Genomic DNA, 118,439 nt, shown 5'->3' with positions numbered 1-118,439 from the left:
CAGGCAACCTGTCATTGCTGCCTCGAAGGCTATTGCTGTGAACTAGTGGCATTGACCACTTTTCAGCTTTCTTACAATTAGCATCATTACCAATGCCAAATGCTGTCTGATTAGGCTACTGTGTATTTAAATAGCATAAGAAATGAGTAGAAATGATTCTTCTATGGCAACACGTTGAGTCTTACCAATCAATCCAATCACCAGAATAAATGTGGGCAATGTGTATTTTTACCACGGATATGTTGAAACTTATCATTGTTAAATGATACCATTAAATGTAACTTTGTATTTCTTTCGGATCAGTTTTGGTTTAGGCACCACAAACGCTTACAAAAAGATCATATTTTGGTTTAAAATGTTGGGTCAGGCACAAACATGGCAGGCGATGTCCTGACTTCCTTTCAAAAGTAGCAGTTTTTTGTCACCACAAATGTCACTGAAAATTGGCCCGAGGTCTCCCTAAAAATATTCTAGTGCTGTCAATCTTTAAAAAATGTTGAAAATGATAACTGCTGTCACTGGCCTGGCAACCCTATGACTCATTTTATAGAAATGTCAATAAGGTATGTAGCCTGTGACACATACAAATGTGATGGTATCAGTGGATTGGAAAACTGTTTGTTCCAACACTTTATCCTGGCGACTGGGCTGTACCTTTTGGGTTAATGAAACAGCGTGTAATGCTGGTATTTTAAACAAACATTTGAACTTCTTTTGAGGAAAAGCCAGCTTAAAGTATTTCCCATAGTTATTCCTGTTGTCAACAAATCACTTGACCAAAGACCACAACCAACAATTTGTTAGTCCGTCTTTCATCACTTTCCAACGTACCCATTCTGTTTTTGGTACTGAGCCAGAAACCCAGAACCTAGATGGTAACCAATCTTCAGTGGGAACCCAGCCTATTAGTATCCATCTTTTATGAGTCCAGGGGTTCAATTGTTCCCATCCTCAATGGGATCAAGTGAAGAGGTACGTTTTTTATTTTTTTATTTATATATTGTATATTATTATTATTATTATTATTTTGAAGGCTAAACACATTTGACACTGCAGTATTAACAATTGTTACTCAGTCAAGAGTCATCACTGCATATGTAGAAGTTTTTGGACAACATGGAGTTCCAAGACACAAAGTGATCAGGCCTTGGGGCCACACAGAATACTTGTAAATAGGATAAATTCTTTGGTGGTTTTGGTCTTTTCAATGAGATTTTTTGACAGTAAGATTCAGAACATTACAAGCCTTATTCATTACAAAACAGTTAATCTCAAGGTTGACATGCTTTCTGCTCTAAAAATCTAAGCTTTTTATTTATTTTATTTTTTTTCAAATGTACATCTGAGTATGTGTCTGTGCACAAATACTGTTTGTTTGACTCTATGCATTTGTACTGAAATGAGATTGTTTGATTTATTCACCTGCTTTATCATCATGTAAAAACTAACCTTCGTCCATAAATGCAGCATTCCTTCTCATAAACAGATAATGGTGAGCATTTTATAGTCAATGATACCTCTTCGAGTGCTGCACATTTTCTAATGTTACAGTTTCATTGAATCCATTCTATAAACTCCTGCTATATGGTGTGTTGTAGCCCCTTTTCTATCTTCTATGGAAATATCATAACTGAAATGTATTTGATACTGTGACATTACAGCTAAGAGATGGGCTTCAAACGAGATGTAAGGGGAAGTTGCCACAGAATCTATTTTTCTCTAAACTAACAAACTACTAATGCATGATCATCAAACAGCAAAAACACAGTTGAAATAGAAATAAATTGCTTTAATCTTTGGTGGTAAAGTCACTGTTTGGGCAGGTAGATGGGTGTACTGTAAATCTCACAGAGTCCTTTGACCATGCACCAGCACATTTTCAGTTTATACAACCAGGGACAGCACAATATTTCCACAATACAGGGCAATAAAAATATGCAACCGCCTCGCTTGTTGAATAATCTACATGGCAGATCTGTTTCGACCACAGCTTCAGAGGACAAATTGCTGTTTTATTGTAACTCATCTATCCTCTGTGTCAACTTACTGGGAAAAAAAACAAACAAAAAAAACAGGCTCACAACAACCCCATTCATCAAACCTCTTATTTAATGCCATCTAGTACAGAATTTTTCATAACGCTTCAACATTGTGCAGAAGGAAACAAGTTTAAAAAGATAAGTTATTTTAGTAACCTCGAGCTCAGTGCCATTGTTTTGCTTCACATACTGTTACAACTGTAAGCTTAAATACAGGGATCTATCTATCTATCTATCTATCTATCTTCAGTATGTTTATATAATGATTTTTTTTTTTTTTTTACTTCATGATTCATTTAAAGTATCAACTGATTTAGTATAACTCTACTGATTTCACATCAATGACAGAAACATCACAACAAGGATAGCATACCTGTGTAAGTCTTAGACATTCTAAGGATCGTCTTACATAGACACATAATACTCTTAGCTATTATTTTATGTAACCATGTATTTTGGGGATTTTTGTCGGTTTGAGTTAGCCAAAGTCTGAGCCTTATATGCTGTGTCTTAAAATGGTATACCGCTTAGTTTAAGAAGTTACATGTGCCAGTCAGTCGTATTCGCATGGTCGAATAACATACAGTACACCTTATGGTGTGTACACACCGAATGCAAAGCAAATGATTTGCTGATTTGCCGATTGTGGGCAGTGCAGGATGTGAGGCACACGAAACTCAGTTAGCTTGTTAGTTGTCATCAGCACTTACCAGAGACTCTGGTTCTCTCTCATTTTTCCCCCCCTTTCCTCTCTGTAATGTCATGAAGCAAAGTGCATTTCCCCTCCAGCTCCAGTCAGCACTCAACAGTACAGAACACAAACACCCGACAATGGAGGCAACCTCTGTGGATCACTGCTGCAGTCGGGTAGATAAATGGGAGTGAAGATAAATCCACTTTTGAATCCCAAAAGTTAAAAATTAATCTCTGAGCTCTTCTTACCTCAGTGATTCCGGGTGTTTATTCCTCCAGAAGGTTTGGCTCTGCACGGCTCTTCCAGAGTTAGCCAGCTTCGAGCAGCCAAGCAGTATTGTGTTCACCACTGACATGGAGACATTTCTATCAAAAGTTGAAAATTTTCATCTCGCTCGAATGTCCAAATTACACAGATTTTGATTCATTATTCGCACCACTTGTACTCATGTCCTTGCACTGACTTCTGTAAATCCGACGCTCATAAAAATTGCTTTGCTTTCTGTGTCAGCATTAGAATTTACTTCAGAGTAGGCAGCTCCGTGGCCAACTCACTGAGCTGCTCGAAACTTCACCTTGGTTCAGTTTATTGTATCTTTTTATTCAAAGTAGTAATGATCATGATGACTGACTTTCTGTACCTGACAGGTGTGGTTTCTCAAACTGGGTGGTATTCCTCTTTAAGTGTTGTTAGCACCTGAATGCTTCATTAAGTCTGTACGCTTCATATTATCAGCTGCATTGCCTTACATGTGTTTTCCAATATTTCGGTACAGATGTTAATATTTTTCAGGTGGAGCATTTTTCTTACATTGTGACTGAGATGTCAGTGTGAAGTGCGTCTTTAGAACCAGGTGCAGTAAAGCTACACAGTGACGAGATGACAATGTTGTCTGATCCTGGTTGTTTGCATGGTGTGTAATAGGTGAGCGCAAGTGTACTGAGTTGGAGGGTAACTTGTCGTTTGATATTGTTGCGGTACTGTTGAATTTAGACGTTCAAATGCTGTCCATTCTTATTGCCTTTCTCATATCTCTTTGGCTTACGAACAATCACTGACAGTCACATGAAGTTGTACCTATGCTGTCGCTGTGGAACTGAGAGGGGAGCGTGCGAGTGCCTAGAAATTACAGCTCTCATGTTGGGATTTTGCAAAAGAATTCATTTGTAATCCTCTTCTCCCCATTTCGAGTTAAGTGTTAACATTCCCCATGTCATGTAAATGCTTGTGTCACTCAGCTGGGAGACCCGTGTACAGCTCTGCATGGCGCTGTATCGTTCACAAACACATGTGCACACACGTTGCCAAGGTGTACTCTTTAAAGAAGAACAGGAAAAATTACCAGCCAGGTCTTTGTTATGCTGGGTTTTTTTTTTTTTCTTTTTCTGCTCGCCTTCTTAGGTGTTGGCAGAGCTTGAACTCTGTTTTGCTAATCTATGCCTCTTACCAAGCAGCAGAGAGATTTAACCTCATTTGACTGAAGTGACAGAGAGAGAAATACAGGGTGGAAAAAAGAGTGAGTAAACGTAGGCAAGGATGAGAGTGTTAGAGGAGGGGAGAGATAAAGAAAAAGGATGCCGGCAAAAGCAGGAGGTAAGCCCTCATCTGAATTTGAGAAGATTCCAGCAGCAGGGATGATGGGAAGTTTTCTGGGGATGGGTTATGTTGCCTGAATGGGGGGGGGGCGACTGCGGCACAGCGAGAAATGTTCAAGTCGAGCCCTTTGCCGGTGTTACGGGTCTCACTGACTTATTTTACTCACAGCGTGTAAAGTTGCTGCTCGTGACAAAAGCAGATTGCCTGTTTCAAAACAAAGTGACTCTTATCTTTAGACGGGCAGATTTCTCCACTGCTGTCAAACACCATGTCCCCCTCAGTTTTCAGTCTGTGAGAGAAAATGGAATTACCTCAGAATGATCTCAGATTTTGTTGCATGTTTTAAAGGGGCGCTCTGGCATGTTTGTACTCCACTTCCATGACGGTGGGTGACTCGGGAGAAAATAGAGAGAGCTCAAAATGGCCAAGATAGCCTCATTATAGGGCATTGGGGGGAAGAAATGAATTTTGGGCCCCTAATGAGCCGTCCTCCCGCTACCAACCAGCATTCACTCAGTGGAATATTACCCTGTTAAGGTTTAATGCATCACTACTATGTGACAGTCTGACTAAAGATAAATTGGCAGAAGAAAACATTCAAGCTTAATTTCCAAACGAAATGTGGAACCCCTTCTTTTCCCAGTGGCCCGCTTGTAGTATTGCAGCAAAATATTGTGGCCCAGAAAGTAATTTTGTCATAGCGAACCATTACAAATGACAGGACAACTCCGATTGCAACCAAGTTCAGTTACGATTCCTTTGGTTATGAATTTTTGATCCATGAGGGTTTTATGTTCGTAAAACTTCCCTTAAAGAAAGAAAAGCAGTGTTACAACTAACTAACAGAAGAAACTCTACTGCGCATATTCAGTGAGCGGCATAACTGGAAGTAGACCTGGAAGCACTCGGCATCTTAGGTGTTTAGTTCTTTGTTATGTCAGTGGCAAGAGCAGCTTTGGTTATTTCAAGGAGAGTTTTATGTGCTTGTAGTTTTTGTCTTTCACCGATTGACATTCCCAGTGTTTGATCCATGACGGTTTTATGTATGTAAAACTTTCCTCAAGCTGGGAAAGGCCTAAAGTCGTAAAGTGAGCCAAGCGGGGACTCGCAGCCGGTGTTAGCCTTCTCTTACAATGTGTTATATCCAAGCATAAGCTAAGACAACCCAGGTGACACCACCAGGTTTTTGTCTTGTGTTGTTTTTTGTTTTTTTTTCTTGCTCTGATACGTCATGCACCCGTTTTCACACAGGCAGTAGTACTCTCCGTGGCAAACACTCACTAGGTGTGCAGGAGTGCCTCTTTAAAGATCAGCAAATTAAAATCAGTCAGAATCAATTCAAACATTCTGTATGGACAAAGGAAAATGTAAGCGCCACTCTCGCTTTTCCTCCATTTGGCGTCATATTCGCTAAAAGTCCTATGGGTGTACAGACAGTGGGAAGCGCACGGACTGGTGTGAGCCTCAGCTTTATACTGCATGACGGTGGAAGTTTTACTGTACACAGCGACATCACAGTGGCTTTTTATAATCCCTCCCAGCGTTTTACTTCCTGAGCCGACGGAGACTGGCAGCAGGAGTGGCTGCTGTCGTGTTGTGCTCCGTTGCAGCGTTATTGCGCCAAGCCGCCTTGGCCGGGGATATTTTTGGCTCCCACCTTGTCTTAATCCTGTCGTGATTCTCCGATGGATTATTCATGCTTCCTCTCTTATCCCACCTTCCTCCCCTCTCGCCCCACCTCCTCTCTTTTTCTCACCTTCCCTCTCCTTCCCCATCCTCTCCTTCCTGAGCGCCTTCCTTTAACACCACCGGTATTCCCCTTTTATAGATTTGAGTCACGTCATTATTGTGTGCCTGCATAGGTCCCAGCCTTCAAACGTGTGCTCCCTGGCTGTGAACCAATCAGTTCTATAATTTATTCCTTCATTAGGTTATATAATACATCTGCAGTTATCCCCATACGTCCCCCTCGTATATAAATAAATATATTACTAGATCAGTAATCTTATTAAAAGCACTACCTTCCTTTAATGTACCCTTCCACACTATCTGTTTCATTTGGATTGCTTTTTTTTTTTCTTTAACAACCTATTGAGGCAGTCTGAACTCCCTGCTGAGGACTGCTGTGATAATTACTTCCATAGAATTCTCTCTTCTGCTCTTCCCCTCTCCAGCTAAAAAGAGATCCCGAAGACTTTGAGCAATGAATAGAGTTGGGTAGTATGTGAATATTTATTTCACAGAGACTGCGAGTCCGTCGGCTTTTGCTGAACGTGAGAGTGGGTGAGCCGAGATCTTTATTAGTTACTGACAGTTTGTGGCTATCACTGTGCAAGGACGCTTACAAACATGGGATGGTGATAGAAAGTTAGAAAGTGCGTTCAGAGATGCAAAACGCTGGGAATGTGATGAGGAGGTATTACCTTAAACTTCACAGTCAGAGTACGTCCACACTAAACCAGCTAAATTTGAAAATGAGTCACTTCTTGGCCGTCCATCTGCACACATCTGTCAGCTGTTTCAGGTGTGTCTCACAGAACAGATGTGCTCCTATTTTAATCAATCCGTCCGTCTACGGAGGCTGTGGAAGAATTCATGTTTCACTCCAACCACGCAGCTTTAACCACTTCCCGAAACATATTACGCTTTAAGTCTTCTTTTTTTTTTTCTTCTGTTTGTCAGGTGGAAATTCTGCCGAATAGCTGTTGACCTGCATGTAATACTGCGCCTGAAACTATCCCGAGTAGACACAGACCAACGCGTCCTCATATCCTAATGACGGAACGGGTCGATTGCCAGCGACTCCCAAAACAACATACATCGCCGTTTCCAAAGCAGTTGCAGCGTACTATAGCGACACGTGTCTATTGCACGGTTAAGGAAAACAATGTTACGTTACTACAATTATGTACAGGTCCCCGCTCAAATATGTTAAGTTAAAATAACTCATCGTTAATCTTTGCTTACACGCTGAACTCGACCACCTGGGTGAAAGTCCTGTATTTGTTTGACCTAACCGGTCCACCCGCGATCTCACAGCTCTTGTCGCTCTTTATACTTCTTGGTTTGACTCCTCCTTTCACTGCCGTATCAACTGCCTGAAAAGAAACGTCGTCATCAGCTGCTTTCACAGTTCACTCATGTGGTTGTTTTTCCTGGCACGGATGGGGCTGGTTTTTGTGCCGCCAGAACTGCTTTCCAAATCATAGACTATTTTCTATGCTTCAAGTGCATTTTCAAGTATTACTAAGATGACTGTGTGTTGGGCTCTGAGAGCTGCCAAAATAGTGGCTGACCTACACTTAACACTGCACCTAAATGCATCCTGTGCAGACATAGATGAAATTCTGAGGCTGCTGCTTTTGCCAAAAAAATTCACTTTCTTTGCAAAGGATTGTGAAAGGCATTATGTAAGTCGGTGTGTTTCTCTGTCGGGTAAACTGAGCTTTCAGGAAACTATGACGTTAGACCTGTTGGCTTAAGTTCAAGCATTTTGTTACTTCCAGCCCTCTCTGCGATCACTCATTTTACCGTAATGATAGCTGATTAATCAATATGGCTGTTGTCATTAAGGTGTATTCATGTTGAGTTTGTGGGACGACTTCATAATCATGAAATTAATTTGATCCCAGCAGGAGTAACTGTGTGTCTGGCTAACTGGTAGCTCTCATTCTAAAACAGATCGTCTGAGCAAAACTGATTAACAAATGGTGCTTCTGGCTCCGTAATCTGTGAGGGCAGAAAAGATGTGCTGCAGGTTAAATTCATGAGAATAATAAGACTTGATGTGTAGAATTTTTGGGTAGTGGTTGGGTTATTTATAACCTCTGCATGAGAGCATAGGTCAGTAGTCTGTTTCACAAACATGGAAAATTAAAACATGTGTCTGAGCATTATAAGTACAATAAGACTAGTGTTAGTGCCACTGAAGACTGAGTATAGACTGTTTGGGTTTGTATTGATACATAATGTAGATCAGTGTATGCCAGTCAAAGGTGAATTTGTACAGTGTCAACATGCTGCAACTGGATCGTGTCCAGTATATTAAGAACCCATTACGAGATGATATAATATGCTCAGTATTCCACCAGACAGTTTTTGTTCCGCTGGTGTGACAACTCAATGACAAACTAAATTCTCCACTGTTGGTCTGAAAGTTTAGAAGCCTTACTTAGCCTCCATGTTTAATTTCCGCAATCCATTTTGCTCAGTTTATCGATCTTTACACACATTTTCATGCATGTGTTTTATTTTATTTTCTATTTTTATTATTATTATTATTTTATTTATTTTTTTTTTAATTATTTTTTTTTTTTTTTTTATGACAGATGGATGTCTTTACAAAAATTAGCCGGCTTAGTGTGGACTTAGCACCTGATGGCTACAAAACTGGTGGATGTGACTGGCAAAGCTGCTGGTCTGTAGCATAAAACATAAAACATTTCCAAGACTCGCAAATAAAGGAATAGCACAAAAAAGTCCTAAACGATTTAATTAAAAAAACAGAACTTTGTGATACACATTTGATTTCCATTACAACAGTGTAAGATCCGATATTGTGGTGTTTATTGTAACATTTAACCGCCGCCAGCTCTTCAGTATCATGTTGCCGAAACGTTAGGTTAAAACAATAAGTGCGCACTATTTAAATGAATAGAAATCTTCAGTTGCAGTCAGGAACTGAATCACACACGAGCATCAGCAGCACACTGCATGCGAGATACTGGTGCAAAACCACCAATATATCGATATGCTGACGTGCACTGGCCCTGTGATAGAAGCCGCAAGAGAAATAAACGCACATGGTGTCCGGTGAAGGTTAGACGACGTACATCAGCTCGTGTATATTTTATGTGACGTGTGTGTGACTTCTGTTGTAGCTGTACACTCATGAACTTTCGCCTCAGATGCCAACATCAGCCCGCATGGGATAACACAAAGCTTCAGAGCAGCAGCAAATGAACAAGCAGTCTTCCATAAATGCAGATAAATGACCTGCAGCAAAGCTCTCTCGGACATCCCAGCTTAGCCGTCACCGCTGACGAAAAACAAGAAACAAACAAACAAAAAAAAGCAAAAAAAAGTGAAATCACCTGGGTGAAAATATTACCCCAAATCCTTTATTCTAACGCTTTTTTCACGGTGATAGATTGAGCTCACTCAACACATTACAGCAGCTTCCTGACAGCCTGATTCCAGATATCCCTGATGTCGCTGGTGCCGGCTACACTTGAAGGGATTTTGGATAGAATTTGAGCCCAGGCCTGCATACTGTATACATTTCTCTTGTAGCGAGGAGCTGAACGCCACCGGTCAGACCAGCCAAAAGTAGAAGCATAGTGAGTCGATGATGTACGGGAATGTCTCAGTTTCAATTTATTAGACGATGTATGCTTTTGAATGCTCTGAGTATTTTAAATGTAAAATCTTTTTTCTACTGCCTGCTATGTTGAAGCTATAAATAGTATGCATATGATCAATCTTTTTTACTGGACAGAAAAGAAAGAAAGAAAAAAAAACATGATTTTCATTAAAAGAGCTTTTGTCTATGAAACACCTGTGAGTGATGTCTGTTGTTTTTTTTTTTGTTGTCGGTATCATTTTCATTTCGTGGGTATATTTTCCATCAGTGAGTGCAGGAGACATGGCTGTGGACGGGAAGTAGCTGAGTCTTCTTCTTTAGAAAGCTGTCCGTAGAACTTATTTCAGACTTTGGTGTTCTTTTGCAAACAACAAGTGCATCGAAAGCTTTTACGGATTATATTTAAAAGGGGCAATTTGTAAGATATGGCCAGAATTTCCGTGAACAAAAAAAAAAAAAAACATTCCAAAAATAAACATTTAGGGATAGAAATGTAAAGAAACAACAGCGTTGATGCGAGGTCACTGGTGTCTGGTGTTGTGCTGAAGTTGCAGAGGTATCTGCTGAAGTTAGCATGCTAACCAGCTAGCATCGGCCTGTCCTGGCTTGTAAAACCCTTTAGTATATCTGCATAAAAGTCATGTCATTATGTGAGATGTGACACTAGAGGAGGATAGATAGATAGATAGATAGACAGATAGATAGATAGATAGATATTTTCTCATACAATGTTAACATCACGCCTTGTTACCACTAGAGGGTCGGCAGTGGCTTTAGGTTAAATAGCCATTGTTTCTTCAGCAGGATCCTTTTGATGAAGTCACACTCAAGGTCATCCTCGATGGTGTGACGCTTCTGTCTGGTGCTCTCCGAGACAAACTGCGTGCAGCTGCGGTTCCAGTTTTTACTACGCTCATTGCAATCACCGAACTGCCAGCGCGTGTCTGTGTTTTACAGCTGTTGTCCCTGTGTTTCCGCCTTCAGGAGCGACGGGCCTACTAAACCTGACAGAGCAGTAAAGAGCCTAGACTGACAGGAACTAACGCAATCTGACTAACCAGCGCGTCACGTTTTACCGTAGTCCACAGCGGGCAGACATTGCGCACGCCATGCATCCATTACCTAATTAATCACACATAAAAATAAAGTTTGACATCTCGAGCTGAATGGCTGAAGTGAAGAGAAAACTAGCATCAGCTGCTGCTCACGACTTCCCCCGTTCAACAAATTACATCCATCAAAGTGTCCTTTAGCAAATTAACTCACTGCTCCAGCGGCGCTGCTCCCGGACAAATGGAAGAAAAAGGGAGGTTTTACTGGGCAGCCTCCACGTGGGAGAGTGTCGGATGATTAAAGTGGGAAGTTGGACGATGTGAAAACAGCCCCGTGTACACTCAGCAAAGCTTCCCTGGATAAATCAAGGTTAGAGGCGCGCGCAGTATCAGCCTGGGAACAAATAAATGCCCTGTGTTACAATACTGAGTACGAGGAAACATAAGAGATTTGTTCCACCTAGTATCTACTGTATCCCCCACTGCTTTTCCAGAACAAAATCTATAGAAAATTTTAAGGCTACATGTATGTAAGTTTGATTTCTGGACTACATATAAAAATTTTTTTTTTTTTTGCCTAGGTCAGCTCTTCATGATTCTGGCCACCTCTGGTAAAGCACATCCTCAGTTAAACAGGTCATGTGACCCTGCCCCTGTAGTATAATGGCGTATGTCAATGGCCCTTTTATTTTGCCCGAGTCACAAGACAGACTGACGTAGGCATCTTTCTAAGCTTTACCCCAAGGGACTATGTATATAGTTATCTATTGTCATAACCTTTTTGTGTGAAATGATTAATAGATATCATATACTCTATATTTGGTTCAGTTTTTGTTGTTTTGTTTTTTGTTTTTTTCAGTTTTTTGGAAAGAAGGTGACAATATAGCAATGTGAAGACCTCTTTAACTCCAGTAAATTTTGAAAAAGTTAGATATGATAAACATAAAAATATTCACAATAAGTCACAATGATGAGATGCTACGTTAAAAACAATAACTCCAGTTATAAATTTAGTGCTTAGTATCTCTGGATTAGTAATCAATAATAATTGGACTTAATATCTGATTATGCTGAACATTTTTCACTTTTCTTCCAATTTAACATAGTCACATTGTTTGAGGAACCATGAGTTCTTACTATTTATGAGGCTTGACCTAACTTGTATTTTTCTTTTCTATTCTTGGAGAGGAAGTCGGCTTTGAAAGTGCATGTCAGCGTTATTTTTACTTCCTATAGTAGTGAAGTTATCACCTACATAACGTAGCTGAACTTGTGTATGTGAGGAAGGCACGCTGTCCTGGAAACTTCATTTTTTTTTTCTAACTCTTCTGCATGTGTGTTTTGGCATTTTTTGAGCAGTAATGAGGCAGAAGAACCGGCTGACATTTCTCACATCTGCCTTAGAATTTATGACATTACAGGAAAGCTCATCGGCGCTAATTACAAAAGCCAAGCAGATGATGAAAACAGCCCATCTGGCACGGTGAGAGGAAGGTGGAATAGGCAGTAACAGGCAGACGAGTAAAGTGAGAAGGATGGGAGATAGAAATAGCTGCCGAGCCTCTGAATTCTTCTCGGTCTGCCACTTTTTTTCCCCTCTAACTCCTTCTCGCCCTCTCCTGCCTGCTCGCATCTTCCCAGAAATGAAATATTCATGGAAGCCCTGGATTTTATCTGCTGCTTATCGCCCTGCCAGCTGCCTGCTCTACTCCTACTGCTGCGATTGCCACTACAACAGCGGCGAGGCCACCGCTGCCGCCTGCATCGTCGACACCTACTGCAAGTTCCTCGCTGTTTGTGTGGAGAGCAAAGAGCGTATATGCAAGGGCAGGCTCCGGTTTCAGCTCCAGCTCCAGGCACCCTCCCTTCCTTCTCCCCACCCACACATGAAGACAAGAAGAAGAGCAAAATGGTATGAATTGAATTGGTAAAATAAAGGCGAAGGAGCACAGATATCACAGGAACGAGAAGGAGGGAGGGAGGGGATAGGGAAGTAAGAACTGAGAAGAGCAAGGAATAGATGAATGGAGGCCGGAAGACACAGTGCAGCATGGAGCCGCTGGGAAGAGCACCATTTTATGATATACATATTATAGTTCCTGTTTCTGAAATCACAGTGGCTCATGGGATTTTTTTTTTCCCCCCCACAGAGAGAAATACAGAAACATGTTCCATATTAATGAAGGGAAACAAGCAGCACTGACTCCATTTTCAAAGCATGAAAAATAAATTAAAGATTTTGCGAGCGTCCATGCTTGTGATGCTGAAGCTGCGTCCTGTGAACCTGAGCAGCTCTGGAGCTTCACGGGAAGAGCAACTGCTCCCCCTGCAGGACCCTCTGTGCATAACTGTTTGATTCTCTTTCTCCTCTTACCTATTTATTTTCTATTTAACTCTACGTATATTTGTCTGATTCTTTTTCCTGTACTTGTGAATAGTCCTGTTGTAACTAGTGAATTTCCCCATTATGGGACAACCCATCTAATCTAATCTAATCTAATCTAATCTAATCTAATCTAAGGACAACAGACTTTGAGTAAGTCAAACATCTGATAGGAATAATATTTTTAAAAAATGAATCAAGGTAATACTAAGATTAATAATAAAGTTATACTTTACTTTTATTGTTATTTTTATTTTATTTTTTTCATATTACTTTTGTATAATTGCATACATTTTAGTTGATGTACTATTTTATCTCCTCTTTTATTGTCTTACTACAGAATTGAAAAATGCCTTATTTCATAAGAATATATGTAATGATTATACAGATGTAGATAAAGTATTTATCATCATATTTAGTTTTTTTGTTTACTATCTCATAAATACACGGCGAGGCCCTGAAGTCTGACACCGCTAGTTAAGCTATTTATTTTGCACTTTTTGCAGGGAAAAGTTGAACCTTTGAAAACTGTCAATGTATTTCAGAATATCTTAGGATTTGGTTTGTCCCCCTTTTTGCTTTACTGACAGCAGACATTTGACAGCTCACGAACAGGTGACAGACACCACAATGACGCGTGAAAGCACAGGTAAGTGTTACCATAGTTTTGTGCTAAGGCTGCAAAAGATACAGCAGTAGGAGCTATAGGGTCAAAGTTCAAGGCGCGCTGTCATGAAGTTGCACATCCCAGTTGTATGCATGCAACAGTATGTACAAACGCTCTGCAGTTTCCCCCATAAATGTTGAACAGGGTCACTGAGTTCAAGTGACGGTGAAAGGCAGCGCATGACAGTCAGGACTCCTCTGTCTTCTTTGGTCTTCAGGTAGTTCATGCAAAGCTTTTAGGTGCGTTCGGAGTTAGTCGTGATTTGATGCTGATGTCCTCTTTGCTCAGAATGACACAATGGCTTCTGACAATGTAATGCCACATAGACAGACACAGACAGACAGAGGAGACAGTGGTATACTAGTTCTGATGAAGGACACCTGACACTTACCTGAGCCTGCACACTGAGGACGTCGGCCAGCTGAGACACTTGTGCTCATTGTTCTTAATGCATCCAAAAAAGTAATAATAAAGATCCAAAATGTGAAACATTTTTTGTTCTGTCGTCACTGATTTGCCTCTGCACCGTGATCAAAGATGTGTTGCTTGTTCTTAGATGCCCACAGACTAACAAATATTCACATTCAGTCAATTTGCGGCTGCTTGTACAGTGTGAAACCTGCTGTATGTTGTACATATGGTTTGCCAGTAGAGGGCAGTGTACACTGCTGATAGTGGAAGTCTCTGTCACCAGTCACCCATGACTGTAACCTCTAGTTGTCTTAAGGCCATTTCTCTAATGTTTTGCATTTTTTAGGGCTTTGACCTCATTATTGTCAGACATGTTGGTATTTTTTTTTATGTTGTTGAAGGTATTTTGTGTATGTATCTGCTCTTGACTGATCATTACTCTATTTGTGTGGAATTTCACGTTGTTTTCTATTGTATACACCGTTCAGCCACAACTTTAAAACCGCTGAGCGGTGACGTGGATAACATTGATCTCCATCACAATGCGATGTTCTACTGGGAAACCTTGGGTGCTAGCATTCGTGTGAATGCCACTTGACATGCAACACCAATACTGCTGACCAAGTGCACCCCCTCATCACAACAACACTACCTGATGACAGTGGCCCCCCAGCAGGACAAAGTGCCCTGACACACCACAAACACTGTTTAGGAACAGCTCGAGGGACAAAATAAAGGGCCCAAGGTGTTGACCGGGCCTCCAAATTCCCCAGATCCCAATCTGATTGAGTATCTGTAAGATGTGCTGGAGCAGGTCTGATCCATAGAGGCCCCACCTCCCAACATTCAGGACCCAGAGGGTCCACTATAAAACGCCCCAGTGCCAGGCACCACAGGACTTCCTCAGAGGTCTCAAGTCCATGTCTTGTAATGTCAGAGCTGTTTTGGCTGCACAAGGGGAACCTAAGAATATTAGGCAGGTGATCATAATGTTATGCCTGATCGGGTATATGTACCACATGACATTATTTACATTTTGTTACATTTTTGATATTCATAAAGCTGCCCTTACATATTAAACTCACTCGAATTATTGTGTTTTTAGTATAGACGTGAATTATATTTTGTTGTTTTGCTCCTTTTTCCTTCTAGTTTTATCTTGCTGGTATATAGACATTTATTGCAGGTCTTCCTTGGTGACAAATCTCTAGATTGAAACGGGTGGTCTCTACAATACAATACACAATAAGGTAGAATGCAACAATACACTCTTGTACAATACAGTCCAGCCCCATAAATATTGTAGAAAAATCAGCGTGTTGTTTTCTGTCCATACCATCCTGCCTGTTTGCAACCTTGGAAGTATTCAAATCCTTTAGTCTGATGCTATAGTACTAAAAAGTTGTCCTGGTAGGCTGGTAGTAGTAGAACTAGATGTAGTAGTAGCCTCGTAGCAAAGAGTAAAGCTCCTGCATTTAAAGTATTTTTTCTACTCAGGAGTATTATTAGCCAGATATACTTAGTAAAAAATATAGGTTAAAGCAGTGGCTCAGTGTCCCCTGTGAGTATTAAAGCATTCAATCGATTGTTATTACAGAATAGATCTGTTATTTTCTTTCATTGCTTTTTGTTTAACCTTTGCTTTTTTTAATGAGATCATTTTTGACCTCTCACTTTAGAAAAATGTTTAGACAAAGACATCTGGAACAACCTGAAATAAGCCACTAATGGATGGCCTATTTAACTAACTCGTGGCAGTCATGGTAACTCAACTCAGCACCAAGTGCTGTATCGTAGGCAACCAGACGTGTTTTGGTTTCTCGAACACGTATCACCTCTCATCCAAGAGGCTTCTTCAGTCGTAACCAACTGGAGGAGAGCTGCAGGCTTTAAACCCTGTGTGGGAGTGAACCCTTACAGGGTCGTTAAGGTCTCTAGTAAACTCTGATTCAGGGTTGTTAGTGCTGTTGACCCAACCGGCATCCATGTGGGTCATTAGGGCCAGGAGGTTTTATCTGTGAATGGGTGCTGAGCTGTCTGGAGAGGGAACTCAGTACTGTGTTATGTGTAGGTGGGTGATAAGCGGTGTCGTAGGCCACCTCCTCTGTTTAACGATGGCATGTGGAAACTAGGTGTTACACTTAGAGACACTTTTTCATCTTTGCGGCCTGTTTGAGTAAACATGCATCAGGTAGAAGAATTGCAAAACCCTTTTAAGCAAAACTAAATGAAAACATATGACAGGAGTCAAACCCATAATATTTACTTTACAAAATGTGGTTTTGATCTGATGCCAAGTAATTCAAGGCCAATATTGTCGATACCAACAGAAATACTTTTTATATGAAAACAGGACAGTTACGGAATGCAAATAACAAAAGTATTTATTTAAATAATATAAAGTGAAAGTGCATACTTACGAAAAGTTTAGTCATTTCTATTATTATAAAATAATTGCATATTTCAAAAGGTTACCATAATCAGCCATTTTCATATTTGATTTGAGATATATTATCTCAGTATCATTTAAATAATTCATTTAGATAATACATCCCAATGGGTTCAGTATAACATTTTGATGTGTGAACATACTATCAGTTTGACTACAACAGTAACTTTACTGTATATACCTGGATATTCTCTGCCTCTCTGAACAGTGTCGACGATCTGGGTCCTGATTACCCCTCCTCCTCTTTCTCCTTTCTTCTTTGCTGCGACTCCGTGTTCTCTTTCTCGTCTTTTTTTTTGTCTTTAAATAAGTCTGTGGTTTTGCCACAGTAGCGAACAGCCCTCCTACACAGTTTGCAGTTTGAAGTTGCTCCAGATGGTGCTGCTCTTGCGTTCAGCCATCAAAACACCAAAATAACTGCAAGTGGGATGAAACCAGTGGTCAGGGTGTGTACTGTAACGCCCGAGTTGTGCACACGACAGGTCATGAGCATAGCAGTAATATAAATAAATATAGAAATATAAATAAATGATAACAACACAATAAAGGTCAAACTGAAACTGGTCCAATTATACCCAATTGACGCTTGAATTGATCGACAAAAGGCGTACGTAGTATTGGCAGTATGGATATTTTGGGATCGATCTGTCCACCCCTAGATACTGTTGTTGGAAACTAAATGAGTGTCCAGTGGCTGATTCACTACACAGTGTCAGTCACAGTATACACACAGCCACCTCTTGAAAGCAGAAGGTGTCCAGATCTACTCATGACCACAGTGTCCATGCACCATTTTGGCATTTTGATGGTTTCTAACCCAAATAAGAAGCTGTTCGAAACCAGTTAAATCAAAACTAATTAACGGAGCTGCCACAAGTCAATGCAGCGAACATTTGTTGGGGTTATCGCCTGGAAATAATACATTCTGACAAACCCCCATCAGCTTCACAATAACAATCAATTGTTACTGTGTTATTGTGTACAGTATTGTGGCCCCACATAACCCCGGCAAGAACACACAGGGTTCAAACTGCTAGGGTTACTTCTGGGTTGCTGACCCTTCATGTGGGGTTGCTAGGGCTAGGTGAGCCCGGGTGTGAATGGTTGTTAAGCTGTCTGGAGGGATCTCATTACTGAACAGTAGGTGGGTGATAGGTAATGCTGTAGGCCACCCACTCTGTCCAAAGACAGCTGTTCCAGTTTGACATAGATGGAATCTTTTATTGAGGTAAGGTAAGCAACAACTGCGAGGCAGAGTTACAGGGGATACCATCGCCGCAAAAAGCAGAGCAGAACAGACAAATAAGGCTCGAATGAAGCAACCGCTAACTCGCAGATGAGCCCCGTGTGCAGGTGGCAGGACAAGGCCTTTGTAAAGGTCTTGATTACAGACATGAATAATAGCTGGAGGCTCGGACCTGATTGCCGCACACCTGCAGAGAAAACTCTCTCTCTCACACACACACACACACGGCCGACAGAGTGAAAGAGTACGGCTGTACGAGGAGAGGTTGATGGACTAACTAATGATATCGAGCACAAACATCATCCCTGCACTCTAAATTGTAGCGTTTCGTTCGTTCCTCCCTTCCTAGCCTTCCTCTTTGTCACCCCTAAGGCTATTACAAGTCCTCTTCCCAACTCCTACAAAAAAAAAGTCACCCTAGGAGCTTTGCTTTGTGAGTAACTTTTTCTGTGAAGGATCCAGCTTTAATTTTAAGTAAAAAATTCTTAGAATGTCATCACAAGGAGCACCTCTTAGTTCTAGGAAACTTCATGAATGCGGCCCCTGATTTTCTGGGGCTGTGGGCAAAATGGAGGTTTTTAAAGGCTAGTTTACGCTTCAAGGGTGCAAACCGCACAGGCAGTCAGGGGAACAGAGATCAGAAGGGGCATGGTTCATTTTTTGCTCATGACCTCTTATGCAACCAAGGGATAGAGAGAGACAACATGAGGTCAGAAACAGCACTATCAAGACTGTTGGAGCCTCTGCTTGTCAGAGGAATAAACGCTGATATGGTGGATTAGATTATCTAATTTAACTTTCAATAAGAAGGGTACTTGGAGCTTGTTTTGATCATTTGGCGAGCACACTTGGAGAATTTTTTTTTTTTTTAAATATCTTAAGTGTCCTTAGCTGTAAGGATGAGAGCAGGAAGGCAGGCAGAGGTGGCAGGCATTGAAAACAATAAAGTATACTTAGGATCAATGGCTGGACTGGGGAAACAATAGCAGGATCATGAAAACTCAACATGACTCGACAATGACTGAACAGAAGACTGGACTAAAACACAAACTCAATGATGGAAAGGGGTGCAGGTGGAGGGAGGCGGAGAAACAGAAGTGAGGGTCATGATTAAAAATATATATATATACTAGAAACAGGGCAGATGCTGCTTATCAGGGGTTTAAAGGGGAAAACTAAAAGGTGAACCCAAATGCAGACTCGGAGGAACAAAAGGTGAGCTTTTTTTAAACCAAAGCTGAATGAATATGATATATGAATATATGATGAGGGATTAAGCCGGGATATCTTGGTTATCCTGGCTCGACTTATCTGTGATCCGGTTGCACAAAGGCGGGATAGGGGGCAGTAGGATATGTAGAGATTTATTCTGTGGAGCTGGCCTGCTCCAGACCAGGCTAAGTTCCAGGATCTATTTAAAGGGATATTCTGGTGTAAATTTAATCCATGGTCTAACACACCTTGACACCGAGTACAACCCCCCCGCCGAGAAATAAGTTTAATTTATATTTTCCGACAAAGCCGGCAACGATATCAAATGTTTGATGCCTTGAAATATGTGCTGGGACCCTGTTTCTAATGTTGCTGAAGTCTGGTGCTGTTCTGAGCATTATTTGTGGCTTTTTGGAATATCCCTTTAATCTCATCCCTTGACTCAGTCAGCAGTCACCACAAATGGAAACCAATAATTACTCCACTGCCCATTACACATTGTTATCACATAACTAGACCCAATGTCATTATTTAAACGCTTGTGATCATTAATTTCAATCATTTTGGATAAATTATGATTTCAGATGATGTTGCTATCATTAGCTAATTTACAGTTTCCCACAGACTATAAGGCTATATATAAAATGACGGAATATTAGGGCCACAGAGGAAATAAAAAAAAAAAATCACAGACTTCGAGAATAATAGTCATAAATATTGTAACCCACTGTTTTAGAGGAGGAGAGTTGTTAGAATGAGGGCTGTGGAGCATTTCGTGGAATTGTACTTCAGTATAGGTTTCACAAACAAGGAGATACTTAATCTTTTGGCAGCATCAGCATCACACTGTCATAAGTATCAGGACTTTAAAAAGAATATGCAAGAAAGAACCAGTCTCTAAATTTATGACTTTTTCCTTCTTCCTCAGTGTGGCCCTAATACACTGTCGTATAAAATACACATCCCATATAAATACAAATGCACATCAAAGTGTAACATTATGTTCCTTTATTGAATAAGGATAAAGCAAAAATGGTAAACCATCAGCTCCTTTCAAAACTGAAGTAATGCAGTGACTCAACAGGATGGAAAGCCCAGAATCAAAGCATATTATACAACACAAGGATAAGTACACATTCAAAGGTCTGTATATAATACACCCTGCATGTCTACACATTGAAATAAATGCAATACAAATCCATACACGTCAAATGAACAGACAAATGAATGGATGCAGTAGCCTCCCTGCAAGCTTGTACACACGCAGTACACAGCACAAACATCATATGAGCCCAAATCAATTTAAATCAAATGAAAAACCAAAACCAAAAAAAAAGACCAACAACACAAATTCCTCTGCCACTGCAGGACATATTTAACTGAAATTCACAGCATGCATCTCTACCACTGAGGACATATTTAACTTAAATCTAAAAGCATGCATATTAACTAAAATAATTTAACACATATTGGTCCCTCACTCGCCATTGTCAGAGCAGAAAGGCACACACGCCTTCACAGAGGCTATTGGCTCACTTGACTTTACCAGGATTGACTGTTTATATTTTTATCTAAGACGTGTCATCTTCTTGGAGCTGGGGGAGGAAAGGAGACTAATGATTAATACATTAGTCTTACAGTCAGCTAAAAGTGAAGGCATAACTCACCTCCCGCTCAAGTTTTTTTTTTTTTTTAATTTCAAGACCCAATATTCTAATTATCCTCTTTTTAAATTTTTTTTAAGGTTTTCCATCTTTTTCTTGTTGTACTGCATGTGTATATCTGCCAGTTGTATTTGGCACCAGAAGTGGTGATTATTATTATTATTATTATTATTATTATTATTATTATTATTATTATTATTATTATTATTATTATTATTATTATTATTATTATTATTATTATTATTATTATTATTATTATTATTATTATTATTATTATTATTACTATTAGTAGTAGTAGTAGTAATCAAAGAGTTATACAGTATGATGGAGTTACATTTACGGTTTCACTCACATCTGCAGTCCATTTTAATTAAAAATTCAACTGATTCATAATCAGAGTACAACTGCGTTTTTGGAGATGTGAATTGTAATTGTGATGTTTCAGCGGAGCGGTGAGTGTGTAACTGTGCACTACTTACGCATTCAGGCGGTCAGCAATACTTTGCCATGTCTTTTCTCTTTGCTTTATCACTGTGGCAGTGTTGCCTTTCTTTTTAATTATGCCTTTTACCTCGTCGTATGCCTCCATGAGGATTTCTGCCTCCGGCGGGGAAAAGTAAGCCGCTCTACTTGCCATGGTGAATCAGTGAACCTGTGATCGGTGGCGGGGTCTATTTGAGGGAGCCGTGAGCGCGTACTTATTGGTTTCACCTGGCTTGATGAATCTGTGTCTGCTCATCCTGCCTCCGTCTTTGTGCAACCAGTTAAGCCTGGACGCTCTCGTTTTGGATTCATTGAGCTCAGCTCAGTCACTTTACCTGGATGTCTTAATCCTACTTTTGCGCTACGGGCCCAAGGAGTACATGGGAAACCAAAGCTTAAGTACAAAGACACACTGATGAGGGAACGAGGAACAGGTGGGAAGAGAGGAGGGCAGGCGAGATAATGAGTAAAACACGGAGGAGAAAGCATGAAGGACACAATACTGACAGACCAAAGGAGACAAACATGCAAGGAGGAAGAGGGAAAGACAGAGGGGAAAACAGAGAGCACTGAAGAGACGCAAAAAAGGGACACAATATCAAAACATAAGACACAAGACACAACACAAAGACATCAAATCAAGAACCATGACACTGATAGGCTGCAAAAACACTGATGAGGGAAGAGCTAATGAACGAGATGCAGAAGCAGAGCTGGCATCTCATTAATGCTTCGCACACAATGGAGCCCAAAAGAGGTGTATGCCACTTCCCAGGTAAAAGATGTTGTCTATAATCTCTGCAAGCCCTGACCCATGTGTAGCAACATTCTGGAGGCAACACAAAGAGTGAGGTGGCGAATTGAAGCAGATTGTAAAAATCAATCTAGAGAGGCATTTTTTGGTGCGTAATAATAATTGTAAAAATCAAACTAGAGAGAATCTAAGGTCATTGAACTCAACATCAGTGTAACTGTCATCACATGTGATCGTCGTGTCCTCAGTGATTGACAGGTGTCAACAACGGGAGGAGACTAGCGTTAGCTAAAACGGAATATGGCGACTAAGAAAAGAAAAGCTGATGCAGAGTGTCGCTCCTCCCAGGATAAATGGATGAGTGAATTCTTCTTTGTGGAACTGAAAGGCAAGCACGTGTGCCTGGTTTGACCTCAAACCTTGAGTGTCATTACAGCGTGAAACGTGCAAAACCGGATGCGCTGAAAGGACCAAAGCGCACGTGGACAAGGACAAGCTGCTCTTCGACAGCGTTTGAGTGGCCAGCAGGCAGATTCATCCAAACCCCGAGCAGACCAGGGTCCCGTTTCAGAAAGCAGGTTTAGTGAAAACCATGATTTAGTCAACCATGAGATGAGGGAAACTTTGTTTTTTTGTGGCAGTTTTTTGTACAACATTGGTGATGCAGAGCATGTGTTCAAGGCAACTGTCTGTCAGGCCGTTAGAAATGTGACAGTGGTGTGACTCACGAATGCACGCACACACACTCACACACACACACACACACATACACCCCTATACTCTGAGCATGACTCTCAAATGTTTCGTGAGTCTACACTGAGTGATAGATTTGCCCGTGGTGAGTTTATGTACAGTAAAGCTATATCCTATGATCAATATTTTGTTTCCTCCTATTGCAACTGAAACATTAAACTGTATCTTGCATTATCATAGGAGAGTTCGATGGTTACCTACTCGGAGACAGAGATTCCCCTGCTTGCCCCATCTGCTGACCCCTTACCCTGACCTGGAGCCCGGCCCACAGCAACGCTACAATGTAACTCACTGCAGGACACAAGCCAGGGTGGAGACGACCACTGGGATCCTTGAGGCCCGATTCCAGTGCCTTTGTAGGCTTAGGGTCACCCCAGAAAGGGCTTCTGACATCATAGCAGCATGTGTAATTCTTCACAACATTGCCACAATCAGAGGGGAACAATGTCCTGCTCTTTCCCCTGATGATCCAGACGATAATCCTAACCCCCCTGCTGATGCACGAGATGGAGGAGCTGTTAGAGACATGATATGCTTCAATCATTTCTAACTGACCCAGTGTCAAAGAAAGACAATATGCCTCTTATTTTATGAGGTCTTCTTGATTTCCTGGAAGTACAAATGTTGTACAGTTAGTCTTTTGTTGTTGAAACAATTAAAAGTCATCCACCTGTGGGCACATCACCCATCTTTAACTGATGATAGAGCAGTTGTATTTCCATTTGTGTCTTTTTGATCTGCACCCTAATGTGATCCCTTTCCAGATTTGACTTATTAATCTGTGTTTGCAAGTACACCTTGCGCAGTTGTTTCACAGGGAGTTATAGGAACACAAATGATGTTGAATTTCATAGTACCATGTCTACTTAGTGTCTTAGTACATTGTGGGTCAATGCTGAACAACGTCTTACTGAGGTGAGCTGTGCTGTGGAGGTTGATGGACCCTCTTCCTCATTGTAATTTCCAGCATTGCTCTGTTAGAGATGGGCCTTTCTGCATCTTCCCTCTCTGTGGCGGCAGATAGGGTGTCTTCATCATCTTCATGTAATAACACAGAATTTTTGTGTTATATTCTACCCCTCAAGAAAACTCTGTGGAATATTAAGGGTACTTACAACAGCATGTTATAGCAGAAGGCTCCACGAGACAGATTACACCATCAGTAACTGGTAAGAAGATTGGTCAGTTGATGATTACCCAGAAAAGTGCCTCACTTAATGTACATCTTTTTTTTTTTTTCTTTTTTCTTTTTTTTTTGCAGGTCCCATCACTATTTTTTAGACGGAGTCACCTGGAAATAGATTGTTATCTGAGAGAAAAAGCAGCCCACTGGGTGAAAAATCAGTGCGCCAAGTTGTGTCTATGATGAATGGATGGCCATTACTGAGCTAACACTAGAAAAAGGATGAATGTACATATGCCATTCATTTGAATAACTCACCTCTTATGTAGGCCCTTGTGTCCTGGGGTGTGGCTGGCTCTGATGAGCTCCCCCCAGAGATGCCCTCAGCAATAGGTCGCCCACTGTTCTGACTGAGGGCCTGCTCTTCTACAACAGGCATTTAGGTGTGGCTTTCTTATGCACAATATTAAATGCTGGCAGTGATGGGACGGCTGAAGATTTGGCTTTTTCTTTGTTTAGGAGATTTCCCTAATTAGTTAAATATCGCTGTCACATGTTGAATGTAGCCACTGAATGCTATTTAATGAGGGCAGGCTAAACGACAGCACAATTGCTTGCAATGAAATTATACCTTACCTGTTTGGACTATATTTTTATATTTCATCTGTAGTTGCCGCCAAGTCCATTTTGTGCCTGTTGGATTGCACCTGTGCGCTCAAACACACATATAGAATATAAATGCTGAATGAGTGGAACACTCAAGACGATACATCTCATTTCAGCATTACTTTTTCTTTTAAAAATATGCTCATTTTCTACATATGCGGTCATTAATATTTCCAACTCCACTGAGGAGAAGTCAGAGGATCGAGGTTGTTTTTTCACCTGTTGCCATCATGTTATCTGCGTTCCATTGATGAGGGCTTTTTATATCCTCATGCACGAGCTTGTTGTGTATAAAATTACACAAAATCTGTTACTGCCTGACGAGAAAATGCCCCCAAATCCAATATCTGACTGAGTGTGTAGCTCGGAGCTTCTCCTCTTTCATTGCTATATGTGTGTGTGTGTGTGTGTGTGTGTGTGTGTATACATATATGTATGTATGTATGTATGTATGTATGTATGTATGTATAATGTGCAATATATATATATATATAGTTGACATTATATATAGCACCATATTTATTTTGCAAATGTACATAAATTCGAATGAATTTACTCCTCAGGACTGTACACCTTACCTCCTTTTTTGTATTATTACTTTATGTCCTATGTTTATATTGTGTATGTTGTCTATTATTTACACTGTTTTTTGCACTGCTACTGGAATTAGCTTTTTTAATCTCATCGTACGTTCACAATGAAGGCATTCTATTCTATTCTATTCTACTCTCAACAGAGTGGCATTTAAAAATAGTAGTTTTAACAGCTGAAAGTTGCAAGCTTGACACTATGAAAAAACAAACTAACTTCCGGGTTTGTCGATATCTTTGTCCTCATTTTATTTGTATAAAAGCTCAAGTGGACAGTATGATTTACATGGAGGTTCAACATGTTATTCATTCTGTCAGAATAAACAGAGCTCGCATCATTTAATCCAACACAACGCAGAAGCACACCGGTCACATTAACACCTGTTACGAAACCAAAAACTCTGCTCTAGCTGGTAAGCCTAGAGTTCAGGTTTTGACTCAGAGTTTGTTAAACTTGCTTCCTGAAACAGGCCCCAGGACAACGTGATGCAAGCTAGCCTCATGGTGAGTGAGCTAATTGCTAAGAAACTGAAACCTTTGAAACCTCATGAGAGCTCCCTGTTTCCACTCATCAGTTTCACCTCAGACTGATAGTAGATAACCTCATAATAAACAATTGTAAACAAATACAGCCCCCAGATGTCATTTTTCGAGTGATTTAAAGCTGATATATGAGATCGTAGAGGGCTGATTTTATTTTATTTGAATCAGAATGCTCTGAAATGATTTGAGGTACCTTACACATTATCTACAGCTTAAACTAATAAACATCAGGGAATATAAAACCAATAGAAACGGATTATTAAAATATTATTTGGATTAAAACAATAAGATACACTGAGATTAATACAGTTAAAATTGGCTAAAAACTTAAATTAATGGTCACGATATTAATGTTATTGCAATTAAGTTAAAAAGGCCATAAAAATATGTTGTGAGCTGCTTACCTTTCAAGCAATTTTCTCAAGGGATGGTATGAAAATTGAAATGACCCTTGATAGGAAAAAGTTTCCCCACCCATATGGTGCATCAACACCACCTGCACATATGGATTGTATATGTTACAGAAGTGGATAGGACATAAAAGGAGACGACTCACAGACATGTTTTCCTGCATTTATTTTTGCCCTCGCAGAAGACAGTCACACACATTGTTTTTTTTCTGCACCTCGGTTCCCCCAGCAATGCAAGGCAGCACTGTGTTATCAGTCCATTCTCTCTTTGTTGTCCCTCAATACACGTACAAATACATGACAATAAATTCTCAGTTTACTGTGTACATTACAAGCACAGAGCTATTGAAATTGACAGGAACACGTTTAAACTCTAACAAATCTCCTCAAAACCATGAAAAGCAAGATACAAAAAAAAAAGGGATAACAAGACCACTGGTGGGCAAAATAAAACGGTGCGTGGGTGAAGGCGAATCAACAGAAGCAACGGAAATATCAACATTTAGCAAAGTAAATCACATACCTGCAGAAGACCGTAAAGCACAGTAATTGCCTTCTGGTCTTTCCTTGCAACTGGGTTCCTGGGTCAAAATAACAGGGTTTAATGCTAGGAAATGGATGCTGAGCTCTCTGCAATGCCCCCTTGTGCACAAATGACAGGGCGGCCTGCTGCGTTTCAAAGAGCACTAAGGAAGTTAGATGAGAACATCTGTGGTCAGAACAGCACAAAACACCTAGGATGTAATAGTTTTAACAGTAACCATCATACATTAACGGTTACAACATAAACGGTTCAAATTCCCAGTGAAAACACTGTTAGGGTCAGTCGAGGCTACGGAAGCTCAGGAGGTACAGAAAAGGATAAGCATAAGGAAATAAGAAATAGTCATCTAAATAACGGTAAATAAAAATAACTTGGTGAGATAAAATTTACACATACGCAGCAGAGTCATCGCGTGATAAATAAAATTGACAAATACAAATTGGAAATCAGAAGTAATAAAGTGCATTTTTAACCCTGTGACATATAATTGATCAAAGCCTGCAAGTAAAGGCAGTAGCAACTCTCACATATTTCACCGCATGTCTTCATAACCAGTTCTAGTCATAATGCAGACACCAGAGTAAAATCAAAATGTACATTTGTTAAATGTTCTTTAAATATTATTTCAGGGTGTTGGAAACCAGTAATGCTGCAAAATGGATGCACTGGCACTACTGAGGACCGTGCAAATGGAAGGATCGGGAGGGAGAGGGTATTCAGAGACCATGAAGATTTACTGGCCCATGATGATGATGACTGACTAATAAGCCAATTTCGATTCCCTAGAGCTGTACTCATGGATCCATGCATTGAGCTGGGTCCAGCATTAGGCAGCCCAAGCAGAGGCAACCATGCCATCCCCGTATAATTTCAAGTACTGACTACTCTGGGGTTTCTGGCAACTGGCTCAAACCAGCATGAAGGTATAACAGACAGGTATGTTTGATATCATACATATATAAATTCACCTTTCTGTTTGAAGCCCACCGTGGAAATAATACAATTATTTTTCAATTGTGGCCTTAGGTCGGGGATTTTGCAGCCCACCCTGAGTGCGGTACTGCCTGCCGTCTTGGATGGCATTATTCATTTCACCAGTCGAAACGTCAGATGTCCCTACTCTGTGGGAGAACATGCCAACATGAAAAGGCAATCTGTGGCAGTGTCAGGTTTCCCAAATGTAATGGGCACAATTGACTGCACTCTTATTGCTATGAGTGGGGTCCATATAACAAGGAATTTGTCTATGTAAACCAAAAACATGCGCATTCAAAATGGTATGATAAAGAAGGAAACACTTTCTGTTCAGTCTACTTTGAATATATAATATATACAATATATAATATAATCATATGAATATATTTATGAAGTACTGGCGCCAGGAGGTAACAATATTGAGTAGAATATAATCAAGCTGGCAACTGGCATTTTGGTGAGGTAGGATTTCATGTCTTCTTTCCAATCAATAAGATCAATAAGAACCGGTTTCCAACAAGCATATCTAAAGACATTGAAACACCTCGTGCTCTTCTGATCTGTATCACTAGACAGTGAGAATTTCCTCTGACATCAAAGGTCACAATGTTGCTTTTGATTCAACGGAAATTCAGCAATTGGCGTTTACATTTCAGCAGCTTTTTCCATCGCAACCTTCACAATTTAAAACCCATGTTCAGATGGAAAATTAGGTGAAGTTTTGTAGCTGACAGAACATCTTTGGAGCTTAACAGTTTGTTTGTTTTTTTTCTTGTTGCTTTTTTAAAAGTATTTTTTGGGTCTTTCGGCTTTATTGATAGGACAGCTGAAAACTTGGACAGCAAACAGGATGAGAGAGAGGGGGAGTGACACGCAGCAAAGGGCCCGAGGCCGGGAGTCGAAACGGATTATTAAAATATTATTTGGATTAAAACAATAAGATACACTGAGATTAATACAGTTAAAATTGGCTAAAAACTTAAATTAATGGTCACGATATTAATGTTATTGCAATTAAGTTAAAAAGGCCATAAAAATATGTTGTGAGCTGCTTACCTTTCAAGCAATTTTTTCAAGGGATGGTATGAAAATTGAAATGACCCTTGATAGGAAAAAGGTTCCCCACCCATATGGTACATCAACACCACCTGCACATATGGATTCAGATGGAAAATTAGGTGAAGTTTTGTAGCTGACAGAACATCTTTGGAGCTTAACAGTTTGTTTGTTTTTTTTCTTGTTGCTTTTTTTAAAGTATTTTTTGGGTCTTTCGGCTTTATTGATAGGACAGCTGAAAACTTGGACAGCAAACAGGATGAGAGAGAGGGGGAGTGACACGCAGCAAAGGGCCCGAGGCCGGGAGTCGAACGGCACCCCATTTCTTGTTGCCTTTTACATCTTAAAACAAGTCCCCCTCATCCCTTTCAGTTGTTTAGCAAAATGCTGAAACACTTTTTCATTCAAGATTAAAAATTCAAATTTATTACATGCTATAAACCACTGTAAGTAACTGTAGGCGTACATTCAGATCAAACCTGATGGTGCCGTGAAACTCGTGCAGCGATTTTGGACTCCACGGTCCACGCGTGACGTGTTGGAAACCCCTGCTGATAAGTTTGCTGAAAGACTAATCTAGTATGTTGTTGTGCTGCCGGCTTACTGGTCCCACTAGTGATCACTGGTCCTCATCGACAGATTAAAAATATAAGTAAACAACCAGGATGAGGCAGGTCATTGCTGTGTGTACTGGGACACAAAACCAAACCAAGTGATCACAAGTAAAACATCATGCCACAAGAACAGAGTCCATTGTGCTCACCCTGTAGTATTTAACCATGCTAAATAACGTGTGGCTACTGACCCGTTCTGCTGTCTCTGACCTGCTGTCATGTCTCTGCCACAGTAGGTTAAGCATGCTGGTCCTGCAGTGATCGTCGGCATCCACAGATGTGTTTTTAACTGGTGTACAATGCCAAACTAAACAAACATTTTCATTGCAGATCTGTGATGGATGAATAGTACTACGGGTATAAGGAAATTATTATTATTATTATTTTATTTTTTTTCGGGTGAACTGAACTTAAGTACAAAACCTGAGTAAACGTACTTAGTTACTTTCCACCACAACTTTTCATACAGTAATATCAAAGTAGTCCCGTTTAATCAGAATGCAGTATATTAACAGAGATGATACCTTATTTATGTATATGTCTTGCCTGAATATCTCAATCCATATCGGCAAAAACATGCTCATATATGTATACTTAGTTTCCCTTCCACTGAAATGTTCCACATATTGTCGGATTTTTCAATTCAGCCACTAGGTGCTGCAGCAGGACATGACAGAGAGCTTAAAGTCCACCCTGACCTATTTCCTTAACAGAATTTTCAACTTCTAAACAGCATTAGTTGTTGGTGTCACAGGGCAGATGCTAATAGGAGAATTACATTTAAATAGCCTGCCATGGTTCAGTCCCTGGTGGTCTAGAGGCCCATCAGGTACTGCTTGATCACTAGTCAAGCAGAAATCCCTGGGTTCCATCAGGCACATGTCGATGGTGTTCCGTGTGCAACGCTATTTTGGTCGGGCCTCCACGCGGCTGCATATCCCACCTTGAGCGTTACAAAAGCTAAGCTTGCTGCTGGCTGATACTGTAGAACTCTTGAGATTGTGCTTATTTGGTTGCATGCTCCTTGATTTTTATGCATCTACCATGGATGAATGAGTAGGCGACGTATTTAAAAGTACTCACATGGTCGCTGTTGTGAAGTGAAACATGATCCCGAAACAGTACAGGGCGTTCTATTTTGAAAATTGACAGAGTGCGCGATGCTGTTCCTATGTGTGACTTCACGATCTGCTCCGTTCAGCTTGACGTGACCGCGGTCCATCTCCCTAAACCTGCTGCATATTCTCTGTGGAGCGAGCAGAGAGCCACTTCTGGAACACGATCAGCTCCGGTGACTCTATCGCACCTGTAATGCAGCCATAATGGTCCCTGGTGGAATCCACGGGTAAGACTGGTTTTAGGAAGAACTCTCTTTCAACTGGGAGGCTTTTCAGTCCTCACAGAGGGCAGTCGCTTGAGTGTTTTAGCTACTGAAAACACAGGAGATTAAGATTGTGTTATCAGTGCTGCTGTGTTACAAGTCGAGGCTATCCTAAAATATATTCATACCAAATATTAATTGCAGAGGCACAAGACAGAAGTATTTTCTATGTGGTTTCTACCAGAAGTATTCCTTAGAAGTCTGGGCCTTTTTCCCAGCACAATGGCAACATTATTAGAATTTCATTGGGACACCCAAACATCACAGCCATGAATGACTGTTGAACATGTGAGCCATGGCTTCACTGTTTTTCCAATCATTCTAACACGCTTCCTAAAACTACAACTCAAATTCTCAGAATACTCAACACAAAACTGAGAACAGTTCAGCATTTTGTTTAAAACTCCGCAGATCTCTTGCAAAATGAAACCGTGTCCTGTCTCCTCAAAACCGATTCTTTCCACCAAAACAACACACGTAGCTATCATATGAATACTCTTAGAGAGCACAATTGAAACACTTGCGTGATAAATGTAACACCATCAAAATATTTCTAAAAATATTTTCTAACACATATTACCACATAGTTAACTGTAGAAAACAGTAGAAATGGTTCCAGTGGTTTTCATCGTAACATTCAGTTAAAAACACACAATTAGTGAAATGAAGATCTCCTGAGTGCAGTTAATATGTCTCAAGTGATTGTAGTATAGAGACTTCTGTGCCTGAGGGTTCAGTTACTGGTTAATCAGTATTCGTGGGTACACCATGAATACAAAATAACACTCCAAGCAGCTCTGTAAAAAAGATTATTGAAAAATCAGGGTCAAAGTCAGGGGATGGATACAAAAACATGTCCAAGTCACTGAACAACCCCACGGAGTTCAGTTAAATCCATCTTTAAGAATTGGAAGGAATATGGTGCATGTGTAAATCTACCTAGAGCAGGCCATCCTCTCGATCTGAGTGACCATGTGTAAAGGAGACTAGTGAAGGAGGCCACCAAGACACACATGAATTCTCTGAAGGAGTTAAAAGCTTCAGCAGCTGAGATGGGAGAGCCCTGCATACAGCAACTGCTACCACCAGTCAAAGCTTTATGGGAGAGTGGCAAACAGAGAGCATCTGTAGAAGAAAACTCAGAAAATACCCACTAAAGGCCACCCAAAGGCATGTGGGAGACTCCAAGGTCAACTGTAATACGTTGCTTTAGTCTGGTGAGACCAAAATGGAGCTTTTTGGCCATCAGACTGGACGCTATGTTTGGCGGACGCCGAACACTGCAATTCACTACAAACACACCATCCCCGCTGTGAAGCATGGTGGTGGCAACATCATGCGGTGGCAAATAACACAATAATAAAATCCAAGGTAATATTTTTTTCCTGTCATCACTTAGTTTCTATCAACACCGTCACACACCATAAAAAGCTTATGCTTCCTATTTATGTAGTCCTCCATAGATTCAGAGCTTATAATGTATTATGTCTACACTAGTACCCATTTAGTATTTTGTTTTATTTGATGTCACATGTACTCCTTTAGAAACTCCTGTCTCACACAACTTTTATCATCAGCATTAAATAAGCAAAGTCACAAACTCGGACATGGCAGTGGTGAATGACAATAACAGCAGACAATTCCAACCATTTCACCACTCAAGTCAATGTTGCATTGATTGATAAATTTATATAATGATTCGACCCTACAAATAACAATATTTCATGCACATTATAATTCTGTAAACATTAAAAACATTAAATGAATGCTTTGATGACCTGAATCCATTCATGCCCTTCATCTGACTTGAAACGTGTTTTTGAAATGATGTCATTAAGGAATTTGATAATTATTATTATCAGAGTGACTGTTTATATTTTGGTCAATTCATGTGATATTTTCTATCTATATTTAACTCTTTTTATATTTTTATTATATCTTTTGATTATGTGTTGCTTTGTTGTTTTGCAGCTAGAGACCACAGCAAATTCTGGTGTGTGAAAACTGACTTGGCAATAAAAGTGATTCTGATTCTCATGACTTTGATTACATTTTCCAATGAGAGACGCAGAGGAGCATGGGTGTATTTTGACCCATGAGCACTGAGTACTCATGAAATAAATACATGTTGCACTGACAGTTGAATACTTGTAGCTGGAACATCAACATGTTGATGCTGATGTGTTGGTCAGCACCATCAATCTATGTGTCAGACAGCGAATCTGATGGTGTTGATGTCCGAACCATGACAAAAACACACTTTTTTTCCCAAGAGACAGTTTAAAACGGTGTAATTCATGATTGAGTAAAGAGTGAAGCGATACCAAACTTTTGCATTAAATCTTGATGCCGTGGTCAGTCAGGCTCTGGATCTTTGGCACTGCTGTATTTCCCAGTATTTCCCTTTTAACCACTCACACATCGTAAATAAACCACATTGTGATTTTTTTTTTTTCATTTGGTTCCACTGGTCAGTAGTTGTTGTTGTTAGGGTTCAGAATTAGCCGGAGGAAGGTTTTTTTAGCTTAAAAAGAAGTCATTTTTTTATTATAGTGAAACTGTCTTCATCAAAGAAAAATCTAATGAGGCCAATCTTTCACACTACACACTGGAGTCTGTGAAACTGGTCCTCGCTGCAGGGACTTGCGCTCATGCAGCCACATGAGCATGAGCGAGGTCCAAAACTGATGTTGGTGATAAGACCTGACTCACACGGCCTGTTGTGGTCGAGGTCGGGGCTACGTGCAGGCCAGTCATGTTCTTTCACACCGAATTTGTAAAAACCTTCTCTGTTTAGACCAACTGTTGCTCCAGAGCTGGAAGCACTCAGAAATAAGACGTTGAGTGCTGCAGTGTTTCCTTAAGTGAAACTAAAGGGGCGAGAACAAACCATGAAAAATAACCCCAGGTCAAAATTACACCCGTGTGGGCAACTGTGTCAACATATGTATTGCCAGTTGTTTTCTGTCACTCCACAGGAGCTCATGATTAACCCAGCACAAACATTAGCTTTACCTCCAACTGTTCGAGCGATATAACATTAAACTAACAAGGTAAGAATGGTTTTCGTATTGGAATCGTTCTTTTCACGAGGTCGGTTTTTATGATCAGATTGATCGTCAGGAGTTCTGGGTGACCGCTTGTGATTGGATCTCACTTCCATGCACTACATGCAAATAAGACTGTTAAATCAGTGGAGCACAGGAGCATGAAGTCCATGCAACCAAACACCTAACACTGGTGCTACTGTCGCATCAAATTCAGAACAGAGAGCAGATCAGTGTTAAAGCTGAACAGTCGAAGTCAGCTGATTCACAGGTTTTTCGACTCAAGAGAGCGGCTGTGTGATATGAAGTGAAGAGAGCGCGAAAGATAAAAAGCAACACATTTCCTCTAAATATACGTGCAGTGTTGCACCTTTATTTGCACTTGCACTTACATTACGTCAGTGTGAATTAGTTTAAATGAATAATGGCCTTTTAATAATGAACACAAAAACAGACTTAACACTGCTCAGCTGTATCGCTGAATACGACAGTGAACAACAACAGTAATTTACACTTTAAATTTTCACAGCAGGATTCATGTGCAACACATTTTTGGAACAAACGTTAACCCCCTGCACCCGCGTCGACCAACAGACTAGAAACAGACCCAGCGACCTCTAACCAATACCTGAGATTCAAACGCCAAACAAGGGCGGCATTGCAGTCTCCAACATCTCACAACGGGCTGCCTCACCCTCGCTTCAGCATTTCAAAAATTACTCCTGTGAAATCTTAAGGCTTAAATTCCCTCGTATGATTATTGACGGAACTCATAGTTTTTACATATGAACCGCAAACACACCTCAGCCCATGCTACATTTTGTATGTGCATAAACATCAGTTGCATCACTTCTCATCCAAGGTACGCAGTACAGTGTGCCTTCTAGAAAAGTAAATGTCAGTTTCCTTTTCGGAGCAGTGTCAGACTGAAATCACATGACATCATTTGACCCACCAGAATCAGAAGAAAAAAAAAACAATAAACAAAAGAGTATTTTAAAAATAACATATTTTATCAAATAGTACATCTAAAACTGTTGACAAGGAATCCCAGCAGCTGGGCATGAGGCTCCAAGTAAACAAGAAATATAAGAAAAAGACAATGTAATCCCATACAATAAATATTCATTTTTAAATGCTGTCATAATTTTCTTATATTATAGATGGTAAAATGCTGCTTTTATGTCACATTATGTCATAATAATACAAAGCAAGCAACTGCTTTATATTGTATGTGGCCTTATCTGAACCACTGTAACAGATTGTGGCATATGTATTATTTTATGGATTAAAGAGCTGATAAATTCCTCATTGGCTCTGACAGTGATTTTCAATCATCCTGAATTCTTTTACTAAACTTAATTGAGTTAGTAGTTATTTTCATGTTGAAGCACTCAGTGTGAGCAAGTATTTACAGACTATGTATGTCAGGTTAAGTTTGTCAGGTATCGAACATTGCACCCATGAAATATGGCTTCTCTTTTACTCAAAACACCCTAGAACTGATTGACCTTCGGCTTTGTATGGAGCACTCAGTGTGCCAGATTTGGAGAAGAATGGACTGACGGGTCTTTCCCCGGTTGTGACATTTACACAATTTATCATGACAAAGAATATTTGCAAATGGAAATCACAGACCAAAGCGCATTGACGAGCGGTGGGGAATTGGTATATCTGGTGAAATTGGTATAAATCTGCAACATGTTAAAGTGTTCTCTTAAAGCGTCACTATCTGACCACAGACTCATTGGATTTGGGAACATTTTTGGACTTGCTTCTGAAGAACTCTGATTCCTTGTGGATACATTTAGATTAGAAGGATAGGTGGCACTAAAGGATGGCTAGAGAATCCACAGTGTGTCCGACTTACTCAAGATGCAGTCATGATAGAGGTCAGTCAGGTGTTAAAGACAGTAGGGCATGTCCACTTAGGCTTCAGCATCAGAGTGCTGACACATGCAGGAAAACAAGAGGCTCATGTCATGTGTCATGGTTACAAAAGGCTCGGCAAGACGGTGACAAACAAAGGTTCAGCAGGAAAGGCGTCGTCGCCTCACGAGGGAAAGCCTGCCAGAAAATGCCACAAACAGTTGGGAGAGAAGTGTCATAGTGATGGTTTCACTGGCAACAAACTGAAGAATCCTAGAAATAGCGTGACCGATGATTTTTCATAAACTTGCACAGGCTTTGCAAGTAAGCCAAATGTGACATATTCAAGGTCAGATCTGCACTTTACTACTGTGTATTATTGTTCCTATGAATCGTTTTAGCATTGTCATATTTGAGGTAGGTTCAAATCTCTGGTCATGGACTTCACTTGACACTTACCACCATCCTGCCCAGATATTCAACTGTGGTGGGGCAATTTCATTAAATAGTGCATACCATCTCTCTTCAAGACAAACAATCCCATTTAAATTATTAAGATTCACATATTGAAGCCATGAAGGTGTGAGCACAAAAACATATTACTTTTCTCTTCTTTGCCATATTTGTATCCATTTCAAAGTAGGACTGAGTCATGTAGATTTATTTTTGTGGTATGTATTTTTACACCACCATAGTGAATCTTCTTGTGGATTACTTATAACATAATAAAAATAAAAATAAAATAATAAAATAACCATGTGAAAGTGTGTGTTAATGATATAAACATCATACTGTTGAACTTCCACAATGAGCAAAACAAGGGAAGTCTCCAAAAAGAAACATTGGTAATGTTTGAAAATCATTGCACTGGTTGTACCATTAGCAAAGAAAAGATATTAAACCCACTAGCTATAGGGAACAGCAATGTAAACCAACGTAAGCATTGCCCTGGTTCCCTCAGCAAAAAGCCTATGGAAATATTTTGTTGTGTTTTGGTTCATTGGGGACAAAAAAAATCTCCATGGTAAACAAAAGATTATGATACTTACATGTTTGTTCAGCAGGTTTTTCTTCACAAACGAAAACCACCATGCTCGAGCTTAAATGCAATCACATGGATTAAACAACTGTTCGACGGCTTTAAACAAAGTGCATCGCAGTTGTATGACTTCAGCGGCATATAAATGGCAATTTATGCCATTTTGTGTCATGTTTGGATTAAGTGACGCCTAATCTTATCTGTTTATGTTCAGCCACCAAAAATGATTAATATCCATACTCAGAATGGGGGGGAGGCACAAACTAATGAGAGTTGGTCAGCTGTTCAGAACTGAGCTTCAGATCAACAGTTTTTTGTTTTTGTTTTCAATCCTGAATGAATAACTTCAGTCAGCTACCCAGTGAACGTTTTCCCTCATCACGAGGGTGGATGATTGACACACGCTCTTGCTCCTCGCTGTTGTGGAGAGCACATTATCTGTACACTATATATGCTGGACACTCATTTCAACCAAGTGCTCGCTCAAACCTAATGTTATTCATAACCATAATCTTGCAAATCAGTGTGTAGCTGGTGTCTAGAACAGTTATACAACTAAATCTTATCCAAGCAGTGCGGAGCGAAGACATTTATAGAACTCAATGTGGACTCATACCCTCAGGTCTTCACTCGACTTTGACTTGACGTGCATAAGTATCTTAGGCATCATGATCCCACCAGAACATTCCATCCGACACAACTAATACAAAAGAACCTGAGCTACGTGGTTCTAATTGCTGGCTTTGATTCGGCACGACGCTGAACTCATTTATCAAGTACTGCGCCATCACTCCTCTTTGCCTCCACAGCAGACATGTGAGCAGTGACCTTTGATTTACCCTGATGCCGCAGGCACCATCTTTCCTCAGTCAGGATTTTTTCCCACTCCACCCACTTCATTCCAGCTAATCCCGCTGGTGAACCCTCTGAGCGCTCATGAGCCTCCCTGTATGTCAACAGTGAATCAGTCCCCTTCATTAACTTCCTCCCATCCACCTACTGGATGACATTTTGAAAAGCCTCACATTAGCACTCATTTATGATTCATGGAGTGAAGGTCTGCAAAAAAAAAAAAAGACGTGCACAATTTTCATTGAGCAAAGCCAATTTTTTTTTTTTTTTTTTTTTTTTTTTTTTCAATATTGCTTATCTTCATTCGAGTAATGTGCATACATGGACAATAAACATGAACTTCAATAACATTTTCATGAATGAGACCCCAGGTGTGTACAACAGAGGAAATGCTTGACCAAGTAGATGTTCACTTCAGACAAATTCTTAAGATGCTTGGCTTTTGAGAAACGTGCTTATTTGCTCTCTTGACAAGAGAATGAGAAGACTGGGAGACTCGAGTTAGTGTTTCACCATGCAACGGACAAATACCAGAAGGCGAAAGGCATCAAATACACAACATTTCAGTAGCCTGGTATGTTAGCTTGTACATTTGTGCTTGTAAAACTAGTGAGATCCCCGCCCAGCAAAGGCCAAAATGTGACAAACTGAAAATTGAATAATTCTTATACATTATTCAGGTGTCAAATCCATTTAACGGATGTACAATAATTCTGAATATTCCACTTTCTGCATTAGATCATGGTCAGATATACGCAAAACAACAACTTGCTCTCCCGGTGCTTTACAAAGCCAACAACAATAGACACACGAGAAGAATAGTAGAACTGCCTCACATGGAGGCAGAAAATGTTGACTAACTGGAATTCTTGGAGAGAAAGCAAATAAGCATGTTTCACAAAATGTAAAACTATTTATGCAAGGAAAGAAGATGACTGGTTGCTCTATATAATCCAATCTTGATCAAAATGTTTTAGGACTTGGAAAATTGGGGCAAAAAACAGGGTAAGTCAACCAAAAAGACAATCCAGGCTCTAAAAAAAAAAAACGTAAGAAAATGCAACAAACAAGGAAGGACATATTAACAAGCCTTCAGTGGCTAAATCTTCAAAAATAGCAGGTCAGGGAGAAGCTCGGATATTTGCAGTGCCTGCATTGCCTTTTTGTATGAAGTACTCCATTTCTTCGACACATCATGAAAACAACACGGCTATCTCTGGCTGTGTCAAAAAACCAGCCAACAAATAAACAATAAATAGATTCAAAATGGTCCCTGAATTAATCATAATCGTTCCTGTGCCGGTGGCCACAACTGTAGGTCTGGTAGTCAGTGAAAGAGTGACGTCAACTTTTCTCTTTTAATAAAACATGTGAATCCACTATAAGTATATCTGTGTGTATCACAAAAAACTGTTGTAAATGCATAATGAGTAGTTTTTGCAAGTTAAAGTGCAATTGTCCTGTGTTTCTGTTTTCTTTTGATGGGTCGAACTTCAACCTCCTCAGTTTCTGATGAAAGCTGTAAATAAAAGTGTCAACACCCTGTAGATGCAATGTTCACGTCTCACTGATTATATTCACATGAAGTCTCCTTGAGTGCAGTAGAACAGCTGATGAGAACATAAGCTGGAGTGATTCAGTGCATTCTGAAGCATATCTATACAAGCCACAGGTGTAGGAGTACAAAAGACAACAGCCTGTACAAACAGTAAAAATACAACTTTGAGCTTGACCATCACACCGACACCCGATTTCGACACGGCTCACATCGGGATGATTGCTTTCTGTTTTAGAAACATTGCTGGAAACAAATTCGACATCTGGGCGTTGTGCAGCAATTTAACACTTAATGCTCCAGACGCCGCGTGACTTTGGTTGGAATACTCCCACTGTTTCAAACCTGAGCGGAGCGGTACTACGAGAACATCACTGTAGGCAGTCAGCTGGTGTCAGTTCCACGTGTGTTGTCTCTTTAACAGCAGTGACAGAAGGTGTGTCTGTGACACTGAAAAACGACAAAGTGGAGACGCTCACACGACATGTCACTTGTATGCTATAACCACTGTAAAGACGACGCGACTCCACACATTGAGGGGAAAAAAAAAAAGAAAAAAACCTTGCTGGGAAAGACGTGTTTCCAAGGAGGGACGAGGTGGAGAGCCGCGGGAGCACGCGCAGGTCCGGCGTGGGTGCAAAAACAAGCAGCGAGACTCTGCAGCAGCAGTAAAGGTGAGCAGAAATGATGATGTCAGAGCAGGTGACAGGCAGCGTGTGATTGGATACGTGCAGGGCACAGAGGGCGAAGGAACAAGGCAAAACTGTCCGAGTAGGAGAGGTAAGAGGTTCACACAGTCTAAAGTGTCTTTTCTCACATCTCGATGTGAGCTTCTTTGGCCGGTGGAGTTTCCCTTAACGAGCCAGAGATGGTGTAGAACCTGCCAGAGAGGGGGGATAAAAAAAAGGCATCAGTAAGAAATGTCTGTGTTTACTAAAAATACAGGCAAATGCACCTTTAGCCACATTTTAAAACTTGAATAATTGTTTAAAAGTGACACAATTTTAATGAATCCCACCCAAAACATATTAAAGAAATCCGTACATGATGATGCACACACATCGGCATGACAAAATTTGCATTCTCTTTCAAGTTTAGGCTCACATCCATGAAACGTACACCTTGGATAAGTTAATGTCATGGTTCGGGACATGGTTACGTTTTGACTTTATGCCCTTTTTGTGTCTCTTCTGTCTTTTCAGTGTTCCACTCTCTGTGTTTCCCCTCGTCACCTCACCTGTCCTCTTCCCTCTTGCCTTTAGCTGTTGTATTTGCTACTTTTGTTTATGATCCTTTGACGCATTTTTGTTTGTTCTCCTGGTTTTTGCATATCTCAGCTTTTTTTTTTTTTTTTTAAATAAAAGCTTGCCTTTTGTTTCCCCAATTTCCTGCCCCCTGTGTTTGGTCTGCATTCTGGGTCCTAAATTACAACCTCACCCTGACAATTAAATGTCGCCGAGGAAATAGAGAGCTCTCGTAGAGCTGGGCAAGGCAACTGAGAGTGAAAAATCGACTTTCTTACATGTCGGACCTCTGAGTAAAAGCATCAACACATTCATGGAAAAAACTGTTATAAATAAAGGTGCATTTGAAAAATAAAAATGCTTTGAGCTAAAACTCTTAAACTTAAAGTGCTGCTCCCTTATATTTTTGTAAAACATGCCACACATCCCGACAGCAATCATAAAATTGGGTTAGGGATAAGCGCTCTTACAATAAAATAAATAAAAATCAGGCTGTTTCAGGGCTCTAACAAAGCCATCCAATTATTTAATTAAACCCTAAATAAATGATTGGATAGGCACAAGAATGGCAGAGAAAATGCAGCTAAAAATTCCCAATACTAACATGCTAGTCTGACAGTGGTGAGTACTAACAATAGATGTGTTTGTTGTTAACATTCATTATAATGTGAGGTGTTTTATTTACACTGGAGTTCTACATTATCAAGTAGGACGTGGTGAGCAAATTCAACGACGTGCTGCTCACACACAGCACAGGAACTCGGAAGCCTCTTCTGACTGAGCGACATTCGTCACGGCTAGTTTCGCTTGCGCTTCTGTGATTTCGCCTTTTTCGCAAAGTAGTTGATTTACGGATCTACATGAGCTTGTTGAATGTAGTCGACTAGCCGATCACACACATCTCTCAGCCGGCTAGCGAGGACTAAGGGCAGGTGGTGTAGTCGGGGTAATGTAGTTGCTGGTTTCTCCTTCTAACCAACCTGAGCTTTAATTAAAGAGCAGAAGTACAACCACCTACATCTAAAGTAAGTAAGTAGGTATAAAAAGTAATAAAAAGTACGAATTTAGCAAAAAATCAGCCTCTGTGACTGTGAATAGGCCATTTTTATCAAGAACATATATCTTCTTAAATAAGTGATTATAGAGTATTAGGTATCTGTAACCAGCACTGTTTCATTTTAGGTTTTATATGAGCAGACTGAGTAACACATTCCAGTACTATCTATTGTGAATCAGAGTTTGCTTACCTTCATGCAGTGGCACTGATTTATTCTCTCATTAGTCTCTGTCTCTTAGTCCTTTTCAACAACACCTATTCTTTGTGATGGATTTTTCTTCAATGCATAGCGCAGCTTGTAGACAATTAAATATGCAAAATTACTTCAATAACTATGAATATGTATTGTGCATCCTCCTAGCGCCACAGACAGCTCCTGAGTGCATGCAAGTGCACTCGCTCTAAAGTGCTTCTTTTGGAAATCTGAGTAGAAATTAAGTGGAAAAGGTTTCTGTTTTACAAAATTAACTTCAAAGGTAAGCCATTTTCAGGTAATTTATCTCAGGGCAGTGGGGCTGGTTTCAGCAGCTTCATTTAACAATTAGACGTGATTGCGCTGTCGTCACATGTCATTTCAGAGCAATATTATGTCCATGTTCTTTAAACCATCAAAACAACATGCTGACGTGATGTGATGGATATTGCTTCTCTGCCACTGCACATCACAACAACCTGAGGCTGATGGGGGTTCCAATATAACCACAACAGAGGAGCAAATCCTCCTGGCTTTGTGTTTTTCAGTGACAGTGAATCTACTTTAAAAAGGAACTGTTTTCTTCTACAGCATATGAGTGTTAATACAAAGGAAAAACATCAGGATGTAAGGCTCAGTGTATTAAATTCATCACCCACATTTCATGTTTTGTTTTTATTAAACCTAATTTATTGTAAAAAAATTTAATAAATTATTTTTTTTTTAAAAAGAGAGAGAATTATTTAACTCCAAGGCCACCCTGCTCATATTCACAGTAAATGTCAACCGAGTTTGCTAATCCAATTCAGCTCAAGCAGTGGCGGTTCTGGAGCAGTTTTAATAGGGGGGCCAGGTTGGGGCTGGCTTTTTTGTTAGGGGGCACATACAACCCGTGGGAAAAAGAAAGTCAAATCCCTCATTCAGACAAGGGTTAAATGGAACTTAAAACAGTGTTTACAATTTCAACAATTTTGATTGAGTATCAAACTGCAGAGACACTTCATTGCTACCTTTCCCTTTAGTAAAAATCATTACAAGAAATCTGTCATTGTATTATTGAGGCAGACTCCCCATTAGGGGGGGCCAGAGGGGGGTCTGGACCCAGAGTTACAGGGGCACTGGCCCCTGTTGGCCCCCCCCCTTGAACCGCCCTGCGCTGAAGTAACTGAAATTGTTGTTATTTACCAGCAGTAGTAATGTAAATCCACACAGTTTTACAACATGTTCTCACTCATTGGTGCTACAGCAACTTGTTCGGTGGCCCTAAGATAATCTATGATGCTGTGAAAGCCCCTCTGTCATCAGTTTACATGTGAAAGGCTCCACAGTCAAGTTAGCACTACATCTGGTAAGATGGAGAGGCGCGGTGATTGAGCCAAGTAAAGTGGATCAAAAGTGGGGCAAGTTAACAGACATCTGAGGCGGAGCTATGATGCTAATTTTACAATAATGATGGTCAGTGCAGCAGAGGCATCAAACAACTGTCAGGCAGCCAAGAAATATGGAGTTACGGAGTGTAACGTCCGAAGATGGCGGGTCCAAAAAGAGGGATCGTCTTATAATCAGGGTCGTCCTATATTCGGGTCAATACGGTAAATACAAATTACTCTTGACTCTTGGTCACAAACGAGATGCAAACCCTTGGTTCTTAGTCCTGCTGGCCTGTGCCTCCCTTGCCCCAGCTGACAAGGCTAAACTTCACATGCTACTGACAGCAGACACCATTACCTGCAACATTAAGTTAGCATTGCTAGCCACTGTGTGCTGTTTGACTGGGGCCAGAGCCTCTGACATAGAGGCTAATCTTAGGGTGCTAGCATCATGCAGGGAGTAATAATGGAACCAGGCACACAGCACCACTAGTGACAGCAACGTCGTAATTCATGCTAGCACCAATAAAATCCGTCTGGAGCAGTCGGTGATCACAAATATAGCATAGCCAAGACTTTTCAGGAAATTAGAAGGATGTGTTGGCACCGATAAATTGTCTCTGGTCCCTTGTCGAGACATACAGCAGGCTTACAGCTATTAACTGCTGGCCTGCACGTCCCTGTAGGGAGCAGGGATACAAGTTCTTGGATAACTGGCCTTCTTTCCAGGATCTGGGGTCGGCCTTCATCCTACTGTGGTGACTTTTTATTAAGCAATATAGTGAGGTATATGAGGCAGGTTTGACTCTGCCAGCCTAGTTAATATGGCTAGTCAGGGAAATTGATTGAGATTGATAGCTTAGTTTACAACACTGAGACTGTCTCCTTCCCTTGCCACTCATTAACTGAGTCATCCACTAAATGTGTAACTCAAAATAATCTGATTTAGATCTCCACCTCTGACGTTGGGGAGAGCACCTTACACAGTCTTGCATGGTAAAATACCGAAGCTAATCACTACTGCTTCCCTTTATCTCTACCTGCGTAGGCAGCCAAATCATACTGAAAGGTACCTTGTTCCAGTTAATAAATTAACTACCATAAGCGCCACTGAACAGCCCATCACTGGAAATTGCTGCTCCAATGAGCTTAAAACCCTAAAATTTGTCTTCATTAATATTAGATCACTGTCTACTAAAGCCTTACTGATTAATAATTTGAATACTGCATATAAGTTGGACATGATTTGTCTTGTGTGAAACATGGCTGAAATCATTAAATGAAGACTCCACTCCTGACTATAACTACACCCATGTTGCTCGGTGCCGCTCTAATCTACAAATCTATTGTCAGTCTAACCTCCAATCAGGTTATTAAATGTACTTCATTGGGGGAGCTGGTTTTTTAAAGCCATCTTCATCACGTAGTAACAGCCTTGTCCAGGGAACAGGCTTTTACCTGGTGGTAACCTATATAGCTCCAGGGCCTTACTCCCAATTCTCAGGAGAATTTGGTGAATTTGTTGCAGATCTTGTTAATCGTTCATAAGATCCTAATTATTGGGGATTTCAATAGACACTTAAATAAGCCCCTGACCCCCAAAGTAAAGCTTTGCTGGTACTTCTTGATATTTCTGGATTCGTTCAGCTTGTTCGTGAAACTACTCATTCCAGTGGTGACTTGACTCTGGACTTGATCCTCTAGATGTGTCAGCCCTGAATACCACTTCTGTCTCTTCTGCAGTGTCAGACCACTTTCTTATAACATTTGAAGCGTCATTAGCCTGGTCTTGTACTGGTGACACAAATGTTTCTACTTTTCGTCATATTAGCCTGACACTCTCCTTTTGGCTACTTTTGCAGCACTGACAGAACCTGTGGAAAGTTCACTGATGAAGTCATCTCAGTACTTATTTCTGTCCTTGATTCTGTCACACCTGTCTCTACCAAGACAAGGCGATCAAAGAAATCCCCTCGCAGGTTTACCAACGAAACACCAGCCTGCAGGGAAACAGAATGTGCATGGCAATAATCTAAATTGGAAGTTTTTCATCTTGCATGGCATGATAGCGTACTTAATTATAAGCATGTTCTTAATGCTGCTAAGACGGCACTAATACACAGTATTAAACACAACTTTAGATTTCTCTTTGACACTGTGGCTAAACTTACTCAAAACCCATAACCTGTGAGCTGTGCACCCTTTACTGCAAACAATTTTTTACATTTCATTTGCAATAAAATTGATGAGATAAAAGTCAAAATTATCTCTTCATTTCTGGCTTGCTTCAGAAAGTTGACTGTAAAGCACCCTTTTTGCAATACACAGTTAGTCTCAGATCTTAACATTGTTGAAACACATCTCTTGCATAATTGTCTAAACTGGTCTCAACCTCAAACCCAACTACCTGCCTCCTGGACCTCCAACCAGCAAAACTGTGTAAGGTTCTACAGCCAGCACTGGGACCTACAATGCATCTACTTACAAAAACCCACCTTGACCCAGGGTCTCTGAATAATGATAGACCAGTATCCGACCTTCCCTTCTTCTCTCAACTGTTGAGACTCGCTGAAAAGAGTTGTGTCCCAGCAACTCGTCATTCCACCAAAACTGCACTTACTTACCACTAACACTACTTATCTCTGGCCTGGCTCTCGCTTGGCTAAAGTCTTACCTATCAGAAAGAACACAATGTGTTTCTTTGTGATGCTAATTCAGTATTTACTGACGAGGAGTATGGAGTTCTCCAGGGCTCTGTTCTTGGCCCCTTGATCTTCTCTTTATATATTTCACCTCTTGGCCAAATCATTCAGAGTTATGGAATACATTTCAAATAACATGTGGATAATGCTCAGCTGTATGTGTACATAAAAGCAAAACTAGAGACCTGCTTGTATGCGGGGAAGAAATGGATGTCAGAAAACTGCTTGATGACAAGGGATGTGGTTCATTGTACATATTATAAAGCCAACTGAGGAAATGTGATTGGGATTGTGTTTGGCTTTATAAATGTTTTTATTTTCACTGAAAATACCATTTCAGTGTTTAGACACACAGCACACATGCTATACAATTCAGAAAAACTGGAAATGACCTTGCCATTGTAAGTAAAAGACTGAAATCAAACACTGCCTGTGTACACTCCTCTGAACCCACTCCTACATTCAGAGGCCGGACAACAGAAAAGTGTTGCCAAGGCAAGAAAGATGATTCAAGCAGCCAACAGTAAACAAGAAAAGAATAGAACAGACTGAAGGCCATAAGAACGATCTTGGGTTCAAAGGAAATGGGGGGAAAAAATGAAACAAATAGGTCCTGTTAGGATTTCCTTGTGTGCAATGAAGATTTAGCCTCTGTCCCTGCAGAGAAATGAATGAGGCGGGTCTTCTTGGGGTATGCACATTAACTGTGCACTGTGCACTGGGCACAAACATTATATTTGTCATGACTGTGACGAACTGCGAAACTGCTCTGACAGGAAAGACATAGTATCATAGACCCTAACCCTAACCCCCCAAGGCTTTTAAACAGGTGTAGATTAAGTGAGTGAGTGAGTGAGTGACATTGTTAATTATAGGGGTGCTCTTCATCGAAGGGGCAAAGGGAAGCTTCCAGTATGGTGAGAGGGGTTAGGGAGGTGGCAGGGTCAGGTGTCGGTCCATCAGATACTGTCCCTCAGCCTGGAGTGTAAATACAGATTCAATATATGCCCATGTTAGTCCTAGATCTGCAATAATCAATTTACTTGCACGTAACCTGCATGAGTAAGCTTTACGGTCAGAGAAAACTCAGAGAAATGTATTGCTGTATACTCTTTCTATAATAACCTTGTCTATCCTCATTTGCACAAGTGTATTTTATAATTCATACACAGCATAAACTTGTTGAAAAGTAATGATAATTTGTTTAAGCTGCTGAAAATTCTACAGGAACTAGAGCAGAGGGGAACTTCAAGATCTATGAATACTGCTGCATTCATTCTATTAACTCAGTTTGGTCCAGTACGATGTTCTTTACAATTTCTCTCCAGCAAGTACACTTCTTTTTTTTTTTTTATTACAAATACAAATGATACTGATAATTTCCTTTTTTTCTTACTGCTCGAGGAAAAGACTTGGACTTCTATCCCCAAAAACATCCACAGCTTCCCACTCTGTTGATTGCTCTTTGCGATTTTGATCTAAAATTATCATCCCCTTTAACCACATCCTTCATACTATTTATGGCCTTATCATTTTCAGTTGAGCACAGAGGGTAACTTGAGTTTCTAATAATGCACCCCTTATTTCCCCTTTGCTGCTTTTGTTATCCTCTAAAATGGTATTATATTATTCGTTTTCACATTTCTACATTTCTTACTTTTAATGCGTTCATGTTAATTTTCCACATTCTATACTTAATGAATTCTCTATATAGCCATTGTTTTTAAAAGACACTTTGTGGCCCAGGGACTGTCTGCAGATTTCAGATCTCTGCTGCATGTCATACAAGGATTGATGTTTTTTTTTTTTTAATCATTATTATTTATTTATTCATGTATTTTTTATGTTTTATACACTTTGTTGGTATCATCCTCTCCATAAATGATTCCATTAGGATAATTTCCAGAAACATTACAGTCTTTGCTGACATCGGGCATATTAGATCGCTGCTAAATAATACATATCAATCACATTCTGTTGATCATGGCATACTCAGTTACAGTTAATTGCTCGTATTCACTGCAGTCTGTCATTTCCGCAATTCATTGTATTCTGCTAATTACTGCATTCAATGCTTGAGGCTAATTGTTCATATTTATCGTATTTGTGTTAGTGAGTATCCACTGTATTGTATATCCATTGTATTCTAGTAAGTTGTGTCATTTTCAATATTCTAGTAATGTTATGTAGTCTTCTTCATTGTAATTTGCACTTGTTTATATTCATTGCATTCTGCTAATCACTCCATATGTATTCTGCCAGTTGTGTTGTGATTGGAATTTGTGGCGGCCTGTCCGTGGTCTGTTTCTGGGCTTTTTGTTTCAGAGATGCTCGATGAGGCCGGACGTGGCTTCGCTGCCGGTCGGCGCTGTGCCAGTCCACACACCTGCAGCGCGTCGAGTGTAATCAGCACCTGTCCTTACACCCAGATCTTCCCTCTGCACTGTGCCAGATTATTGTTGCCAGCTCAGGTGTTCGACCGGACCGTACCTGTGAACCAGCTACTCAACCACCCAGCCTCCAGCATCTCTGCCATCCCCTACAACCTCTACTGCCCGACCCTGCGTCCTGTGCAAAAACGTGATTCTCCACCTGCACCATCCGAGCTCACCTTCTCATCCTACCAGCGAATCATTCTTGTGATCAATAAAGTCACCTTTCATGTCACTACCTCTTTGGCGTCACTTTTGGGTCCACCTGTACTGTAACCGTTACAAGTTGTTCATATTCACTGGATTCAGGTATGTGTTGTCACATCCGTGACCCCACTGAGCAAAAATAAAGACAACAGTTCTTTGTTGAACATTTGCAGTACAACCACTGAGAAGCCAAATTTAAAGTTTTTGTAATAACTCATTATCACACCAGAGGTCCACCTATTGCACCCCACTGGTACTCCACGCAGCAAACGTTACAGGGTGGAGATGAATCTCCAGCTTTCATCTCGGTATATGGAACACCCCACAGCTTTTGTAATAACTTAATGTCATTCATGATTAACTTTATCCTATCCTGTCTTCATTTACCAGCTTTTTTGAATACCATTTCATTTTTTGGTCATCAAACATTGATCAGTAAAGCTACTCTTCCAAGGTTGGATGACAAAAACATGGTATTTAATAACACTGATTCTGGTGAAGATGGTGTGCTTGTGTGCGAGTGACTGAAACCAAACTAACATGTTTAAATTATATTTGACACAGCACCCCGAATTTTTGAAAACTGGGCTTCTAAAACAGTTCATAGTGTAAGTGTGTTACATAGACTGACTTTATTGCCCACCTCACGGGAAATTTTCCTTCGGTTTCTCCCTAATTACAGTGAAAGCACAACAGTACTATATGAGCAAATAGGTCTCATAAACATACCACAGAGCTGAGTAACCCACAGATTCCAAGAGGACTGTCTAATTAGCGTTACGGCTCTGATAGGGCCGACAGAGCCAATTGCTGTTATTCTAAACAAAGCTTGTGCTTCCACTGGCTGTGGCATGGCTTGTTTCCAGAGTCTGCTCCATGGAGAATTCACACATTGATTTTTGATGGGAGCGGACAGCACAGAGCAGATCGAACCAGATGGGAAATCACACAGTGGAACGGCATTGTGCATCCAGTCAGTTTTCAAATAAAATACTGTGTGCTCAGCACAACAAAGTTGGAAATATTAACATTAAACAGACTAAAATAAGTCAAATAACAAAACTGTTTAGCTATGTAGCCTAATCAACCGCAGTAGAAGCACAAAAATCATGGGTAAATGATAAAATGTAGCAGTCAATAACATTTGGTTAGGAATAATGAATATGTTGTATGAATCTGATCAGCAGGTAGCCACAAAATTGGTGCATCAGCCAATGGTCTTGAAGCACGAATGAATCAGATGGTGCCAGCAGTGTTCTGTCTGAAGCATTGCTATGTGTCAAGAGTTTCACAGGAATAAAAGACTGTAATCAATAACTTCCTCTGTCTTACCTCGACTTTCTAAAGTGCCTGCGCTCCTTCAGGGCCTTAAAACAGGAGTATTTTGCACAGGAATTCTTCAGGTCCAAGACCTGGTAGATGATGGGGTTGTACATGGCTGCAGACTTGGCAAGCAACGTGGGAATGACAGACACGGGTATTGGCACCGAGTCGGGCTCGCCAAACGCTGACACCACCGACACCACTGCATAAGGGATCCACGCTATCAAGAAGCCTGCACAGATCAGCATTGCCACCTGGGAGGGGATACAAAGAAACATTCAGACCATGGATTTGTCCTTAACATGGCTCCTCTCATGAGCATGACTAAAATGTCTTCTCTCTGCTCTCTTTCTCAAGCAGATGTACTCATTCTCTCCCAACTCTCACTCACCTTTGTGAGTTTCATCTCGAGGTTGTGGCTGTTTCTGATCCGCGCATCGAAGTGGGAAATCTCCTTTGCAGACGACTTGACCTTGAAGATGATCATGACATAGGAGAAGACGATGATGCCTGTGGGGAGGATCAGACAGAAGAACAGGATGGCCATGACGAAGGTCTGGCCGGAAATAGAGGCCTGTGCCAGCCACCAGTCCAATGTGCAGGAGGTGCCAAAGGGCTCCGGGGCGTAGCTCCCCCAGCCAACCAGAGGCATGGTGGCCCAGAAAGCTGCATACACCCACACAAAGGCCAGGCACAGGAAGGCGTGGTGGCGCTTTAGCCATGTGCCTAGGAATGAAGTATGATAGACTAGTGATGAGAGAGACAACAGACTTTAAACCTTACCCTCTTAAATATATAAAAGGATATACAATTCTAGGAATGGGTCTTGGTCTGCATCGTGGAAAGTTACTGACTATTGCTCAAATCAAAATTCACTCCACAGTTAGTGGCTAAATTTAGGTGAAAAACTAATGACTGTGTGAAGTTTAAGTGATATCGTTACAGGAGCTCCTGACTTACCGTATCTGATATGGCAGATCTTGAGGTACCGGTCCAGACTGACCACAGTCATCGTGATGAGGCTCCCGCAGCCAAAAAAGAAGCCAGCCCAGCCATAGAAGCGACAACCCTCCCAGCCGAACAACCAGCGGTGGGAGAAACTAGATACAACGAAAAAGGGCTTTCCTGTCACTGCGAGGGCAAAGAGGAGGAGGAGGATAAAAAGACAACAGAATGGAAAGGATGATAAAGATACAGTGGGGTAGGAGAAAAGAGGAAGGGAGAGGGTTAGGAGGAAGTAAGCAATGAAAAGAGGGGCAAAATGTAAAATTAGTGTCAAATTCATGAGTTTAGGTTTGTCAGAAAACTAACATTTCAAAAAAAGGCAGCAATCATTTAACAGCAGCTACATGAAAGTGACTACTGAGTCACACCAGACAGAAGAAAGGAGAAAAAAATATATAATTTATAACACTGCCAATATCTATCTATCTATAATATCTATTCCAGTTTAAAATGGACTATTGAACTAGTAAATGAATAGCTTTGTACAACATGACATCTCAGAACCTCCACAACCATCCCCCCCCCCACCCCACCGAGGGAACACATGATTGACATTTACTTTGCTATGTATAGGCATTTGGCAGCCAGTAAGCCAGCTTTGCATCACAACAGTGTTGGCATGCAAATGAGCAGGGTGCAACAACAACAGACCATCAAAAATCCCCCAAATGAAGAAAAATGTGCCATCCCGAGAATTTTTACGCTCCCGTAAAAATGGAGATCTCTGATCAAGCTGTAAAACACAAGGTTGATCAAATATGAATCCAGCAGCTGGGTGCTGAAATTTGTGTAATTTCTAGAACTATAACCAGCCCTTAGAAGACAGCAAAGATTAATATAAGTTATATGCAAAATAGTGCATATGCTACATAAAAGTAAAAAAGAAAAGAAAATCAAAATCAAAATCACAAAAAAAACATTTAAGGATGGCTCAAGACACACAAAAAGTCCAAGGTGCTGACCTGGCCCCCCAAACTCTCAAGATCTCGATCCCATCAAGAACCCTTTGGAACATGCCAGAGCAATTCACCACCTTTTTAAAAGTCATATAGGAGAGAGCTAAAAGTGTAAAGCATTGCGCGTGTCATGTTCCTGGGTTTCATTGTTTGATTGCCACTTCTATTTTAAAACTATGCCCTTGTGTGTGTCTGTTCTTACGCCTCAGTTTCTCCCGTGTGTTTTTCCCTGGCTGTGTTTTTCCTCTTGTTACCTCACCTGTCCTCTTCCTTCCTCACTCACCTCACCTGTTGCTCGTCCTGTCATTAGTGTGTGTGTGTGTGTGTCCATTAAGAGGCAAAGATAGATAAGATAGATACAAAAATATATTTCGAAGTGATTATCAATATTTTGTCAGTTTTCACAGATTACAAAATCCAACTGTATATGTACAAAAAGTAGTCTGTTGCAGTGACTCCTGACACTGAATGAAAAAAGTTGTCTGTATTGTGAATTAAAAATGATGCCATTTAGCTGTTAATACAGACATGAGTGCTGTGAGCCTCAGCCACACAAAAGCGAAACTTGGTGTGCTCGCCTTGTGACTAAATAAAATGCAGACAACAAAATCCCAGTCAGTGTCCTTTAGAGCTGATGACAAAAGACCCTTTCTCCTTTCTGATTCGAAAGATTAAAGGCAGGAATCCATAAGACAGTTTGCATGACAGCCTGTGACAATTGCCTCATTACTGAAAAGCATAAAAGGCGATAGACAAAGGAGAGAAAAGGGACCAATTATGGTGACAGCAATACAAAGCAATACTAGTGATTCTTACAGAGAAGCTTGCTTGAGAGGTAACACTCTCTTAAGAATGTATGAATGCTATGGTAGCTTATACCTTAACTCTTCACGCACAACAAGGGTTGTTGAGGTGGACAAAAAGCTCAAGTATACTCCTTTTAGAAAACCACAGCGACTCCCTGATTAATGTCTGTGCGTATTTCAGATGTTGGCCCCTTTTTCCTGGAGAGCAACACAGGCCAAAAGCCATGTGGCATGCCAAGCCCAGGCAACATAATGGGGATAGAAATCAAAATCTCCTGAGGCCAGATTGCATGAGACAGGATGGGCCAAACATTTTCTTGGAAACACTGAAAACCCAGAGAGTCATGCACAAACACTTGCAAACAGTTGCTCACATGGTCAACGGCTTAATAACATTTACACATCTACTCTGAGTCACAGCAGAAAATGTCAAAGATCCTGTCGCGGTTGGCCTCTTCCCAATTCACCAAGTTTACAGATCTTGGGGAGTACTACTGTACAGCATATGTTAAAATGTAGTATAGAACCTTTCGTGGCTCTAGAGGAAGCCACAAGTAATCTGACAAATTACCTCCAGTGTTGCCATTCAGTGGCTAAATTGCATTGTGGGTAATATAGCTGCTGGTTTTGAAAAGGAAGAAGAAAATGTGTTGGTTCTGGTTCTGAGGTATCGATTTTGATCATTTGTTTTTGAAATTTTCCATAATGAGTCCACCAGTGTTACTGGAGGGCAATGTTAGACCAGTGAACTGCTTTTCAACACCTGGTGCCTACATTACCCACAACGCACCTTAGCTCCTAAGTAACATCATATATGATGATATCCATCGAGTGCCACAGGAATAAGTCCTAAAACCCAGAGATTGAAGTGTTAGATGGACAGGCCAACCAGATCAATCAGCTGATAACCTCATCATCTTTAGGTCCAATGGGGCAAAACTCATTGCAATAATGGATTATATTCATAATGTTAATGTATGTGGTCTCTCTTGATCTGTAGAGTGTCTGTTCTGGATTGTTTTGTGCACTTCCGGACACGATTAGGTTCTTCTCGGCTATAGCTATCATTATCACTTAGCAGTGTTTTTGTCTTGAAATAGTAAATAACTGCAAATGTGAGATATAAGACACCCTAAGGGATTAGTTTCTTCTAATACATTGTCTGTTACATGATGGTTGGGAGGCGCACACCATGTTCTTGTAAGCCAAAAAAAAAAAAGTCTTAATAAGAGAGTAGGTGAAAGCGTGGGTGGATTAGTAAGGATTACAGTACTGAGGATGTCATCAAGTATTATGCAAGGTGAAAAATAAGTAATTACACAATTTCAGTTGCATAACATCAATGTACTTAAGCTAATTTTTTAAACTATAGTCAGAAGCACTTTGCATGATAACAGCATCTTTAGTGCGTTATGGGGGCAGAAATAATGAATCATAATGCATTTGCAATCCGTTATGACTACACACGAACATAAACAATGCTTTCTGATGCAGTATATATATTTTAACTTCAGGTGACTTATAGATGGATGATCTTGACTAGTTGTACAGGTTGACAGATGGGGTTTATACATCATGATGCCTATACCCAGCTCAACTGTTAACTGTAATAATATGGAGAGGACTCCGACCCAACCATGAAATGTTATGATGAAGTTATGATGAGCTTCCCTCATCACCCTAACCTCATTTTCCATAATGAGTTATGGCTGCAGGAGTTAATGACTAACAGAACACACCTTACATCAGAGCCCACCAATATTGTTAGTGCACTGCCTAACATGTCTCTCCATCCATTTGTTTCTGCCTCTTCATTTCATTCAGGCCAGTCCTCCGTGATTAACTTGTATTTACGTGACAGGAACCTTTGTCGGGTCGTCAATGCATGTCATGTCATGCGTGACATATGTTCAAGAGAAAAGAAATTCCCTTCCATGGGGTAGATGCTTTTGTCTTGATCAGTAATTTTCAATCATTTCTGCATGCTTAATAACATTGTAGAATTTCAGGCAAGACTAAGTGTGAGTCACATACATACATACATACATACATACATACATACATACAGAACAAATGGCAAATTGCCAGTTGAGCAAAAGCATTAAAACATTGTTTTGCTTACATGCTCACAATGGCAATGCTAACATTCAGATGTTGACCAGGTAATGCTACTCTTTGCCGTGTTTGTTTATTTTGGAGTGAAAGCATGCAAACCTTTTGAGCAATAAACACAAAGTACAGCTAAGTTTGATGGGATTGTCACTATTTTATCCAGACATTTTTAGTCTGGACCAAAGTGGATCAACTGACCAGCCAACATTCCCATTTCTAAAACTTGCTAGTACCTATCAGCAGAGTCATATTTCTGCTTCTTGCTCAGTTAGTTAGATTTGATCTAAGTGATTCAGCAGATTTAGTCACATTCTAAGAAGACCTACAATAAATTCATTATTAACTGTTTGTTATTAAACTTATTGTGAGACAGAATCATTGAGTAATTAAATACTGGGCAAACACATGGGCTGAAAACCCAGCATTGCGCACCTTTAGGGCACACATGGCCCTATTTAGAAGGCCTATAGCGCATGATCTAAAGTGCAGCACAGTAGTGTGTTTAGGGCATGTCCGAGTCCATTATGCTAATAATCTGGGCGCAAAGAGGTTGTAATTAGAGTATGATTTAGTCATAGGTGTGTTTTGGGTGGAAAAAAAATCAAACCAATTCGAGCGTTGTCTCCCATTCCCTGTGTCCCGACAGAAATCCACTTAATGTGGACATTATTTGACCTCAAAAGAAATCCAGTTACTGCAGCTGCTCTTATCATATTGGAAACATTGAAAAGAACAATATGAACTATTGTCTCATCACTTCATTTTCTGATAAAAATGTCTAACTCAGTGGATAGCTGAGATTCAGACTCATTTCATTCATGATATGAGGGCTCAACAGTTCGCCTCAGGCCTCATCTATGTTAAATAAAACACATTCAAATCTACCAGATAAGCATTTTTTTTGGGCCCGCATCATACTGTATTCAATGCTAGATATCAGCCTTGTAAATGTGGCTGATTTCTTTCCCTTTATCAAGCTTTATTCCCTCGAGAAATAACCGGAAACACTGAAAAATGGCAGAAATCTGTTTTGTAGTTTTTGTGTAATCCTGCTGACAAACCAAACAAAGACCAAAGAAGCAGGTACTAAATGATGTAGTAACAGGAATGTCTGTGATTGCATTTAAGAAATATTATCATTATTATTACTATCATTATTATCATTAGTGACAGATTGATCTGATGATTATTTTCACAATTCATTGTTTAGTCGATTAGTCAATAAAATGTCAAGCATATTTTTCCTGGGGCCTGAAGTGACATCCTCAAAACAGTCAGTCCTCAGGCTGAAACGCCAGATGACGTAATCTATTTAATTTAATTGTAGAAATACTTTTTCTTAAGTATCTATTGTAACTGCTGAATTACTACTCTGTCTACTGCAAGCTGTTACTGCTATATAAAAGTTAAGCTGCTGTATAAAAGTTAATTTATCTGCTCAGAGGATAAAAGAAACCACACGGGGAAAAAAAATAACAAACAAAACCACATCATACGTGCATCTTAAATTATAGCATGTGACAGCAACATATTATTTCCATCATCTCCACTGATTAATTTATGGGTGTAATTATGTCATGATGCAACATACAGCCCTCTAGACTACAGCCCGGAAGAATGAAGGTTGTGTACAAGTAGTCCTCATGCTTCCATGACAATATGGAGCATCTTGTCTGAAGTACAGGGTATAATGCATAAATGCTTTTCTAGGATGAAGGGCTCCTCAATGAACACACCATTCATAATGTATTGCCCATTCATAATTCAACTTCAAGCTAGCTGCTTGGAGTCTGCGGTGTAAACAACATGGCACAAGGGATGGCAATGTCAAACTGCTATCTGGCTGCTCTACAGAAACTTGACAACTACTGAAATTAGACTGCCCTGAAAACTTTTTAAGACAGGGTCACCGGATGACAGATTCTGTTGAAGCTATTGTGTGGATTAAAAGGGAACTTCATATTCCCATCATGGAATCTGTTAATAGCTAGGGTGATCTCCTGAGTGCCATCATATAACCAAAATCTATTTTGTCCCGTCATTTGCTTTGCCCAAAAACTGTCAACTGCACTGTTTGATGCAAATGTCAGCATATCAGCATGCTAAACCAAGATGATAAGACAAAAGAATAAACAGAAATAAATAAGTCTGTGGAAATAAATAGGGGTAAATAATAATAATAATAATAATAAATAACAATTAACTGAAGACCCTTCATTCAACTAATACTGTTTGTAACAGAGATCTGTGTTGGCATCTCCAAGGAAACCTGCTATTTTGGTCCATGCAGGTGCAGCAATGCAAATTACAAAACGACTGGGTGCAGCTGAGTGTCAGAGGTCACATGCTGTTGGTCACTTGAGCCAATTAAGTACAGCCACTATACTGAAGCTGACATGAAGAATCTGGAAATGACCAGTGTCGGGTTGTGTCTGGGTATTATCACTTTAGACAGGTTGGGTTTGGTGAGTCACCCCTCACTCAATCCAAGACAGAGAGAGAGACAGACAGAGAGATAGAAAGAGAGGGATATAAAACAATATTATGAACATTATGATTTACATCATGTTATGAGGAAAAAATCCCGTTCCATCCTCATCTACCTCAACTGGTAAACTGATAATAAACATCATTACAATGATTCCATCATTCATTTTACACACACACACACACACACACACACACACACACACACACACACACACACACACACACACACACACACACACACACTATAATAGGTTATAATTGAAGGACCAGTGAACCGTTTTGCTGTTCTTGGAACAGCCAGTACACTGAGCCGTGGTGTCCCAGCCTCCACATCTTAAACAGTCCACGATAGAAATCAAGGAAATTCCACAATGTTAGGCTGCTTAATGTCCATCAGAAACAAAGATCTGTTCAGTCCAAGTAAACTCAACTGACTCAAAATAGTGCAAGCCAGTGGCCCCCTAACTTAATCAGCATGGCCACACAGAAACGTTTGTAAAACCTGGAAATGGAAGGTAGCCCCCCTGCTGCTCAGGTGAATGAGGCCCCTGTCCTCCATCACTCTCTGTCAGATACAGCACACTCTGGTACACAGCAGGTCTGATCACACTGAACTTGATCCATCACTCTGCTCAGCCTGGTCACCAATACCTTGGTAAGGAGCTTATAATCAGACAGGAGCATTGACACAGGCCTCCAGTTTTTGGATAAACTGCAGGATAAACTAACCCCACCCCCCCACTGACCAGAAAGACGTATAAAAGTCAACAGGTAGACTGTTTATTCCAGGAGCTTTCCCACTCTGCAGAGGAGCATGGAGCTCATCAGAGGAGAGAGCTGCTTCCATCACTACATAACTCTGCTGCCACACTGCCTGCCGCTCTCTGTGCTCACATTTAAACAGCTCACTGTAAAAGCTGACAGCATGCTTGCAGATTGCAGTGCGACCAGTCAGCACCCACCCGGTGTCAGACCTTAAACTGTGAATGAACCTCTTCTGTTCATTCTTACGCTCCAGATCAAAGAAAAAGTGTGATGGACCATCGATCTGGGCTACATTCTGAAAGCGGGACCTAACCAGAGCTTTCACTGAACTTGTCATGGTTTCTGTGACGTTCCAAATATGCTGTTGACAGAATTGCCTAATTTGAAACCTTTCCAATAGAGCTGCACGATATATCGTTTGAGCATCGTCATCGCAATGTACGTGTGCGCAATAGTCACATGGCAGAGCCTGCAATGTAGGAGGCAAATGAACTCATCTAATTTCAAGGGTACCTGACAGATGCTGTGCATGCAGACTCCGCATGCGCAGCGATCCACCAATCATTAGTTCTTATTCAGTGTGCCAAAGCAGACCACACCCCTGCACATGGAGTGAGTCGCTGGTAACAACACTGAAATATGAGGAACGAACAAGGGAAAATCGCCGAAAACGAAGACTTGGTGCCAAAAAGAAAAGCAACGTCTGTTATCTGGAATCATTTCTGCTACAAGAAGGATGATATTGACCAAACACGTGTTCTGTGTGGATAGCGGGTTAGGGTTCTGACTGTCGTCCAAAACAAAAAACAGATTTCAATCGTTGAATAACCTGTTTATCACTCATTGTTACTTACTTAATGTAATTATGAAGCTAGAATGTTCCATTTTAAGATGGAGAGCTCAAAAGGTTCAAGGTCTTATTTTTTGTCATTCAATTCATGTTTCATATGATCAGCACAATAAAAGCAAGCAATAAAAGATAACAATAAGAATAGCTCTAAAACAGACAGAAGCCATATTCATAATATTCAGAAAAAGAGGTAAGATCAGTGCAGGTTAATTGTCCACAAGACAGCAGCAGTGCAGCATAACATAAAGTGCTATTCAGGTCATCTGATGAGAATTCCTGTATTTATTTCATATTGCAGTACATATCGCAGGGTTACAAAAAATAGCAGTGTCAGTTTTTTTTTTCCAATATCATGCAGTCCTTCTTTCCAATCTGTTCAAAATCAGATTTTGTACTTTGGTGTTTTTTCCAAAAAAAACTTCACCTTCCAGTAAAATGTTAAGATGCCAACAGACACTGTTGGGTTTTACACATTTTATAAAAACAGAAGCTGTCACAGGTGAGTTATCAGCGAAGCCAACAGGGCTGATAAAACACCTTGTAAATGAACTAAAATGATGTTTAAAACAATAAAAATGATCAAGCCTGGCCACAGACAGTGAGTAACTCTTGAGCATGTGTCCACGTGTGCTGTCTATGAAAGCCTCTCCACACATCACTTCAAACCTCCACCGATAAATACATGTTCCTTATTATTACTCAGTCACTTCATTTACATCTAGAGACACTACTCTCTCAACACCATCTTTACATTTTCACATACTGCCTTTTAATAATCATTTCTTCAGATTCTGACTTCAGACTGAGGAATTAAGTTTCTGGGAAAAAAAACGGATTCCAACCCCACAACAGTTACTGGTTCTGTGAATTTAAAAAAGTTTTCGCCAGTCCACTCTGTCTTCCAGTCAGTCTCGTGATCAGGAGCGCTGTGTGTCTCTTGTACCAAAAAAAGCATCTAGCTGTTTGATAGAACACAGCTTGAAAACAGAGGCTATTTTCCCATTACCCCCGGCTCCATTTAAATTCAAACTGCCTATTCTTATGTCCCTCATAGCATAGGATAAAAAGTTGTAGAACCAAAACAGTCTGTTAAAAAGTCTGTTAGACTTATTATTCATCATCCAACTGCATTTTGACCTTTTGAACACGTGTCTTCAGACTGCAGGTCGTTAAGTGCTTTCACTGACGCACTCAGTGAAACATTTTCTTTCCCAGAACTCCATGAAAATCCTTCAAAGAAGAGCTGTGAATTAGGGAACACCTCATCAACTTTAACATTTCTGGCTCCCTTAGTGTTCTGCAGGAAGTTCTCGATACTCATTAAAGAGTAACTCGTGCTCTCATGAGCCGACATGTCTGAGGATGCTACAGACGTCACCCTCCTCATCATCTTCACTCTCACCTGACTCCAGGCACTCACTCTGAAGACAAGCTTTCTTCATTTTACCAGAAGACTGTTCACTTTCCTCTGCTTATTGTCTTTAAAGGAGTCCTCATCGATCAACATCTCACCTTCCACGTCCTGAGAACATTCCGCCTCCTTTGTTTCAGTCGGTGTGTCGACTGTGTCTCTGTTAATGCCGTCAAGAGTGTGACTGCACCGGAAACCAGTAGAGCCCAGACCAGATGCATTTTGAATCAACAGAACACAAATCAGCAGCACCAGGACCATCAAAAACTGGACCAACAGCACATGAACCACCAGCCCGTGAACCATCAGAACCTGAACCAGCAGCTCCGTGATGCTCAGTTTCAGTCTTTTGTGCACTCAGATTTGTTTCTGTTGACAGGCAGGGACGAGGTGACCCTCCATTCAAAATCAAAATCATCCACTCTGAGCTTCAAAACTTCCAAGTTTAACTCCTCAGAACCACAGACCTCTTAAGAAACAATGTGTTTCAGGTGATTTACAGCCCAGAGGAATCGGTTTCACTGGACACATTAGTTGCCCGTGGCTCACCAGTTCTCAAAGCCCCGTCCCTTCCAGTTTGCCTCATGGGACCTTATTTGAGATTGGTTGTGTTTTTTGTCAAACAGTATCCAATCAGTGAACCGCATTGGTTGAATGCAGTAACTCTACACACAGCGTCGTACCTGATATGCCAAAGTCGAAGATGGCGAGATTAACAGTCATGAGCTCAGGAGGCTTCAACTTGGTCTTGCGTTTGATGGTCATGAAAATGACGTAGCCGTTCCCTGTGGCAGACATGATTCCTGTAAGACAGAGAGCGAGTTTGAGTTCATTGACACACAAGTCACAATGGCTTACATGTATTTCAGTGCACTGTGGTTCCTTCACTCTTAGAACGGATGCGTTAAAAAAAATGACTGTGTTGTCCCTGAGCTGATGTGTATGGTATAGATGCGTTTCACATAAAGGCATTGAACTGTGTGGTTCAAGTCTACTGTAGCTGGCCAAGCAAAAAGGATCAGCTGACTCTTGCCTGGCCTGTTTTTTTCAACTGGCATCAACATGCGTCTCAGTGTATCCACTCAATCAACTGCACAGTTCTACGTACAGGTGTGAAGGAACCCAAGAAGCGTACCGATCACTCAGACCACATTCGGAAGCAGTCCGAGCTATGTTTCAGATGCCCAGTGCGCCAGCGTTGGCAGCACACAAAAAGCAGTAGCTAATATAGACTACTTCTTTGTCGCTGTAAATAAAATCCCCAGGTTCACTCAGATATACTACATATATTTGTGTTATACATAAAGTTCTTTCAATTGAGGTTTCAGTGAGGTCTGCTCACTTGAGACATGGGGAGATGTATTGAAATTCCAGGTAAGAACAGGCTGTCTACTTTAACGCCAAAGCACGTTCACGCAATTTTGTGTTTTCCTGCAAATCGCACATTCGGCTTCAGCTGGAGTGAAAGGCTTGTGAAGTCATTGCATCCACACACGACACACACAAAATGCACAGTTATCGGTGAGAGATGCAGGTACAATACAAACACGCGTGTCTCATGAAGTGGCCAGTTGAGCCAAAGTAAGTGAATCAGAAAACAGATGGGGAGAAAGGCATAGACGTGGTACACACAGTGTGTGCAGTATGACTTTCAATCACAGTGTAGATAAGGCTTACCTCGATGCAAGGTTTCTGATAAGAAAAGCCTGGTAAACACACAATGGGACTACAATCTTCATCAGAATGGCTTCCCCGCAGACATGCAAGAAGCTTATCAAAGAAAATCGCTCAATCCCTGCTCTTGTATAACCTGTATATATAACATGTTCATATTTCCCTTCAGGCACATTAGACAAGGTAATTCTGTCAATAGTATTAATATATATTATATTAATACACTATATGAGCTGAGTATATGGATTCATGCAGAAACCAATACACACATTTTTCTGTGAAGTCTTGCTTACATGTCAAAGCTTTAATTAAAATGGATTGAGACATGTTTGGCAAGACAAAGGAGACAAACCCGATCAAAGAGGAGATCAACGTTATCAAAGGCTTGCCTGAAAACAAAAAAACGAAGTGAGGATAAATGAGGAGCCGGTTGATTCAGGCCAAAGAGAGAAAGCACAGGAAGCGTCACCCGAGCTGGCAGTACAAAATTTGAGACTCAAATGAACAGGTTAGGCCCCATCTCCGGGATAATGTCTTACAGAAACAGTTCACCCAGAGCAAAAAGATCTGGTCATTATCTCCTGCGCAAAGCGGCATTGCAACATGTTCCTAAACAGCTGAAGCAGCTGGGGACTGGGAACTATCAAAACAAACATCAAATGGCTCCACACAACTTGCTTGATGCAATCTAATTTTAGAGACACCAAATTGATTTGTCAGGATGCTGTTCACACACTTTTTAAAGTTGAAATTGATTTGGGATCTCTGGGCTTTCAGGTAATTAGACGACGCTGAACAAGCAGTATGGAGCCATTTTATGTCCACTTCTGCTGTTTAGGACAATGTTCTGGCGCTGTTTTGCTGTCAGAAATAATTCTGTTACCTTTAAAAGTTCACATGACTTCGCATCAGCATGGGGCTGAATGGATAATGACTCAGTCTTCAGTTCTGGGTGAACTGTTCCTTTAAGACATTACCCAAAAGATGGAGCTTTGCCAGTTTGTTGCATAACCTCGGCCAACAGTCAGTAATTAATTAAATGACGCATGAATACAGCTTTTGATCTGGCTGGATTTAAGTCACCCATCTGGCTGGACTTAACCAGACGAGCGGTTTAAAGATGGTTGGACCTGTTCCTCCCAATCTTCAACTATCAATAATCTAATGTCTGGCATGGGCAGAGGCCAACATCGCTTGCATAATTTCTGATTCAGACCTGTCATTAGGACTGCAATGAGAAAAAAATCATATTTTATTCAGCTAAGACAGACTGCTCAGAATGGGTTGTTCCTCTGATTTACACCGACATGGGGAGGGTCAGTGATTCTTTTATCTATGCCAGCCTTTATTACTGTAACACTCTATGCGCTGGTCCCATAGGAGCAGTATGAACTGAATACAGCCAGTGCAGAACACTGCTGCCAGCTGTCCAACGGGCCTAAAAGACATGACCACGCTACCATAATCCGCGAAGCCCCACCTGTTAATCTGCGAAGTGATTCTCAGATTTTCCTGATATTTAAAGCTTCATAGCTCATTTCTTTGATCTGTTCCCTTCTTGGTGATCATGATCGCTGGCTAGGGGTTGAATCTCACCTCATCATTAGTGTAGATGGTCTAAACACTAATTCCCATCTGAAAGTACTGTTTGATATTTGTTTCAAGGGTGCAATGTGTAAGAAATGGCCACTTGGAATGGAATTCCTACTCTACTCATCACGAGAGTAACTGCCAACTGTATTCTTTCTATACATCCATGACGGCAGCTACTGTTAGCTTGTTAGCTCAGCCCCAACACAGGAGCTTTGTACTGATGGGAGAAAGGTTTTTTTAGACTCTGGTCTAGCTGGTTAGTCAAATTCAGTAGTTTTTCTTGCACATTGCGTCTTTAAAAAGTTCATTCAATTAAACCATTTCAGTTCATCGCATCTACCATTCAGTCAGACAACTTTGGCATCCAGGTTGCGACCTCATCACTCTCCGCAGATACGCTTACATAAACAGTCAAATTGACAGGCTACGTTTGGTAGATGGCTGTGGAGAGAGGGGTGTGTCATGTGTATAGCAGCACAGCTTGAGTTGTCTACCTTAACCAGCTAAGTTTTACACATTAAAAAGGGATAAAAAGTTGTTTCCCTAACGCACCCCACCACTAACAGAGAGAGCGTCCTTATTGAACGGCAGCGTCAAATGAATTGTAAATTCACGCGTTCATCTGCTCCCAAGGTCTCAGCAACAAAACATATCGATTCAAAGGCCCGAACGCTCGCAATATGTCACCATGGATATCTTCCCACCATTGTTTCTTTGTTGTGCGTTATTGATGTCATAGACGAAACGCAACATGACTTGGATACAGTATCTTTTTTATGTCGCTAAATTCAGCATTACTTTGTTAACGTTTTGTTGATGTCTTCTATATGCTGACATGTCTGATTGGTGGAATTTGCAGCTGAGATAGAATAAAAGTACCGATGGCCACAGTGTCGTCACTGCCCAACACACATCTGATGTTTTTGGGTTGTTTTTTTCTTAACTCACATGTTTCGTGTTTGTCATGGCTCATCTACAAAGTCCACCACCAAGTTTATATCACTCTTGCATTTTCTTTTAACTTAATGAACTAATTAAAACTTTCCAGCTAAACCAGAATTAAAATGTTGATGTGCGTACTTACTGTAAAGGACACTGATACACTTGACGGCTATTTGCGCATCGATACAATAACTGTGACATGACATAATGTTTTTTTTCATTCCAATGTGCGCAGTACGGTAAAGCAGACACTTACATAAGTAAACTGCACGTGATAGTTAAAAGGGAGTGAATGCTTTCAAAAGGACACAGCATCTGTCTTTAAATTGCCACAAAGCCTGGTGTTTTTGCCACTTGACCTGGCACAGAGCTCCATACATGTGGCTCGTGACTTAAGGTGCAGTCATGCGCATTACAAGACACTCTGACTGTCCAAAAGCTGTTTTTGTGTGAAGATTAACAAAATTCCACCTTAATCATTCTTAATAATAAATAAAGTCCGGTGACATCGATCAACCTGAGCATTGGTTTCTTGCCGAAAACAGCTGTGCAGGTGTGCAGCTCCTTAATTTTGACTCCATTTTTGCTTTTTAACTTTTTGCTTCCAGCTAAGGCGCCTCACTGCATCTTATTCCTATCAAAATGCTGGATGCAACATTGACATACATTTATAGCTAATTTCCATACTTTGCCTGTTGCTGTTGTTCTGTAACTGCTAAGAATGCAGCATAACAAGCAATGGCTTCAGGCTACAGCATCCACATCAGGCAAGTCGACACCCACTGGCAGCAACACATTAATGCCGTCGTCCCTAAATGTCTGGCAACATTATATACAGTGTGCAATGTATAAAAATAGATATAAAAACATAGTTCCACACTAGAGACTTAATTTAGCCGTAATGAGGGAGAAAAAGGAGGGTGGTGGGGGAGACAGGTACGACAGTGTGATTCTGAACTCCTCTACACTATCCACATTCTGCCTCCACAGTGTCAGCACAGGAGCACAGGGGCCACCATCTAATGGCCTGACACTCTCCATAACAACTACATTGTTTTTCATGGCTTATTGTGTGTTGATTAAGCATCAGCATGAAAACAGCATGGTTTCCTGTGGCCAGCAGCAAAACAAGGATGCAGCAGCGTGGAGAGACAAAGCCGTTTTCTGCTTACATCCATCCAAAGTGACTTTCGGTAGATGATGTATAATGTGTGCTGACCCTGACAGGGCTCCTCTCTCGCAGACTGTAAATGTGTCGACAAGCATGATGCTGTGGTGTACACAACATATAATGGTATATCACAACAGTGCGAGAGGGAGCATGTTCTTTCTGTTTTGTAAGAGCGAATAACAAATAAAATGGTCAGCGATGTGAAAATTCACACACCCACAGAGAACTGTCATCGCTGTAGTTTATGGGGCTGCACAGTCAAGGACTCGCAAAATTGAAGGAGCACTCTGTAGTTTTGTTGAGGAAATGTTAATGAGAAGAGAAAGATCTTGATTGGCTGATTTTTTATTTTTTTTATTTTTTTTTTCCAGCCCGAATGAACTAAATAACCATCAAAATTCTAAGTTTGAAATTCTTTTCTAAAACTAACTGGTGCTCATTTACACGGTGTGTCTAGGGACTTTCTCCATGAGATTGTCATGTCATTAACAAACACTTTCATAAACTCATAAACTCGGGTATTTACTGTAGTCACATTCAAATGGCTTATGTCTTTGATTTGATTATATGTTGTTTTGTAACTGTACATAACAGGGAGGTTGTGGCTTTCTCCTGCCCAGAGAATACAGATGTAAATCAGCTTATAGCCTAGAAGATGTGCACTGTCCCCGTCCAATAACACATCAATAAAGCAGCAATAAATACACATTGCTGTCCAGCTCCACGGCCAAGAGCACAGAGCTAAGGCAGTGTGAGGCAAATTCTGTATGAAATTTTCAGGTTAGAATCTCTTTTCTGAATGAATGCTGATGACCCCGATTAATTCTGCTGTATGCGTCACAGCCAACTGTTTGCCAACAGGTAACTGATAACTTTATAATATACAACAAACTGTATTGTATTTTTATGATATTTTAATGATATTTTACATGTTTTCTTTCCCATACTGATAAGCTACATGGCCTGCCATTATTATTTTGAAAAACGACTTAAAAGGTTCAAGCTGGTTCTGAAATAGAATAATGACTAAAGTATGTCTAAAGCGGAATTTGAAGCCCTTTTCATACAGAGACGTTGTGTTGTTGCCACAACAAAGGCTTGCCTTTACACCGCCTTTGTTCACATCAAATTAAGCAGTCTGAACCAACAGAAGCGTCCATGGCATGAGGGTGACATCCATCAATCCATCCATCAATGTGCCCGCCTACTGTTTATATTTGTATGTATGCAATTATAATGTTTTGTGTTTGAAATTCTGGCCCACCATGCAATGCTGAAAGTGACAAAGTTATGTTTCGTGCTCTAAATTACATAATGACATAATCGCCATCAGTGAATAGAGGATCCTGTCTGACTCTCACTCATGGGGAGGGATGCTGTTTTCTGTGGGAAAGTTCACCGAGGTCTTGGCTGACAGTGATTTTTTTTTTTTTTTTTTTTCAATTCAAGTTGCCAGAGACAGTCATTACAACAATGCAATGATGGAAGGAGAAAAGGGCATGGTGAATGAATGTTTTTTTTCTTTTTTTTCTCTGAATCAAGTCACATAATCACCACCATTCAACTGCCGGGGACGCCTGTCCTGACAGACAGGATGACGGAGGTCTTTCCACATACGGATGCAATTTCCTCATATAAGTTGCCAAAGATTCTATCAGCGACCACACTGTTGGTTGGTTCTGTAACATTGCTTTGTGTTTTGAAGCGTTTCTCTTTTATCTGATGAGTGAAGGATCTGTTTAGCTGTCGGACTCTGAACACCGTCAGACAGACACACCCCTGTAACACAGCAAGACCTCCTGTTTGAGTGACAGCTTTACGATCCACTCAAATATTTATGTTACTGCTTGTCCATGCTAATGCTATGATACCAGAACAGCTGTGTGGTTGTGATGGCTATGTAATATTACTATTAACCACTCTCCACTGTTTGAGAGATAATGTTGACCATTAAGCTGGAAAGAAAAACTAGCTAGAGGGGGGTTTTGACAAACAACACTGCAACATTGTAAAGTTCTTCTGACTGAAGTCAGTGAAAATGAGGGAAATTATTAACTGCTGCTTTACTATAGTAATCTATGTTCAAACATTCAAGGAAAGAGCAAAGTATAGGGTTAAAAGTTAAACCACTATCCCTGATTTTAAAAAAAAAAAAAAAAGGAAATGTTTTGAGAGTCAACTCAACGTGTTGAATTTGACACTCGGCAGGATGTGACAATCCACAGAGAGAAGGCAGGAAATTGAAGGCACTATCTGAGGCTTTAAATTAGCTACAATTGACAGTTTGTGATAACAGTGGATCTAATGACATGAAAACAATGTGATAATGAATAGGGGTTTAGCTGTCAGGCTACAACTGTTCTGGTTCACTTCCACCGCTCTCAAAAAAGCTCTTAAACCTGTTGTATGCTATCCGCTCAGCACCAACCCAATGGAGATTTTAGTTGCAGAAGAGCAGAATATGTCCTCAGAGGCTGGTGGAGACCAAAACCAGAGCTAAAAATGGTGAACGTTGGACTCATACCTTCCAGGTGCACAGACACTTAACTTCATATAAATAATAATGTCACTGCAATTTGTTAACTTCATGATAACAGCTTACATACTGTAAGGAATGTCAATGTTGTGTCCACGACCTGTTTCCACTGCCCCAAGTGGCTTATAAACACAGTTATTGCAGCTTGTAAGTTGTCCTTTTTGTGAAAAAGCTGTTTTGATATGTTTCTTAAATGGCTTTAGGGCCTCAATGACTGTACAGCTGAATGCACTTGACTGTTATTCAAATCTAGTTTTAGAGGTAACCTGCTCATGATCTGAAAAATACAGACATTGGTTCTCATTATTTGCTCCTCAAATGTTTTACTCAATTATGATTTTTGGGTACGTTATGATTATGATTATGATTATCAATTATGATTTTGGGGGTGCAGCACTGGCATCAGTTTTGTTTTTCTTTTCTTCCCTTCTTTCATTCATGGTTGTCTGCAGGTGTGCTGAGTCAGGGAGGAGCCACCAGCTGCACCACGACATCATGATCCATGCAGACTGAGCCGTCCGCCGGGACTTCAGTCAGAATCAGAATCAGAATCAGAAATACTTTCTTGATCCCCGATGGGAAATTGCTTGTGCCACAGCTGCTCCCATAGCGCTCTGTGGTGCATCTTGGTGGGATCAGTATTGTACTGAACCTGAATCCAGTTGCTGACCACCACGTCATGGAAGGGATGAGGGCCATTGTCCAAGATGACATGCTCCAACCCCACAACATCAATTGCCTTGTGGATAAGTCTGTTCAGTCTATTGGTGTCAGCTACCCTCTGCTGCTCCGGCACACAGCAGCATAGAGGACAGCACTGGCCACCGGCTCTGTCATATGTACTATGACATGTTCACTGTCATCAAGTCAGGTCTGTGAAAGCGTGAGACTTCAGGGCTGCTGATGGACATCCTCTTTGGTGACCTCTACAGACTTAACCTCTATATACTTCTGTATAATGATGTGGTTGAATATTATGTCACTTGTCACGAGGGATGTTTTACAAATGTAATTATTATCTTAGACATTTATAATAATTTCTACAACATCCATATAACAGTGACTTGTGGGTAATCAAATCAGTGAATTCCAGTGAAGTCTGCACCCTGAGCAGATTGTCTGAATGTCTGCAGGAACTCCACCTGAGGGCCCTTGTGTACTGGATGAACTGTAGGTTTGGACAGCCCAAGGCAATCGCAGACTTCCCACCAAGTGATGAAGTCTGAACGTTTGGATGCAGATATACGCGTATACACTGCTCTGCCATCTCCACCCTGCCAGTTCCTCCTTTCAGCCAAAAAAAAAAAAAAAAGCTTAAAAAGAAGTAAGGGTCATTATGTCTCTGAGTCTTGCTTTACAAAGCAAGATACCCTCCATTTTCTATATCTGTACGGCTGCATCGGACGCATACAGGCCGTTTTTCTGCACAACTACAAGGCTGGGTAAACAAATCGATTCACATAGAACAGATTCCAATCTCCCACGATTCAGAATCCGTTCACCAGCGGGAAAAGTCAATTTTCTAAATGTTTATTGGTAGCACGATGTTGGCGGAGTAAAAGGTGGGAAGTTAACAAACACATGCCGCAGCATCAACACGTTAAACAAGATCTGCGGTGAAGAAAATAACTCTGCTCCGAAACTCTGTTCGCCGATGGACCCTCGGAGCTAACAGTGCAACAGAGAGGCTGCTCTCACTGCTGCACCGCTCCAAGCACTTTACAACACATTCACCCATTCACACATACATTCATACACTGATGGCGGAGGCTGATCAACTGCTCATCAGGAGCAATTTGGGGCTTAGTATATTGCTCGAGGACACTTCAACACGCAGCTGGGGGGGAGTCGGGATTCTAACCAGCGACCTTCTGATTAGTAGACGAGAGCTACAGCCACCTAGGTCTTAACAGGTAACGTTAATAGCACAGCGGGGGAATTTTTGTTATCCACAGAGATGCATGCCTGTTAGATGTTTTCAGATAAATTAATCAATTCATCATAAACTGACTGACTTAATGTTGATATCATTACTGTTAACTTTTTGCAGATTGTTTACCTTTATTTCCAGTTGTTTCATATTGTATTTCAGAAGATTAAGGGCACCAACTAATTGTTTCACACAAAATATACTGGAGCAAAGGACTGAAAATAGTGCCTCCATCTATGCTTTCAATAGATTAATCCATTTTCAACTGAGAATCACTTTAAGACTGCCACAGATTCACAGCCATAACAGCATCACAGTCCCTACCACAATCTGACCTCTGAGCAGCTAAGGAACACATTGAAGAAAACCTCCCTTTTCCTTTTGTTACTTTGCTCAAAACAAACAAGAAAAAAAAAAAAGAAAAAAAAAAGCCTTGGCCTGAGGGTTCCAGCGTTTACACTTCTGGTCATAAACCTGCTGGCTTGTCAGCTGCTCTCCATTCACCCTGTTAGAGCTGTACAAAAATCCTCTTCACTTCTGAATAAAACTCATTCATACCAATTATTTATTGGTGCACTCGAAGCAAAATGGCATATTAAATTTATAAATGACACAATGAGTGCACTGTGCCTCTCCTCATTTCCATGCACTCATATGATGCACTAGACCAGGAAAATTAAATTCAAATAGAGGCTTTCAGATGAGGTTGGGCCGTTGGAGCATTCCCACACAAACAAAAATGCAAAATTGGAACTCAAAAACAAAGAATTTAAATGAACAGAAAATGAATGGTCTATCCCTAAAAGCAGTCTCCCCGTGGGACTCCACATACCTTGCTGCGTTATTATTTGATATTGTGTTTTCGAGAGTTTACAAAAAATTTAGGCAATAATAACAATGTTAATAACAAAGATCAGAGTCTAGAGCTAAGACAGGTTGTAGGCTGTAATGAACAGGTGGTGTTTCCAGAGATGAAGCGTTATGGATGTCAGCAGGAGGAGCATTCCAGCGGGCCGAGGCTGAAGGCTCTGTCTCCAGAGGTACGCAGTCTGGTATGGTGAATGGAGATCAGGCCAGTGTCTGAGCACCAGAGGGTCTGGGATGGGGTTTATGGATGAAAAGGAGGTCGGAGAGGTACTGAGGGGCATAAAGGGATTTGTAGGTGAGGGGAAGGCTTTTGTGGTGGATTACAGAACTTAACTGGGAGCCGGTGACTGTGGAGGATTGTTGGAGCGACGCGCTGCCAGGGCTTGGCATGGGGTGAGGGCACTGGCACAGGTAATGAAGACAGATTAGTTTTTTTCAGGGGGACTAGAAAGTCCAGAATGAGGGACAGAGCAGTGTTGTAGCGGGCTGACCGGGCATCCACCGTGGTCATGAAGGGTTTAGAGGACAGGCGAGTGATTGACACACTCATTAAAGCTGATGTGTTCGCTGATTTGATGCTCTGGAATATAATAGTACGTTTTAGTATGCTGCCTAGGGAGGAGGGCAGGAATCGTGGTTTTCAGCTCATCCACTGCAGACATCAATCACTTTCATTTGGAGATGTGTTCAGCTGTGCGTCACATAAGTTAATCATCAGGAGGACGAGAGCTTGCTTTGACTTTTTCTGGGCCCATAATAATCAAGTGTCTCAGAGTAGGAAAAGAGCCTGAACTGGAGAGAATTTGCAGGCTGGCCCATTTCTGATCCTGTTTACAAGGATTAAAAGCATTAAAAAGCAAGTTTTCATAGGTTTCGTAACCTGTTACGAGGGCCAAGAGACGGGACATTTCCCGAGGACTGGGAGGTTTTTTTAGTCATTGTCATTTTTGGGATTGTGTTTGTGCGGGCTGCAGAAGAGGGTGCATGCTGTCAATGCTGAAACCACTGTCCTCGTAACGTCAAGCTGAAAAGAAAAACTGATTGCTTTGCCACTTCTGCAGCAGTGAATCGACTTTGCTTTGACAGAGCCTCAAAAGTATGATTGGAATTCAAATTTAAATATAAAATAGTCGACCGAAATGGCTTTCTCAGGGTCTAATACCAGTCCCATTGACGGTAGCACTTTACATTACTGCACAATAATGGCATGGCGTGGTATTAGTCAGTAATAGTAATATCAGACGATAGCTTGGTATAAACAACGGGTGTATCTGGGTTCTATTGGACTGAAATCCCCTTCAAAATCACATGAAAATTCTTCAAAGTCGAGATTGGTAATAACCATATATCTTTAATGCCGTGACACTGAAGCACTGGTAGTAGTTTCTGTGTAATAATCATGATCACGCCCCCATAGTCAGGGCTGATAATTGTACCACGATGACACACACACAGTGTGCAATCGCTTTTCGTTTCCTCATATTGTGCCATTTTCTCTCATGTTTTCTTGCGGTCCTCCCACACCTGCTCTGCATCTCCCCCTTTTAGTCTTTCCCTACTTCCACTGCCTTCAGCTTCTCCAGCCCATCAGCTCCCGTCCCTGTTTCTACTGCTTTTCTATTTGTTTCCCTCACACGTGTTGCTCCACCTCACTCCTCCTGCACCTCATCCCCTCGTTAGTTGTGGGTGTTTAGAGTGTTTGGGCTCCCGCTTGTCTTTGTCAGTCCGTTCTGTGTTACCACCCTGTGTTTCTCACCTTGTTATTTTCAGTGTCTTCTAGTCTCTGCTGTATGGTTTTGTTGTTTTAATTCCTGGCTTTGCTATATGTTTCTGGTTTTATTACTGGTTTGTATGTGTATATATAGGCGTTTTTTGCACTTAATATAGCTTGCCTTTTGTTTCTTAATCCTAACAGGGTATAACTCTGGGTTTTCCAGGTTAAATTTAAGACTTTTGTTAGACCTTTTTTATATACCACTTGTGCAGAAATTTAAAGCCATTTTCACGTTCATACTGGCAAAATTATGAACAATATAATGGGAAAAGAAGGTGGGGACTTCAGTAAATAAAAAATTACCAATTACTTTGGTAATTTATATATATTTGTATTCTATTTTAATACTCACATATGAATTAAATATACAGTAACATGCCTGAACACACCACACAAAACTGTTTTCTCGCGTGAACTAAAAAAATATGCATGCCCCATAGATTGTGATCCAAAATATCTGGACTGCACCATCAAACCAGTGGTGAAAAAGAAGGTATTGCTGTTTAGTCTTCATTGTCTTGTTCAGGCTTTCATCAAACATTCTTCAGAAGAGGGAGATCTTGAAACAGTGTTCTAGGATGTTATTTTCATTATTTTGTCTATGTTCATATTCTTATGGAGAAAATACTTATTTCTGAGTTTGTATTTCATTATTTACAATATTCACAATATTTGAAATATTTGCAATATTGTAAATACTGTATAGACAAATACACAGAAAATCAACCAATCAGCACTGAATAGAATAGAAGCGTTAAATAGAGGTCAGTTGAGAAACGCACGCAATCTCCTCTGTCAGTGCTCACAGAATGAATACTGAAACAGGTCACCTTTATTTTACCTCGAAGTTAATGTTTTCCTCCTGTTTTGTTGCTCTGTATGAACCCCATTTCCTATAAATCCCTTTAACTCCCTTTAAAAACACAATGCGTACTTCCCCTCGCCTGTTAGCTTTAATAGAATTTGGTCATGAATCATCGGGAAAAAAATGTGCTGCAGTGACGTTAAATACTATAGGCCTGCCGGTCAGTTCTGAACTTGCACTGTAACCAAACGTGATCCCAACAATGACCCCTTTCAGCTCCTGCCGGCCTGACTGCAGCAGGATCTTATTACCAGGAAAGGTCAATCATCTGCCGTTCAATGGCTGGAATCGCACTCAGTCATCTGCACTTGTGATTTGGGATCATAAATATCATAAAACGGCATTAAGTAACGAAATATATTACAGCCAAATAATGTACAATTATCAGTCTGCATTCTTGACTGCTTACAAAAATGCTCCAGGACCGATTATGTAATGTGCTGAATTCCAACCTTTAATATAAAGTCCAAAGGCAGTTTTCAGTGGGCCTTGTCGACTAACACAACAATATGGCTTTTGTGGACTAGAGAAAAGAGAAAAGGGAGGTCATGTTCGTGGGACTGGCTGAGGCCCCCTTGAAGTAGAATTCAATGTGCACATATGAAGAAGCTTCTCTTTTCTCTCTTGTTTTAATTGCTGTTGGTCTGTAACCAGTTAGTTAGTTTTTGATGTTTTATGTATCATTATGTTTAAAGGATGTCAAAGACAACACAAATGGTTGTTTAACTGTGGAACATGTCTCTGTGTCTCTGTCCAGAATAAAAAGACAAACTAAATTGAACCCACTGTCTTGTACGGTTGACTCGCTAAGTCGAACTTTGCTTCAGAGGCATTGGTATGCTCTCTGTCACGTGTATCTATTTGTATCTTTGTCATTTCATTTTTGCTCAACGTCAACAAAAGACACACACTCCTGTCAACATCAGTGGAGCTGAGGTGGATCAAGTGAACTGTTACCTTTGAGTTACAATCCCTGGGAACCTGTCATGATCATTGCACAACACCACCCTAGTAAGAAAAAAACAAAAGCACAGAAAAGAGTCTATTTCTATGGAAATTTAGGAAGGCTAATTTCCAACGTCACCTTCTAACCAGCCAACTCCCACACCTGATTCCTTTGTTGCCTCTTTTGCTCTTTATTCATGTGCTGCCTCAGTCTGAAAACGATGTGCTGCAGGACAGATTATTTTCTACTCAAGCCCATCACACAGGGAGGTTGCAAGGTGCTGGAATTTCCGTTTTGCCTAGTAACCACTGTATCCTTCCTCCGCAGCTAGCCAAAGAAAACTCAAACCTTATAGACAGCTTCCTTTGTGTCCTGCACGCAAACACGTGTGAAGACCAATCAACCAACAAGAGAAACTAAAACCCCAAGTGACCTGCTTCTCAATGGGAGGATCAAATTGTACATTTTTTCAGCCATTCATTGCATGCCTGCCATGATCATTTTTCTTTTTCAATTTTTTTTTTTTTTTATTATTTCAGTGAGATGTTGATACTCTGGCATCAAAGCTGATTGAAGTGACACATTTTCAATTCAAAAGAAGATGAATGCACAGAACTCTGTGCAATCAGAGACTGACCTATGATGCAGATGTAAAACGCTGCGACGATGTCCGCCTCTCTGGAGAGTTTTGAGGCGAAGGGGTCACCGTGGAGGAGATAATGGGGTACGTATGAGGGGTGCGGCCACGTCTCGTTCTCCATCACTGCCTTGAGTGGGGAATGTCCTGTGGAATGGAGGAAAAGGCCGAAACAATGAAGCTCCTTCCTCAGATTGAAAACCTCACACACACACACACACACACACACACACACACACACACACGAGCGTAAGCATTAGATAAACAGGACACATAGCTGCACAGATGTACCTATACCTGCAGTGTGTGAAATGTAAACAGATACATGCATGAAATAATTCATGAGCCCATATCTACAAACTCTATAATGCTCTCAACTGTGACCATGACTCTTTCATCAGCAATCAATACCAGATGCCGCGAGTGTCAAGAAAAGGGCTTGTCTGACGTTAGTCTGCCTACACATTCCTGACAGAGAAGATCATGAATGTGAGAACTTTTGTCTCCGTTGTGCAGGTTCAATACAAGAGAAAATGAAAAACATTTAAAAACAATACATTTTGAAGTGTCACAGTTAAAAAGGCACAGGTACAAATAATAATACAAAATGGTTGAATTCCCTTTGGCTGCTTTATTTTCAAGGTCATGGCGTATGCTAGCCATCCACTGTCATGGATAATATGGAGCAATTATTAATGTTACACCTCAGCTTCGCCTACTGTGATAAATTCAAATGTGTGACCAAAACATGGGGAATAATAATCCGGAACCTATAACATAAATCAAAGTGAGGAGCGCGCGAGTTAGCCATCTCTTCATTAAGAAGCTAAAGCGATAAACCAAGCTCACAACCCTGCCTCGTCGGCCACAGCCAATTCCAAACAAGTTGAGACGCTGTCTTGAGGGAAAAGGGAAGCAAAAACCAAATGCAATCATTTGCAAACAAAATGCACGTGCAAATGGAGTTACAGTAAGAAACGGGGTGTGTATGAAAGGTTCCATATTTCTAGTTTAAACTATATGGTTGGATTTTGCCATATTTCCTCAGAAGCAAGAGGCAAGCAAAAATATTAGGAACCACGCTGTGACACTTTTGAACTTAACCTCACTGTTTACAAGACTCTATTCAAATAACTGACAGTGGCTTAGTTGATCCTGAGCCCAGTTAACATGTTGGCATAACGGGGGACTAATTCAGCTGTTACACACACTCATACCTCATTAACTTATATTGGGAGAGCGTGCAGGGACAGCTGTTCTGTAATGTGGCGACCCCGAAGACGTCACACAAATAAGTAAATTCACAGCCTGGGCACACGACAGCTTGCAGCACATGTCTCGGCTCTACAGTGACGTGTGTGACATGCTCAGAGCTGACATCATGCTCAGAGCTGACAGCATGCTCAGAACTGAATGACCGAGAAAAACCCAGACGGATACAACTCAGTGAAAGGGCGCGGTGAAGCCCGTGGTGTCGCTGTACACATTTATGCTTTAATGCGTTTTTTTTAGCTCAAGTCTAAGAAGAAACACTGTGAAGAAGAGCCTTTCTACAAGATAAATAGATGCACCATGTTGTGGAGGTCACTGAGTAATCTTGCTATAGATCTAGCAGTTAAAAAAGCTCATAAAGGGCTCTACGTCCTGTGGAAAAGTAGGAAGGCTCAATTAAACATTGTGGTCCACCTTTGCAGAGGAGCAATGGCGGCTGGTAAAGAGTGAGTGAGACGTCTGCACAGAGCCCAAAGGATACCAGAGGATGACACCCACCCAGCCACAGTCTGTTCACCCTGCTGCCATCTGACAACACATGTACCACCATATTATAGAGAGGCTTCATTCCTCTGACTCCTCAATTCATCCTCAGCACTCCATTTTCCCAGACTAGATGAAGCAAGTTTCAACGTTGATTCTTTTTTTTTTTTTACACCCTTTTCAATAAAAAAATGACAATAACTTTACCTTGTACCTATTGGACTCTTGATTATGATGTTTGCCACAGTCAAGTAGCACTCGTGCAATGAGGACTGAAATACTGCATCCAACATTTCCAAACTGTGTGCATTAAGATCCTAAGTTACAGCCCACGCAACTCCTCCTTCCTCTGAACACTGATTCAGATGGCGATTATCATTGCAACCATAGGCGCTTCAAAGCATTTGGGTCAGCCCTAATTAGTAAAGGTTTTGATTTTAATAATTGTGGTTCCGAGATCAACCAAATGCTTCACAGCCATACTCTGTTCCTCAGCTCATGAGAATCTCACGCAGTAAGGGCACTGTTTAGAGGGGCAGTAAAAGACTTTCTAACAGCATCTATCTTGAGAACGTTAAAGGTTTATTGATCAAGCGTCAAGTATCGAGCTGTAAAATCCTGCGCCTCGGGACTTAACTGAGAGATCACACGACCAACGCACATTTTTCACAGCTGAACCGCGTGCAGCGCATGTCAGCCCAGTTCACGGCTCCAGTCTTATCTCAGATGACATTTAAACCACAGAGTGACACCGACTGATTCAACAGCTGAGACAAACCTTCTGGTGACCTCTGCCCTTTATAATCAGCATGGCTGATGGTTTCCGTGGCTTTCCCGAAGTCGCGTGAGTTATATCTGCTGGTCGAATAAAGATTCCCTTTATCTCAGTTGACCTCAAACAGGCACAGGGAGCCCCAGTTGCCCTCAACTTCTTTCTGTCCTGTGTGTTCTTGCTCAAACGTTCCAGCTCAAAACTACTCCACAGATTCCATAATAGCCTCTATTTTTCTGCCTCTGCATAAGTACATGAGTAACCACATGCTCAACGATAATATCGCTCTTTGTGTGCATGTGAATTCTCATCGTGTTGAATAACGCTTTGCAGGCTTGTCCGGTGAGTGAAAAAAAACACCGAACTGAACGCATGTTTTTCTCTCATGCTGCTCACGGTAAGCCCGTTTTGCATGATTTTTGTTTTACAATGAACTTCGTGACTTCCGTGCTGCTCACTGGTCATTCAGCAGTTCTTACTGCCACATTGTAACTGTCTGTAGAATGATGCATACAAAAAAATGTATGCTAATAACACAAGCAACTAACCAACTCTTAAAACATAAACACTGCATCGTCACAACATGAACTGAAGCCTGAACTGAAACATACATTTTGAATTCTGCTGTACCGTCGGCGACTGGACTTGTTTCAGCTTCTTGAAGACGTCTCACCTCTCATCCAAGCGGCTTCTTCAATTTTATCTCACTGGAGGGGAGTTGCAGGCTTTTAAACTCTGTGTGGGAGATTCCTTATGGAGTTGTTAAAGACACACGTGAGGTGGTAAGTCTTCAAGTAACTGAAAAGTCCTTTTGCCTACAATACAGCACTTAGAATGACCATGACCTTGATGGCTGAGAACCTTCATCAACATACATTTTGAATGAAAAAAAAATCGCAAAGTTTCAACGTATTCGTGGGTTGTAGACATATACATTTATTCTGCTGATTGTGTTGGTATTGTTGGTTTTTAGCTGTAAACCTTTACAAGTTGTATTTTTAAAAAAAAAATGCATAAAAACAGATGTAATTGGAGCATCAATTAACTGCATTAGCTGTTAAAATGATCAGATAACGCAGTGATACAAGCAACACTATCATCTTCTGCCCATCTACATCAGCAAAATAATCACTCTCCTTTAATTTTTATTTATCTATTTATCTATTTATCTTTGCCGGTCTGTCGTTTCATTCTGGACAGGTAGTGAGCAGTCATCTTGCATTTTGGCAGAAAACAGCTGCCTGCTGCAACTGGAGATGACGTTAATTTGAGAGTAAATGGAAACACTGATCCTGTGGAGTTAGATTTGTGTCTTTATTACATGCGAGAGAATAAATGATCTGAGAGAAAAAAAAAATGTTTGAGAGAAAATGTTATCACACTGATAGCAAAAAAGCATTTTATGAGAGAAAAAGAAATATTTGAGAGTAAAAAGTTTCCATACCAATAGCAAAAAATAATAATGTTTGAGACTAAAAAAAGTTTTGAGCGATAGTATTTTCTCAGAGAACATAAAAAATATAAATTTGAAATATTTAAAATCATTTCTGAGAAAAAAAAAAACTCTCTCAAAATACTTTTTTTTTAACTATGCTAGTAGTGTGAAAATATTTTCTCTCAAAAAAAAATGTTTGGGTAAGATGATGACACACACAACTCGATGGGTAGCTAGCTGAGCATGTTGGCAATCAAAATCTTTCCCATCATAGGAATGACTGTCTAGCCCTAACAGGTTAGAGAGTAAAGGATGTTTTACTGGTTAGTAATGTGGAGTTCAGCTCAGCTAACATCACTGAAGATTAAACATTAGATAGGCTATCCTAAATGTAAGCTAGTTTGCCATTACTGATGTGTTTGTCAGATTGTCATGGACAAAGAATAGCACTCATATTCATGAATGTGTTTTATATTATTAGCATGGTAATTGCTAAAGCTAATCACTAATTGGCCATCATCGTCATCTTGGCAGGTTTTTTTTTTTTTTTCTCAGAAATAATTTGAAATATTTCAAATGTATATTTTTTAGGTTCTATGACAGTGTCAAATATTATTATTTTTTGCTATTGGTATGAAAACTTTTTTTCTCAAATATTTTTTTTTCTCTCATAAAATGCTTTTTTGCTATCAGTGTGATAACTTTTTCTCTCAAACATTTCATTTTCTCTCAGATCATTTATTTTCTCTCAGATCATTTATTTTCTCGCATGTAATAAAGACACAAATCTAACTCCATATTGATCCAGGACCCACTGGGGAAAAAATGAGTCATATGACCAATTATAGTAACTGATTGGCATTTTAAAAAAAAACAACCTGTGGCAATTCCAATTGGAAACAGCTGATTTTTGTTGGATTCAACTTGTCCTCCTTCATTCACGGTTGTTTTTCTCCATGACGGCACGGATTAAAAATAAACATCCACGGGGTTGAAATGTTCTTCAGTGATCAATCACAATGAACAGCACGTCCTCGCTTATTTCTGTCAAACGCCTGCTACTCCTGTTGCGAGGAGAGCCCTGACGCTGTGTTACTGCCTGCAGAAAAGTACCCATGCCACTCTTTGTTTACAAGGAGTAATTATAGAGGGAATGTACGGAGGCCCAGGAGTATCACGGGAGTAAATAAATACAATTGCCTCTACTGTCTCTGGCATTAGACAAAAAATACGCTGTGATTGTATCGTAAAGTGCGCTGTCTCTATACACAGGTCAAAATCTGAGAGTTAGGCAGCTCCCATACGCACCTCATAGGGCGGACATGAAATACGAGGTGAGGGATCCAGCCTCAAACCAAATCATATTTTTCTACCATTTCTACTGACTGCGTTATTTGTTTTTCAGCATCAACAGCTTTCAGTTACAGCTTCAGTCGCTGTGAGACATGTTCATACACATGCCGAAGATATCAGTCTTTTTATTTTTTACTGAGGCCCTGACACTGTTTGATTTGATCCTGAGATGTGAGGCGCCCTGTTTCAGTGTGCAACCTATAGATTAAAACACTGAACATCCTTTTGACATTTATAATGATGAGTTATTACGGTCGTTATGCTTTACAGGTACATGTGTGGGCGCTGCAAACAGCCCGGCCGTGCCTAATGGTTCGCTGACGGGGTCTAATGAATGGTGGAGCAGGCACAAGTATTGCTATGTAAATGATGATCTAAAGGTGTTTCTATAAAAAAGTAGTAGATAGATTGGAAGTGGAAGCTGTGTGTGTGTGTGTGTGTGTGTGTGTGTGTGTGTGTGTGTGTGTGTGTGTGTGTGTGTGTGTGTGTGTGTGTGTGTGTGTGTGCGCCCATTTCCACCTCAACAAAGATTTATAAAACCAGATCAGGTGTTCATACTGTGCCTTTAAATGCATCTGGTCCCTGCTTTACATGTCTTCATAACCATCACATGGGCTAACTGGTGTGATTATGATCTTACAGAGTTCACAAGAGAGTGTGGGATGAGCAAGGTTAGAAGGAAGGAAAGAAGGACAGAAGGGAGGAAAAGAAGGAAGGACATTATGCACTCAAATGAACCATACTGCACACTGTTGCTCTGTCAAATGAATCCAACTTTGCAAGTGGTCATCAGTAGTGAACATCTGTCGGACTGTTAATCCCAGTTGTGATTTTAAACACCGATTATGAGGGTGCAGAGGACACAGGACAGTCCAGGACATCCAGTTCAGAGAGGTCCAATGCAGGCAGACCCAGCTCAGAGAGACCCTGCTGGTGGAGATCCAGACAACAGGATAGCTGAAGCTCAGATTCAGGATAACAGGTGTGGTTTTTTATATACACTGATGAAGATATACATAGTCGTAAAGGTCTTCCCTGTTCTTATGAAATATATTTTTGAGTGGAAGAAATGCCACTTTTTACAGAACTGGCTCATTCTAATTTATAATCGAAAATGAACGTCTATATGAAACAAAGAATTGTATCAGAATGTATCGAATCGTACCCAAACCGGATCTACCGTTCCACGATAAAAAGAATCGTCCCTGAATGGTATTGTGGCCCGCACGTCTAGATACTATTGAATCGTCCTGTAAGGGAGCGATACACACCCCTACATCCCGTACACCTCAAAAATGGCTCATCTACAGTAAAAGCAAGTTCTTCAAGGCATTACCATATTTTCTACCACTATGATAAAAGATTGTTCAAAAACGGTCATTACCGCATTGATTGACAGGCTTTTAGCCTTCCCCTTACTCCGTGTCGTGCATCAGAACATACAACTTGTGCCTGGGAAACGTCTCCACTGAGCATATGTGATGACAGACGCTGTGCAATCAGCTGGCTAGAAATCAATGTGGCAAAGATCGAAGAGGAAATAACAATCTGCCCAAAACAAGATCTCAGTACAGTGTGGAAGTGTGGAAGAGTGTTTGGTACAGTTCAGGATTCCACGTGAGATCTGAGTGCACGGTGCATGAGATGCTCACAGCGACAGCGGCCTCGGTGTGTGTGTCAGCAGATTTAAGAGCTAGTGTACATTTAAGACCAGCGGACGAAACCGTTGCTGAGAACGTTTGAACTTTTTACCATCCTGCCTGTAGATTTAGGAACGAATATCAAAACTGAATATTAAAACCCCAAAAGCTCTCGACTCAACTTCTTACAGGAAGGATGAGGCAGAGGGTAAAGAGTATGCTGCCAGATCGAAAACAAGATGGTTGTTTGTTTGTTTGTTTGCTTAAGCAAAAAAAAAAATACAATCAATTAAAATCAGATCTAACTGGTTTTACATACTCAGTCCATTTTGACCAGATCTTATAGAAGTTTTCCTTATCAATTTTAAGGGACGAGGATATCTTCTCCATAACATAAATCTCGTGTATAATTTCAATCCATTCCTCAATTGTGGGTGGATACACTTTCAACCATTTCCTTGTAACACATTTTTTACTAGCTGCCAGTAATATAGCCAGCAGTTTTCGATCTTTGATGTTCCATGATTCAAACATTACATTGCCTAAGTACAAAGTTTCACATTTGAATGGGATATCAACATTAAATATATTCTTTATATGTTTGTGAATTTCTTCCCAGTACAGTCTTATTACCTGGCAGTCCCAAAAAATATGATAGTGGTTGGCTCCATTAAATCCACAGAGTCTCCAACAAGCGTCTCCACTACCTTGGTGTCTTTTCTGGATGGGTGTTATAAAAAATCTTGAAATGTTCTTCCAACAGAACTCCCTCCATGTGTTTGACCCAGTTGAAAACCATTGTAGCTGACATATTTTTTGCCAGCTCCCCTGTGTGATCATGACCTTTACTTCTTTTTCCCATTTCCTTTTTATATATTCTGTGTCCTCTTGTTTTGATAACTGTATGGTATTATATAATATGGAGATAATTTTGTTGCAAGGTCTGGGCTTAATCAGTGTTAAAAATACTTCCATGAAACCTGACTTTTCTTTTCCAAACCCCTCTATAAGCTTTTTGTTAAAATAATGTCTCACCTGGAGGTACCTAAAAAAATCGTCTCTTTCCAGACCATGTTCTCTCTGCAGGGTCTCAAAACTCCTAAATGCTCCTTTATGGACAAATGAATAATAGGTAGTTAAGCCTTTTGAAATCCACATCTTAAACCTACCATCATTTCTATTTGGTGTAAAATCGGAGTCAAAGGCGCACCACCTCATAAGTTTGGATGCGTCTCTTATTCTGCAAATTTTAACTATTTCCTGCCAGGACTTCAGAAAACTGCCTGTTACAGAGTCCTCTGGGATCTTCTGTTCTCTTTGTAATTTGTCATCGCCCAGTAGAGCTGTTATCAGAATTCCCGTTGTGCCCTCAATATCCTTCCATGCTGCAGTATATGTGGGTGAACATAGGCAAATTAAAGGTCTCAGCTGGGCTGCATGGTAATAGTCTTGTAAGCAGGGAAGGCCCATCCCACCCTTTTCTTTCTTTAATTGTAGTGTTTTGAATTTAATTCTGGCCCTTTTCCCTTGCCACAAATACTTTGCTATTAATCTATCCCATTCTAAGAACTGTTTAGATGGTATCTTGACTGGCAGGCATTGAAAGAGGTACAGCATCCGCGGAAGAACATTCATCCTAATTGACTCAATCCGGGAACTCAAACTTAAGAAGGGAATAACATTCCATCTATGCATGTCAGATTTAATTTTTGAGCTTAATGGACTGTAATTGATGTCATATAGTCTTGAAGAATCCCTTGGAAGTGAGACACCCAAATATTTGATGGATTCAGAATTCCATTTCCAATTGTACATGGCCTTAATTGAGGATGGGGGGTCATAATTAAAAGCTAGTACTTGAGTTTTATTAATATTAATTTTGTAACCTGAAATGGAGCCAAATTCCTCTAATAAATTCATCAATTTTGGGAGTGTTTGAGTGGGTTGCGTTATACTTATTAATAAATCATCAGCAAACAGGGCTAGCTTTTCCTCCCCAGATGCCATTGTTACTCCCTTTATATCTGACCTCTGCCTAATTAACTGACTCATAGGTTCTATGAACAGGGCGAAGAGAAGCGGCGACGCACAACATCCCTGTCTCGTTCCCCTTTCCAAAAGAAATGAATTGGTTAAATTGCCATTGATTTTAATTCTAGCTGTTGGTTTGTTATACAGCGCTGCAAACGTGTCAGTTATATCTGTATGGAAGCCAAATTTTGAAAGTACTTTGTATAAGAATTTCCACCTCACTGAGTCGAAAGCTTTCTCTGCGTCTAAACTCAGTATCAGTGTCTCCAGGTTATGTTGTGTAACTTGTCTCATAACGTGCAGTGTTTTCCTGATGTTATCTTGAGTTTGTCTTTGTCTGACAAAGCCGGTCTGGTCCTTATGAATTAATTCTGGTAGTATCAATTCTATTCTTTTAGATAATATATAGGTGAATAATTTATAATCATTATTTAGGAGACTTACAGGACGATAATTACCACATTCCAATTTATCTTTCCCTTCTTTAGGTATGATTGAAATCATTGCCTCTCTCCATGATGGAGGAATATTCCTATTTTTTAAAACCCAATTAAATGTATTTTGTAATGTTGGCATTAGTTGGTCTTGCATTGTTTTATACCACTCTATGGGAAAACCATCTGTCCCTGGAGACTTACCCCCTTTTGTTCTCCTGATTGCTAATTGAATTTCTTCTTTTGTTATTTCAGATATTAATTCTTTATTTTGTTCAGCAGTGACCTTTGGAATATTTATCTGGGCCAGAAAGGTGTCCATATGGTCATCATTGCTTGCCTGTGGTTGGGAATATAACTCTTTATAGTATTTTAGGAAGCACTGCTTGATTTTCTCTGGGTTAGTTTCTATTTCATTTGTGGCAGAGTCTCTTATTTTATGTATAGTTCTTTCGGCTTGTTGTTTTCTTAGTTTGTATGATAAGAGTTTCAGTGATTTTCCACCTACCTCGTAGTATTTTTGTTTAGTAAAAAGGAGCTTCTTTTGAATTTCTTGCGTGTTTATCTCATCTATTTCTTTTTTCAGTTTTATAATCTTACATTTGTCATCATCCTTATGAGACCTTGCATGTTCTTTCTGTAGCTTCTTCAAGTCTCCTTCCAATGTTTTGAGTTTTTTTTCTTTAATTTTTTTCTCATATGATGTGATAGCTATTATTTTACCTCTAATCACTGCTTTTAATGCATCCCAGAGAATAGGTGGAGTCACTTCCTCATTATCATTATTATCCAAATATAACTTAATTTCGTCTTTCAATTTTCCTCTAATAACTAGGTTATTTAAAATATTTGAATTTAGCCTCCAGAGAGTGGACCTCCTCTTTTCCTTCAGAAGAACGGACATACAAATTGGACCATGATCTGAAATAGCACATGGTCCCATTTCACAATCATCTACCCTAAAAAGATTTCCTTTAAACATAAAAAAGTAATCAATACGTGAGTAGACATTGTGAACGGCAGAGTAATGAGAATAATCTCGGCATGTCGGGTTCATCTCTCTCCATACATCCACAATCCCCATCTCACGCATATGAGTATTTAATCTTCTGCTTAAATTTCTTGCATCCGATTTCCCGTTTGATGAGTCAATTTTCGGGTTTAGACGGACGTTAAAATCTCCGCCACATATTAAAATTCCTTGACTCTTTGTTGTCATTAAATCAATTATGTGTTTATAGAAGGACCAATCACTGCCCGGAGGAGCATATACGTTTAGGAAAGTTATTACAATTCCCTCTATTTTACCTGTCACCATAACAAATCTACCTTCCCTATCCTTATATTCAGACATATGTTCGTAGTTTACAGTGTTGGATATCAGAGTCGCCACTCCTCTCCGCCTCCCCGACACGTGTGAGGAGAAAAAAACATGTCCAAATCCGTATTTATTCAATTTAGCATGTTCAGAATCGCTCAAATGTGATTCCTGTAAGAAAGCTACTTGAATTTTATCCTTCTTTAATTTTGATAAAACTTTCCCCCTCTTCACTGGAAAAGCATTGATCTTAAGGAGCATGTTACACTGCACAATTTCAAAGCAGTTACAGGTCCCAATATAATCCGTGAAAACAACTCTTAGTAAGTAGAAAGTGCGTGGCACAGTTGTGTCACTTCCACAATCAGGAAGAAAACACACACTACCGCCTGCTGCTGAGAGAAAACTGCTCAGGATGATCAAAAGTCAACCAAGCAAAAGCAAGTCTGCAATGAATCAGAAGCTGCTGGAGGACAAGTGACAGTGTGACAAGTGACAGTGTGTTTTACATCAACATGGGCTGAGAGGCTGCTGTGCAAGAAAGAAGCTCTTGCTCCAGACGCAGCACCTTAAAGCTTAACTGAAGTTTGCTGCTGATCACATGGAGAGTGAAAAATCATTCTGGAGGAAAACTCTGTGGTCAGATGAAACAAGTGGAGAGAAGGTGAGGCCTTTAACACAACGAACCCCATACCTTCTGTCAAGCATGGTGGTAGCACTGTTATGCTGCGGGCTGTTTTGCTGCAAGTAAATAGAATAATGAATCTCCAAATTCTTCAGGAAATGCTAAAATCATCATCATCAGGAGATTGGGTCTTTGCTGCAGTTGGGTGTTCCAACAGAGACACTCCATCAAGATGAGAGGTTAAAAAATACAGCCACAGGACGACCAGAAGCTTGTGGATTGCTATCAAAAGAACCTAACTGAGATGAAAATGGCCGACAGACATTGAACCAAATAACAAAATTACTGTTTGTATATTTTTGATCGAGCAGGTTTGGTCAAATTTTAGGTCAAATAAATTTGGTCAAATAAAGAAGGCCTTATTGTAGAAACCTTCGAAACATCTTCAAGCTGTGCCTTTAATTTGAAATTCTGTGTCAGCTTGTCCTTCTAAGCACACCTCCTTGCTTAACAGTCAGCTCTAGTGGCAGGCATGTAATGACGAGCAAAGCACAAAACAGCGAGGACATTTCCTCCCCTGTCGGGAATGAATTATTATTAGAATCTGGAGAGAAGACAAGTCAGCAGTGAAACGGGACATCTCACTCAGCAGTCCACCAATATGTTGGTCTCGCTACATTATTATCAGCTGATCTGTTTCAACAATGTCAGCTTGAAAAGATGCGCCCGCTGGTTGAAATTCAACCATAGTGCTCTGTGGGGAGATGCAGTGAGTCTACGCTGCTAGGCTAATTTATGCTACGATATCTTATGCTATGTTATCTGAAACGCCACAGGCTCAAGCTCATAATGGAGACTAACATTATTAGTTAAATTGTATCATGGCAGACCTTGTGATAACTACAAATACTTCATTGACATCTTAAGAGTCAATATATCCTGACTTGATGAAACTTGTGATTTACACCCCTCGTGAACAGAACAGGCTTCCAGTCGTGCTGTTCTTGTAGTTTAGTTTTGTCTGAGTAGACTATTACAAAAAGCTGTCACACGGATGGACTAATGGACACCTCCTTTAATGCGTAATAGCTCTATCAGCTTGCTTTAGAAAAAAAAAAAGTTAAATACATGTTCTTTTGAGTGACACATAATAACTCGTGGACAATATTCCTCAAAATACATAACTTCTGGTACAATAGTTCAACATTTCCCATCCCAGGTGTTAAACAAGACAGTGTCATTTAATTGACTGCTGGTTTTGTGGTTTCACAAAATGGTATATTACTTATTAGTTTTAATGAAAAAAATGACTTTTGATTGTTAAACAATCATCTTTTAAATTGTCGAATATCAGAATAGCTGGTGAGCCTTGTTATCTTTAGCCTCAGTGTTGCAGCACAATAACGCCTACATGCGTGTAGCCATCCAGAGCACATCTGAGACCCTTTGAGAAGAGTGGTGTAGTCTGTAGTCGTAAAGCCCAGAAATCAGTTAGCATTTGGGTATAGGGTTCCCTCAGCTCAAGGTCTTTTTAGAGTTTGTATTAAGTAGTTTTCAGTTAAATATGTAGTCACCACAGGCTAAAGATATGTTTTGTTCAAAAATCACAAAAGTGGTGTTCATCCAAGGAGATTATCTTGCCGAGCAAAAAGTGTAAGAATCATAAACTTGTGACCCTCTCTGTAAAAAATATAAATCCAATTTTAAAAAATCCCATGGGCTTATTGTTGAGGAAATCCACTTCCTTCCTATCTCATCCCTACACCTATCGATAGGGCTGTCCTCTATAAACACATCAGCTACTGGAAATATGAAAAAAGTTAGCCAGAGACTCATGAAACTAACGCTGGCTCTGTTAGCCAGCAATGTAGGCTGCAGCAGACAGCGTGAAATCAAGGTCCCACAAAAAGAATTGCAATCTGCCACACTGTGCAGCATGAGAGTGGAAAGACTGACAGGCAGAGCAACAGTAACACAGGGAAGCCAATCAAACAGTCTGGTCATTAAATATTGATGAAATAAACTGAAAGAAATGACAGAATATTTTGCCTAGAGGTTGGAGTCGGGTAATCTGGTGAAACACCCAGCACTGATCATGAAGGTTATAAAAAAAAAAAAAAGCAGATAAGAAGATTATAGTGCAGCCCGCAAGGCTTGAAAGGTGCGGTATTGCACAAGGCTTTGATTTTCTTCAGAAGGAGTGACCTAGAGATGGTGAACGAGGGGGGAAGTCTGTAAATGCTCTCTAAAACAATTCAGGAAAAGGTCAAACCACTCTGAGGGAAAGACATGGCAGCCTGAACACGGGTAGTTAAAAGAGAAAAATCCAGGCGTTGTCTCCATTTCGCTTTTGTGCCGCTCAGATTGACTTTCAAAGAGACGGAGGCTTCCCACCGCCGCTTCATTTAGTCTGTTTGTTTGGGAGGCTGATCGATACCACGACAAATGAGTCACTTGGTGTTTGGGAATCAGGGGTTTAGCCAGGCTCAAGGGGCAACATCTAACAGCTCGGAAAGACACACACACACACACACACACACACACACACACACACACCAATGCCTACAGCAGTGCATCAAACATCTGAAGGGGAAGGATCTCTCTGGTTTCCACAGACAGATGTGACCTGGAATACAAAATGTTCCGTACATCAAAGAGTGTACGATATTCATATAATATATTTAATATGTTTGGAGTCCGGGGTCTTCCTGGTGAGAGCTGAACAGAGCAAAGTAGCACTACATGCAGAAAATAAACCAGCACTGGCAGAGAAGTGACCTGAAGACTTTAGAAGAACCGAACAAACCTGGATGATGAGGACTACAGATGTGCTGGTTTTATCGGCTGAACATCAGCAGCCAGAATCGTTGAATCACGTATCATTGAATCATGAGAGCATCCCGGTTTTTATCACACACATCTCATTTGGGCATCCAGGGGCCCCGCAGTGAACGGGATCGTGCCAACATGTTCTGCAGCTTTGACTCGTCAAGAAAAAAAAAAACATAGTTTCTTCCCCTGGGCCGACGGGCAGTGGTGGTGGGTAGCCAACCTACCGGATCATGCAGTTCTCTGAGTAAATTTGTTTCAATATCCTCTCCTGTGATTTCATAAAACTGAAATTTACTGAGGTCCTGTCATTGTTCACATTTTGACTGGAGTTTTTTATAAAAAAAAATAAAAAAAAAGAACATGCTGGTAAATGTGTCCACTTTCCAGACGAGGCAGATGTAAAACTGAGCCTTTAAATGAGTCAGACGGAAACCTTAAACACTGACTGCTAGAATAGGGCAGGAAAAACCACATTAAAAACAGAAGAGTGAGGCCCTCCAGAAATTCTTCTAGTTCTTCGAAGGGTAACGGCTGTTTGATAAATTTGCCTGATTGAATTCATGCGCAGTGTAATGAGGGGCTGGATGACTTTCAAACAGCTACGTTATTGTTTTATAACGAGGATTTTTATGTTTCCCCGGCACAAAAAAAAAAAAAAACATTAGTATTGGCATCAGCACTCAGCCATATTGTTATTCTAACCATTTGTATCGGCCCAGATATTCTACAAGCAGTGCATTCCCTAATGCGAACATCATAAAACTCCTCTATAATCTTGCTCCACTGTTGTTGTTGTTCTTCTTCTTCTTCACGTTGGAGTAAATAACAGTAATAAAACTGAATAAGAAGGAAACATTTCCCAGGTCACAGTTCTACAAAAATAATAAATAAAATGTACTGTGTATGTATGATCCTTTCCTCTACATGTCAGAGTGAACGTTAAGCATCTACTGGAAAAGCGACTAAAAGCAGCGATGAGAAGTAATGATGAAAAGCAGAGAGGTGGTGCTAGATTTCATGTTTTAGCAGGTGAGATTGCTATCAGCAAAAGAGGCTTTCAACACCTCGGCTGGAGGCTCACAGCGTGAGAACAAAGGGGGAAATTGAGAACGTGCGGCCCCCTTTTTCAGCTGCAGGAGTCCAGATAACGGACGAAAGCCAGGAAGCTGTCCTGTCGAACGCGTCGCCTTAATCCCGGGGTCAACCCTCTCTCTCTCTCTGTCTCGCTGTTCTCTGACTTGAAAGTAATCTAATTGTTTGGTCCTTCTCTGTGTTCAAAGCTTAATTTCTCCGGGCTCCACTGATGTTGTTGTTAAAAATGTAAACGCGTGCTAATCCGCGGCTGAAAATAGTGCCCGATAAATGCACTCATTTCTAAGTGATGTTTGGTCCAGTGACCAGCTGTTTCAGGACATTACCCAGCATTTTTTTAAAATCAAACTTTATATTCATCAGGTTGAAAATGTACCACTTTATGTTTGTCTTTGGAGTCATCATTTAACATACAACTGTCTCTAACTTCCTACTTTGTACCAAATCCATCAGCCAAAAATTCAGAATTTGCCTTTATGGTGACGTGACGAAGCAACGTTGGTATCGGCATTGAATTTGACAACTGGCGCGTCCCTAACGTACGGAAGCTGAGAACGGCCATGGATTTTTCTTTTTTTAATGCACTGTTATCTCGTGATAACGACTTATTATCTGGTTATCTCGATATAACAAAGGTTGTTTTCTCGTGATAACAAATTCATTTATTTCGTTATCTCCATATAACAAAGATTGTTTTCTCGTGATAACAAATTAATTAATGATGTGTTCCGTAATATCTAATGAATTACTAAACATTTCACATTACATTGCTAAGTTAACAGTAGCCTACATTTACATTATCTTAGCTGAAACAGCCAGATAGATGGGAGTTTGTCAGCCTCTCATCGGCTAACCGTTAGCCCCTAAACAAACCCAGTCAAGTAAACAAACTAATGTGAAGTGTAACTTACCGGTAGGCTACAGCTACAGCCGGCTACAGAGGCCGTTAGTGGCAGCTCTTGTAGGTTGAACTCAAGACGAACACATTATTAATTAATTTGTTATCACGAGAAAACAATCTTTGTTATATGGAGATAACAAAATAAATTAATTTGTTATCACGAAAAAACAACCTTTGTTATATCGAGATAATGAGATAAATTAATTTGTTATCTCGAAAAAAACCTTTGTTATATGGAGATAACAAAATAAATTAATTCATTACCACAAAAAAAACAACCTTTGTTATATCGAGATAACGAAATAAATTAATTCGTTATCACGAAAAAACAACCTTTGTTATATGGAGATGACAAAATAAATTAATTCGTTATCACAAAAAAAAAACAATCTTTGTTATATCGAGATAACAAGATAATAAGTCGTTATCACAAGATAACAGTGTATAAAAAAAAAAAAAAAAGAAAGAAATATCCATGGCTGTTCTCGGCTTCCGTACTAATGAGAACATCTGAAAGGAGACATGTTGTTTTTGGTGGCAATTGTTGACAGTAATGGTGGTAATAATTGGTTTTGAAAGTTAAAAAAAAAAAGCCAGTGTCTGTGTCGCACACTGCTCCTGAAGAACCTGTGACTTCTCGACATCCCTGCGTCATCGCGTCACACACTGAGATCATTTTGTGGCTATATTCGAGGTCAATGTGACGTTATCTGGAACCTGAAAACACACACGCTGCAGCACTTAACAGTATAAGCAGAAAACCGATGCATTCTTGAGCATAAAAGCGCTTAAACCTATTCCAGGTCTAATCCGCAGTAAAATGATGTAATAATGTCTCCTAAAGTGTGTTTGTCTGTGTGGTGACATGTGATGCAACATAAACACAGCACACAGACATGGCTGGAGACTATTTGCCACAGTGCTATTTTAGATTGTCTCTTGTTTGGACACATTAGTCACTGTCACATTTAACCTCAGTTGAGATTTAATATTTCACGCTTGAAGCTAACCAGTCATGGAAATTGTTTGCGAGCGACTCTTCATGAACTTTCCATGAAACTGCCAGAGCAAAAGATGCGGTGGTGTTGTGGCTTCATCGGCGTGTTAAAATTCCTCTCCGACAGCGACAATGGATAAGAATTAGCCAAAGAGCAAACCCATTTTTCGCTCCCATGAATGCTGCCATTTTAGTGCCTCCGATGGGAAAGGGGGGGCGTAAAAAAATGGTGGTTGTTTTACATGAGATTAGATTTCACACAGTTATTTGCACATGACCAACTGTTACTTTTCAGGGACTTTGAGGGCAGGAGCTCTCGAGGACACTGTGCAGCCGGCATGCATTGCAGACTTCCTTCCTTCAAAAAAAAATGGGACATCTGTGGGATTGTTGGATTGTGTTGTATAATTCAGTGGGGTTGTTCTGACGCTGATAGCCAGTATTAAGGAAGACACTGCTTAAGATGCTGGATTGGGTCTCGGCCAATCTAGTACCAACCCAATACCACATCAGTTATTTGCCACAAAACAAGACCCTGCCACTTCCCAGCAGTCTCCTGGGTTTTTTTTTTTTTTTTTAACTGCACAAGAAGTCTATATCTGCAATCTATTTTTGATGGAAGCGGACCGCGGCCATTTCAGTCTGCACGGAGCAGATCGAGCCAGACAGGAGGTCAGACAGCACAGCGGCATAACCAATCCAGTCAAGAAATATAACACCCAGGCTCTACGGCACAACACAGCTGGACGTATGAACAAGAAAGACACTGAAAACAGACAAATAACAAAACTATTTCACTGTGTAGCCTATTCAACTGCAATAGGAGCACAAAAACCAGAACAAAACAGAGCCAGGTAACAGAGTCGGACACAATAAAGGTTTTAGAAGTATACAGCTGTTAAACAATAATCATTTACATGTTACTTCAAATGCATACGTTTGGACCGGTACTCTGTATCAGCTGATTCACAAGTTCAGATACCCAGTTTGGTAATTGGAGTGTAAAAATGGAATCAAAACATCCACAGAACATGAGACTGCACATTTTAAAGCGGCTGCAGGTGAGCAGCCCAGCGCACACCTGCGCACTACTCCTGTTCAGGGACCCCAGTCTTTTCTAGAGATCAGTTTCCAGGACTGTTTCAGTGAGGATCTGGCTGGCACGACTGACAGACAAGCGCGCACATACACTAACACATTCCTTAACTAATTCATTTATAAACCCAATGCCTGTTTCTCTTGTGAATTACAGCGTATTACTGCCTGAACATCAATAACTGGATAGCATGAACACCAGTGAGCAAGGGTTGCTGGGAGTCTCTTACAACGGTCAACTGACCGGTTTCCCTTTAAGAAAAATCTTCACAGTATGCTACTAACACTGTATACAATGGATTGTGTAGTTTGGGGGAGTTTAACTGTTCTAAGACATCACAAGATTTTCCAAGGACATTTTGCTTTTGCTCTAATTTCCCACGCATTTTCCATGACTGGAAAGCTGGTCAACAAGGACGAGTGGGAACGCTGATGTAGTTAAATCAGCACCTTGACATGCTACACCAGTCAGGTGGATGGTAAAGGAGAAGTTCTCTCTTTTTTTTTTTTAAAGCATATAAAAATGACAGTGCACTGTTTTATTTCCAACATGTCTTATCAGATTAATGTTTATCATCATAACTATTACTATTCTTATTGTTATTTCATTAAATGTTGTATTTGTAAGTCTACTATCTCTAATTGTCTGATTTTGATCTGTCCGAAAATGTTTAAACCGTGCTTCAACGGCATTAAGAACTTTGCGACAGAGGTTTGGGAATAGAAGAGGAAGACATGGTGAGCAGTTTGGGGTTCGGTGCCTTGCATAAGGGCGTCTCTGCAGTGCCCGGGAGGTGAGCTTGCGCCTCTCGAGCTACTCGTCCACGCTCCGTACTCACTGGTCTGAGCAGTTCTTGAACCTAACACTCTCCGGTTTCCCAGAGCCATGCCCTGCACAGACTGAGCTACTGCCACCTATAATCAGGTATAAATAACAGTTTTTATCATCAAAAGAAAAGAAAAGGTGGCCTAAATGTCTGTATCAATACACTAACCCCAGTGAAGTGATAGAATAGATAGATGACCGATACTGAGATAAAACTCTATTTACATCTCCAGGAGTTTAAAGGAGCACACTGTAGTGTTGGTGAGGAAATGTTAATGAGAAGAGACAGGACAAAAATACGCATGTCTGAGTTTTTCATTATTACCCCATTAAGTGAATTTCTTCTCCGAAACTAAACAGCTGGACACACAGTCACTAAAAACGCCATCGATCATCACATCTTTTATCATTTGATTCACCAAGATGTTCAGTTTGAGCGTTTCACAGCTCAAAAAACACACTTTGCATCAATGGATTTTCACATCCTCTGTAACTGTGATCGTTGTTTTGTTTTTGTGTTTTTACACAGTATTACCCCATCAAAAATGTAAAACATAATCATTTCAATAATTATAATATTAATCATGCATTTCATCAAAGGCACCTTTCAAAGCATTAAAGGACATCAGGAAACATTTTAGTGCAATTATGATGACAAATAAATAAAACGTTTCTGATTGGACGGTTTTTTACCTGTTCATAACAGGTCTAAGAGGAGTTTGTTTTGTTTTTTTTAAAATAAATCTGCCACTTAAAGCTGTTACACCACACTTGCTGTAATAACAATGCTGTAGGTCATTTCTATCATACCCTCATCACGTGTGCATCCCGGTGTGCAGCAGCACATATTCAAAAAGATAAAAAATGTTTTTTAAAAATCATGTGAAGGGATTTTTTTGTCTTTTTATGGAAGTCAACACAAGGGTTGATAAAAAAAAATAATAAAAAAAAAAATACAAGGTTTCATCCATGTATGATTGAATCCATTTGAAAAAGTCTGTGTGAGGCTGAACAGAGGCTCGCGCTATGTAACAGTGTCTCCCTGTCTGTCTGGGTGCCTGTTGAAACGCTGCTTTAAACCTTCAACATCAACTTTTATATCCCATCAGACATTTACCCATCTGGACTGTGGAGACTGGACGCCCGTAGACAGTTTAAGGGGGGGAACTCTTATCATTGATCACTTAGTTTCAGATGTGCTCAGTTGCATAATATTACGGGTTTTGTTGTTTTGTTTTGTTTTTTTCAAAGACAAGCAGGAGAATAACATGTCTGTAGAGAAGAGTAGGATCACACTGGCGAAGAGCTCAGCGGACAGTAATGGAAGCCATGAGGGGGAAATATCTAAACAAGCAGAAAAGTGGAGGTTTGGTTCATCACTCACCTCCTGATCATCGGTCATCAGTCATCCCGGAGCGGAGTTTAATTCCCACTAACAAAACTGTGGCGCTCTGTGCCAGCAGCAGCAGCAGCAGATGTGAGTGATGGACACGCACACAAACGCAAACACGCACGCACGCGCGCACACAGCTGTAAAGTATCCCTGCGGTCCAGATGTAACTTTCTCCTCAGAGCCTCCACCTGTGAGCGGCAGCGTCAAAGTCCGTCAGCCCGGTTCCGTCCCCGATCGTTTTGTTACGCACACTCCACAGACACCGTGCGGCGAGGAGAAGCGCGACTTCCGCTCGGACCTTTCAAAATAAAACCCTGTGGATTCTGATGGCGAGGCTTAATTGGACTCAGCTGCGCCTCATAGAAACCGACTCCTTGGCCTGATTGGATCAAATGAAACCCTCCATAAATTCGATGAATGTGGACGTGGGCCTCTGGGTGTCTGTGTGTGTGGGGGGGGGGGTCTGATGTATTGATCAAAGATATGCGGCCTGTTACGGGACAGAGAGCACATATTTACCCACTAATTAACCTATTTGTCCTCTACAGTTTCACCAGCGCAGCGAAACGACACTCAGACGCATGCTGACCTCGCTGTGTATTCAGTGCTAATCACTCACAAAGAGCGTGATTACAATGCAAATGAGGCAGACATTTTCAACAGTCATGATAATCAGTAACTAATGACAAATAATAAACAAGTGCAGATTAATTAGTTTATTTTATTTTTTATTTTTATATCTATGTTTATTTTGATACTCTCTTGAAATTAATATCCATCTATATACTGTATGTAGTTTACATATGTATAAATACATCAGGTTTATGTATGCTTAGACTGTCAGAGGCCGTCTCTAGGCAAGAAACCAGTTATCAGAGGCACCAGAATTAGATGATTAATCAAGAGATTTTAAAATAAATAGGTTGAATAAATAAATAGATCAGCCACTATTTTGATCATCAACAAATCGTTTAACTGTTCGATACAGGAACATGTCACACTGGGATCCCCCCAGCTCTGGGTGGCCTTTCAGTATTTTCTGCCTACTTACTGACAAACCTGCTCATTGATCAGACATAAAAACAACAGACTGACGGTGAAAAATTGTTCAAATTGTACTTGTCCGAAAAAAGATCCTTGTATTCATTACTGTTTTTCATCAAACATAAACCTGCCAGGGGGCTGAAGGTGAGAGCGACTTGCCCTGCACCTTTATTTCTATGTTGGATTATAGCCTGGCCCCAGGTTTGCTGCGTAGTAATGGGATGACAGACTAGTTAAGACAGAGTAATAAGGTTAGGTTAGGTCGATGATGTTTTAATTGAGTTAGCTTGAGCCTGGGGCCTCCAGGGGCCCTGCAGCTCAATAGAAGCCTTAATGGTCAGCGGTCGCCAGTGTTGCCAGAAGTACTCAAAATTGTTTACTGAAGTGACAGCAGGGTTGGCATTCATTCCAAATTTTACTTTAGAATACAGCGGTGTAGTTAGTTGCTTTCCGCCGCTGTAGATGACCTCATGTTAACACCTTGAGGACACTGTGCATGGAAAGGTTATTACGCGGTGCTCTCCAAGGCAACTGCACAACTTTACTTTGGAGGGATGATGTCCCGTTTCCTGTTGTGTCAGTGCCTCTGTGCGTCTGACTTGACCGCCGCGCTGTCAGCTCAGGAGCCGCGGCTCCCGCCGGAGCCTCGCGGCGGCTGACTGGATCCAATCATTGCGAGCGACGGTGCAGCAGGTTGGATGACTTCATCACAGAGTATGCCGTTAAACGGACGGGGAAACAAACGTCCCCTCCACCCTGACAGCCTCCAGAGGCTGTTTCACTTTGGAGGGACGTTTGTTTAAATGCGGTTTGTTTAATTGTGGACTGATGCACACACTGAGGAGGAGGGGCAACGAGGTGCGGAGTCAGCACACCTGCAACATTATTAAGTATTTCAACGGACAAACCACCGTTTTAAGCATTTTAATGTCGCCTCAAGTTAAGTGTGTGCCAGTCAGTCTTGCCCAAAAGAAAATTTTCCCCTATTCTACTCAATTTACTTACAGTGTCAGGCACAACTTTGGCCTTTAATCTTGAAAAAAATATGCTCCACTCCATCTATGGCAGTTGACTTTTTGTATATGATTCAGGAGGGTATAAGGACCAATAAAAACTATGATAACTACTTCTTTTGCAAATGTTTTGGTTTTTTGGGCTAAATCAACTGGCCTATTAAGTGTGAAATACAGAGGGTAAAGAGGAGGTGGTTGATATCTCCCCCCTATGAAATGGGACGACCCTCCAACCCCTCACCAGTCATCAGTTGACATCAATGGTGTTTACCTAACAACCAGACTTAACAAGACGACCTCTTCCTGCTGTGGCGATTTCTCCTGCGTTGCTGTAGCAACCCCAGTGTTATCACCGTGCCATCTTGCCTTTTTATCTGCTGGAGATGGAAAAGCATGGACACTCACAGCTCATCCGCAACTTCACAGTATCACTGAAGGCATCACGTAACATAGAACCCGGCTTCACTGCTGGCCACTAACGTCAGCAGTGCGTTAGAGTAGCAGTCGGTGCTCCTACCCTGCCGGTGTGCACTGGTATAAGCACTGCAGCAACTTTGCTACTGGATTTAAGTTAAATGACAGGTGTAATTTCATATCAAAGGGAGGATGCCATATTGAAATCAATCAATGTAACAATGTAACAATGTAACAATGTAACGTTAGCTACTGAGACGTCAGCAAACTGGCTGCAATTTCTTTTCTTTCTTTTTTTTACTTGTTTACTTTTGACTTGTTTTAAAGCAAAGGACCATAATACATTGAAATGGCAAACCGTTCTCTCAACCCTTGAAGTGTGCATCTGAAAAATCTCTCATTTGGAGGGCCATGTAGCCCAAACCCCACCCCTCTATCCTAAAAAACAATCAGGGCACCAAATGGGAATGCAAATGGAGGTGGGCAGGGCCAAATGGTAGGGCCAAGAGGGGGACTGTGACTGGGCATCACTGATAATCTGCTTCCTAAGTGTTAGTATTTCCACATTCCTCAAATGTTTGCTTTCACACCACTATATATCAGGGGGGGAAAAAAGTCTTGAACAATTTACAATTCACCCCTGTTTAACTTAATTTAACCAACAATGTCATTTCCGAGGGGCAGGATGTCAGCTGAAACAAGTAAACTCATAAAGATACACCACATCTACATATTTTACCACTGTGAGTGTGACAGTCTTTGCACAGAGTGAGACTGGTGAACATTACTCTTTGTTATACTGTCCTGTTATAGTGACAATAAATTAAATTAAACAATCATACTAATAAGTAAAGACCTTAACCGAACGTGTGCCAATGTTGTGTGCGTTAATGTTGAGCCTCAGCATACTTGTTGATTAACTGCCCAACATTGTGAATTCCTAAACTGGCTCAAGGTAGACCACAGACCCCTATTTGATAAGATTTTGCCCCAAGGTCCCCCGTCTGTTGACAGTTGTACTCCTAGATGTTTCATTATAGAAAATGTATGAAGAAAATATATGGAGAGGACGTTTTTGCCGAGACCTAGGATGTGAGACTGTCTCAGCCAGCCTCCAGCCCGGCCTGCAGAGAAGTTCCGCCTCCGCTGACGGCCTCCAGAGGGCTGCCACCTTGGCCACTCTGCTTTGCCCCTGCCAGAGTTTGGCCTTTTGTCCTGTTGACAGATTGACTGTTCCTGTCTATTTAAGCCTATGTTTCTCTCATAGTCTTTGTCAATTCATCGGTTGTTCCGCTGCATCGGCGTGTACAGTCCCTCACAGTATCAGCCTCATGTTAAGCCTGAGTGATGGAGCCAGATGTTGACAACGCTTAACTGGTCCAACTGCAGTTTGAATCAACAGTTTTCTCTGTCTTTGTCACTCTCCTAGGACTTCACGTTACCAATCAAGTCATCAAATAAAGTAGAACGCTTTAATGGCACCTCGTGCTAACAGCGCTTAAAAAGCTAACATTAGCAACCCGAGGTCCTACCCTGTCAGTCTTCACTGGTATAAGGGGAGCAGCACTTTTCCATTACCTGTCTTTATCTGTCGTTTGCAGCTGCCCTCCTGCACTGCTGTCTGTCTCAGCCCATCAGAAGATGCCATTTGATGCTCCAATAATGACAGATTCTCCTGCTCACTTCTAGATTGTGTCTGCTCCCGTACACTTCTTAAAAGACTCTGTCCTCTGACAGCAGACATCACTGATGTCTGGAGGCACACAAGCAATTGATCATTTGCCCCAATCCCCAGGGTTTGTGACGAACTTCAAGTAAATCATGTTTGCGTTGTCTGACATGCAGAAGTAAGATGACAGGCTGAACATGCAGCAGACCATCCATGTTAAAAAGTGGGTTGTGCCGCAATCACCATTGGCTTCCCATGCGTGTCTGCATACGCAGTCTGCGCGGACCTGAAATTATGATAATAAAAGGAATTAATTTAAAGGACATGCGGGGATGTGGTTTAAGGCAGGGTGCCTGTGACTTCCCCCCGCTGTCTTCTGCGGATGACTGTGTGCTCACATGTAGCCTGCATAATCCGGTACAGCTGCTTTAGGCAGCGAACAGTGCTGTCATTCGAATCTGGTGCACCGAAGCCATGTTTGCATTTAAGCCGATCACAAATTTGAAACACATTTTGAATTTTGTCTTGAAGGATTTTTGTGACCTTTTTTTGCATTTTCCAAGTGTTTCTTTTTTTTTCAGCGTACATCAAAACAGAGACAGCTTACAAAGGGAAGATTGGTGTGTGAAATAAACCAGAGCCACTGAAGCACGGTGTGCTACATAGCTATGTGACATCAGTATGATTCATCAGTATTCTAATTCTGACAACCTTCGTGGGCCTCACTGCCACCATCGCTGCCGCACCTTGAATCAATCAGTAAACTTGATCACTTTCAGACATTTCACTTTATTTTACACAACAACAATACACGCTTGTTGCCTTTGCATTCTGTATTAATATTATTATTAGCAGTAGTATCATTATTATTATTATTGTATACATTTTTATTTACTAATTACTTACTTTATCATTTCTGTAGAGAAGTCTCAAAGCAAAAGATTTTTCCAAGTGTACTTGTGCAACCGGACTGACAATAAACATCTCAAATTTTGATTTCAAAAGCTAAACTTGAAGCTTGAAGCTGTTAGCAATAGTCCTTTTTAATAGATTATGGATTTCATGCCGTTGTGCAATCTAAAAGGGGACACGCATCTCTGTATTGCTGCCAGACACAGCATGCAGCACTTCTCAGCAATCAAAGCCCTGAGAGCCTCCTCTACACTGTTCACAATTAGCGACAAAGTGGAGCGTTTAGAAAAGAATCAGGTGGCTGTTGAAGAGCAATAGGAGAGCCATTATTTTGACTTTTATTTGACATTTAACAGGTGAATGCAAACATATGCTAATGTCGCCGCGTAACGTGATGAACGTGTAAACAGGCAGCTGTTTGCTCCATACCAACTTTCAATGTGATCGTGTGCTAATGTTCCAATTATTGTTCCAATCACAAGCTTGTTTGTGCTGCCACTTTGTCATCACCAGGCAAAAAAAAAAACAGAGAAAGCATGAGAACTACACATATGTCAACATTTCTTGTCCTGTTTCTTGCAGTTTGGTCCAGTTGCAGTCTTGACTAATACTACTTAAAGGGATATTCCGGCATAAATTTAATCCATGGTCTAACACACCGTGACACTGCGTAAGACCCCCACTAGAGAGATTAAGTTTTCCGACCGATAGCTTATGTAGTTTTAGCAACCTCAGAAAAGACCGCACAATATCAATACACTGCTGTCTATGCCTCCAGCAAATGACTTGTAGTGCTTCCCCACAACAGGAAGCTGCTGCAGGAGAGTGGTGAGCTGTGTTCACTTTTCAGTAGAAATCCAGCTAAACTAGCAGATGTTTGGTGCCTCAAACTATGTGCTGGGACCCTATTTGTGCTGTTGATGAAGTCTGGTGCTGTTCTGAGCATTATTTGTGGCTATGAGTTGCTTTTTGATGGCGGTTTCTTGGTGGAGGCATAGACTTGCAGTGTAATTGTTATCGTGCGGTCTTTTCTGAGGTTGCTAAAACTACATAAGCTAGCTTTATATATCCCTTTAACAATATACCACATCTGTTCCATGCCACTCCAGGCATATATAAATGGATCATTATTGGCTACAATAAACCCAATCAAATGCAAATTTTGTTATAATGCAATCTACTGTACTTTTCCCACCTGATCCATCAGCCAACTGTGGGCCTTTATGACCAGCAGATTATTAGTTTGTGTAAAGTTGTTTATCTTGGACAATTTAAATTGAATAATGTACTTTCCTTGGTAATTGTGAGGTTTCCCGCCAGATTTAATTTTCTACATGTAATTTTCTACATGTAGCTTAACTGTGTTGCCCAAATAGCATCTGTGCTATCCAGACAATTAAACATGCCAGATTAGCCTTGGTATCAGCAGATATACAATAAAAGGTCTTAGATCGGGACTGAGGCTAAATAACACAACATCCAGACATTCCCCAGAGCATATGGCACAGTGAAGTGTAACATATCTTTCTGTCAGACCTCCTGATAACCTGTTCTATTTTTTCCTCAGTGTGTTCCTGCAACGTTAATGCAGGATGATTGGTCAGCAGAGCTGTCTACACAATTTAGATCCTGTCAGTCCAAGTTTACACCTCGAACATCTGCGTGAACATGAACAATGTGGCTTTTTTACCCCTTGGGTGTGGATCGGCTGACCTGTTGTGTGGTTTTGGGGTGCTAGATGTCAAAACAGGTGTCAGTGTGATTGTCTCTCCACATGTGATGTACTGGCAAACTCTCTGTTGGATGTTCCGGGATAGACTCCAAACCCTGTGATCCTGTTAACGTATGGATGGAAGGGTTGAATGTCCTGTGACTCACACCAAGGTGATGTAATCACCATTTATGGAATTGTGCCTTTGTTTGAGGCTGCAAGTGCTCATGTGATAAATGTGCAGATTATTTAGTGCAATGCTGTAATGTTCTCGGGGGGGAAAAAAAAAAAAAAAGGATAAACCATCGAGTTGAAGGCTGAAATAGTTGATGAAAAGAAAGGAAGTGACTGTGTAAACTCCACAACTAACTCAGCCTGACAAAGAGGATGTTAGACGACACGGAGCCTCCTCAAGTGTTTGTCATTCATCACACTGGATGCACAAACAAGTGGGATCATGTCCTTTGTTCTAAAAATGAATCGACTGCTACATCACAGATGGCAAAAAAGACTTGTATCCCGTAATCTGGGCTCTTGTTGGTCTTGTCTGAAGAAAACAAACCTCCTCTTGCCATTATGTGCAATAGCATTCTTAATATGCAGGTTATTAAATAAGATCCCAAAATGGTAGCCAAGAACATGTATGACTTTTGGATTGCCAACATATTGTTTTCACGTGTGTATTTATTAAGATGATATTCCCAGTTTCCTGAACCAAGCCATTTCTCACCAGCGCCATCAGAAAAAAGAATGACACTTCATTTAGGTTATACGAGCTTCCACTACAGAAAATCACTCTATTACTGTAATTGGATTTATCTATCTATCAAGCAATCACCGGATCAGTTCCGCTGGGGTAAGCCATTATCACATCGTTGCCTGTCAAAAATAAGAAGTGACATTCAAATACAGTACACAGTATACAATACAGTCAGGCCAGACTGCTTAAATGGAGCAGTCACGACTACAGTTACAACCAGGGGTCTCAAACTCAATCTACCTGGGGGCCGCTCGAGGCAGAGGCTGGGTGAGGCTGGGCCGCATCAGGTATTCCACAAAAAAAAGCTTTGTTAAATAAAAAATCCAATCTTCTCAATCGTCATTGTTAACAGTTCTTTAACTTTATTAAGGCCTGCAAGCTGTGCTAACCAGTTGCTGTCTCTAGCTACATATTAACACAGAATACAGGCATGAAAGTGGAAACAATTTTGTCATCTAACTCCCTGCAATAATGTGAACGTAACTGTTTCTTTTCTTTTTACCAAACTGAATGAGAAAGCTGTACATGTTGGGGAATGTGGTGATTCTATTCCAACAAGAGTGAGCTGAGAAAACATGGACCACTATCATGAGTGCACACTGTAGCCTATATTAAGTTAAGTACCAAGCCGGTCAAATAGCTCAGTCCTTTACGAAAGCAGCTCACTAGAACATTTTATAACAACACAACCAGTGACTTAATGTGACAGATTAAGTTGTCTTGCCAATAGGGTGCTAAAGTTACACCCCTACCAGTGGATCTCATGTGACCTTATTTCAGAAAACAATTGGACAGTTGGACAGTAGTCAACGGTGAGGGACAAACACACTTTTGACACCCGTTTGAATTGTTACATGAGCTTCACATATTTTAGTTTGTCAATTTAAGAATATTTTTCCAAGTCAATGAAGTCACTGTAGATAGTAAAATACCATCTAGTTTTGTGTAAAACAGCTCAGTGAACACACATCACAAACAACAATATCATGGCTGCCTCCTCAGCACAGCAAATGCATTAGAGAGATGAAATCACTTTGAAACTGGCCTTATTAATGATTACAGTTACATGAAAAAGGTCATTCTTATTTGTAAGGACTTATTGTAAGTCGCTTTGGACAAAAGTATCTGCTAAATGCCCTAAATGCCCAGCTCTGCAATGTTTAAATTATGGCTTTTGGTGACTGTTCAACAACAACATCACTAATATAACTGATGGCTGTGTTGTCTTTATAATGACCTATTTTCACTGTCTGATATTTCATTAGTTTTGTGACAAACTAACTTTGTCAAGTCGAAAGTAATCTTTTGAACTGAAACACATCCTTGTCATGGAACAATTCAAGCAGAAAATCAGAAGATCAAAAAATGGTTTCCTCATTCATTATCTTACCTATATTACTGAAAATAGGTCCCATGGTCTCTGTACCAATTACTTATTAGTCAATACAGTATTATATGAGAGTAATATATGAAGCGCTCGACAGGAGACTTAATATTTAACATACATATACATCAGCTGCCTGTGAACACCAGACAGCATTGATTAGAGAAGCCTAGCATGTCATAAACCAGGAGTCAGTGGACACCTCAAGAAAAGACTATTTCCAAACTGAGACAGAGGGTTAGAATTCTGCCCAATCATGACCACTCTATCTAATTAAACCAGTTTCATAATTAAAGTCACACCTCATCCTGTTGTATGTTTTGAAGAAAGCTATGAGATGTGGCATTTGGTATGGTATCTAGTGTGTGCATTTTAATTTATTCATCAGTCTTTGGCAGACAATCAGTTCAATTACTCTGCATCCAGAGGAAGAAAATCTGATGGAGTCTCCTTTCAAGTGGAAGGTACTGTGTACTGTGTACTGTGTACTGTGTGCTAAGTTTCTATCTATATTGGAGAGAAACAAAAATATTGGTTAAAAGATATTGCAGCCCCATCGCCAAAGACACCTACATTTGCTCAAAGGTAACATTACAATGAAAAGTAACATATTGATGCATCGCTCTTCGCTCGATTGGCTCCATCCACAATCACAGTTTTGCACACTTTGCCTCTCCAGCCGGGTTCAACACCTTTAATGGAACCTTTCAAGTTTCATTCATGGGTTAAACTCATTTTTTGAACAGCCCTTTAAATTGTGGGAGAGCATTCATTCACTAAAAAACCCCAGAGCAGAACCAGGATAAAATGCCCGATCAAGGTCTCATTCAAACTCCATCCATCCTTGAGATGAATCCCAAAGAACACCAGTTGTTAGGTGAAGGTGTAAAGTGGCTCTGGGATATATCCGGAGAGCACCCTCAGGCTAAAGCTGAGCGATAGGAAGTTTAAAAAACAGAGAGATTTCTAAATTTGAAATCAAACAAGAATCTGCATTTTAATCCTCATCTTAAGGCTACTGTCATAACAGTGATAGTGCTGTGTAAATGCAAAACACTGGAGAGGGCTGAGTACCTGCAGATTTGTTCCAGTCCAAAAATAGGCAGCGTTTTGTATGCACAGTGGATTGTGTATCTCTGTCAAAAACCTTGTTGAAAATGGAAAAGACTGAAAAACACACTTGGGACACTACGATGTGGGTGATACCACTTGTTGTTGTTGATGCCATACAATTTTTTTTAGAGGGCACCTCTAAGATCGTTCTCATTCCCAGGTCATCATACACCATCATTCTGAAACACCTTCCCATCTCATATCAAGTCACAGGACACACCATGCAATCCGCCTCCACAGCTAACTCCAATGTAAATTCGTCTGCAACAATTTTAGATGCCCAAAGCGAGTCAGGTGGCATTCGATACAGAGCAGCTGTGCAGCATGCTCAGGAGATTGCTATTTGTGCCCTGTGCATATGCAGGTAACTTCATTTACATAATGTTCATGACTTACCACACTCATGTAACATTACATAACATGACCCCAACCATGATCTTTTCCTAAACCTAACCAAGTAGATAGATAATATGTCTTCTCATGCTGAAGGGCATCGAAAAACTCTCCTTAGTATAAGAGGACCTGGGATCGAGAATGACTTTGTTGTTCATTACAGAACATGTCTTATTCTTTACTGACCTTTTTGTCAACAAGTCAACTTTTAATACTTCTTTAAGTCCCTGCATTGACTCTCAACCTCACCTGGTCAGACATATATACCATTCATTTTGATAAAAAGACTCATTAACTACCTAAAATACTGTCACTGTTGCTTTCAGCTAAAATGACTAAAACAGGAAGAAATGGTGCATGTAGATGGTGTATGTGAGGATTGAGTCAAAATAATCCATGTATCTAATCTGTGTTATATAAGTATGTAATAATAATAATAACAATAATAATAATAAGGGAACATTCCATGCAATGATTATTCAATCGCTGATGTGTTTGGTTCACTGGCGGTAAGTCATTCAACAGCTTAACCAGACACATTTTATTAATTACTGCATTAAACTATACTAGACAGCAACAGTGCACCTTTTTGGTCACAGATGAAAAAACGTGCTCTAGCTGTAAATACATAGCCCTTATCTGATAAATGACGATATAGTTTGACTATGTAAGTAGCTTATAACAACACATATTGACATTTTTTTTGTCAGGCTATGACCTCTAGTGGCTGTACTAGTAAAAGAGGAAGTCAGGCGAAGCTGTCCAAAGAGTGAGAGTCTACAAAGGGAGAAGGCCGAGGGTAGATGCGCCGGTCAAACAAGCACGGGATGATCTTGTACCTGGAGCAAAATGAGTTATCATTAGTATTGTTTTTTTTGTCCTAGACCACAATGTTGTCAAAAACTAAACAGAGCCCGTTCACCTAACCAAACAGCGTGCGGTGTGGTGTGCGGCAGCAGGCGTGTTGTTAAGGGAGTGACTGACAATATACCTGTCCAGTGCTCTAAGAATGAGTGTGTGTTGGCCAAGAGTAGAGGGTGGTTCTCAGCATCTATGAAAACACAGTTGTCTGGTATTATTTATTACCCAGTGGTTTCAGACAACAATGACACCAGCCCTGTTTATTTCACACTCATGATTACCACAGCCCAGGAGGCTGTCTGCTGACCCATTCATGTTTTTTCATGACAAGAGCAGAGACGCACTCTGTGTATTCTCCTGCTGGTTACAGTTAATTGGTTTAGAATTGCTCAGTGAATTCCAATTCCGGTGAGGACTTGCGGGTCAAACACATTGTTGTCACACAAACACACACACGCACGCCGCCATGCGCACAGACATACAAATCCGTACACTTTCTGTTCTCGCCACACAGTTCCGTTCTATACAGTCTGTATGATGTATTTCTTTGTCTAAGATTTTATCTCTCTGCAACCGCCACAGAGCTGTGATGACTAACAGTCATAAGACACATGAAAGAACACATTGTTTAAGAGTTATATCACCAAGCTGCATCTGTCCAATCAACACCATGGCTTCAAGAGCAGCCTAAAATGGCAGCAAAGGTGCATTGCACTTCGCCACTTTGTCAAAACATATGGTAATTCATCGAGAAGGTAAGCATAAATCCATATGGCCTGCTTCTAATTTTGACTGCAGTTACTGCAAAGTGTGCATACACATTTCACACATGCCGTACGTGTGTAATGTTGTTTATGTATCAATAATGTATCGGGCTAGCTAGCTGTTAGAACATTAATAAAGGCTTTATTCAGTGGCGCCAAACACCAGCTGGCTCAGAAGATATCAGTGAAACAACACAGTGCTGCATGAAGCTGTATAAACCTGTATAAACCTGCAAAGTGCAACAGTTTTTGGCTACCCAGTTAGTGCTACAGACTTGGCTTCTATTTTTGAGTTATCTCATAGCCTTTTACGTGATTCTGTCAGTTCTGGGACTCGTAGAGACTACAGTCATGAAATATAGTGACAGAAAATGGCAACAGGCTTGGATAGGATCAGTGCAGATGAAGACATTGTTGTAAGTCGAGTAACACAACTTACAATGCTTAAATGTTGAGTGTCAAACATTTTTAAAATGGGCGTACCATCTTTCAGGTGGCTGAAATACGTCTTGCTGTTGCTGCCTTTGAACTGCACGATGCACAAGAGCTGACAGTCATCTACTGCAGGTAATACACAATCAAAACGCCCCCCCGTCACTGTCAGGCCTCTAACCGAGCTGCTGTATTTGACCTGAAAAAGATTATTTGAGTTCTGCTCAGTGCTAGCTGAGGTAGCTTTCAACGTAAGTTAAGAAACAGCCCAAAATGATATGGAATGATGTGCCATTTGATAGACTATTACGTATTAATGCTTGGGGAGCCTATATGTCAATGGTCTAGACAGCTGCTTCCACTCGGCTTTAACCTGGAAGGTCCCTTAACAGGCCTGAAATCCTCTGAAATTGCTATGGGAAGGGGAGGGATTTATGTTGTGTTTATGCGATGTTGGGGAGGATGGGTGGACCAACATAAGTAATGACCATCCACAGGAGCTACAAGCAGCAACAAGTTAAAGGGAGGAAGAGAGTCCGGGGTCACTAAGGCACAGGAAAAAGAATGTAAACCTGTGTGGAGCAACTAATGTTCCAGTCAGAAGTTCATATTACCCCAAATATGAAATAACCAAAATACGGTATTGATGGTAGAACAGGCAGCTGAGGTGTATCGGTGCAGCTTCTCTGCATTACTGAAGAGCCTCCTTTATGTGTCCAAAGCCCAGCAAACATTAACAAGTCATTTGGCTAGACATCGATCTTCATTTATCCGAGGAAAGAAAATAAAAATTCAACAGTTCATATCTTCAAACAAACGAATGCAAAAGTGAGTACGGAGATTTAGGGATTTAGTGTGCAGAAGGCCCAGAAAGACACGCTTCGGTTAAATCCCATGCTGTGTGGGAAGGTTTAAATGATTCTGAAAGTCATCCATGCTACACCAGCCGTGCTTAAAGACAGCAGGGGGTGTGATTGTGCCAACTTCAGTGGAGTGTGTTCTGTTTTTTGTGCACGGTAACCTTTGCATTTGCCGCCATGCAGCAGCTCCAAGCCCACATTTAATCACGTGTCAGGTCAGGCTCGACGCATTAATGGAAGAAACATTTGTGTGACTTACTTTTGTACCTTAAAACTCAGGACGTGTTAATGTACGAAATTATTCTGATAATGACACGCAAAACAATTTGCACACAAAAGACGCCCACTACCACTTTAAGGTCAGCGTGGTAGTACAGACTGTAAAAGTTATAACTGGACACTCCTTATGCAACACAACGAAGATCTGCATCCCTACGTTCAGTATGGGTCTTGTGGGTAATCCCCGTCTGGGTGACTAATTCGAATCTTTTTGCAGGAAGGAAATTCCTGCGGTGAGGTCGAGTTCGAGGAGGGATGATGTGGAGCTTTATCCACCTGATCAGTGCACCATCTCTCAGAGTGGAAACGTGCTTTTCAGCTCGCGATCATGGGACGAAGCGGAGGCTGCTGCACTCACATGATAAACTGGACACCATGTGGACCTTACAAAAAAAAAAAAAAAAAACACCCCAAACCTCCAGATTAGACTTAAACATGATACATTATGGGAGAGATTTACCTTGCATCGTAATAACCACAGGCTCGTGTACAGATTGGACACCGGGGTATGTGACTGCTCCCAGGACAAGATATACGATAAAGAAAACATTTACAGCACAGTGGTGCCTCTGAGCTGTTTTGATCTGTCTACATTACAGTGTACAGTGTGCGGCCGGCTGCAGCCATCTACAGGGGGATTTACACCCGGTCTAAGAAAGCCGATACAGGTATAACTGCTACGACCTAAACAGCGATCTGATCGTGCCTCTGCTAATCCAAACACAGCCACAGCTGCGATGGCAAAACCTTCATCATAAAGCTTTCTCCACTCCCAGCTCAGCGCAGCAGTTGGGATGGAGGTGTCTTGCACTATTCAAAGGCTCATTCCGTCATAATTTCAGGGCCTCTAAATGTGAAGCCAGTGTACACACATACCCGCGCTGGCTGTGTTTGTGCTCGAGAGCGTACGCAGCCGTGACTCATGATTGGAAATGTCACTTCGTCTCACTGGATTTTTTTTCTCATTTGATCGAATTTTCAGATACATTACAAACTTTTTGCAGCATGATCAAACGCTGAGGTCAGACGGACATTTGAATCCTTCTCACTTTCTGTCTTTGAAAGTTCAACTTTGATCAAAATTTTTCATTTATAAGAGGATAAAACTGCTTTCCGGCATACAGCTTGGTGTCATCATAGACTTTTTCTGTGAATGTATATGAGTCAAACCTTCATGTAAAAGCATAATTACAACGAAAGTGGAACAAGCTACTGCTAACGTGACTTGTTCAGAAACTTTCTTTTTAGTAAACTCTGTGTACACAAACAATGTTCTCAATGCTCGCGGTCATGTGTAGAGACCCTGGTGATACTACGAGCAAAGTTTCATGTTCTTCATGTTCTTCTTCTGAGCCTTCTTAGTGTTTTAAAAATAGCCACTTTGATGCGAGCGTAAAAGTGCCCCACGCACTCCCCTGAAAACGAAAATACTTAAAAGTGCCTCTTTCGTCATACTTGTGCTTTTACGTGAAGGTTTGACTCATATACATTCACAAAAAAAAAGCCTAGGTTGCATTTTGGCGAGGGTTTTGCTTTGAGAGGAAGTGGCTGATGGTTGCTCTGCTAGAAACCACATGTTAATCATTTTAAAACCAAAACATCAAAGTCCATCACAGCAATGAACAAAACAAAACACATTCTTAACCTCGTTCACACTTCCATGCATTACATACTGTGTAGAGGTTTGGGGGGGGAACCTCAAAAACCTGATTGTTTTGCTTCATGAGAGGGTAATCAGAATCATAGACAAGAGCTGATTATCACAAACCAACAAACAGATTATTCATAAATTCACATGCACTCAAATTAAATTAAAATAGCATCACTGATGTACAAAGCATACAATATGTAGAGGTTGTTCCAAAAAAGAAAACTAAAAATAAAAAAAAATAATAATAATTAAAAAAAAAAAAATCTGTCCATTTCTGATCTGCACTATGCTTTTGTGTGAAGAAAACAAAATACCACAAAAACCAGCATCATGAGAAGCAGGGGAGGGTGGTGGAGAGCATGTTTTGTTGCATGGCTGGGCTGAATCCAAATTAGGACCTCACTGTTATTGTCCCAGCTGACTCTGTTTGTTTTCCTGTGTTTACTGTAGCATGAGCCCACTTTTTGTTTACATGTGGAATGGTGCTTCATGCCTCATTGCGTCGGAGACATGAGAGGCATCAGTCAGCTGTACGTCAGCGCATAGCTCTAGACCGATGCATTCATTCTGAGATTTATCGCCCGACTGAAAACATCAGAGGCCGGCTTAGGAAATATGTTGTTTTTTGTTCCTGATTGTGCAGCCGCCCAGTAGGTTTAAGTCTCCCAGCGGGGATGTGCCGTAGTCTCTTCTACTAATTTCCCATCCTCCCAGGGAGTCGCTTTGTGGCCTTTTACTCAAGTACACTTCCCCTGTCTGATTCATGCAGTCTTTAAACTACACACGCAGAGATTCCTGCTATTCTAATAATGATGACAGCGGATTAATTTTAGCACAGTATTAACGCACGAATACTATTTAAAACCGCGCAACAGTCGTTCAGTCTTGTCGTTTTCAAATTACACATCATCTAAATAGCACCTAAACATTTATGACTCCAAAGCTAAGATAATTCTCACAACATCCCTTTCAACTCATCGCAGTACGGCAGCTGAGTCGCTGGCGTTTAGCTTCAAACTGTGATGCTATACCATCCCCACGGCCACAGTTGCGGATGTGGATGTGCGCCGCAGTTTGCAATGACACATGTGCAGCATCCAACATTTTACATTTTATCTCACAGGGAGCCTATAAAAACGATTCACCCTGCTGGATGTTTTCCACGTTTTATTGCTTTAATAAATGAAATCATGGTTAATATTATTTGGCTTTTTTGACACATTTTTAAAAAAATAAAATAAAACACTTCGTCCACTATTAAGATGAACAGCAGAAGGGTTTATGATTTTGTCAATCTTTATGGACCATTGAACCAGGGAGCACGATCTCGTGAATCGCCCTGGAGAGCAAGTTCACTGGAGGAAAGCCAGCTGCAGCAGCAGACAACTGTTTTCAGCCAAAAAAGCAAAAGAAAAACAACCGAACTTAACACCATCTGCTCAGCACCAAACCACAGATATACAAAGTCAGCAAGTGGCTAGAGAACACACTGGAGTATTTACCGGCTAAACATTTTTTCTCAGGAGTCGATAGAGAACAAAACAGAGTGCCTGTTGGACTTCAATCAGGTGGACACAAACACCACTTTGAGCGAGTGTGATGCTGAATGTTTTGCTCTGCATGTAAGTGTGCAAGTGTAAGGTGGTTTGAGCTTAGAGTATGAGCACAGATGTGGGAGTACCGTGCACCAAAATGGCAACGAGTATATATACAGTCTATATCAGAATGCAAGTGAGTGTGTTAAGGGAGGACTGAGAAAAGACCTGGTCATATATCAAAGACATAAAAGGAACAAGTATATCCTACGGCCGCCTGTGTCCTGCTCAATGGGAATTTCCAGTACAGACATTCAGACAAGGTTACAGATTAGATGGTGAATGCTCAACTTGTTGCAAGGTCTATAATTTCTTTTGGTAGAGGAGACAAAAGAGCAAATAGGAAACGTAAATAGGAGACATACATTTCAACAGAAAATATGTTAGTCCTGTAGGTTTTTCAGCAAATTATGTGGCTTCTCTGCTTTGAATTTAAATAACTGAAAATCATTATTTTTTTACAATGTTTTGGAGCATTGCAAATAAATATCTATCACAATTCATATAGTATGCCTCTGTTCTCACTTCTATTCCATTGTATTTATTCATTGTAAATAAACTCAACCACGTATGTCTTAATTCTTACTTATTTCATGCAGGCGCTCCACCAAATGAGACACATTTGAAATATGTACTCAAACCTTCCATGTGAAGTTTTCCTTTCTTAAATAAACAAACATTGACTGAAGTGATTAAACTGACTGAACATTCCTCAGGGCCCAGCGACTAATTAATACTGTTGTCCCTTTTTTTTCCTATTTTCAACCCAGTCAAATCCAACTCTAACATTTGTACAGCTTCTACAACAATCAAATTACATCTTTGGACTTACTTTCAAGTATCATCTTCTTGTAAGTCATTAGGTGAGACTGTGCTAAATCCGTGTTCGGTCCCGTCTCTAATCCGCCATGACAGCGGAGCTGATTGTTATATTTATAACACAAACGTATAACTGCCGTCAAACATGATTATGTATCATAAGAACTCTCGGCTCTCACAACCCCAGCTGTCTGGCAGTGCTGCACTGTGCTGTTATCATCCGTCAAGGTAACAGCCGCGTAACGGCCACGGAGCCGTTCAGCAACATACGTGCGACCAGTGGAATTCGCAGGTAATAGATCACAACGGCTAATGTGACTGTCAGGAGCCACTTAAGTTTATGGCAACCACTGCACAACCTTATTCTCTTCAGCATCAAAGAGACTCCATAGACGACTGTATGGATGATGACGGGGGAAGTATAGAAACATAAACTACACAACGAAGGCGCGCAGTTTTCCTAGAAGAACATTGGCGGGTGCATGTGTGGAGTGTTCTTACAGTAAATAAACGTAACATACACGGGGGGGGGACCCAAAGGGCCCCTGCCTCCCAGCGACACACGGAACAGTACCGGCCCTGTAGTAATCTGAAATAAAGTGTGAGAACATTGCGAGTGTTGTGTGTGACAGATGAATATAGGTTAAGCATCGGAGCACCACTGCAGGCTATATGTTTGTAACGGCCTTTGGAAAATGGACTCTATTTTTAGTTATTCATAATATTGGTTTAGACAGCAGTGACATTATTTGTATTATTACTATTGTATCCATGTATCTGTTGTTACATGTTTTTGTTCTTTTATTCTATATTATTATTGGTTGTGGTTTTGCTCTCCGCCAATGGAGGAGAGGGTAGTAATCACTATGTGTGGCTGTTTGCAGACACCCGGAGCTGTACCATAACACATCTGCTTGTACCAAGAGAGGACAGATAAGGAGCTGCCGTGGAGGTACAGTAGCTATCTGTGTTTTGGGTTTTTTTGTAAGTTTTGGAAATGCGTCTCAGCACAGCATAGCTCCATTCAGGGATCAAGCATTTTACAAGTAGTTTGCTTGCAGTCTGGCTGACAGACCTGATGAAGTACGAGTTCAGGCTTTTTACAAGACGGCATTATGATTGTGTTATTTCGGCATCCCTCTGATCCATTTATTGCAGTCAGATCACAGATAAATCTTCTCATTTTGGGTTTATTGGGTTATTGGGGTGTTTTGGGTTTGATAATTAACGTGATGCAGGTGTTATCTTCGCATTTGGTCTGAACATGACATAACAAATCTCTGTGCCAATGCTGGAATAAATTAGCTGCCTTGCTCGTGCCCAGGACAAGATGATCTCCAAAGGCCCCTGCAGCAGACTATTATTAAAGGCTAGAGGGCCCTCCTGTGACCCAGGGCCTGGGACAACTGACCTGCTGTAAAAGTCAAAGTCAGAGTTGGTCTCAGCTTGATGAGAGTCCCAAATACTTTTTCTAGTATTTGATGATAAATCATAGAATTTGACAAATTGATATGTTCTACCTTTTGTTGATGGATCCGTACGAAGAAGGAGACAAACTGCCATGTGATTAAGTTATACAGATAAGCACTCCCTCACTGTTCGCCCTGCAAACGCCGCACAATGAAGCGAATATGAAACAGTGATGTTATATAACGATGTCAGAGCTAAAGTGTTTTGAATCTTTTCTCTCTCTCTCTGTCTTCTCATTAGCACATTAGTTACAAGAAGTTGTAGTTCAGATTTGCAGGTGCTGGTATGCAGCTGTTTAACTTTTGAACAGAGCCAGGCTAGCTGCCTGCCCCTGACTCCCCCCAGTTTTTTATGCTAAGCTAAGATAAACCTACTGTCTCTGCTTTTATATACAGATGTGAGAGTGATATATGAATAGAATGGACTATTCCTTTATTGTCACTATACACATGTACAATGAAATTGTGAATGGCTTTCTCCTCAGGTCATATATATATATATATATATATATATATATATATATATATATATATATATATATATATATATATACACTATATTACCAAAAGTATTTGCTCACCCATTCAAATGATCAGAATCAGGTGTTCTAATCACTTGGCCTGGCCCCAGGTGTATAAATTCAAGCACTCAGGCATGCAGACTGTGAAACAAGACATTTGTGAAAGAATGGGCCGCTCTCAGGAGCTCAGTGAATTCCAGCGTGGAACTGTCATAGGATGCCACTTGTGCAACAAATCCAGTCGTGAAATTTCCTCGCTCCTAAATATTCCACAGTCAACTGTCAGCTCTATTATAACAAAATGGAAGCGTTTGGGAACAACAGCAACTCAGCCACGAAGTGGTAGGCCACGTAAAGTGACGGAGAGGGGTCAGCGGATGCTGAAGCGCATAGTGCAAAGAGGTCGCCGACTTTCTGCACAGTCAATTGCTAGAGAGCTACAAACTTCATGTGACCTTCAGATTAGCCCAAGTACAGTACGCAGAGAGCTTCATGGAATGGGTTTCCATGGCCGAGCAGCTGCAGCCAAGCCACACATCACCAAGTGCAATGCAAGGCGTCGGATGCAATGGTGTAAAGCACGCCGTCACTGGCCTCTAGAGCAGTGGAGACGCGTTCTCTGGAGTGATGAATCACGCTTTTCCATCTGGCAATCTGATGGACGAGTCTGGGTTTGGAGGTTGCCAGGAGAACGGTACATTTCAGATTGCATTGTGCCAACTGTGAAATTTGGTGGAGGAGGAATTATGGTATGGGGTTGTTTTTCAGGAGCTGGGCTTGGCCCCTTAGTTCCAGTGAAAGGAACATTGAATGCTTCAGGATACCAAAACATTTTGGACAATTCCATGCTCCCAACCTTGTGGGAACAGTTTGGAGCGGGCCCCTTCCTCTTCCAACATGACTGTGCACCAGTGCACAAAGCAAGGTCCATAAAGACGTGGATGACAGAGTCTGGTGTGGATGAACTTGACTGGCCTGCACAGAGTCCTGACCTGAACTATATATATATATATATATATATAGTGTATATATATATATATATATGCATATATACAGTAGAAAAAAGAAAAACAGTAGAAAAATGTGGAGGTAGCAGCTTTAACATTGTAAATGTGCAAGACGGTGCAAGAATGTCAACCACTGCTGCAGTTTCTGTGGGTGGGAATGTTCATTACGGGGGGTGGATGGAGGTCACAGCTCTGGGTAAGAAGCTGTTTCTCAGTCTGTTGGTGGCCTGAAGGCGGCGGTTGGAGCGGGGAGTGTCCGGGTTGTGTGCAGTCCTTACAGATCATGTTGGCTTTTTTTCATTCAGCCTGGCAGAGTAAGCAGTGTCCCGTGTAGGAAGCTCTGTCCCAGTGATGATGATGATAATGATGATATTGCCATACGACTGTTTACGTGTGTCTCAGCAACATGAGAGATGAAGTTGGGGAAAAAGGCAAGCGAAGGACACAGATGATCCCTTTTCACAGCCGGCTAAGGACTTGCTTGGACTTTGTCGCTGCAATAATGCGCCGAGAGCCCCTGGCCATGAGAATCCATTCATGACTCTCATCCAGTGAACGGTGTGAGCGGAGAGTCGGCACCGCGATGTCACAGTCCTCGTTTCCTTCAGATGTAATGTGTAGGAGTACAGATCCACAGCAGATCTTCAAGCCAGATATAGAAAAATAAAAAAAAGCTTTGAAATTAAGACTGAAGCTCATTTTGAAAGAGAATCGTGTCGTATTTTAGGAGACATGATAGTTGCTCTGGAGATTAATAGCATTCTCATGTCTGTACATAAAGACAAGGAGCTACTCTCAACCGTTTTAGCTCAGTAATGTTGGTTAAACATAAATACAGATTGATCCACAAAAAATAGCTAAAGGCAACAGCTTTATCCTTAAGTCACATTTCCAGAACATCGTGCAGAGGCTGGTCCTATGACTGAAACATTCACATGTTGTTGCTTCTTTCACCATCGCACGTGTGATGCATACACTCTATTTGCAACTAAAGAGCCCTTGTTGTGTTTTGTTTCCGTGTGCGGTTAACTGGTCTCTGTGATGGCATTATTCCATCTCACCTGTGACTCAGGCCCGTGACAAATTACCCAACAAAGACAGCATGCTGTATTCTCAGAAATTCCGGCAACCAACACCACACTCCCCACCCTTATAAATGCATCAAGGTGTCATAACTAGTGGGAGACAGGAGACATCAGATGACGGCTGAACGGTCGTCAGCCCGCTGGGTTTCTGGAAATGTCAGTGGGGCTGAAAAGGCTGATAATTCAATCCTGAGAAAGGGCAGCTCGCAGCAGGAGTCTGATGATCGGTTGGCTGTGCCGTGGCCTGAAACACCGCTGAGGTCGTGTCAGGGTTGGGTGCCTTGATTCAAATCACTGGGGTCCTGCTCTTCGTCCGGGACACCTGAGACTTATCACCGAAAGATACAAATCATTAGTATTTGTGAGGAAACGTGAGAGGAGAACACACAACACGGGCAGCGACGGGGATGTAAAATGGCAGGTAACTGCTCAGGTGAAGAGTGAGACGCTCTGCGTTCCCGCTTTGATTATTGCTGTCTTAGCTTTGCTGCAAGACATAAAAGATCTGTGAGCTTTCTTCCCTTTTTTTTTTGTTCAAAATATAGCATATGCTTAAACACATACATTTATGTTATATTTAGTTATATTACTTAGGTGGCAAAATACATCTTGCTGTTGTTTCCGTTTAGCAGTACAGTGCTGTGCTTCCTGCTGCTTCTCCACACAGGGGGAGAGCAGACGGTACATATTGATTGATTCATAATTGATCTAATCACAAGTTATGAATGCATACATATATATATATATATATATATATTATATGGAGAGAGAGAGAGAGAATTGATTTCTTTTGTCATCTATAAACATGCACGACTCCCATAATTAATGATATATATATAATATATAATAATGTGTTTGTGTGTGCATTCTTTTAAGCAAACAATTATAAAACAGATAAATACATAATAAATAAAAAAAGAAATAACCTCCTCTGTTCAAAGACCGAAATGACCGTCTCTGAACAGAGGGGGTGGCCTAGGACAAGACCTATCGCCCACCTACAATGTCCCCACATTACCCACAATGCAACTGCCACTGAGTGACATCGCTGGAGGTAATTTATAAGACGTGCAGCTTCCCATCGAGCCACAAAAGGCTTTATAGTACTTTCTCACAAAAGCAGTTGTACTCCACATTTTTGCCTTTTATTTTTTTTGGTTCGGTTTTTAAGATGTGTAAAGCTGCTGAATGCACACTGTATACATCCAACAGTGTTCGTGGTAAAATGATATTTTAACATTGCTAGGAGGCCCAAGAAGAAACATTTTGTGTTTTGGAGCTATTTCTGAATCTTAAG

The 118,439-nt window shown here is 40.8% G+C and overlaps 1 protein-coding gene across 1 annotated transcript; it reads right to left on the bottom strand.

Moving 5' to 3' along the window:
* Window positions 1-39,697: 39,697 nt before the first annotated feature.
* On the bottom strand, window positions 39,698-95,607 carry opn5 (opsin 5). Its single transcript, XM_037085472.1, has 7 exons — window positions 95,378-95,607; window positions 74,888-75,034; window positions 60,636-60,755; window positions 50,518-50,688; window positions 49,949-50,283; window positions 49,567-49,811; window positions 39,698-39,909 (listed from the first exon to the last, which is right to left on the bottom strand). The coding sequence occupies exons 2-7, from the start codon at window positions 75,009-75,011 to the stop codon at window positions 39,843-39,845; spliced, it is 1,062 nt and encodes a 353-aa protein (XP_036941367.1). The 5' UTR covers window positions 75,012-75,034; window positions 95,378-95,607; the 3' UTR covers window positions 39,698-39,842.
* Window positions 95,608-118,439: the final 22,832 nt, after the last annotated feature.

This window comes from Acanthopagrus latus, chromosome 22, assembly GCF_904848185.1.
Source record: "Acanthopagrus latus isolate v.2019 chromosome 22, fAcaLat1.1, whole genome shotgun sequence".
Lineage (NCBI taxonomy): Eukaryota > Metazoa > Chordata > Actinopteri > Spariformes > Sparidae > Acanthopagrus > Acanthopagrus latus.
Note: the sequence above shows the minus strand (reverse complement) of the source record. Positions and strands in the feature narration are given on the sequence as shown.

What these genes read in the sequence shown, in the direction of transcription:
- opn5 (XM_037085472.1), bottom strand. Translation starts at nt 75,011, where the DNA reads ATGGAGAACGAGACGTGGCCGCACCCCTCATACGTACCCCATTATCTC. An exon ending in CTTCGACTTTGGCATATCAG is followed by an intron (nt 50,689 to 60,635) that starts GTACGACGCTGT and finishes TTGCCCTCGCAG; the next exon opens with TGACAGGAAAGCCCTTTTTC. An exon ending in TCGAGATGAAACTCACAAAG is followed by an intron (nt 49,812 to 49,948) that starts GTGAGTGAGAGT and finishes ATCCCCTCCCAG; the next exon opens with GTGGCAATGCTGATCTGTGC.